Source organism: Lacerta agilis, chromosome 4 (genome assembly GCF_009819535.1).
Source record: "Lacerta agilis isolate rLacAgi1 chromosome 4, rLacAgi1.pri, whole genome shotgun sequence".
NCBI classification, from domain to species: Eukaryota; Metazoa; Chordata; class Lepidosauria; order Squamata; family Lacertidae; genus Lacerta; species Lacerta agilis.
Window position 1 is genome coordinate 52,677,620 of NC_046315.1, and position 121,500 is coordinate 52,799,119.

At 42.6% G+C, this 121,500-nt stretch overlaps 3 protein-coding genes and 1 pseudogene across 5 annotated transcripts; 3 read left to right on the top strand and 1 right to left on the bottom strand.

Annotated features, from left to right (window-relative positions):
* Positions 1 to 759: 759 nt before the first annotated feature.
* On the top strand, positions 760 to 29,405 carry LOC117045713 (SH3 domain-binding glutamic acid-rich-like protein). 3 transcript variants are annotated; one of them, XM_033147042.1, is made up of 8 exons: positions 760 to 959; positions 11,102 to 11,287; positions 15,514 to 15,594; positions 19,912 to 19,986; positions 21,254 to 21,346; positions 23,518 to 23,547; positions 26,110 to 26,237; positions 28,967 to 29,405. In XM_033147042.1, exons 1-7 carry the CDS (start codon positions 882 to 884, stop codon positions 26,194 to 26,196), a joined length of 630 nt encoding a protein of 209 aa, XP_033002933.1. In that variant the 5' UTR covers positions 760 to 881; the 3' UTR covers positions 26,197 to 26,237; positions 28,967 to 29,405. The 3 variants fall into 3 exon arrangements, with proteins under 3 accessions (XP_033002933.1, XP_033002932.1, XP_033002934.1); XM_033147041.1 differs by having other exon boundaries at positions 762 to 959; positions 28,960 to 29,405; XM_033147043.1 differs by having other exon boundaries at positions 763 to 926; positions 28,960 to 29,405.
* Positions 29,406 to 32,184: 2,779 nt separating this feature from the next.
* Positions 32,185 to 32,653, bottom strand: LOC117045064 (annotated as a pseudogene).
* A 28,135-nt stretch (positions 32,654 to 60,788) lies between these two features.
* On the top strand, positions 60,789 to 77,808 carry B3GALT5 (beta-1,3-galactosyltransferase 5). Its single transcript, XM_033147048.1, has 3 exons — positions 60,789 to 60,881; positions 74,209 to 74,276; positions 75,901 to 77,808. The coding sequence occupies exons 2-3, from the start codon at positions 74,253 to 74,255 to the stop codon at positions 76,864 to 76,866; spliced, it is 990 nt and encodes a 329-aa protein (XP_033002939.1). The 5' UTR covers positions 60,789 to 60,881; positions 74,209 to 74,252; the 3' UTR covers positions 76,867 to 77,808.
* A 12,405-nt stretch (positions 77,809 to 90,213) lies between these two features.
* On the top strand, positions 90,214 to 120,507 carry IGSF5 (immunoglobulin superfamily member 5). The gene is made up of 9 exons (XM_033147050.1): positions 90,214 to 90,436; positions 91,425 to 91,504; positions 93,562 to 93,882; positions 95,410 to 95,718; positions 99,615 to 99,734; positions 101,483 to 101,507; positions 104,383 to 104,495; positions 106,109 to 106,185; positions 119,334 to 120,507. The coding sequence occupies exons 2-9, from the start codon at positions 91,447 to 91,449 to the stop codon at positions 119,427 to 119,429; spliced, it is 1,119 nt and encodes a 372-aa protein (XP_033002941.1). The 5' UTR covers positions 90,214 to 90,436; positions 91,425 to 91,446; the 3' UTR covers positions 119,430 to 120,507.
* The last annotated feature ends 993 nt before the right edge of the window (positions 120,508 to 121,500 follow it).

The window sequence follows — 121,500 nt, forward strand, 5'->3', positions numbered from 1 at the left end:
ACCAATGGCCATGGAGGAGTAGCCAGCGCATTTCAATGGCCCTTCTACCTCATTCCTTTTAGTGTTGTTCTCACTTTTGGATCCTGGTTTGCAACCCTCCTTAAAACTGAGCAAGCTTGGGACCTAAGCTCTTGTTTCCGCTGCAGCTCTTTCATAAAGGAGAAGGGGACGACAGAGGATGAGATGGTTGGACAGTGTTCTCGAAGCGACTACCATGAGTTTGGCCAAACTGCGGGAGGCAGTGAAGGATAGGCGTGCCTCGCGTGCTCTGGTCCATGGGGTCACGAAGAGTCGGACACGACTGAACGACTGAACAACAACAACAACTTCCCTCCTTTTGGGAAAAGGAATAAAAAAACCCGAAAGTTTTGCCCGGTTGCTTGTACAGAACCTGACGTGCCTTGCTTTGACAAAAGGGTGCATGCAGGCCTTTGGACGCAGAAAAGCCGATTGAGAAAAATGCTGCCCCACATAGCTGTCTCTCTTATCTCTCCCGGCCCTCCCTCCCCGCCTTGCCCTGCCCTGCTTGGATTGGTGCACCGCCGTCCCTGGCCTTTTAAGGGCTGTCCCCCGGTCAATCTAAAGCGACGAGCGCGGGGGGGGCAGGTGCAAGCCCTCCTGCAATGGATACTTTTACCAGCCAATCGTGCCCTGGCCCGTCTGCTCCCCAAATGCCTTGGAGCCAATGAGCTGATGCGGAGCGGGGTGGGGGGTGGGGTGGGAACGGCAGGGAACCAGCGGAGCCCAGGAGTCGCGGGGATTCTCGCTCTGCTCCGGGCAGAAAGGGCCGCGCGCTGCACTTCTCGCGCCGGAGCTGACACAGAAGGCGCGCTGCTGCTGCTGCTTCCCCTTGCTGCGGGTTCCTTCTGGGTGTCGTCGGAATGGTGATCAAAGTGTTCGTAGCGACGTCCTCGGGGTCTACCATGGTAGGTATAACCAGGCGATGTACGTTCCCACGGGTAAGAGCTGCCAGAACTTGCTTTGGGAAGGACTTTGTTGACGAGGAAAGGGGCGTGGTGCACATACGTACCGAATGGCACGTCTTGGGTGTCTTCTCTTTTCTTTGCAAATCCAGGAGAGCCATGGGATTGGTCTGCAGCTGCAGTTAAAGTTAACAGCTTAATGCATCTCAGGAAGCGGGTTTGGTCCACCGAAACTGACCGACACGTGCCCGTTAATATTTAAACGGAGGGGCACAGCAATCTTCCCGACTGATTCAAGGTGCAGAGAAACACGGAGGCTGAAATACTCTACTTCCCCAGGAGTAAGCCTACTTGAACTCACGGGAACATTCTTCTGAGTAGGATTGCCCTGTGGAGTAATGCCACATCTTTGTGCATGCCTGCACATCAGTGAAAAAAAAACAACCTTTGCACAACATATTCCTTTTAGCAAGTTTTGCTGATTTTTTTTTTTTTTAAAAAGCGTGCTGCTTTTGCTATTGGAACAAACAATAATGATCAGTCTTGGTTGTGGTGTGTAGAATTTTTCTTCTTTTGAGAAATATTGCTATATACGGGGTACTGCTCATATGCACAAAAATTAAGCATATGCTATCTTAACGTTGCTATCTTAACATTTGAAATCTTTATTACTGTGATTTTTGAGCATGTCTACTGTTAAGGGATCAGAACAGCTATGCTGGCTGAAGCGAGCAAAGGGCATGCACTGAGAAGTTTGGAAGGTGGGACCTGGGCATGAACTGTTTCCTTTTATATCCAGTTCCCACATGAGCTCAAATTGCAGCCCTGGCTGAGCAATCAGTCACAGTGACACTTCTAAACAAACTGGCTGTTGCTTGCACATAGCTCTGTGACTGCATTGCTAAATGGCTTGCACTAACACAACCTCAAGAAGTTTCCAGAGCAGAAGGACTGAAAAGGACTAAAGGGAAAAGCTTGTCTTCTTTGCAACTGCAGGCTGCTCTTTTTAAGCACCTGGGTAGCAAAGCTTCCATTGGGCCCAATGTACTTCAAAGAGAATCATATTTGCATTTGACTGTGTATAATGGATGATGCCATTTGCTCACCACCTGCAAATATAACATTGTCCCACACCTGTAATTAGGATGCAGTGCTTATAGTGTAATCCCAAGCATGTGAGGCTGCAGTCCTATGTTTACTAAGACTCATTGAATTCAGTGGGACTTTCCTCAGAGTGAATATGCACAGGATTGTGGGGTAAAGCTTCTTGGTTCAGAAATGTACTTTTTTAAAAGCTGAAATTGCTAGATTAATCAACTAAAACAAATAGGTTCATCAATTAAATTTCTTTAAACGGATTGCAACCCTAGTTGTTCGACTGTAGTGGATTGTCATGTGTACAGTAATGGCAGAACTTAATACCTCCAGTAGTATATATGATCCATGTTATGAGTACAGTCAGAAAAGGATTGGATATGGAGCCAAAGAACCTCAGACACCACTTACTGGCTTAGCATATTCTTACTAGTGTGAATTGGGGTGTATATAAGAGTAAAAAAAAAGGCATTTTTAATTCACTGGATTCGCTAGTACTTTTGTTTTAAATAGGAACAGTATTCTTCTAGCATCACCATCCTAACCATGTCTATGCAGGAGTAAGTTTTATTGACTTCAGTGGGGATTCCTACCAGGTAACTGATGTTAGGATTGCACCCTAAATGCCTTTTTACTCTCCTGTTTATTTATCATAGGCATCTGGGTCCAGTTGTAAACCATCCTTCCCCCCCCCCATTAGTTTCATGTATACTATAACTTCCCCCAAAGGCTCAGAGTGGTTTGCATTTTAAAGGTACTTCACTTTATACAAATTCATGTGACTCCCACTACCACCTGCATTTCACATCTCTCTCTTTTTTTTTACAATACAGATAACATTTTAAATAATATGACCACAACATCAAAAGCAGCTTAAACATACATACATGCAAGCAAGTGATGCTAACTATGCACTGAACAACTACCAGCACAAACATTTTGCATTAACAGTTTGTATACCTATCTTAATATATTTGTAGCTGAATCCATAAAAGTTCAGTGGAATTGAAATCGTCACCCCTGTTGTATGCACACATTTACTTTACAGGAAGTTCCATTGCTATCAATAAGATTTACTTTTAAACAAGTATGTTGAGGATATTTCGTTTACTGCATGGAGCTGAAAATCTTGTTCCCAAATCTTGTTCCAGTGCTATACTAATGTGCATGGATTATGTGCATCTATGGCAAGTATGGCAGACTAGGATAATTATGTCCCACTTGCTATACACAAGTTGCCTTGTTATCTATGGTGTTTTGCATAGCAGCACTTAAAACCAGTGCATAACATTCTGCTCCAAAGTTTAACTGTCACCTGAGAGTTACTCTAGATATTGAATACTGGGTTGTGACAGAAGCACCATATGGGGTTTTCTTCTTCATTTTACTTGAGTCCACTTTATAGTTAGCCTGTTGGGATTTAAGACAATTTATTTGAGCTTAAAGGGTGAACTGAGAAATCCAAGTCTTTCCACTCAAATCGATGGTGAATTATGTTGTTGACAATCTTGATTTCATGCAGTTCACTGTTTGGGAAATGGGTGTGTGTCTTTTTATTTCCTTACTAGACATTAAACCCATTAAATTAATGGGTGCAAGAACATATGTGGTCAAACATTTTTAAAAACAGAGTTTGGGCAATGTTTGTTTATGGTATAGATCACAAGTTTGTCCTACAGAATTTCAGAGGCGACTCTGCCTCAATGTTAATTACAGAAACTTTGTCAGCTCTGCGTCCCTGTTGCTCTAGCAACGTCGGGGACATGCGCAGAGCTGACTGAGCGGCTCTCGCTTATCTCGTTTTCTTTTTCTAACTGCGAGAGCCGCATGACGTAGCCAGCTCTGCGCATAGCGTCCCTGTTGTCCTAGCAACGTCGGGGACACGCGCAGAGCTGACCGAGCAGCTCTCGCTTGACATCGCTCGCCCGCCGCCACTTGTAACGGCCGCTGCCGCTTAGAAGTAAGCCTATGCAAGCGCGCACACGCCGCGTGCCCACGCACACCCGCCGCTTCAACAGTTTCGCCCGGCCGCCCGAAGTCTCTGCGCTCCAAGTCCCTACGGCTGTCCGTGGGGCACATGCGCAGTAGCGCAATCCCATGGACACAGGGACTGGACGCAGATACACTTGTACTTTATTACAAAGGATGGGCCAAGGATGAAGTATAAATTCAATGTTCCTTACTTCTCAGCAAGACCACTTCAGAATCATTCTTATACTACTTTATAATCCCTTGCTACAGAAGCTTGTCAGCCTACTTATAGTAGTTTTATAGTGATAAAAGGCAACTTCAAGTTTCAACCTTTGGATGAAACCCTCCCACCCCAATTTTGTGAAGCACAATGTTGAGTTAAAAATACAAACTGAGAATTACAAACAATGACTTAGAATGTAAGAAAAGGATTAGAAGTCTAAACAAGGAAGGGATTGAGTTAAAATATACATATGTGGGTGGATTGCATTTCTTGCAGAGCACCTGCTTCTGTTCCAAAGTCAAATTTCTCCTTCAGATACCAGAACTGAGGTTTGCCTTTTAGCTTTTTGAAAGCAGCTATTTTAATGGCTTTTAAAATTATTCTAGTGACTAGTAGAATCTAGCCATTCAGACCTTCCTCAAATGAGAAAGCTTGCGATATAAAATCCCTGTCGGCTAATTTCTGCTCAAAACACAAGGAGAATGATGGAACTTCCTTACTTTCAGAAATACACTGGAACATGAAAAGACCAGCCACAAAGATTTATGCCAATTTGTGGATAGTATAACAAAAGACCCTTTTTATTTGCTTCTGCTGCCGTAAGGGAATAATTGGTATCACACTGGAGTGTCTCCAGGAATGAAGATAGTAGAGTTGGTTAGTTTTTCATAATTTCTGTTGCTGTACCGTACAGGATGTCATGTCCCGAGATGCTGGAAAATAACAAATCAAGCAAATGAGAGGGCGAATAAAATCACAACTTCACCATAACTTCATTCCATTTCAGAGCCAGTGTGGTGTAGTGGTTAAGAGCGGTAGACTAGTTATCTGGGGAACCGGGTTCGCGTCTCTGCTCCTCCACATGCAGCTGCTGGGTGACCTTGGGCTAGTCACACTTCTTTGAAGTCTCTCAGCCCCACTCACCTCACAGAGTGTTTGTTGTGGGGAAGGAAGGGAAAGGAGAATGTTAGCCGCTTTGAGACTCCTTCGGGTAGTGAAAAGCGGGATATCAAATCCAAACTCTTCTTCTTCTTCTTCTTCTTCCTACATTGCAGGGGGTTGGGCTAGATGACCATTGGGTTCCTTCCAGCTCTATGATTCGATAAAGTGTTTAGTTTAACCCTTAGTCCTCACTCTCCATCAAAATGAAGTCTAAATCTGCATTCAGTCACATCCATCACTCTTGCTTTTCTCTCACCACCTCTTTTTGTGTTGCTTGTTAACCTCGCTTGCATTCTCTCCTCCTTCGTGATCCTCCACTGCTTGAAACTTAGACTGTAAGCTATTTGACACAGGAACTGCTTGTTTTTATGTTACTCTGGAAATTGCCATACACATTGATGGCACAATATAAAACAGGGGTCAGCAAACTTTTTCAGCAGGGGGCTAGTCCACTGTCCCTCAGACCCTGTGGGGGGGGGGCGGACTATATTTTGAAAAAATAATAATGAACGAATTCCTATGCCCCACAAATAACCCAGAGATGCATTTTAAATAGAAGGACACATTCTACTCATGTAAAAATACCAGGCAGGCCCCACAAATAACCCAGAGATGCATTTTAAATAAAAGGACACATTCTACTAGTACTCATGTAAAAACACGCTGATTCCTGGACCGCCCGCGGGCCGAATTTAGAAGGCGATTGGGCCAGATTCGGCCCCCGGGCCTTAGTTTTCCTACCCATGAAATAAAACAATAACAAGTAACTACAAATAACATTTAAAAGTATTTTATGGTTTGAAGCACCAAATTCTTTCAAAAGAAACCCTCCCTCCATCATGTCCCTAAACACTGTCACTCGCAGCACATAATCTTTATTATTTTTTAAAAGAACTCTGGTTTCACAGCTCTTAAGAGGGGAGCAAAAACACCATGTGCTCTGCAAGCATCTTTCTGCAAAGAACCTTCTTTCTGCCTTGGAGCACAATATGGTTTCATTTCTGTAGTTTAATCTATGCCAGGGGTTGCCAGTCCTCCGGGACCAGGGGGCACATTTGGAATTTTGAGGAAGTGCCGTGGGCACCACTCACAGGATGCATGCTGTGGGGTTTGTTGCATAACATGAAATGGCTGTGGTGATAGGTGTGGCACATAACACAAAATGTTTGGGTGACGCGTAACAAAAAATGCCTGCTGTGACAATGACATCATTGCATGGCATAATGGATGCCACATATGAAAGAGTAGAAATGGAGATAGGAGCACAGAATAGTGTGGGCATGCTCTCCTCACCAGCTGCCTCATCAATGGGGGGGAAAGCACCCATATCAGTCATCACAGATGGGAGGATGCACTTCCTGTCCTGGCATCCAGTGAAACATGGGCATGTTTAGGGGGACGTGTTCAATGGAGAGGCTGATTCAGTGTAAACAGGAAATGAGCCGGAAGAGCAAACAATCTGTTGTGCATTGTGTTTTTTGAGGGGATACCCTCCATAGCTCAGAGGGTACTGGCTATGAGGTGTCTATGGGTGCCATGTTGGCAACTTGTGATCTATGTGGTTGGGAAAGGGTTGAACTAGATGACAGTTGATTATCTTACAACTCTGCGGTTCTATAGAAATCTATTGTACTGAAACTCTGACTTTATTATACAGTAGGAGTTTGATGAAATAGCAATGTGCTGAGTTTTTGTTTTAAATTTAATACAGCACTGGTTTCCAAGGGATAAACAAAATGATGAGTTTGGTCACGTCTAAGGTTTGAACTCATAATTCAATAAAAGGAAACCGATAAATTATCCCATGCAAAGCTACAACTGAAACCATAAGCACAGATAATTCTGTCAGCACATAGTCAAACATACGTTGGTTTTTTTCCACTGTGCCAAAGCAAAGAGACACCAGCTTTGCATGCCAATGTTAAATTCCCCCCCTGCTGCTGCAAAAAAACTCAATTCCAAGACCCCATGGCCCTGCCTCCCGTAAGGATAGCAACGCAGACGCCTAGGGTGGATGTGTATCCTACTTTACAGTAAATAGTTCTCTATTGTAAGGAGTCCTCTATTTGAAGGGCTGTCCAGTCCATACCTAGTTTAAACATAAAGAACCGTAAGAAGGGAGAGCAGAGATTCTGAAGATTAACAATCAGCACTTGACCAGGCAGACTGAGCATATACACAAATTACCTGGTCACAGCTTTGCCCGCTATGGTGACATTTACTGTATTTCTATTTAGATTGGTAATTATTTCTGAATTAGCATTTATACATACGTAAATTTTAGGCAAATCTGTGTTCTTTATTTGTGAGTGTACCAATGGTCTGTGTGTGTTATCAATGGTTTTTTTTCTCCCCTCATGCCTCATTCACCTGGAACTTTAGGATCATACATTTAGGTGACCTTGCTCTTGAGGGGAAGGTTGTATTCCTTCTGAAAGAACAGTGGCTTTCAAACTGTATTCTGAGTGACACTGGGGCTTCTTTGAAGTTTATCAGAGGTTTGTAGTGATGGACAAGATTCCCTGAAAGACAGGGGGGGGGTGATGAAATGTTTGGATGCAGCCTTGTAATCTGTTACGCTACTTACGTGACCTCATCGATTTTGTCATTCACACGTGTTGCTTAGGGGAGACTGGATTTTAAATCGCATGATGGAGTCACAAGCAAAAATTATCTTTGTGACCTCATTCAAAATGACATTTGAGCATGGAATTAAGTTGCTATAAAGTTGGCAAGGAAATTGGTGCTGTTTCAGAATAAATTGCATGTACTTAGTTGGCGTCTAGGGTTATTAGCATAATTTGCACAGTGGCTGCCTGCCCTGAATTTGGCTGAGGAATCTGCCATCATCACAACCCTTTTTCAGGACATGTTCATGTTGCTGTAATTTGTCGGAATACGCTACACGGATCCGCTATAGGATCCACATTTATTTAATTGTTTAATATAGTTTTCGGGAACTACTTTTGGTATTACTACGCGCAAAAGCGAAAGCGAAAGTAAGAATGAATAGTTTGGTTCACCAATGAGATTAATCCGCCTTTATTTCATAGTTCCGGTCATGTTCAAAGTTATTAATGAGCGTTAAACTTGCTTCCCGCCTTTTTGGAGGGCAGCAACAGTGATTTTATTGGTTGAGGCATTGATCATGATGTCACGTTTGTTCCTAAATAAAAGGCTGAGGCTCCCCGCTTAGGCACGTTCTTTCCGTTTTGCTTTAGTTGGGTTTTAGTTGAAGTCAAGTTTAGTTTAAGGGATTAGGAGCGGGCTGGATGGGTTGGATGGGTTTTTCCTTTATTTAGTTAGAGTTAGATCGCGGAAGATCGTTCGGTTTAGCTTTAGTTAGGTTTCTTTAGGTTTAGCCTAGGGCTAGGTTTGCGGAAGATATTTCGGTTTTAGTTTATTTAGTTAGCCTCGCGGAAGATTGGGCGCGCAGGGACTTTGAGCTTAGGAGAACTTAGCTTAGGGGACGAGCCTACGCGGGTTCTGCCAAGGCCACTAAAGATATAACCGGTGTCTGTCTTTCTTTGGGGTAAAGAGGGAGTAAAAGGTTTAGAGTAAAAATTTTAATTTCCTTAAGTTGGTCTATCTATTCAGAGTCAGGGCATATTCTATTTCTCGAGGCAACATTCTTCTTTAAAAGGCAATTAAGAACTCATGCACCTTCGGAGTCATCACCCGGCTTACTCAACCTTCAGATTGTGAGACCTGGCCGGCGCCCGTGCTCAAAAGCACGCGGAACGCTGGCCACTTTCCCCGCTACTGGTACCTCGTGCATGAGCAGTCCAAGTTTGTGCACGAGGAGCTCCAGCACCCAAACCCCGACAGTAATTAGGAGACTGGCTGCACAGATGCACCTTCTTTTTAACAGTACATTTATACAGGATTCTTCCTTATGCCTGATGGGACCTCAACAGCACAAGTACAGGTTAAGAAACATGCACAGGGAGCATCTTGCTTTGCATTTAGCACTGGGAAGGTGGTGGATTCTGCCCACAGTGCAGAAAAATGGGAACCTGTCAGGTGAACACGCTTAAACTATAGGGATATTTGAAAACAAATTTGATATTTACAGTAGCTAAAACAAAAACAAAAAATTACAAAGAAAATAAATGGGTAAAAATCAAAATATAACTTCAGCATTGCTTATAACAGGCTTGGTGAATCTTAGCTCATTTAAAAAGTTACCGTATTTTCCAGCGTATAAGACAACCATCAACTTTTCCAGTTAAAATATAGAGTTTGGGATACTCTTCCAACGCACACCAAATAAAAATTTAAAAAAAATCAAATTTGATTTCAATATGGTAATTTTAATTCAAATGCTTATGACATGCAGGTACTGCCTCTGAGAAGCTGCTTCAAGGAGCCGCCTTTTAGCTTTTAGCTTCCAGGACAGAAAAGTAGTGGGGGCACTAAGACCCAGTCAAGTACTGTTCGCTGTTGATATGCAGCCACTTGAGAGAACAAAGCAGGAGGCTGCAAGGACAAGCCAGCATGTTTACACAGAAAATGGTAATCTAGGTCCCGCTCACGTGCTCAGAAGTATGCTGCCTGGTTTACTCGAAAAATTGTATTAATATGAAACTAAACTGACAATATCATCATATATATAGGCTTTGCCTCTGAGGAAATATCTATGAATGCTTTTGGTATGATGATATTGTCAGTTTAGTTTCATATTAATACAATTCTTCCAGTGATATACACGATTTTGTATTTTATCTGGTTTACTCAAAAGGCAGTAAGGGAGAAAAGCCTGCCATCCCTAAATGGAGCCCTGAGGCTGCAAACCAGAGTTGCAAAACCGCATGTAATTAATCCAGCCAAGCTAACGGAGCTTAGCAGCAGAGCTTCATTCAAAAGGACAGGGCATACAAATCACAGAGGCTGCTGAGGGGGAAGAGGGCTTGTGCATCGTCGCGAGCCTCTTCTTCTGCCTGCTCTCCGGTAAGCCCGGCGCCGTCTTCAGCTGCCCAGTGCCCACCCGCTTTCCTCACTCTCCTCCCGGCTGGACTCTCCAGCTCCCCTAGGGGAAACACGGTAACATCGCTTATAGCTTCCAGGACAGTCCTGGAAAGCAATGCTAGCAAAGCACCCCGGCTTCCTCCGCCAGTGCCTATAAGACGACACCCGGCGTATAAGACGATCCCCAACTTTTGAGAAGATTTCCTGGGTTAAAAAGTCGTCTTATACGCCGGAAAATACGGTAAGAGATAAACCATAACTTCCATTCTGAACAGCAGAGAGGTGCAAAGAGCTTATCTCTGAGTGAGCATGATGGTGGCTGGTGTGGGTGCCTTTCCACCTGGCATTGATCAGGGAACTGATGCAAGGTTATGTCTGCACCATTTTGTAGCTATTTTTTTCCTGGTCTTTTATATGTGGGTGCCATTTTATGTTAATTCTACACTCCAACACCAGCCATTTTGTGACTGCCATCACAGCACTTCCTCAAAATTTCCAGTGTGCCCATTGGCTCTCCAAAGTTGGTGACCCTGTAATACATGTTAATACAGTGCTTTTTTTCTGGGGGTACGCAGGGTATGCATACCCCTAAACATTTTGTGAATCTAACTGGAGAAGAAACTAAAAATTTTAAAAAAAATTAGTTTCTTCTCTAGCACAGTGAATTGTCAGTTCTGTTGCTACCCCCGATGGCAGCCTCATTTCCTGCCATGGTGTTTCCTGAGTCTCAGACAGAAGCGAGCGTTTAACGTGTGAAGTAGGAGTTGGAATCTAGCATGGTGATTGGTCGATTTCGTTGTTACCACCTTTGATGGCGGCTTCCTTTCCTTTCCCAGTGATTTTCTTGAGCCAAAATGAAAGTACCCCAAAACATTTTTTAAAGAAAAAAAAAACACTGGGTTAATATATTGGATATATCCACTAAGTTTAGTTATGAAATATAAAATTAATTTTCTCTCTCTCTTTTTTTTTTAACCAGATTAAGAAGAAACAGCAAGAGGTGGTGGGCTTTTTAGAGGCCAACAAGATTGACTTTAAGGAATTGGACATAGCCTGTGATGAAGACAACCGGAAATGGATGAGAGAGAATGTTCCGGGTGAAAAGAAGCCACAAAACGGAATCCCCCTCCCTCCACAAATATTCAATGAGGAACAGTATTGTGGGGTAAGAAGTGTAAAGGTGTAATATGTTTAGGCATTTTAAGAAAATGTACAGATTTGCTTCATGAAGTTTACAAAACATTTACTTGGTCCTCTGTTTGCGTTAATGTTATGCCCGCTTTTGTGAACTGCTTTTACAAGATGGTTCTGGGTTTGGGTTTAAGTTATACAATAGGCATCACAGAGGTCCTTGCTGTGTCCCGGAAGAGCTTGGTGGGCAGAAAACTACCCCTGGCTGTAAGCTTAGGGTCCTGAAATAGGGTGGGATCAGATTGGGTTGGAGCTGGTTAAGGATCCATTGGATCCAAAGATATCCCATTCCCCTGAGAGGGGCAGATTTCCCCTGCCCCAACATTGCTTCCGAAGGATGTGTGTGTTAAAACTAGATAGCTGCTCCAAGTTGTTCCCTCACCCCCGCCATTCACACCACTTATGATTGCTGTGCAAAGGAACCGTTCTGGGAGAAACACTGGAAACATTTTGTTTGTGCATTTTCTGGCTATTAAACACCAAGAGAATGAACCTTCTATGCACACACAGAATGGGAGCATGCATAATGTTCTTGGTCCTTTTACCATCATTATGATCCCTGTGCTGGGAGAGGTTGTTGTGGGGCGTGAGGAAGGGTGACAATGATATGCTAAACACACTCCTTTTCATCTAATTCCAGAGGGGTGGAGGGATGAATTCATACTGAAGGTAGGGTGGATTCCAGTAGGGAATGTGCCATCAGATCTCAATAGCAAACCCATGCACAAGGGTTTGGAAGCAGTACCTGTGTGCCGGCCTAAAATAAACCAACCAAATTTTAGAGTTTCCAGAAAGAAATTCATTTTTAAAGTAAGAGCATAGCCCACGACAGTACAGCTGGTGGACTCCATAAGCATTTTTACCTTCCATCAAATACTTCCAGGCTATAGGAAAAACAATGCTGATGGGCCCCTCCCCCTTGTTTTGCATTACTCCAATTTGTATCCCTCAAACTTTCAGTGGAAATAAATATGTCCAGTAGTTCAACACATGGATCTGGTTATTTTATGCATCCACTGTGAGTTCTTCTTCATCTTGATTTAAAAGGCAAGCTCCTTCAGAAATGTCTTGCACCATGGCTGCAGCAACCGGGAATGACAGTTTAAAGCTGCCCCCATAGTAGCTGTTTGTGTGGTTTGCCCCTAAGGGAGCTTCACATTAGGTAGGAGAACATTTTTAAAAAAGCAACAGCTCTCTCGACTAACCTCTTCTTTATGCACATCCTGTAGCAAAAAAGCAGCAAAAACAAGTATTCAAATGGATGGGATACAAACTGCTGATTTAGAAGTACAAAAAAATGTAATCATAAATGGAAGAGATGTTCTGACATATGATTGAGTTCTTAGAAATAGGGTCAGAAATAAATGTCAAAGGGGGCGGGATGCAACTGATCCTTTCAGGAACAGTCCAGATCCTGAATCTGAAAGTACAATTTTACTGTGTTTTATAACATGTACCACATACTTCAGCTCTTTCACACACACAGCTATAAGGAAATCAGAGCTGGCCGAAGACATTTTTAAACCCGAGGCAAAGATCAGTATAAAACCTGGTCCCTATTCCATGCACAGAAACCAACCAGACAATCCTACTTCAACATGTGCCGCCATTGGCTATGCTCATTGGGGTTGATGGGAGTTGTAGTTCAGCAACATCTGGAGGGCCAAAGGTTCCCCACCTTTGCTCTACTGCATCCGAGGTGAGCAGGCTGTTAGGAGATGCAGGGCAAACTGAGTGATGCTCAAATCTTCGACCTCTCCCTACCCCTCTGCATTGGCCACCTGTAATGGCCACCTCACCCTGCCTTGCCCTGGAGAAAATTCATGGAATTCACTTCCACAAGATGTGGTGTTTAGCCACCTGCTTAAGGGTGCTTCCTCACAGACCTCTTCTCAGAAATTTTGCCATAAAAAACAACAACCATCAAGGAATGAACATATTTTAAAAAACTAATGTGAGCCAATGAAAAAATAACCACTTTTAAACATTCCCTTTTCCACATACTTGTGGAATTAGAGTTCCGGAAAGAACTACTGTACCGTATATACTTGAGTATAAGCTGACTTTTTCAGCACATTTTTTATGCTGAAAAAGCCTCCCTTGGCTTATACTTGAGTGAGGCAGGTGGCGGAGGGACAAGCAGCCCGCTGTGCCTCTCCCAACCGCAGCTCCTATGCCTGCTCTTGTGAGTGGCAGAGGCGGTGGCAGAGAGACAAGCCACCTGAAAGGGCTGCGCTGCTTTCGGGCTGCTCCTTCCTCCTCTGCCAGTTTGTGGTGTGATTAACCGGCTATACTCGAGTCAATAAGTTTCCCCAGTTTTTTAGGGTAAAATTAGGTGCCTCAGCTTATATTCGGGTCGGCTTATACTCAAGTATATACGGCACATAGTAGAATATATGTTGCCAAAGAACAGCTGCTATTGAACGTCTGCATAGACTAAATCAGTAATATACAATATCTCTGACTCTGCACAAGGCTATTTTAGGCACCAAGCAGTTGACATACCAAAGTACACATCTAAGGGCCTTTCCAGATGATTAGAAAGACCACTTTATATTCTTAGTGCAATATTTGCACTAGCCCCAAAGCAGCACCAACATAATGGCACCCTGTTCCCTTACAATGGAGAGAAGGTAGCCAAAAGGCATAGAGAGGATCTCCTTATGGTGGGCAATGGCTTCTTTCAAGTTGGCCGCTCTTAAAAAGAAAAGGTGGAGATGTGTGCCACAGAAGAGGGCCAAAATGGACAAAAAAGGATTACAAACTACCGGTAGCAAGGAACTATTGTGAGTGGAGAGGGGAGCTTTCTTGCTATTTGCAGCATAAGCTTTTTTTTCTTTTTAAAAGAGTAATATGAGGGCAAGCAAAATGCAGCTCTCCGTATGTTGATGGACTACAGTTCCCACCATCTCTGACTATTGCCTGGAGCTGATGAGAGTTGTAGCAACAACATCTGGAGGGCCACATGTTCCCTATTGCTAAACGATTGCTTCAATTCTTGAAGAGTCCAGCAGAGGGAGGGCTCAGCCTCTAAACAATTTTTAAAAACAAAAAATAAAATGGCCTGTATCTACCTACCTACCTACCTACCTACCTACCTACCTACCTACCTAAAGATAAGCAGTATCTCTGTCCTGCTGCTCTGGATGAATAGAATGGTCCCCTTTTTTCTTAATCTTTAAGATGAAAACAGGTGGTTACATGGCAAGTCATCCTAATCAATTCATTTGCACACCACTTTTCCAAAAACAAACAGAAATTTTGCTCAAAGCGGCTTACAAGAACAAGAACAACAATATGTAAGCAACACCAACAACTGCAAGAATAATTTTGTAATAAACAAAGCAGCAACATGTAACAAATGCCGCAGCAAGTAAAGAACAACAACCTATCAGGATTACAAATGCATAAATGTAACCAGGGAGTGGGAAAAGTTTCACCTTGGTTCTAGATGTTCTAACCACTGCTGCTATGCCCACAACAAGTGAGTGCTCAAATGTCTGGTCCTTGGCTTCCTCAAAGAATCCTTGCCCCATGTCATCATCAGTCAGACAGCAGCTTATCCCATAACGTTACTCACAGTCTCTTTGCTGAAGCAGCTTCTTATAAGACTTTCCAAGTAACTTTCCATGTAGCCAAGTTGCTGGGGAAATACCCAGGACTTAAGGGGCGGGAGAAGCGTTAGAGAAGAGGAAAAGGGGTGGAGCGGTGTTTGTGATATTTCATTTTGACAAACAGTTCCAGCTTTTTATCATGGTTCACACATGCATGTACATTGCTTGCATGTCTACTCAAAAGTAACACCCATTAATTTCAAAAGGTTCACTTCCAGCCAGGTGAGTCTGCTTGGATAATCACACTTTGGAAGGGGGGAAAACAGCAGTCATTAAAGACAGTCTTTCATTGTTTTTATCCATGCCAAGAAAATGGTTTAATTTGAACTGTGGCCTGATTTGAATTCCATAACTCAGTCATGGAAATAACCTTTTTGAGCATTAGCAGAGTATCTTTCTCTAATGCCTAGCTGACTGTGTCAAAACAGCAATACTTAGCATTTACAGAAGGACTGTGGCCTTATGTATAGCACTAATTTTGCTTCCTATTTTCAGTGTTTTAAATAGGTTTGCAGAATCTAGTACTTACAAACATGTTTCTTATCAACATTTTGTTTATGTTTGTGTGTTTCTATCTCCTTTTCAGGATTTTGACTCATTTTTCTGTGCAAAAGAAGAAAATATTATTTATTCATTCCTAGGTCTTGCACCTCCACCAGGCTCATCGGTATGTTTATAACCTTTGCCGAGACTTATTCATCTTAATTTAGTGATGAATTAGACACTGATGCAGCATGTAAAACAATGTAGGTTGCTATGCAATTTTTAAAAATTGCCTTTGCATGAGACTAAAAAGCTTTTAAGGACTAATTGATGCAGATCTTGCAATAATTTTTTTTTTGCTATGAATTTGTCAAAAGCCACCCATTTACACTAATTTGTAATGAGTACTTCCTGCTTTTTAACATTGCTTTCAGTGGGATATGGATTGCACCCAACTGAATATGGCAGCAAACAATTATAGTTGAATGGATGCCCCTTTCATTTTAGCAGAGCAGGTTCTGAATAACTGTGCTTAGAACTTCTTAAGATTCTGAAATGTTGCTAGTTTAAAACAATAGTGGCTTTAATAGAAAACTTCATTAGAGGCTCTGGGTTTTTACTCCACACATAACAATAATACAGAAATACCAGGAATTTCCATTTAAGAGAAGCTGTATGATCTGGTCCATCTAATCCCTGACTTTGCTTTTAAGTGAGGTTCTCACTACTAGGTTGTCTCCATGTGGCATGATTTTCTATTATCACCATAATTGTTAGGATCTCAGTCACTGAAACTTGATTAACCAGATCTTCATATCATCACAGTTCATGGTTTCGAAGGTAGGGACGGAGGATAATTTGAATTCATTTAAAGGCAAACCTCCTAATTCACACTTTTTGAAACAATATGAGAACTGCAACACAGCTAGCCTTCAACATTCACACTTTCCTGAATTTTGCAATTTCTCCAAGTAATGTGTACAAAAATATAACCTGGGGTAAAGTAATGCATATATTAATGAAAATAACATACACAAATGCATTATTTTAGGAGAAATCACACTGAAAACTGCACAGAAATGTGTATACAGTGGTACCTCTGGTTAAGTACTTAATTCGTTCCGGAGGTATTTAAGCCTCAAGTTTATTTTACTATAAGAGAATTAGCAATTTATAGAGAGCATTTGCACATCTTACAATGTTTAGTACAGGTGAGAGGAGATGCTACTTTATAAACATGTATTCTAGTGCAAAAATTAAAGTATTCCTAAATGTGGCTATTAACACTGAATGCGAGAACAGATTGATTATCTGGTTTCTTGTGTTTCAAGTACAGTGGTACCTCTGGTTACGTACTTAATTTGTTCCGGAGGTCTGTTCTTAACTTGAAACTGTTCTTAACCTGAAGCACCACTTTAGCTAATGGGACCTCCCGCTGCCGCTGCGCCGCCAGAGCACAATTTCTGTTCTTATCCTGAAGCAAAGTTCTTAACCTGAAGCGTTCTTTCTGGGTTAGCAGAGTATGTAACCTGAAGTGTATGTAACCTGAAGTGTATGTAACTCGAGGTACCACTGTATTTGGGAGAAATTCACACAAAAATGTTTATACGTTTTAAGGAGATGTACAAGGACTCCAAATATTTTCCCTGATCAATGCCCTTTGTGGAATCGAAACCTGTATGTAAGCTACCTTATGATGTGCGTGAATGGAGCAAAGACCTCGAAAAAATTACTATGTAAACGAATATTTCCAAAGCCAAACTGTGACTCCCCATAGTTTCTTAAAGCATGGCATACTTTAAAGGGAGAACGACAAAACATGTTGTAGGATGTACAGAGGGAGAGGAGACTAGAAAAAGAAGTTGTAAGAGCTCCTAGTGACTGCCTGAGAAGTAATCTGATGTGTCACCAAGCTGGTGTGCTAAGTTAGAGGAAGACTTTTTCCTCAGAGTTCCCCCTCTTTTTAATACAAATATGTAATTTGAAACTAGAGTGGCAATGTGGGGCAGCTGGCTGGGCTGAAAGGATGGAGTGACATCTCTGTTGTCAAGATTCTTGATTTTGGTCTATTAATGCACAGCAATGCACCTTCATTTAGACCATGTTGTAATATGCAATGAGATGAGTTGTTAAAAAAAAAATACTACGAAAGTTTTGGAGAACTATTTAAAGTGATAAGATCAGTAGCCACAGTAGAGGCAGCCACTCAAAATGCTGTGACGTTAAAGTATAGTGTGACGTTAAAGTACAGTCAAACAGCTTAGTTGACGAACAAATCGGCTTCCAAATGCCACAAACCCAGAAGTAAGTGTTCCAGTTTTTGAATGTTTTTCGGAAGCCAAACGCCCAATGCAGCTTCTGCTTGAGTTCAGGTGGCTCCTGCAGCCAATTGGAAGCTGTGCCTTGGTTTTTGAACATTTCGGAAGTCGAACGGACTCCCGGAACAGATTACGTTCAAGGACCAAGGTACCACTGTATATTTATCTTATGGATTGTTATAATTACTTGCTTATAATCAGCTTTATGATTATTATTTTAAGAAAGATGCACTCATTATGGTAGAAAATAACAGCATATGGCAGCATATTTCTAGTATATTGTTACACACACCCCAATCTCCAAGGGGCAAGAGATCTCAGTGTATACTTTGGATATGACTTCCTTGGAGCAAAGGTCAGTAGAGGCCAGCAGGGGTACATGAGGGGAGAAGCAGATTGGCTCTGCCACTTAACAGGACAGGGATATGGTGAGGTGCTGATGAGGTCAGGGGGTTTCTGGTGGCCTGCAGGTGTGTGAAGCCACCAACCTGGAGCTCCTCTTGCCTTGCCCCCCTGCTGGTAGACACGATGGTACTGCTGCTTCTGCCCCGTCATGTGCCACTGTTGCTAGAGCCTTGTGGTGTCTTTGTGATAAATGGCTATGTTTACAACCCATAGCAGGCTTCTAAAATGGTTTAATAATTTAATGACTTTGGCCAAGTCTATTACTTGGCCAAAGTCATTAAATTACTGAACCACTTTAGAAGCCTGCTTTTCTGCAGAATCCCACTTGAGAGGTATGAAATCATGGGCTGGGAGGGGATCCTAAAGATCATGCCTACACTAACACCCCCCCCCCCCAAAAAAAACAACCAACAACTTGTTTGGTTTGCTTCTTTTCTGCTGAGAAAATGATACTGAAAAATACTTGCATGCCAATGCAGAAATCTTTGCTTTGGGTTGTATCCATACACCAAATTCTACTCAGAGTAAACCCAATGAAATTAATGTAGCTAAGTTAGTCATGTTGATTAATTTCACTGAGTCTACTCTGGGTATGACTAGCATTGGATACAACACTTTGATTTGATTATACTTAATGAATGGCCACCTCATGAGAAGAGAAGACTCCCTAGAAAAGACCCTGATGTTGGGAAAGGTGGAGGGCACAAGGAGAAGGGGACAACAGAGGATGAGATGGTTGGACAGTGTTCTCGAAGCTACTAACATGAGTTTGGCCAAACTGCGGGAGGCAGTGAAAGATAGGTGTGCCTGGAATGCTCTGGTCCATGGGGTCACGAAGAGTCAGAAACGACTGAACAACAACAACAACAACAACAATGAATTAGAAAACAGAGCACCTTGCCGGATAATGATCATACTCTGTTCTTCTAATATGAAACTGGAAAAAATGGTAAAGAAATGAGCAATCATTTCACTTTAGTGAAAGCAATCTACTCAATAAATATGCTTTATTAAAATAATTTAGGCATGTATCTTTGCTCTTAACCACCGCTGCCTACCTTTGATGCTTTTCAGCGTTGATGGAGTTGATAGCATCCTATTATGTTTTTATATCACTTTTCAAGAAACAGAATTTAAACACACAAGTGTGTGTGTAAATGCACATTACATGGTTTATTTATTTACTTATATTTAGACAATTTATATACCATGTATTTGGAGTGGGGCGGAATCTCTAAGCAGTTTAAAACTTAGCTTCATAAATAAAGATCAAATACAGAAAATACTAGGGGTGAAATATCACAGTATAAAACACCACAATTGACGATGATACAGGGCATCCTGTTAAGTATCAGAATAAAATATTACACATGACAATCAACTACAGAATTACAATGAAAATTACACATTCAAAGCATAATTAACAAAATATAATCTAAGCAGTAGAATAAAATATTACAAAACAAAATCCAAATATCAATTCCTCAGTTTTTAAACACGTAATTGTCAACTAAGGAAAAGAGGGGGGGAAACTCACTTTTCCCACCCTACAACATTCCCAATCACTCATACGTTGAAAAACAAACAAATGTAGTTATATTCTCAGCCCACTATGTAATCATCAACACAATTAACCGTCTATTGGCAGATAAAATACTTTCCACTCAGGTTTACTCAATCGCACTGTTACCTAGTGAGCACACCAAATGTAAAACATTCAAACCCAGTACTTGCCCTCACCACTCACTTCTGAATGTTGTTTGAATTCTTTATCACAGGAGGGAAGGATTACCGAGGAGATACCGACTGTGCCAAATGGTGAAGTTTCAGGAGAAGAGCAGAAAACTGAAGAAGTAATGCGATAATTTTTTTTTTAAATTATCTCTCCGTATAACAACAGTCACTTAAGTGTTTTTTTTTTTTTTTGGAAGCCATGTTGCCATCTCCCAGAAACTCTGCGAGTGCCAACAGTTCCCCAGCATGACTCAGATTGCCTGGCTGGCCACTGCATCAGCCTTTGCCAACTCAGTGCCCTGCAGATGTTGTTGGACTGCAGCTCCCATCATCCCCGACCCTTGGCCATCTTGGAGTCCAACAGCATCTGGATTGCTGCAGCATCCCCATCCCTAATATGGAAGGAACAGCATGATCTACGAGAGCTAAACATTTTGAACTTGCCGCAACATTTCTGCTTAAAAAACGCAGGAAAATAGCTTGACTTTTAAAAGAGAAAGTTGAACAATCACCCAGTGAGCACAATTACATGAGATTTGCCAAATGCATTTCAGAGGTGAAGAATGAATCCAGAGTAGCAGTATGAATTTTCCATCAGCAAGGATTTCTGCATGTGCAACAGAATACCCCCCCTCCTGCCCCTGCACACCCCTTGAATCTGTTATGGGGGTTCTCCCAAACTCAGGCCCGTCTTAGAGGGATCTGCCGCCCTGGTGCAGCGATCCCTTGGCGCCCCCAGCCTGCCGCCTCTCCGCCCGCCTCCCTCCCGCGCTGGCCGCCCCTGGGGGGGGGGTGAGCGGGGGATGAGAGGCGTGGCGTTGGAGCGGGCGCCCGCGCTCTGGCGGGCGGAGGATGAGGGGCGGGCGGACGGGCGCTCGCGCACTGGCGGGAGGGCGGGCTGCAAGCCGGCGGGGGGGTGGGCTGCAAGCCGGTTGCCCTCGCCTCCCAGAGCCCCAGCTGGAGTGCTGGAAGGTTGCGCAAAGCCCCGCACCGCTTCAGCGCTCCAGCTGGGGCTCCGGGAGGCGAGGGCGGGCGGCTTACAGCCCGCCTGCCCGCCGGCGCGCGAGTGCCTGCCTGCCCGCGGGGGCGGGTTGGGGAGGGGGAGCCCGGTATGCCGGCGGGCTCATGGGGGCGCCCCTGGGGTGCCCTGCGCCCTGGCGCGCCGCGCCACCGGCCTCTATGGATGAGACGGCTCTGCCCAAACTTCTGACGCAGATTTGGGGAGGGTGTACATGAAAGGAGCAGTGGGGGAAATCTAATTGCTGGACCAGAAATCCTTGCACTGGCAGGACATGTTGGTTGAATACCATCCTAGATTTCTTTGGTTTAAATTGATTTTCTCTTCTGCGATGTTACTTGTGTTTTTCTTTTTTGCTTCGTTGCCAGGAGATTGAAAAGACAGAAGGAACTGAGGAGAATGAGGCAAACACAGAAGAGGATGCAGAAGCTGATTCTGCTGAAGTGCCAACAGAAGAACAGGTCATTTCCTTTTCTTTTTCCCCCTGCTTGCCATTTTTGTTCAAAGCGTCCTTCACATCTCTGATATCCAGGCTGTGGGTGCCATCCGTTGCTTCTGCAGCCAAAGGAGCACTACCAACATGTGAGAGGGAGGTATTGGCAAGCTTATGGGGTGAGCTCTGAGATTTGCAAAAGTTTCCCTAAAATCACTAGGGGGGAGAACAGCCCAATGCTCAGTAGCCAGGGACCATTGACTCACTGCTGAGGGTGAGGGCAGAATAGAAAACCTTGGTGGGGAGGAAGTAATGGAACGGAGGGGTTGGAATCCTAAAGAGGAAACACTTCACACTACAACATTTTGTTGCAGGTTGCACTTGTACACTTCTAAATTTTGCATAAGGATTGCATTCATTAGGGTGGCTGTGAGGACCAACAGCTGGAGGGCGTTCTCCTGCTGATTAACCATTTACAGCTGCTTTTCTGCTGAGTAACAATCGGCTTCCCCTCACAGAAACATTTATAGTCGGGCACAGGCAGCTGATTCCAAAGTGTCATTTTCAATGTATCTGCCCGCATGCTTGGAGAGGAATGAAAACCATGAGCAGCAGCAGCTGCTACCTCGTTAGAGAAATAAGACAACATGGAGATGACTCTGAATTCCACTGCAATAGAAATGCAGCAAACATGTAATTTCTGCGAGTGAAAAGAATGATTCTGCATATTAACAGACTTGTAAAAGAACTCTTTTTGATGGTTTGACCCTGCAGGGACCATGGAATGGAGAAATGCAGAGTCAAAATGGTTATGATGCACATGTATGCAGAAGGAGAGATCTCGGTGTGTGTGTGTGTGTGTGTGTGTGTCAGTATTCTCAATTACACCTGTCTACTTTGAATGGCTGTCACAGATGTTCTGTATCTTTTGCCAGCAACAAAATCCCAAAGTCCCAGACAGATGCTATTTTCTGGGTGTAAAGTTATTCACTGGGCAGGTCAGATCTTAAAGGTTTCTTAAACATCTATCCTTTTCACAGCTGTTGGTGATTATTGATGCAGACACCACTGAATATAAGTGTTTTCATTAAAACGTTAGGCATTTATTACGTGGTGTTTTCATGCCACCCAGACCTTCTTCTAATTGGTAGGAAAAGAATGCTGCAAGAGCTGGGTACTTCACTGTTTTGTGAGGGCCATCAGGAGAGGCGAAAAACTTCTGCTTTGCTGTCATTCCTCTTCTAACTTTTATTTTGGGGCTGAACCAAAACGGGCTATTCTGGGGAGGCAAAATTGGGCAGGTAAGGGAGTTTTGCCAAATGTTCAGTTGTGGGGGAGGGGGGTTTGAAATTCTCCAACACATCCCCCCCCCTCAAAGAATTGTCTTCTGGGAGATTTTTGGCTCACTCAATGTTGAATAAAATTATGTTGCTTGTTTATATTGTTGGGTGAAGAAAGGAGAATGGGAAGGAATAAGGACAAAGCCAATTTCTTCCTTCGTAACAGTATTAAAATGACACTGAACAGTATATTAGCTTGATTTATAGTTGCACCCCAAATCCATGGAGAGTGAAATGGTCAAATATTTGCCAAGCATTTTCCAGGGGAGGACTGAAATTCTCCCAACAGATCAGGAGCAGCTGGAAAAAAGTGTCAGGAGGTTATCTTCTATTAATTTTTGATTCAGCCCTGCTTTGTGTGCTTAAGATAAAGGGGGGAAAGGAACGTAATGCCAAAAAAGCCTTACAGCCAGTGTGGTGTAGTGGTTAAGAGTGGTAGACTCTTAACCACTACACCACCGGGTTTACTTCTCCGCTCCTCCACATGCAGCTGCTGGGTGACCTTGGGCTAGTCACACTTCTTTGAAGTCTTTCAGCCCCACTCACCTCACAGAGTGTTTGTTGGGGAGGAAGGGAAAGGAGAATGTGAGCTGCTTTGAGACTCCTTCAGGTAGTGATAAAGCGGGATATCAAATCCAAACTCTTCTTCTTCTTCTTCTTCTTCTTCTTCTTCTTCTTCTTCTTCTTCTTCTTCTTCTTCTTCAGGGTGTAACCCAATGCATATTTATCTGAGAATAAACACAGTAGTATGACTTTCTTCTGAACAAACATAGTCTTTCTCAATAGTACTTTTTGTCATTGATTGCTATCTGATCTTTTTTATTAGTCTGTTTTAAAGGTTGGTTTTTCTCATTTGCAGGAAGAAGGCAAAGAACAACCAGTGACAGAAGTATGCTCAAAAACCTCTTGTAGTCTGCACTTTGATTTCTCTGCTTGCTGACTAATTTAAAGCATTGCTTGACAACCCTCTTTACCCAAGCTAAATCACAAAACCAAGTTATGACTGGCATCTAGCAAATAATATTTATGTCTGGGCCTGTTTATCTTCTGGGACCAAGGAATTCATTCTAACCATTTTCTCAGAGCAAAATGGCATGCACTTGAACTGATGTACCCAGGCAGCACCTGGTACACCTGTATAACTATGTGGACATTCATGCCTGCTCCCACACACCTGCACAGAGTCCACAGGGCACATCAGAGACATAGGTGTAGCTTTGTCAATTAGTCAGGTAGCACCAGTTACAGGTGGGTAGCCGTGTTGGTCTGCCATAGTCAAAACAAAATCGAAAATTCTTTCTAGTAGCACCTTAGAGACCAACTGAGTTTGTTCCTGGTATGAGCTTTCGTGTGCATGCACACTTCTTCAGATGTGTGCATGCACTTCTTCTTCAGTCAGGTAGCAGGTAGCTTTAGACTAAGTTGCAGGACCTTGGATAGCTCCAATCAGAAAACCTGCTGGGCCTGAAGCTCAGTGGAGACCTTTTATCCCTCTTGCACCAGATTTTCCTTAAAGGAACAGACCTCTGGCTTGGAGCTTCTCATCCAGCTCCTGCCTTGTGTGTTGCATGTGCTTACTATTAAAACCAATTGAAGTTATTTCCTGGGGTTTTCGTTACAAATCTTAACCATAATTTTGCTGTGAATATCGAATATTGTTATAAACCTAGGCAGTGCATCTGTATGCATCTTCTGCCTTTTTTATTTTCTGGATTCATTTTTCCCCCCTCCTAGTACAAGTCCACTGCAGACTTTAATGCTGCTGTTAAGATAAAATTGGCATTCTAGGGTTGGTGCAAGAGGATTGCTAATGACATTGTTAGGGGCACACTGCAAGTTTTGTGCTATAATGCAAGTAATAGTGACCTACTTCTTCATCTTCTCTTCTTTTCAAACCAAAATTGCTTCAGGAGGAAGGAATTTAGAGCAGAGAAATGGTGCAAGAAGAAGGGCTTAAATTGGGGAATATTGTCATATGTTGGTATTGGATGTACTCTTCATGGGACATAACCTTAGATTGGGCCACAGAAACTACTTGTGAGTTTGGACACATAACTTGAATAACGGTGTTTTGGTACATCTTATTCTTATTTCACTGTGGGGATGGTGGAATTCTCTTGGTGCAAAAATGCAGAAGGTGCCACACAATTTAATACTCTGCTCTTCCCTCATTATGGTCACTCTTATTTATATAGCACCATCCATGCACACGAAACTTTACAAAGAATGAGAGAACGCGTCCCTGTCCAAAACGATTTACAGTCTAGAAAAAACTGCGTAATAAAACAACAGAGGAAAGGGAAGAAAATGGAGGCAGGGTAAATTGGGTAAACTGGTTCCCTTTCAGTTGTGTGCTTCAGCAATACATTGAGTGTGCAGGACACACTGATGTAGACATTGCCTCAGTTATATTTCATGCTAGGAGTACCAGTGCACTATGGGGCAGAATCCATCGCAATTGCCCATGCATTAATCTATGCAAATGCAGTGGAAATGAATAGGAGCAACACAATAGCACAACTCGCCTTTTTCATTAATTTGCTAGGTGATGGAAGAACAAAGACACGTAGGCTAGATTATGTGTGGTATGTAGATAATAGTCAAATACTGCCTTCTGAATATGGAAAGTAGGCTCTAGAATAAGGTTACCAGATGTCCCCATTTCCCAGGGACAGTCCCCGGATTTACAAATCAGTCCCCTGACAAAATCCATCTATTTAGTAGGAAGTTGGAAAGTGTCCCCAGATTCATTGAAAAAAAAACCTTACTCTAGAATAGCTTTTGCTATTGTTTCCTTCTAACATAGGAAAAATAAGCAGTAGATCAGAATCTAACTTGAACAATATTATTCTGATTTGTAGCCACATATACACACTAATATGTATACATTCTCTCTCTCTCTCTCTCTCTCTCTCACTCACACACACACACACACACACACACCCAAACACTAGAGAAAGTCAGAAGGCACAGAGACTACTGTTGAGTTTATTAGTTTGGCTGAATTATGCTTCTGCTCTTCGATCATTAATCATTAAATCTAATGTGGTTTGTCTCCATGCGTTAATATAGTAAATAATTCAACATTCAAGTGCATTAAACTTTTATAAAAGCTTGTATGTCTATTTAGAAAAATGAAATGTGCTAGCAACACAGTATGGCTGCAAATTGAGTATGCACCCCACCTCCAAATTAAGCTTTTCCTTCTTGGAGAATTACACATGATTTATGTCAGAAAAATAGCCCACCTTTTATAGAAGGATCTGTGAGCAGGAGACTACGTTCTGCCCACGCACCTTTAAAATTGTAGCAGACTTTGCATTGCAGTATAAGGTGCTTTCTCCCATTTTTTGAGTGAGCAATATGCATGTCACATTTAATCTACTGTTTCAGTAGTTGCTTCTTTCCCTTCCCATATTTGAACGTTCTCTCACTCCTTTATATAAATAAGGAAACAGAGGAAGCACAGGAGGAGGAAGAGGCAGAAGAGGAGGAAGAAGAAGCAGAGGAGGAGGAGGAAGAAGAAGAGGAATCTTAGTACAATTCTGTTACGACTTTTTCCTTCAGAAGACTGTTCAGGTAATTTTTCTGACAGCTGTCTCATTTCAGCCTGTACCTGAAAATCCTGATAGTTTCAATCCCTGCCACCAGAACTTTAATTTGTCTCAAAGGGGGAGTAGAGAATACTTTCCCTGCTTGTTTTAAGCAGACAGCAGTAGGTGTACAGTCTGCTTACATGCCTTCATTTATTTTTCCAACATTGGGTGAGATGTATATAACATTAATGGGAGATAACTAGAGCATGAGCCATGTAATTTAATCCACTTTTGTTCCATCATTCCTAGTGGCGGAGATTTAAACACGTATATTCCTCTCTTGTTGAAACCGATGGGACTTAAAAGTGTAAACACTGGGTTATTTATCTGGATTGTTTCCATAGTTTTAAACGAGAGATTTTGTAGAATTGTATAAATCAAGTTTGAGGGGCGTTTTGGGACAGAATGTACTTTTTAAAATCGGCAAAGAAGTTCCATATTCCTACTCTGATGAGAGCATTCTGCAACCGTTTACACTAAAGTAATCCATGGATCCCAGTGACTTTCTGTCCTGCTTGTGACTGGACACTCAACATTAATCAATATACTCCTTCAACCTGCACCCAATTCATGGATATACAGGAAGAACTGCATTTTCATATAATTTTCTATTTATTTCTTGATTACATTTATATATTACCTTTTCTCACAACAACCCTGTGAGGTAGTTAAGGCTGAGAGATAGGGATGGGCCCAAGGTTCATGATGGAGTGGGGATTTGAACCTGGGTCTCCCCAGTCCTAGTTCATTGCAATAAATAAGACTTTATGTATGTGCCATATCAGTCTTAATTTTGTACATCAGTGTCATGGTTGAATCTCACATGGTTGCCACCCAGAATTGCAATATCTTTGTTATCTGAAATTTACACTGAAGCCCTGATGTGACCGAATTAGTGTCAAGTCACCCAAAGACTTAATATAAATAAATGGAAGGTATACTTCCTTCCTTGCAGTTACTTTTGTGCACTTAAGTCCTATATGCTGTGACTGGGTGTGTGTGGTGTTTGCATTTTCTTTATTGTGTTGCCGGTCAAAACAGTCATTTGGCAGACTAATGCCATCTAGTGTTTTAAAATGAGGTTGTAAAAGCAAGCAGGTGTTCCAGCGAAGCATACCTTCACACTGCCTGGCACACATGTCTCGAACATCAGGTTAATATTTTACAGAAATTTTAAGTCAGCTCTCAAAAAAGAACAAAGTCAATGACAGGAAAGTCATTCCTATAGTGTAAACATAATACGGTCTGCACTGCCTGTTGACTTCTTTTTATGATCAGATACCATTTTAAAATTAATTTCCAGCAGTGCTGTTAGATTAAGGTTACCAGACGTCCCCGTTTCCCGGGGACAGTCCCCAGATTTACAAATCATTCCCCTGAAAAAATCCTATCATTCCGACTCATTTCAGGGAAGTGTCCCCAGATTCATTGAAAAAAATCTAGTAACCTTATGTTAGATCGTCACTTGACCCATGACTAACAGGGTTTGTAGCTGGCAAACCAGCCATAGCTGGAATAAGGCACTCCTAGCCCCTGAGGCCATCCGAGCTTCCAGTTCCCCAGAGTTGGATCTAGGAGTACCACCAAGCTAGGAACCTGCTCCTTCCAGGAGACCACAGCCCCATCTAGAACAAGCCATCTTCCCCACCTCCTGGACTTGATATGCCTTGTTTGGAGCCGAGTTGGTCCTTTTGTGCATAAAGCTGATGTTGGATATATTGCATCAAATACAGTCATACCTCGGGTTGTGCTTGCTCCAGGTTGCACATTTTCATGATGTGAACGTGCCGAGCCCGGAAGTACCGAAACGGATTGCTTCTGGGTTGCGCCACACACATGCACAGATACGGCGCTTCAGGTTGCGGGATTTTCATATTGCGAACGGGGCTCCAGAACGGATCCCGTTCACAACCAGAGGTACCACTGTATATGTCAGGGATTGGCAGGACACTGATGAGTGTGCACCGGGGGAAGGGGGCTGGAGTCTGACTCGGGAGAGGGGGGCGGTGATTTGTGGGGAACTGTACCATCCAGGAGGCAAGAGTTCAGAGGCAGGGGAAGCTTTAGAGCTGGAGGGTAGAGCACTGGAGGAAGAGGCAGGTCAGGCAAGTGAAGGGCCGGTGCTTCCCTGCCCTCTCCTGCACCACTGTCTCCCAGAACCAGGAGAGAATTGAAATGGGAAGAGCAGAGGCAGCTTCCAAGCAGGCGTAGTCTCCGGCTGCATGTGCACAGCCCATAGGAGGAAGATAAGCTGGTGGAGGGGGCATGTGCCTTGTTGCTGCAACTGCTCTGTAGAGTGCAGACTTGGGAATAGCTGCATAGACACTAGGTTGGTGTGCGTGGGGTGGAGGGAGCAGTATTCATAGCCATGGAGACTCCTGTATGTCTTAGCTTTGACATTAAAGCGCTAGCTATCTGCCATGTGCATTCCTTTCGCTAGGGAGAAGTCTTGACAATACAGTGATACCTCGGGTTAAGAACTTAATTTGTTGTGGAGGTCCATTCTTAACCTGAAACTGGAGTACCACTTTAGCTAATGGGGCCTCCCGCTGCCGCCACCGCGCAATTTCTATTCTCATCCTGAAGCAAAGTTCTTAACCCGAGGTACTATTTCTGGGTTAGCGGAGTCTGTAACCTGAAGCGTCTGTAACCCAAGGTACCACTGTATATTAAATGGTTCTTTCCTACCCCCCACCTCCCCACAGGAAGCAGAAGCCCATGGCATCACTGCAGTGTGAAGATAAAAGCAATCACTTCCCCTCCATGAAAACACCATTGGCTTTACTCTCCAACTCCAGATATCGGCATAGATGTCACCTGAGACATCAAGCAGCCCCACAGGCAATCTTTGTATGTTGTGTCAAATGGGTCTTCAGATCTTCAGAACTTGATGGCCAACAAACACTGTGGGTCTGACTTTAGGGTGTAGGTTTCTGTGGGCGGGGATTGTTTCTCTCTCCATGTTTGTGCCCTGCCAGGCACATGCTGACAACGCTCAGAGGTGATGGCAAGGCTGAACGGAACTGGAACCTGCAAGGAAGCTCCACCTGTATGTACCATAACGACCTGCTTGTTTCTAAACTAGCCTTTGAAGTCGGTATTCTTTTTGATGTACAGCAACTGAAATAAAGCACATTTCATGTTGACCATCTGCTTATTCCCTACAGGCATTAATTTATCATAGTAAATAAGAAAACTCAAAGTTATGCTTGTAGCCTGCATGGTGCCTTCACTTAAGACAAGTTCTCTGTGACTGATTGCCTTCCTGAGTCTGTATTTTTGTGATAGCCCTGTACAGTATTAGATTTCATTTTCATTATTTCATTGTTCATGGATGTAGAGAGCTTTTCAACAGACTCTGAGAATATTTGCTTACTTATCTTCCCCCCAACCCCCCGCTATTTTCAGCTCTCCCTGTGATATATATTTGGACAAGAACTGCAACTAATCGGTAGATGCAGGGCAATTTTTTAATTCTCTTGCAATTATTTTGGAAACTGCAGTAGGCTGTGAGAAACTTGCACTCCATTGGGAAATTCTTTTGTGGGAACCCTGATGAAATTAACAAGCGCTGTCAAAAAGCTCGTTCTAGCATTATGGTCAGGGTGTATACAGAGCAAGCGTCAAAATACCGCTTATGCTTTATTGCAGATGGATTTATGTTGGCAGCTACAGATGGGAACAGCAAGATGCATGAGACGTTTGCATAGGATCTCCCAATTAAAAACAATTATAATCGCAGCAAGGAGGGATTGGATTGAGACTATGGGATTAAGAAAAAACACATTTCTTTTGTGCAGTTTTTCTAATTTCCCCTCTCTACCACTGAAGTTCCTGTTACAGGTAGCCGTGCTGGTCTGCCATAGTCGAAACAAACAAACAAAAATCCTTCCAGTAGCACCTTAGAGACCAACTAAGTTTGTTCTTGGTATGAGTTTTCGTGTGCATGGTATCTGAAGAAGTGTGCATGCACACGAAAGCTCACACCAAGAACAAACTTAGTTGGTCTCTAAGGTGCTACTGGAAGGAATTTTTATTTATTTATTTTGTTTTGACTGAAGTTCCTATTTGCCCTCCTGGGGAAAATGTACAGATTCCCACATGCTGTCTTTATCCTTTGCCCAGTTATGTGGGGTGGGGGTTTTAACTGGAAAAACAGGATGGGGGAAAGGGTTTGAAATACTTCCCAGTGTAGTGGCCCAGATCCAAATGCACTGCAACTGCTGCTAACACTTCAAAAACGTAAGAGTTCCTACTCATCACATTTAGTTTGTCCCTGATTCTGGATTCTCCTGTTGAATTTCCAGGCGCCATTAGACCGTGGCAGTCATCTCTAGCTTGCCTAGATGATTATGATAGTTAGATACGTGGCTTATATTTGAGAATCGGGCAAAACCTGACAGCTGTCTAGCAAGGCAGTTTTCATGCAGTTCTAGCTGGCATGATAAGTTTGTTTGTTTTTAAATATTAGTTATTGAAGTGCCAAAGCCTTGTTTAGGAACACTTATGCTTTTAATAAAGACCACAATACAAACCTGGCTAATATCTCGACAGCCCATTTACTCTAGGGTAGTCTCATTGGAATGAAATGAGAGTCCTTTACAGTAAGTGGATTGCGGCCAAAGGGAAGCTTTAATTCTTTCTCTAATGGTGAAGCATTAAGCACTTTCATTGAACAACCTATAGCAAAAGCATTGCATAATTATCCTAGAGGTGCTAGGATAGCCTTGGCTTACATTAGCTCTGCTTAACTCCTCCGAATAAACATTTTACAGTGGACGCTCGGGTTGCAAACGCGATCCGTGCTGGAGGCGCGTTCGCAACCCGCTGCATCTGCGCACGTGCGTGACGCAATTTGGCGCATGTGCACAACCCGCAGCGAGCGCAACCCGAGGTACGACTGTATTCTTGTTTTGCATCAGTTGGTGATATTGCAAGTTCCTGTTTTCCGGTGGGTAGTTCTATCTGTCCTGGTCATTGGGAGTCATTGTAGCCCTCAAGTATATAGTCACTATGTGTTAACTTCCAGTGGCGGAGAGTATTATTTTGGCGAAAACAAAATCAGTTGTCACTGCCAGTAGCAGGGGTTGGGTTAGCACAAGTTTACCATGGGCTTTACACTGTCTATAATCAGCTTGAATTGTAAAATGTGGGGACAATATTGAACATTAAAAAAAATAATAATAATCTTGGCTATACACTTTAAGGCCCAGGACTTAAAGACTTGGTAGACCAAGTGTGACGGTGTTCTAGCCTTTTCCCTTTTTTGTTACACGCATTTGCCTGCCTTTGACGTGAGCTACCAGCAGCACACAGGGGTGAATGAGGCAGCCATATTGTCTGTAATGACTGCACTCTGTGTTATTTTGTTTATTCCCACAGTGCCTTTGTGTTAGTGTAAGAGCTGATGGAGACTTCAGTGTACTTAGAAAAAAAAACCTTTTTCTATCCACCTGTCTGTTTTCATTTATTTTCACGTGACAAAGAAAGAAACATTCACTCGTAATTGAAATTACTATGGAAAAATCTCAAGGGAATTCTTTCTCTGTTGAAGAGAATTACATTATGTTTGAGAAAGATGAAGAAGACAAGAATCTACCTTATAGATAGACCAGACCATTGGTTCATCTTGCTCACTACTGTCTACACTGACAGCCCTGCAACTCTTCAGGGTTTCAAACAGGATAGTCCCAGTCCTACCTGGAGATGTCAGTGGCTGAAAATGGAGTTAATGTGCATCACTTTACACTTGTTTACATCAATCAGCATTTGCCATTTTACTGCCCATTCACTCAGTTTGGAGAGTTCCTTTTCGAACTCTTCACATTCTCTTTTAGACCCTGAACAATTTAGTATGATCAGGAAACCTGGCCACCTCACAGCTTACCCCTAACTCTAGGTCATTCATTCATTCATTCATTCATTCCCCCTCTAATAACCATCACTTTATTAATGCAGCAAAATGAGTACTCCCAAGACATGTGCAAATGGATCTGCATTGCCTGAGAAAATAGTTCTCTCTGTTGAGGGAGTGCACCTCTGCTTTGCAAGAGGAACTCTGAACAGAGGCAATATCCTTTCACCAAGGAGGAGACATGGGTTGTGGGTTTTGAAGATAGGACATCACTACAGCCGAGATAGACAACATGAAACTGCTCATCATCTGTTTGGTATCTTCGGAACTCCGAAAGTTGGCAAAGCTGCTGAATGAACAGTAGACAGCAATCCAGGCACACCACTTTAGCTTCAGCATCCAGCCACACATATGAAAATCATTCCCAGTAGATTCATGTAGTCTAGTGTGGGGTCTTCCAGGGTAGGGTGGTTCTCTGTGGATAGAGGTTTCTATCTGAGAATGTGATTTGGCTGCCGCGGGTCCATTACGTTGTTACCAGCCATCGTGCACCGCCTCTGGCTAACTCCAAGCAGTGCCCTTCCCTCCCGCTCTAGGTCATTTATGAACAAGTTAAAAAGCACAGGTCCATTCCCCCCCCCCTTGAAATCTCACTCTTCTTGCACCCATCCACTTTTCAATAATAGCAGTGAAATTTATCTGCTCAGATATGACATATGTGTCTGGGCTGGTGCAAAATCCAGTTACCACCCTGGCTCCATGTCTGGGTAAACAGCTCCAGTTTATGGGCATGGAAAAACAAGCAGAATACCCAGACATGGACAGTAGGCAAAGAAAATCCAGTGCTGTATCCAATCAAACACACACAAGCAGCAAACAAAATTTAAAAAAAAAATCCTTCCAGTAGCACCTTAGAGACCAACTAAGTTTGTTACTGGTATGAGCTTTTGTGCGCATGCACACTTCTTCAGCAAAGTTCAGTAGTAGTTTACTGAGGTTCAGCTGCTTAAGAGCAGAGTTACAGCATCACTGGGTCCCCAGTGACAGTCAAAAGCTTCAAAACGTAGAGGCATAACTGAAGAGCAATGAAAAAGAAATGAAGAAAGATGAATGAAAAACTCCTGCCTAGAAGCCCAGATAAAGCTCAGATCTGTGACCTTGGCTCTATATAGACTCAGCAGAATCAATTCACAAACAACAGGTGCATGGATGCCATAAAGATAAAAACCTGACTGCTGTACTCAAAAACTTTATGTTCTATGAGAAGAAACATACCCTGACTGTATGGAGGGAAGAGAGCCTTACAGAGAGTCTATAACTGCTGTCATTAGCAGCTTTAAAACATTATTATAAAACATAAAAATTATTATAAATTAGTTTGGAGATGGTATTTAACACCAGTCAGATTAAATCAAATAAGGAATATTTGGTGTTATGTTGGAGGGGATGCCAGGAAACCAGGAATTATGTTCACACGGTGGCAAAGGGTGTTCAATGAGATAACAAAATTCTCTGGAGGTAGCATTATTACCAATTTACGATGGGATGGAAGGTTCTCAGGCTATGAAGGACTTGCTCACAAACGTATTGATAGCTGCACAAATTATGATAGGAAGTGGAAGGGGAAAGCAGAATATAAAATGGAAGAATGGTATAAAGAGGTGTGGGATGTAGCTATTAATGATAAATTAACATGTGCCATTAAGGTAAGATGGGGAATACACAGGAGAAATGATTTTGAGGAGATATGGAAGGTGTTTGTAGAATTTGTACTGTTAAAATGGAAAGGAGTCAAACCATTGCAAGAGGTGTCAAAATTTTGGGAGGTTGGATAGTTACAATGGAATGGTCTCAGTGGTAGGGTGCACATTTTTATTCTTATTTATTTATGATTATTACATCAAAATAAAATAAACCCCCTAATATTATTAGATATTTTACCTTTTATTATTTTATTTTATTTTACCCTTTATTATTAGATATGCACGCTAACACAAGAAGTAAGGCAAGAAGAATATGTAGACTCCAAATGATTTCAATAAAGCTAGACACCTGGCCTGGAATAGCTAAAAATTACTTTGGGCAAGCTTGAATTTTTGGAGTTTTTCTTTGAAGAGCAGACCCCCCCCTCCTGCATTTGAAATGCATATGAAACTGTCTTAGAAAGTCCTTCTAAGGCCAAGAGTGCCTTTGCATGTGGCATGAATGGCTACTATTCAATAAGTATAAGCCCAAGACCTTATATGGTCATTTGGATCTTGGCTACGGTGGGGTTGGGGGCTGTGGGACCGTTCTTGCTATTCTTCCCCCGTTATAAAAACAGCTTAGGGTGCCAGACATAATAAAACAGCACTGCATCATTGTCTAGAACAGCGGAAACATCATTCATATGTCATGCAAACACCTACTTGTCTGAATATTTGCCAGCCATGCAGCCTCATACTGACATTTATCAACAGAAATATCACACAGATGGTCTTTAGCGATGCTTCAAACAAATCCTGCATTCCTGTCCCAAGACCTTTGGCAGTGGTGGAGGAAGCCTCTTCGCTGCCCGGGGCGGCGGCGCAGAGGCACCCCCATGTGCCGTGACGTCACAGCCCACGTTAAATGCACTGCACATGCCCGGAATTTCCAGGCATGCATAGTGCATCTGGGCCGGTGCTGCTGCTCCCACGGCGAGCCGGTGAGTGAGCGGCGGCTCGTGGGGCTGCTCTGTCCGTCCGTAAAGAAGCACGGACGGGGTGCCGGGCAGCGGGGGAGTGGCACACCCTCCCCTGGAACCCGGGGCGCCCCACCCCCACGCCCTGCCCTTGCTACGCCACTGACTTTGGTCTGTTGGCTCTATCCTCGAAAGTTCCTTTTTTTAAAATAAGATTTATTGGTATTTCCACACAAAATAACAAATAAAAACATACATTCTACATATAAAACAAACACACCACAAAATACAAATAACAAATAAGACTAATACATACCTATCACCCTACAAAAAACACTAAAACATACCAATCTAATTATTAAGACCTTATTTCAAATCTTTCTTAGGGGACTTCCTCACGTTCTCTCTTCTGCGTTCAATTCTAATTTACTTTAGTAACTTTGTAACTATTTTAACAATCATTCACCATTAATCTTAATCTTCAATTAACATCTTATCTTAACTCTATCAACTTATTCATAACCATAACTTCTAATATAAAAAACCAAATTCTTAACTTCTTATGTACTATTTTAACCTAGCATTGTATAGCTATCGCCTATTATATTCACTGATTTCACTCAAATGTCCAACTTTTCACGTTGTTTCAAATAGTCTTTGAATTTCTTCCACTCTTCTTGCACCTTCTCCTCCCTCTGGGTGTCGGAGTTTCGCGGTCAGTTCTGCGAGTTCCATATAATCAATTAACTTCATCTGCCAATCTTCTACTGTTGGGAGCTCTTCACCTTTCCAGTTTTTAGCAATCAAAATTCTAGCAGCTGTTGTGGCATACATAAAGAACACTCTATCTTTTCTGGGTATCTCATGGTTGGTTATGCCCAACAGGAAGGCCTCTGGTTTCTTAGAAAAAGTGTTTTTCAACAGGTACCTTCTACTTTTTTGCAATAGAAGGTACCTTCTACTTTTTTGCATTTCCAACATTCATTACTCAATCCATGATACATCTTAGCTAATTTAACTGGCGTTAAATACCATCTATATACCATTTTCATAATATTCTCTCTTAAGACATTACATGCAGTAAATTTGATACCTTCCCTCCACAGCTTCTCCCAGTCCTCTAACATGATATTATGGCCCACATCTTTTGCCCAGTCAATCATTAAAGATTTAACCATTTCATCTTTTGTATGCCACTCTAGCAACAAATTGTACATTCTGGAAAGGTTTTTAGAGTTCGGTTCTATTAGTTCTGTTTCCAACTTAGATTTCTCTAGTTGAAAGCCACATTTCCTGTCTAGCTTAAAAACTTCATTTATTTGGTAATACTGCAACCAGTCAGCAACGTCTTCTTTCAATTGTTCGTAGCTTTTCAACTTAAAACTCTGGCCTTCTTGTTGCAGTATATCAGCATACTTTAGCCATTTTGCAGACATGTTGGGCCTCTTATAGGCCTTAGCCTCCACTGGGGATATCCATCTAGGGGTCTTTCTCTCCAATAAGTCTTTATTTCGAATCCAAACCTGATACAAGGCATTTCTAATAATGTGATTTTTAAAAGCCTTGTGGGCCTTAACCTTATCATACCAAAGATATTCGTGCCAACCAAAAACATTATCATGTCCCTCCAAGTCCAACACATCCGTGTTTTCCAACTTAAACCAGTCCTTTAGCCAACAAAAGGCTGCCGCTTCAAAATAAATCCTCAAGTCTGGCAGGGAGAATCCACCTCTCTCCTTGGAGTCTGTCAAAATCTTATATTTTATTCTAGGTTTCTTCCCCTGCCAGTTAAATTTAGATAAGTCCTTTTGCCATCTTCTAAAACAGTCCAACTTATCTATAATCGGTATCACTTGGAACAGAAACAACATCTTTGGTAATACATTCATCTTTATAGCCGCTATTCTGCCCATCAAGGATAACTTTAACCTAGTCCATATCTCTAGGTCTCTTTTAATCTCATTCCACAGTTTTTCATAATTGTCCTTGAACAGGTTTATGTTCTTTGGAGTCAAATTCACCCCTAGATATAGGAATAGGAATAATTTATTATTGGCCAAGTACATTTTCCAACATACTTGGAATTTGTTTCGGCTACATTGCAATGTAAACATACAGACACTGTTACTCTCACAATACAAAGAAGTAAAGAAACCCCACCCATATTTTACCTCCCTTTAAGCTATACAACTACGAATTTAACAATTTAATGGCACAAGGGAAAAAACTATTCTTGTGCCTGGCCGATTTTGTATATGAAGTCCTGTAGCGACGTCCAGATGGAAGTAAATCAAGCAGATGATGACCGGGATGTAAAGGATCTGCTACAATTCTCTCTGCTCTCTTCCTTACTCGGGTAGCATAAATTGTCTCTATTGAAGGCAAGCTAACACCAATTACCCTTTCTGCAATTCTTACAGCTCGTTGGAGCTTTTTCTTGTCTCTCTTAGAGGCTGTACCGTACCAAGCTGTTATAGAATTACAGAGAACAGTTTCAATGATGCCTCTGTAGAATTGAATCAACACTTCCTGGGACAATTTAAATTTCCTTAGTTGACGCAGGAAATACAGCCTCTGGTGGACCTTTTTAATAATACTATTGATGTTGCTTGACCAATTTAAGTTATAAGAAATTATGGAGCCCAGGAACTTAAAGGACTCTACTATTACAACCATGTTACCAAGAATGGAAAGTGGTGGCAGAACAGAAGAGTGCCTTCTGAAATCAATTACCATTTCTACTGTCTTTTGGATATTTAGTACCAAATTATTTTCGGTGCACCACGAAACAAGATGGTCTACTTCCCGCCTATACACAGATTCATCGTCCTCCTGGATAAGCCCAATAACTGTTGTGTCATCAGCAAATTTCAAGATCTTAACCGATGGATCAGTTGAGGTACATTCATTTGTGTATAGAGAGAAAAGAAGTGGGGAAAGGACACACCCCTGGGGAGCACCGATATTGATGGTATTGTTGCTCGATATAATTTTCCCCAACCTCACCTGCTGCCTCCTGTCCGTTAAAAAGCTGTATATCCATCGGCAAACAGGGGCAGGTAAATTGAGATGAATTAATTTAGAAAACAATTTAGATGGTACAATAGTATTAAAAGCTGAGCTAAAGTCCACAAACAGAACTCGTACATAGGTCCGCAAGGAATCCAGGTGTTGCAGGATGTAGTGCAATGCCATGTTGATTGTATCATCTACTGACCTATTAGCTCGATAAGCAAATTGCAGAGGATCCAGCAAGGGATCAGTAACGTCTTTCAAGTAGGCCAGCACTAGTCTCTCAAATACTTTCATTACCACAGATGTTAAAGCAACTGGTCTATAATCGTTCATCACACTGATGGAAGGCTTCTTAGGTACAGGAATGATGACAGAATGTTTAAAGCATGAAGGGACTCTACACAACTCCAAAGAACGATTAAATATCTGTGTGAGGATCGGAGCCAATTGTGCTGCACACACTTTCAAGCAACGAGGAGTCACACCGTCTGCGCCTGGAGCTTTTCTGGTCTTCTGTTTCTGTAAAAGGCTCAGTACATCTTTTTCCCAGATTACCAGTGGGGTGGTTTCAGAACATGTTGAGTTGCTTATTGATGCCTCTGGCGCCAACTGAATGACACTAGTTGGCAATGCTTGACTTTCGAACCTGCTATAAAACTGATTCAGGTCATTTGCCAATTTTTGACTCTCCGGAGCAGAAGAAGATGTTCTCTTATATCCAGTAATATTCTGTAAATTCTTCCAAAGAGTAGCCGAGTCACTATTTGAGAATTGAATCTGGACTTCCGGCTGGCGACGCCATAGCGGGTGGTCGGGGCTGCTTCGGCTGCGAGGCGCCCGATCCATCCCGGGGGTTAGGAGCCCCGCAACCGCAAAGCGGGGCTCCGGTTGGGGTGCGGGAAGAGCGTCCCGCACCCTGGGCTCCCCGGCTGCGCCCACGGAGGCTCCGAACCCTTCCCTTGCCCCCCCTGTAAAGGGGGAGTGGGGGTGAAGGGACAACGGAGCCGGGCTTACGGGGATATGCCCCAACCGGGATGCAAATGCGGCGACAAAGCCCGCGGTGAGCGTCTTAGTTCTACCTTTGAAGAATGGAGCCAAAGGAACCCGGTGGTCGTGAGTAACTAATTTGACCAGAAATCAAGCTTTTGGAACGATCCGGGGGGAAGGAGAAAGGCAGCCTGCCTTCTTCCCTTCGAGTTAAAGAAGCTAACCAATCTGAGCAACTGCTGCTACAGGACTGCTACAATGTGCTTAAAATTGATACATGAGACTGGCAAACTTTTTTCTTGGGAAGTAAATTAGTGGAAAATATCTCCATTTAAAGTTGCGGTATCTGCGCTCCAGTTTAGGAAAATGGCGATGGACAGAGAGGCAGGAGTAGAAATTTGATACCCACTTCCTCCCCCTCTACCAGTATGCTGGGCTTCGTCCTTGAACTGGTACTGAACTCTGGACTAACGGACGAACAGAGGCTCACTGCTTTGAAGGTGGAACTGCTGTACAGGAAAGTCAAAGTCTTGTGTGGGGGTCTGAAAGAGAACCAATTGCCCACAGAGGAGGCTTTTAAAACTTTTAACACTTTGGAAGAAAGTCTTGCCAAAGAGCTGAGAGGATGTCTGGGAAGATGGAGAGAAATGAGTGAGCTACTTCGGAGAAGAAACTCGCCTTTTGGGGGTGGCAGCCCCAAGGCGACGGTAAGATTTGTTATATCCAGTCCCCGAGGTGTGAGCTCGGGGGCCAGGGACAGAGAATTATGGTTTTTACAAGAAGAAAAGGAATGCTACAAAGAACCGGAGAAGCTGAGAGACGACGAGATGGACATCCTGGAGCTCGTGGCAAGGAGAGCCTTGGACTGTGCCTGGATCTGTGGACGCTTGGAGAGGGAAGCCACAGGGAAATTTAGTGTTGAGGCCACCAGGAGAAGAATAATGGACAGAGGGGGTGTGGGGTGAAACACTAAGTAAAATTTGAAGTAGCCTGTCATGGAATTTTGAAATCGGAGGGTGAATACTGTCAACAATCTTTTTGTTTTATTTTTTGTTTGAATATGAAAGGAGATATTTTGAGTTACTATGTTATTAGCAGCAGTTTAAAGGATAGAAGAGATAGATATGATATAAATGATTGGTGAAGATTCCAATGGAAGAAGAATTATGATGAGATATTAATACGATGATGCATTGTTAGTTAAATGTTGAATATATAATTGTGTGTAACTATATAATTGAATTTGAATTTCAGGAGAAATGGTTATAAAATAGATTAAGGATATGAACTCGAAGGAGAAAGGGCAGGGGAAGTCAATGGTCAAGATATGGAAATAGAAATTTTCTTTTTAAAGAAAAGATGCAACAAGAAAACTTGACACTGTTTGTATTTGTTTTATCAATGTATTTGTTTTGTATTTGTTTAAATTGTAGGTGTGGGTGTGGGTATATGTTGTTATAAGAAAAAGGTCAATAAATTCTTATAAAAAAAAAAAAAAGAGAATTGAATCTGCAGTTTTTCACCATAAGTTCGTTTTGCCACTTTGATCTCCTTGGCCAGTGCATTCCTAGCTTGGTTGTTCAAAATTCTATCTCCTTTCTTATGTGCCTCCTCTTTAGCATATCGGAGTTGCTTGAGTTTTCCTGTAAACCACGGTTTATTATTATTGTATATGCGCAAGGTTTTAGTAGGCACGCATAAGTCTTCATAAAAGCTAATATATGATGTCACAGTGTCCGTAAATTCATCCAGGTTGTTTGAGGCCATTTCAAAAATGTTCCAATCAGTGCAATCAAAGCAGGCCTGAAGCTTAAGCTTTGCCTCCTCTGTCCACCTTTTCACTGTTCTGACCCTAGGCTTCACAGCTTTTAGTTTTTTCTTATAAGTTGGAATGAGAAAAATCATACAGTGATCAGACAAACCCAGGGCTGCGCGAGAAACTGACCGGTAAGCCTTTGGAACTGTAGTATAACAGTGATCCAATATATTCATTTCCCTGGTGGGACAATTTACATATTGTTTATATCTGGGCAGTTCATGAGATAAGTTTGCTTTATTAAAATCCCCTAGTACAATAAGTAGGGAATCTGGGTATTTCTTTTCCATACTGATAATCCTGTCTGCCAAATCTGCTAATGCCCGACTAGAGCAGGCTTGAGGTGGAATATAAACCCCGACTAAAATTACTGAGGAAAACTCCCTTGGAGAGTAAAATGGTTTACAATTGATAAACAGTGCCTCCAACTCCGCACTACAGGTTTTCTCCAGCACAATAACATCTTTGCACCAGTTTGTATTTACATAAAAACACACTCCTCCACCCCTCATTTTTCCAGATGTTTCCATCAACCGGTCTGCCCTAAACACTTGAAATCCTGAAAGTTCAATTGCACTGTCCATAACATACTCATTAAGCCAAGTCTCCGTAAAACAAATAGCAGCAGAGTTTGAAAAATCAAGATTTACTTGATTAATAAGATGCAGTTCATCCATTTTGTTGGCAAGTGAGCGAAGATTGGAGAGGTGAATAGACGGTAAAGCTGATCTCATTCCTTGCCTTCGTAGCTTAACCAGAGCGCCAGCACGCCTCCCTCTTTGACGCCTTCTCCAGATCCTGCAAGGGGCTACTCCGTCCAAAACATATTTTAAGGTAGTAGCGTAAATACGCAAAGAGGCTTCTCTCATGTTTAGAATCTCATCCCTGGAATATGTAATCCGAGAAGGTTTGCAAAAAGCCATGAGGAGTGATAAAGATGTTCAGAATCTTTAACAGCTTTAACGGTTTTTAACGGCTCACTCCTTCAGCTGTCCTGAAGCCTTATATAAGGCAATAAAGGCAATAGAAAGCCCTAAAAATCATACTCCTAACTCCTAAAACAACAAAACAATAAAAACAACACCTTAAAACACCCTAAAACACTCCTAAACTCCTAAAAAAGAACAAGTGCCTTACAGAGCAAAAGCCGAGGCTGCCCTTCTCGGCGCCATCTTTGACTTCTTTGGAGTCAAATTCACCCCTAGATATTTTACCTTTTTTAACAAAGTTCAATCCAGTGTGATCTTGCAATTTCTGTATCTGCAATGGCGTCATATTTTTTGTCAATACTTTAGTTTTGGCTTTATTCAGTTTAAATCCTGCTTCTTGTCCAAACATGTCAATTGCCTCTAATGCTTTGGGAACACTGCTTTCTGGTTATTCTCGAAAGTTCCAAGGTCTTCTGCTTCTTTGGGTCATAATGATTGTCATACTTAGCAGATCACTTGAAATTAACAAATAGAACTAGCATAGCTCAGTTAATTTAAATGGGCCTTCTCTGAGCAGAACCTATTGACTTTCCTATTTTCCATGGGCTCAGTGAGATATACATGCTGGAACATGTGCAGAGAAGGGCAACCCAGATGATCAAGGGTCTGGGAACCAAGCCTTATGAGGAACAGTTGAGGGAGCTGGTATGTTTAGTCTGGTAAAGAGGAGACTGAGAGGAGATACGGTGGCTATCTTCAAATATCTAAAGGGATGTCACAGGGAAGATGAAGCAAGTTTGTTTTCTCCTGCTCTGGATGGTAGGATCCAAACCAATGTATCCAAGTTACAAGAAAGGGATTCCAACTGAACATCAGGAAGAACTTTCTGACAGTAAGAGCTGTTTGACAGTGGAACGGACTCCCCTGGAAGGTAATTGACCCTCCTTCCTTGGAGGGTTTTAAGCCGAGGTTGGATGGCCATCTTTCATGGTTGCTTTAGTTGAGATTCCTGCATTGCAGAGGGTTGGATTTGATGATCGTAAGAGTCCCTTCCAATTCTACAATTCTATGATTCTGTAATCATAGCAAAAGGAGGAGAGACCAACGCCTGCACATCAAAGGATATATTTACCGACACCCATTCCATCATGGTGGAGCACAGAGGCAGAAAAGAGAAGCAACAACGTTCTATTTGCCAGCAGCCTTTTGCTCTCTCCTTCAGCTGTCACCTAGTGGCTGCCATTCCAGTTCAGGCTGCCTGAACTCTTTCCATCCTAACTGTGACCTTAGGAACTGATTCCTGAGTTTGCTTTCCCCCTCCATGCTCCCGATCCCCTTTTCCTTTTGTATCAGTTCTTCTGGACCGTAAGCCTGAGAAGAGACTCTGTCTTGTTTATTTACTGGAAAGTCCCTGAGTACAAATTAAATGTAGAAGCAGGAAGTACACTGTACCATGCATGCTGGTGGAAATACCTTCACCCTCCACAAGCCACCACCCGTTTTGAAAAGACTTGCTGGTACTGTGTGCATTGGTTCACAAAAGTTAGAGTCACAGCAGTTATATTGAGGCTTGTTCCTTTAAATATGTTATGACCAAAAACTACAGGGATTTTTTTGCCAAGAACCAAAGGACTGGGAGGTGGAGTGGGTATCTCCTGCAAGTAATGCATAGATAAAGTAGTGAGGAGGGAAATGTTACTATGACACTCATTTTCAGAGCTCCTTTTGCTAGTGGCCTATGGCCTCTTGGGGAAATAAAAAAGTTTTGTTCATTACACAAGACCCCACACACTCCTTTGGCATCACTCTTGCTTTGCAATTTTTATAATCCCATTAGCATGCCTGGTGCTTACCCTTTGATTTACTACCACATTCACTTGTCAAAGTCATTTCAAGTTACTACTTACAAGTGCACAGAAACTACCACCCCCACTCTCTGGGCAGTGACAGAACCACCAGCTTTGAGGTCAAAATAACCTTTTCTGTTATATCTTTCTGCTAATTGCAAAGCTTCTTTACAGGAAATGGTATGAAATAAAGAAATCACTGGCAAATTTAAGTATCTTCTCTGTTCTCAGCAGGCCTTGTTTTCAAGGCACATTTAAAGCTTATGACTTCACCCAAAGACCTCTGGGGACTGTTTTTTTGTTAAGGGTGGTGGGAACTGTAGCTCACTGTGGGGTAAACTATAGTTTCCAGGATTCTTTAGGAAAGCCATGTGCTTTAAATGTATGGGGGGTACATTTAGATGACCCCTTGGAAACAGTACAAGATGTGTCCAGGAAACAGTCTTATCACTACTGCTATTTAATTTTCAGTTATTTCCATTTAACGCTGAGGTCAATATGCTTGGAGAGGTTGCATCCATGCATACTGTGATCTTTATTCAACACCTGCACATGAAAACAAAGACCACCACAGCCAACCACAAATGAACAACTACACCTTAGGCCAACCCCAACCTCTCACCACCAAAGGAACACAAGTGAACAACAGAGAACCTGCCCAAGCAACGCTGACACCAAACCCTACATATATTAAGTAAAATAGAAACATCGCCACCCGACCCCACCCCACCTATCTCTCCCCCCCACATCCACCTCTTCCCCACTTTTCTTCCTAATGTCTCAACAAATGAAATTGATTTGTAAAAATGTTATATGGAAAAAAATATGAGAGACATTGCACATACTTTTGTAAATCAAGAAAATCTTTAATAAAAAACACAATAAATAATAAAAACCATGGCTAATTATATATTGCCAGGCACAGTTAACTGCTGGAGAGCTGGAGGTACTTAATAGGTACTCTAGGTGATGGTTTTGAGACTATCTGTGACCATGTGTGGTCATAGCAATTAATGGAAAATGCAATATAATAGAAAAATGGGCAGAAAAAGCTTTCCATCATTTAAAAAATAAGTCATTATTCATTTAAAAAATAAGTCAATATTCACACCCACTTATTCTTGTGACCACTTACTTCTTCTTGGTGGGACATTTGTCTAGTATTTAGTTTTGCTTCCAACAACTTGGCTTGCTTCCCCACGGTTCTCCTTTATGCCTTTATTATGAAGCAAGCATGCTTGATGAGCTTGGTTACTATGAAAACTACTTTGCCGCAAGGAAAGCAGTTCCCACTATCCAAGAGGCTTCCATCCCAGGAGCTTTAATCTGTGCAACAAAGGCTTTTCTGTGCTACAGGGAGCACAGAAAGGAGGTTGATTGTAATATTAGCACTGGCATATCTTGAGCCTGAGGACTCAAAGAAATTGTGTGCCTTGACATGCTTAATTACTCTCACAGGGTGTTACCAATAAAATTCTGTCTAACTAGGCATTAGCTAGACAAATGGAGCTTTCATTTGAAATGTGTGCCTTTATTAAGTTTGCATACTGCCATGTCCTCAAGAAACCCCAGGGTGGAATACAGGTTGATCCTGGAACTATTCCATGTAGAACTATATGCCGTGCAGGGCACACCGGGCATGCAGAGTGGCTCCAGGGGATTATCCTCTTTGCCCAATCTAACTACTCCACCACAGCAGTCCTTTTTTGGGTTGGGCTCTGGGTGTTCAATAAATATGGCAGGGCAGAATCATGGCCATAGGCTCCACCACCCTCTTTTGCTCCACCATACACCAGCTCTGTGCCTCCACTTGCATATACGTTGTAGACATGTGATGGATTGCAAAGGACGGAAGCAGAACCTGCTGTCCCCCTCCAAGACACTTTCAGACCTCTCCCTTCTGAGCATCTGAAAGTGGCAACTGTCACTAGCTGGTATTATTTTAGGATCAAGAATGATTTAAATGGGCACAATCAAACTGTTATTTACATGGAACAAGAGCTGAACAGACTGCCTGAGATTCTCATAGGCAATTTCCATGTGTCCAAAACAGAAGGTAAACTGCGGAACTTCACTTTCAAATGTGCTTTCGAAAAAACTCCCTGTTCAAAACTAAAACAAGGACACTGAAGGTCTATACCACTGAAGGTACATCCAACTGCTTTGGACTATGGCTCTCGTCAGTCCCAGCCACCCTGACCATGCTGGATGGTTGATGGGATTTAAAGCTCAAAACATCTGAGGCTAGCAGGTTGGGGAAGACAGTCACTGCCAGTTCAGAATCCATGAGCACATACATGAAACTGAGATATTTTTGCACTGACATGCATCACTTTACACTTGTTTACATTGAATTGAACTGCATTCACTGGTTTACCACCCATCCCTTAGGTTTGCAGAGAGTTTTTTGGAACTCTTCGCAATCTTTTATTGTTTTAACACCCTGAACAGTTTATAATCATCAGCAAACTTGACCACCTTACTGCTCACCCCTAACTCTAGATTGTTTATGAACAAGTTAAAAATTACAGGTCCCAATACCAATCCTTTGGCCGGGGGGGGGGGTCTCAACTTTTGACATCATTTGAAGAACTGTCCATTTATTCCTACTTCCTGCTATTTAATAAATTCCTGATCTACAAGAGGACCTCTCCTCTTACTCCATGACTGTTAAGCTTACCCAGGAATCTTTGGTTAAAAGCTTTTTGAAAATCCACTTCTGTAGCCTAAGAACCACCAGGAAACACTCATCTTTGGCATGGGAAAAAAACCCAATAAGCAGCCATACACACTTTTTGTTTCAAACAACTTAATAAAAACTAACATGGACTTGGAAAAAATTAAATTGAATGTATTCAAATACATTTGGTTCCATTGTGGCAAAAAAACCAAAAAAACAACAACCACGTTTGTCTGACCATTCAACCCCAGCTGTTTATATTCTTCTGTTATTCATCTCTAGCTAGATGCTTTAAAAGCAGATATTTTAAAAGTAGATGAATTATTTTTCCTTCTATCTTTGCTGGTTTGGCATTTGCAAATGGGCACATGTGCTTAAGGTAAATAAATAGAATGCTTACCTAACCTTATTTCTTATTTCCCCATAACTCTTGCAAAAGAACAATAAAAGAGTGTTCAAATGAAATTGAACGTGTCTGAGCGATTAACTTATCAAAACTGTTCTGCAGTTTCCCTGAAACTCTCATCAAAAGTTGACCACATTATTATTTTCTGGTTTCCAACCTTCCAGGATAGGGCTGTTTCAGGCATTTCTTATTTAGATTTAATATGGAATCAATTGACACACCCCCCCCCAATACAATGCAGGAACCAAAATCATGAATATGTTAGTACAACTCATCAGGAATTACCAAAATCCAAGTCCACAATGGTTATAGCATCCAAAAGGTTTTTCATGCTTCTATGTTCTGCATTTCATCTTTGCTTGCATAATAAATAAATCTGTGCCAATCTGCCACAATATAATTGTTATATTTTCTTCATTTAGCCAGATGCAGATGGTTTGTTGCTACTAGCATGAGTTTGGCCAAACTGCGGGAGGCAGTGAAAGATAGGCGTGCCTGGCGTGCTCTGGTCCATGGGGTCACGAAGAGTCGGACACGACTGAGCGACTCAACAACAACAAAGATGGTTTGTTAAGATTTTCACCCAAGTGATTAGTGCAACTGTCACACCAGTTAGTTCCAAAACTGATGGAATTAGGATGACACACCATTTTATCCTTTGCCTCAGGCAAATGCCTTGGTCTGGCACCCTGGTGACTCCACCCCACTCACCATTCCCCTCCCCTCTTTCCCCCTCTTTTCTTCCTAATCTAATACTGTATGCAACACTAATGTCTCACAACAAATGAAACTGATCTGTAGAAAACACAACTTTAAAATAGACAATGCACATATTTTTGTAAACTAAGAAATCTTTAATAAAAATATATATATTAAAAAACAACAACTTGCAAAGTGAGCAATACCACAGGAATGTAAGAAAGTGCCTTATATCAAACCTACCATTAGTCTATCTAGCTGAAAGCATGGAGAGCTGCATCAACAGGTATGGGGCCCTCCAAACATTGCTAGACTCAAATGCCAATCATCCCTGACAGTTGGCCATACAGGCTGGACTGGCAAGAAGACAGCCATATTTTGGAAGACCACAGACAGGTTCCTCATCCCTGGTGTAGACAGCACTGCACTGACTGGCAGCAGTATGCCAGGGTTTCAACAGGTGCCTCCCTCAGCCCTAACTTGAGATGCCAGAGACTGAAGTTGAGACTTCCTTCATGCAAAGCTGATCTCTGACCCTTCTCTTGTCAGCTTCACATCAACCTCATAATAAATGTCCAGTCTTCAAACTAATTACAAATTAATTTCAAGAGAATTTCAAGAGAATGGACTTTTAATGACTGGGAGGAGAGCCCACAGTCCAGTTTTATCCTGCTAGTGAATGTTTATTTTTCCACCCATCTTTGTGGATTTTCCATCTGTTATCACCTGGCTTTGCAGAGAATTACCCTGTTTTCCAGGGACAGGGATTTACTGAAGTCATCCTGGTTTCTGATTTGATCCTGGAATGTCCCGCTTTCCCTTAAAGGTAAAGGGACCCCTGACTCTTAAGTTCAGTTGCGGACAACTCTGGGGTTGTGGCGCTCATCTCGCTTTACTGGCCGAGGGAGCCAGCGTTTGTCCACAGAGAGCTTCTGCGTCATGTGGCCAGCATGACTAAGCCACTTCTGGCGAACCAGAGCAGTGCACAGAAATGCCGTTTACCTTCCCGCCAGAGCGGTACCTATTTATCTACTTGCACTTTGACGTGCTTTCAAACTGCTAGGTGGGCAGGAGCTGGGACCGAACAACGGGAGCTCACCCCGTCGCAGGGATTCAAACCGCCAACCTTCTGATCAGCAAGTCCTAGGCTCTGTGGTTTAGACCACAGCGCCACCCACATCCCATCTGCTTTTCCTTAGGACACCCCTATTTTCACTGGTGAAATGGGAACCAGAGCACCTGCTCTGATTAGCTCCTCAGCAGCAGAGGCCCTGCCCATCAATCTCCACAGCTGTCCAAATGCACTTACAGACCATGTGGGAAAAGGTTCCACTGCCCGCTTGTCACGCACAATCAAAAATTTCGGTTAAATAAATAATAATAATAATATTTATTATTTGTACCCCGCCCATCTGGCTGGATTTCCCCAGCCACTCTGGGCGGCTTCCAACAGAAACCAAATACAACAATATCAAACATTAAAAACTTCCCTAAAAAGGGCTGCCTTCAGGTTTTTTCTGAATGTCAGGTAGTTGTTTATTTCCCTGACCTGTGATGGGAGGGCGTTCCACAGGGCGGGCGCCACTACCGAGAAGGCCCTCTGCCTGGTTCCCTGTAGTTATGCTTCTCGCAGTGAGGGAACAGACAGAAGGCCCTCGGCGCTGGATCTCAGTGTCCGGGCTGAATGATGGGGGTGGAGACGCTCCTTCAGGTATACAGGACCGAGGCCGTTTAGGGCTTTAAAGGTCAGCACCAACACTTTGAATTGTGCTCGGAAACGTACTGGGAGCCAATGCAGATCTCTCAGGACCGGTGTTATGTGGTCTCGGCGGCCACTCCCAGTCACCAGTCTAGCTGCCGCATTTTGGATTAATTGCAGTTTCCGGGTCACCTTCAAAGGCAGCCCCACATAGAGCGCATTGCAGTAGTCCAAGCGGGAGATAACCAGAGCAAGCACCACCCTGGTGAGACAGTCCGCGGGCAGGTAGGGTCTCAGCCTGCGTACCAGGTGGAGCTGGTAGACAGCTGCCCTGGATACAGAATTAACCTGCGCTTCCATGGACAGCTGTGAGTCCAAAATGACTCCCAGGCTGCGCACCTGGTCCTTCAGGGGCACAGTTACCCCATTCAGGACCAGGGAATCCTCCACACCTGCCCTCCTCCTGTCCCCCAAGAACAGTACTTCTGTCTTGTCAGGATTCAACCTCAATCTGTTAGCCGCCATCCATCCTCCAACCGCCTCCAGGCACTCACACAGGACCTTCACGGCCTTCACTGGTTCTGATTTGAAAGAGAGGTAGAGCTGGGTATCATCCGCATACTGATGAACACCCAGCCCAAACCCCCTGATGATCTCTCCCAGCGGCTTCATATAGATATTAAAAAGCATGGGGGAGAGGACAGAACCCTGAGGCACCCCACAAGTGAGAGCCCAGGGGTCTGAACACTCATCCCCCACCACCACTTTCTGAACACGGCCCAGGAGGAAGGAGCGGAACCACTGTATAACAGTGCCTCCAGCTCCCAACCCCTCTAGCCGGTCTAGAAGGATGTTATGGTCGATGGTGTCAAAGGCCGCTGAGAGATCCAGCAGAACTAGGAAACAGCTCTCACCTTTGTCCCTAGCCCGCCGGAGGTCATCGACCAGCGCGACCAAGGCGGTTTCAGTCCCATGGTGAGGCCTGAATCCCGATTGGAAGGGATCCAAATGGTCCGCTTCTTCCAGGCGTGCCTGGAGTTGTTCAGCAACCACCCTCTCAATCACCTTGCCCAAGAATGGTAGATTTGAGACTGGGCGATAGTTGGCCATATTGGCCGGGTCTAAAGATGTTTTTTTAAGAAGCGGTTTAATGACCGCCTCTTTCAGCGGGGCTGGGAAGGCTCCCTCACAGAGGGAAGCATTCACCACCCCGCGCAGCCCATCGCCCAGCCCCTCCCGGCTAGCCAGGATGGGCAAGGATCAAGGAGACAGGTGGTTGGTTTCACTCGTCCAAGCAGCCTGTCCACATCCTCGGAGGTAACAGACTGAAATTGATCCCACGCAACTGGACTAGACAGGACTCTGGCACTCTCCCGCCCTGGCCCTGCTCCCACGGTGGAGTCTATCTCTTTCCGAATCTGAGCGATTTTATCTGCAAAAAACTTTGCAAACGCATTGCAGGAGATCTTGGGGTCCCTACCAGGCCCCGATGACGAAGGTGGCTCCGATAGATTCCGAACCACCTGAAAGAGTCTCCTGCTGCTATTTTCCGCAGATGCAATAGAGGCGGTGAAGAAAGTCTTCTTCGCCGTCGCTATCGCCACTTGGTAGGCTCGACGTTGAGCTCTAACCTGTGTTCGGTCGGATTCAGAATGGGTTTTCTGCCACCGGCACTCTAGCCGTCTCAACGATTGTTTCATCGCCCTCAGCTCCGGGGAAAACCACGGGGCTGTCCGGGCTCCATGCAACCGGAGAGGGCGCTTCGGAGCCAAACAGTCAATAGCCCTGGTTAGCTCCACATTCCAGCGGGCCACCAGGGAATCGGCTGAAAGGCCATCAACATGGGATAAAGTATCCCCTACCACTCTCTGGAAGCCATTTGGATCCATTAAGTGGCGGGGGCGGACCATCCGAATTGGTCCCACCTCCCTGCAGAGGGGAAGGGTTGCGGAGAAGTCCAGTTGTACCAGGAAGTGATCTGACCATGGCACTTCTTTAGTTTCACTTTTTTTTAATGTCAGATCACCAACATCCATAGAGGTGAATACCAGGTCTAAGGCATGTCCTCGGCTATGAGTTGGACCAGACTTATTCAGGGACAGCCCCATGGAGGCCATGCTTTCCACGAAGTCCCGAGCGGCCCCTTGTAAGGTCGTGTCGGCATGGATGTTAAAATCCCCTAGGACGACCAAACTAGGTGACTCCAGGAGAACATCCGCCACGACCTGAAGCAGCTCGGGCAGGGAATCCTTGGTGCAGCGGGGAGGTCGGTACACCAAAAGGAATCCTGTACTGCCCCTATTGCCCAACTTCCAGAACATGCACTCAGAGAACTGGGTCTTCCCAATAGGACGCCTGGTGCAAACTAATGACTTCCTAAAAATCACTGCAACCCCCCCTCCCCGCCCAGATGGCCTGGGTTGCTGTGCGTAAGAGAAACCTGGTGGACAAGCAGCGGCAAGGACTGGCCCATCCGCTTCATCCAACCAAGTCTCTGTTACACATGCCAGGTCAAGTCCACCATCCACAATCAAGTCGTGGATGGCAGTGGTTTTATTCAACATTGACCTGGCATTGCACAGCAGCATCTTCAGGTCATGTGGGTATCCCTTGCTGAATCCAGTATCCGTCCGGTCAGGACCAGACCCGGAGGCAGGAATAGTCCTCAGACAACGACTAAACCTGCCTCCTCGGCAATGACATGGTCTGGTCTTAGCGTAACTCCTCCTCCTGCCCGTGATCACTGAGATCGGTTGTCCCAGTGCATCCCACCCTGTGGAACCTGCCCCAGCCATTTTGTTGGCCGGGACCCCCTCCCAGGCAGCCCTGACCCCACCCCTTAAGAACAAAATTAAACCTATATAAAAACAGAAAACAAAACACAACAATACAAACCAAAAACTATAAAAATTACAAGTAACCAAAATTATACAAAACTCAAAACCCCACTAAACATCTATCCCACCCCCACAACAAGAAAACTTAAAAAGATGAAAAGAAATAATAATAATAATAGAAACATTTTAAAACATTTAAGAAAAAAAGAAAAAAGAAAAAAAAACATTTAAAAAAGAGCTGGACAGCAGCAGCACTCAGGCACTCAGGCAGGGGGGTCCTCCTGGGCAGCAGCAACCAGCAGCAAAGCAGAGGCAGCAGCAGTCCTTTTGAGGCCTTACCAGGCCCCGCCCTGGGCCAGATGGTGAGTGGCAGGAACGGGGCACTCAGGCAGGGGAGTCCTCCTGGGCAGCAGCAACCAGCAGCAAAGCAGAGGCAGCAGCAGTCCTTTTGTAGCCTTTTCAGGCCCCGCCCTGGGCCAGGTGGTGAGTGGCAGGAACGGGGCCCTCAGGCACTCAGGCAGGGGAGTCCTCCTGGGCAGCAGCAACCAGCAGCAAAGCAGAGGCAGCAGCAGTCCTTTTGAGGCCTTACCAGGCCCCGCCCTGGGCCAGATGGTGAGTGGCAGGAACGGGGCCCTCAGGCACTCAGGCAGGGGAGTCCTCCTGGGCAGCAGCAACCAGCAGCAAAGCAGAGGCAGCAGCAGTCCTTTTATGGCCTTACCAGGCCCCGCCCTGGGCCAGGTGGTGAGTGGCAGGAACGGGGCCCTCAGGCACTCAGGCAGGGGAGTCCTCCTGGGCAGCAGCAACCAGCAGCAAAGCAGAGGCAGCAGCAGTCCTTTTGTAGCCTTACTCAGCCAGGGGCAGTGGCGGAGTAAGGCTCCGCGGTACCCGGGGCGGCAAAGGAAACACCCCGGGGGCGGGGCGCTGTGACGGCACGACGCCCCGTCCCCGGGGCGTTTCCGGAAGTACCGCCGCCGCTTCTGCAGCCCCCCTTTAAGCCGAAGAGCCCCCTTTTAAGCTCTGCGGCTCAAAAGGAGGCTGTGGAAGTGGTGGTCCAACGACAGAGTGCGCCTGCGCAAAATGTCGCGCAGGTGCACTCCATCGTTGGGCCATGCACTGCCGCTCCCAGGGTGACGGAGGGAGCAGCAGCGCGTGGGAATGGTGGGAGGGGCTGCAAAGCATACATGCATTTGGGACCATATGGGGTGCATCTCTCCCCCCTCATTAGAGAATAATAACTGGGACTAGCCATCAAAAGTCACAGATCAGACATGCTCATATTTTTCATTGATATAACAGCTAAAGGCCAGAGATGTTACTGATGTTAAAGGTGATCTGTAAAACCCAGTGACACAGAATCCTCACAGAAAGTAAGAAGCTGGAAGTAGGTTCTTCATTGTGGCTTTTCTGAGGCACATAGCGCTAGTCACCATGATGTCAGTGATTGTGAGCAACTGAGCTTCCTAAATCCTGACTCCAGCACTGTGTTCTGCTTGAGAAAATAAAACAGAAAATGTTTTATGACTTGTTTTTACAATTTTAAAAAAATAAATAAACAATTTCAAATTCTGTGCTTTTCATTCTTCCTATAATACATCTGTGTTTGAAATATGATTGGCCCGGGGGGGGGGCGCCAGAAGGTGATCTTGCCTAGGGCGCAAAAACCCCTAGCACCGGCGCTGGTTCTAGGACCAATCAGACTGCTGCATTCTGGATCCTATTGTTCTAGGATTCAGCTCAGTACATAGCACCTTGCCAGAAGCCTGGGACATTTTCACATCCCGGAGGCTATTTTTGCAAAGTTCTCTTTTACTCTGCTAGTGGCTGTTGCTTTTCCTGTGAAAAGGCATAAGGATTTGGTCTCTCAAATAATTACAATTTCAGTGTTCTCTAGCAACAGCTGAGTGTGCCTGGAATTGCTTGTCTTTGGTTATTTTTTTCCTTGAGTACAAAGAGGGAACATTTGCAGACAGTTCCTAGCTTGGCTTTTGCTGACGATCAGACTGCGGTGGCCATCCTGCCTGCTACCTGGAGGGAGAAAAAGAAAAAGAGAAATCTACTGCTTGGATTCCCTTTACTCCACAAATGCTGTGTTTGCCCCTCCCAGTCCAATACACTCATGCAGATTGTCACTGATCAAATAGGAATGGAAAGGAGACACAAAACGTTTTCTTGGAAGATCTAACAACTCACTGGAGCTTTCAGGCAACATGGCTAGAAAAACAGAGGTGTATTGCAGAAGGAGGTAAGGAACTCAAAAAAATCTTATCTTTCTTTCTTTTTGGTGCATGGTTTTCAGCTAAATCGTTTAACTCCTGAGAGCTCTCCAAACAGCTTTCCATAATCAGGAAAGCAGATTCAGACTACCATGCTGACTTCTTTCTGCCAGCTAGAGAAGATGAATGGCATAATTTGCCTCTTTCAAATGAAATGTTCCATATTGTCTGAGACTAGGTAGGGTTCAGCTCAGTGCCTTGGAGGACAGAGCACCTGTGCCTCCAGCAGTGGTGTGGAAGAGAGAATTTGGGCCAGTGGTGCAGTTTGTTGAACAGTATTGCAGAGAGAAGAAAAGGGGCACCTGCAGGCAATTCTGTTTTCCTATACAAAGCATAAGAATCTTGCCTTCCCATCAGGATCTAAACCTGCAGACCTCTTAAACAACTCTTTTCATACACATCTACATTCACCCTGATCCAAGTGAGCCCCAATTTGAAAATGTGTTTATTTTCCTTAATAATATCTATAACGTATATCTTCAACATGTGCTCACATACATGGCAAGTATATTACCTAGCAACTCTAATCGTGAGTGAAACATGCTGTTTAGTGTGCCAGAATTCCCCTGTATGACCAATCTAGGGGAGTGCTTGGCATGGTTTAAAAAAAAAAAAAGGCTCTCCATTGCAAAGCAGACTTTGTCCACGTGTGGACACTTCCAATTTATTTCCAGATATGTAGAGATTAGTTCCACAGGCAATTTACAAAGTGGCTTGATTATGCAGAAATCAAACATCTCTTCCAAGTTCTCACACACACAGAGGGAAGAACAGTTTTATGTTCTGAAAGGTTGCCAGGAAAGGCAACGGAATCTCTCTCTCTCTCCAGACCAAACCAGACAATACAAGATTCTATTAATTACGGACTTCTGGTTGTGTGTGTCAGGAAAATGGCTGACTAATAACATCTCTCCAACCCTCGCAGGGCTGTGATTGGAGTAAGCAGCCTCCCAAATTCTTCCCAGGGGCAATGGGATGAACTCCCCGCCCATAGATGCCCATTAAACCTTCTCCGAATTCCGAGGAAGGGGGAGAAGGGAGGGGCTGGGTGCTTAGCCCCCGCAAGGCAAGGCACTCCCTGAAGCAACCCCGTCTGCGCACAAGGCCCAACACTTAAAAAATGAAAATTAATTAAAAGTCTTGGGCATGCTTCAAACAAAAGGAGGAAAAGTATTTCGCTAAATATTGCGAAGGGTCAGGAGCAATAAAACCCCCGCGTTCAGAAGCCATAAATCACCAAAATGGGTCCGGTAGGCTTCCCGATTACACAGTTCAAAAATACTTTCACTTTCACCAAGCAGAGTACTTGCACAGCGTTCCGAAGCATAGCCTTCCTGCAATATCGTCTGTGTAAAAACAGCAGTCTGGAACAAACGTACACTGACTCCTTCTCTGTCAGCAAAGCAGATTTATTACAGCGTAGCATAAGTCAAATGCCAGGAGATGAGGCGTTCATGGCTCCTCTCCGATACAAACAAAAACGAAACCAACCTTCTCTCCCAACCTTCACACTCGGTCTGAGAATTACAGAAGTCCCATATTCAAAACAAAACATAATGTCAGATCCTGTGGGACGGCGTAGCTTGATCTGTGTGTAACCCTTTCAGATCCTCACAAATTCAGCCACTGAGAAGCTAAGAAGACAAAAAGAAGAAGAATTTAACATTTTATCGGTATGTGGGAATGGGACGGAAAGGGGGGGAGCCTCTGTACTTTATGTGATTGTACTTTATGCTATTATATGTCGGGGTTCGGCTGCTGGCGCTCCTCGTGCACAAACTTAGGCTGCCCATGCACGAGGTACCAGTAGCGGGGAAAAGCGGCCAGCGTTCCACGTGCTTATGAGCACGGGCGCCGGCCAAGTCTCACAATCTGAAGGAAGCTGAGTAAGACGGAAAATGACTCCGAAGGTGTGTGAGTTCTTGAATGCCTTCTAACTAAAATAATGCCTCGAAAACTAATGGATGCCTCGAAAACCAAAGGACGCCCTGAATCTGAACCATGAAAACCAAACCAAGGACATTGCGTTGAAATTAAAATTCTTAAAACCTTTACCCCCTTTTCCCCAAATGACGACAGACACCGAAACCTTCTTTTGTGGCTTTGGCAAAACCCGCATAGGCTCGTCTTCTGGCCCTAAGCTAAGTTTCCCTGAGCTCTAAGTCCCTGCGCGCCAATTCTTCCGCGATACTAAATTAATCTAAATCTAAACCGAATATCTTCCGCAATTCTAGCCCTAGGCTAAACCTAAAAGTCTAACTAAAACTAAACCGAATATCTTCCGCGAACTAAACCTAACTAAAAGCAAAACCCATCCAACCCAACCAGCCCGCTCCCAAAATCCCTTAAATTAAACTTGACCTGAACTGAAAGAACTAAAGAAGAACGTGCCCAAGTGGGGAGCCTCAGCCTTTTATTTGGGAACAGATGTGACATCACGATTGACACTCCAACCAATAAAACCACTGTTGCTGCCCTCCAAAAAGGCGGGAAGCAGATTTAACGTTCATTGATAACTTCAAATATTGCCGGAACTACAAATAAAAGGCGGATTAATCTTATTGGTAAGCCAACTATTCATTCTTACTTTCACTTTTGCTTTCACGCGTAAAGATACTAAAAGTAGTTCTCAAAAACCCATTAAAACAAATGAACAACCGCGGATCTTTTGACGGATCCACGCAGCGTATTCCGACAATTATACTATACAAACGGGCAAAAAAACCCTAGAGGAGTCGTTTCCATTATTTCTAACAAGCGAGATTTGAAAGACTGGAAGTTTAACATTTGCAGACATAATCTGGCTCCAACTACTGGTTGATTTATCTTTAGAGAATGTTGGACGGCTCCCCAGAAAACCTCTGACTGCAAGGATTGATGTTGCTAATTGGGATCCGCCGTGTTGCAAGATAAAACCTGTGCTGTGTAACACTGGATCAAAGGGAGAGATGAGCCTTTAAAATGATTTACAATTTACGAACATTTAATATGACTGGCAATTCTTTCCTGAAAAGGTTCAAGTGCAAAGTAGCTGGGAAGGGGAAAGCTATAAAAATGATGTTTGGACTTTATTGTGACCGAGTCAAGATGGCGGCAGCCTGCGATCGGACTTTTGGATTTAATAAGAACGCCAGTGAGCCAGGGGGCGATGTGATTTTATGGAAGCGAACTATGGACTCAAATCCACACAGTAACATCATTTGATCTGTTTTATCTTGCTTGTTGGAACACTTCAGAGGCTGCGAAAATATCTGATTGGATTGGACGGTGACGAAATGGTTGATTAGACTAGCACTCCTCACGTTTGAAGCATGGGAAGTCCGAAAACGAAAATTAAATTTAAAATGAATAATTTGGTAGAATTTGGTATCTGTATAAATAATCCGGAATGTAATTTGGAATGTAATATGACTGGCTGTTGAATTGGAAAATCTAATAAAAATGATTTATTAAAAAAAAATTCTATGAATTACTATAATTTAAACAGATATACAAGACATCTCACCATAGCAGGGAAGACGGTGCCCAGATGACCCGTGAACCTGTTCAGTCTTCCTATCTAAACAACATGTTAGCTCTATATCTGTGCCCTTAAGTACAGGGTTTGGGTTTTATTGCACAAATTGCCAGCGTGGAGCTCCTGATCACAATTGGGACCCTGGCATTTGAGGTAGGGGGTCTTTTAACTCATTGCATCTGGCTATGGTTCAGACTCAGAATGGGCTTCTCATCATGTCAGCAATTTGAATAAGAATAAAAGTTCCAATTGAAGCGCATAGGATTATTTTTTTCTTATATAAATAGCTGGTGCAGCCCCCATCCCTATCTGAACTGGGACCACGGGAAAGGCAAAGTGTAAAGCTGTCTATCCTCCATGTTAGGTCCCAGTCTGGACCACCTCTCCCCCACTACACTGTCCATTTGTGTAAAAACGAAACCTGCACTTCAGGGTTCTGATATGGAGCTAACATATTGTCTAACATATAGTTAAGTATCATAAGGAAATCAGAAGAGCTGGCTGGATCAGGCCAGTGGACCGTCGAGTCCAGCATCCTGCTTTCACAGTGCCTGTGAACCAGATGTATTCACCATTGTGGTTCTCTCACACACAAGGTCAAAAGTGCTACACAGGAAGAGCAAAGTTTCTCATAGTAGCAAATACACCCTTCCTTCCTTCCTTCCTTCCAGGTTACCAGAACATGCTACGAGCTGTGAGGTGTGGCCTCCAAGGAAACAGTTCTGAGTATGCTCAGAGCAAATACAGTGGTACCTCGGGTTACATACAATTCAGATTACATATGCTTCAGGTTACAAACTCCGCTAACCCAGAAATAACGCTTCAGGTTAAGAACTTTGCTTCAGGATAAGAACAGAAATCGTGCTCTGGCGGCGCAGCAGCAGCTGGAGGCCCCATTAGCTAAAGTGGTGTTTCAGGTTAAGAACGGACCTCTGGAATGAATTAAGTACTTAACCAGAGGTACCACTGTATCTGATTCAAATAGGTCTACCAGGCCAGAAGGTCTACCCTGAGGCATAGCTACTAATGTTGCACTATGGCTATATGCTAGCTACTGTATCATGGCTGTCCTCATGATAACAGGCGGGAGTAGGGATCCTGTGAAACTGTCAGAGCTAACACTTGTAAAATGCTAATTTTTTACTTGAGTCCTTTGCTTAGAGATGGGTGAGAGGGACCTCCTGGCCATAGCAAGAGTTTCGGATTTGGATTGGCTAAATAGTGCAGAAAGCTTATCAGCCAGGGAATGGAAAATTGACAGAAATGTCTCCAGGGGTCTCTCTAAAATGAAATAGAAGGTTACAATTGTGTAGATGACAGAAATAGTGTGGTTTTGTGATATATATATATGGGGGGGGGGGTTAAAATTATACTAGGGCTTTGCAGAAACCTATATTGCCATATACCAAACTGCTGGTAAACTTGGTAAAAGAAGCCAGCCTTTCACAGTAGTTGCAGCTGTGAAAGGAAGAGACTGGGAGTGAGATGTTTCAAGATTACTCCCCTTTATTGATAGCCACAGGAGATCAAAACTAGGGCTTCCAGTCTTTCTTTGGCACTGATCCTGAATTTTACTGACATCAGTAAGAAGGTTACACAAGTGCCCTTTGTTTAAAAAATTGTCCACCTATTAAATCCTTGGATGTTGTTGGATAATAAGTTCTGGGCAATTTGTATTTTGCCTAGAAAATATTTTGCTCATTAGGCACATTCCTTGTAATGTGTACCGCTACACTATTCATTCCTTTTTGTATCTCCTAATTTATTCTGTTTCATGACAAAGAAAGCCTAGAACCAATTTGTCTGCAGTTTGGCAGGTATGTTGTCCAGGGACATCTCTCTCATGTCTGCAATCTTCAAAGTGATCCCTTTTTCACCACGCCCAAGCTATAATAGCTGCCATTGCTGGGAAACTACTGTAGCTTTCCTACTGAACTTAGGCACAGGATTCATGCCCTCGGAGTATGGCCTAGAAATTTAATATAAGTCTGCCCATAATAAAGAAAAAGTTCTGATGTATTCCTAAAAAATAAATAAAACTGAAAATACGTTCAGCGCAAAAGCTCCAGACCCATTTGCTTGTAATGTGGTAAGCTTAAACATACTGTAGGACCTAATATGCCTGCACATTTTATCCACTCCTGTAAAAAGAAGAAAAAATTATAGCTGGTTTTTAAAAAAAAGAATTTCCAATAGAGGAGAGTGTGGGGAAACAAAGCAAACTCAGACAGACCTTAAGTCAAACTGGGTAGCCTATAAAATTCTCAGATCAAGATGGGCTGTTTTCTGAAGTGCCAAATCGGGGTCTGAACTAAATTTGTGGCTAGTGCACATTTGTACTGGATACAAGTTAAGAAGGAAGAAGGTAAAACATGTGTTGTTGTTTTTTTTGTTTACTGACTGCTGCCAAGCCCCAGAAGCAGATACCGTATTTTTCGCGCCACAAGACACACCTGACCATAAGACGCACCTAGTTTTTTGAGGAAAGGGGGAAAGCCCCCCTTTTTGAGGATCAGTTCAAAGTTGTGCATCTTCTTTTGGAAGAAGAAAAGCCCCATTTGCAAAAGGAGCAGCTCAAAGTTGTTGTGCTGCTGCTTTTGCAAGGAGAAAGAAACCATTTGCAAAAGGAGAAGCTCAAAGTTGTTGTGCTGCTGCTTTTGCAAAGGAGAAAAGCCCCATTTGCAAAAGGATCAGCTCAAAGTTGTGCTGCTGCTTTTGCAAAGAAAAGCCCCATTTGCAAAAAGGATCAGCTCAAAGCCCTTTCTACAGTTTCCAGACAGATAATCTAATCAGCCAGTCACATGTCGCTGGGGAAACCAACAGCCTCCTCTGCAGAAAGGGAGCCAGGGACCTTATCTCTCTCCCCGATCTCTTGCTGATCAGCTGTAAAGCGGCAGCCTTTCAACAACCCCTTCTCTCTTTGTAAAAGAAAAAGCTTGATCTTCTTTCAGTCCCTGGGCAATTCAGCTCCAGGGACCATACAGTCGCTCCATAAGACGCACAGACATTTCCCCTTACTTTTTAGGAGGGAAAAAGTGCATCTTATGGAGTGAAAAATACAGTATCCTGCCTGTTCATGTCTGGTTGGTAAAGATTTAGGATATAGCTGGGATATAGAAATTATCTGACATTATCAAATTTAGAGATTGTTCAGTTAGTTGTTTTAACTGAACAGAATAAGTAGATGGTTTGTGTGATCACTATTCTGCTTTGGCTCTTAAAAATGGTTCTCCAGAAAATTCAGTTGCTAAGGTTATAAAAGTAATTTTGCTTTGTTGTATTTCTAGATTTCTCCTCCCTCTCTGAAAACCACTACGATGATCCTGCCATCAAGTCTCTCAGTTCAGACCCAGAACCTGCAATACTCCTGCCGGCTTAGTAGTGGCTTTTCTACATGATCCCCTGGGTAAGTCAGTCAGTTAACATTTGCGTGTTGAGGTCCCCAAACCACCCCTCAAATAAATTCACACATAAGACAGAATTTTAGTTTTAGTTTTTGGCATAATTTTGGCCACAACTTTATTAAAATACAAATAATGTGAGTGGTTGCTTAGGCATTGGTTAAGACCATCTGTCCCACTGGGGACAGAACTGATGATCGTCAGTAAGGGGAAAGGCACTCTGGGAGAGAAAGGGAGCTGGGGGATCTGACCCTCCCCTCTCCTCTCCCCAGAGGCTCTTGAGAGGCCCTGGCCCCCGACCGGGGGATATGGACAAAAGCATGTCGAGCCCCTGGATTCCTTTAATGGAATTCCCCGAACACCAGCATCAAATGGAGGGGCAAACTCAGTCAATCATAACTCCTGCTCCAACCAACAATAATAACCAATGCCTAACCATCACTAGAGCCCCCTAGGCTTGCCGCCAAACCACTCACATCCGCAACCATTCCTTCAAACCCAACACACATCATTCAACCATGTGTCATTCCCTTGCGGGACACGAGCTTAATACCAAGGGAAGACGGCAAATCATTTTTGCTCAGCTGCACCACCAACGCTGTGGGAGGACCTTCACAGGTCACACTCGACCGCACCAAAGGAAGGAACTCCTCTCAAGCATTCCCCATCTGGACACACAGGATACGCTTGTGGGAATATGTTTTTTAGGTACTTTTGTACCTGGCTACTTATGTTTTTAGGTACTTTTGTACCTGGCTACTTATGCCTGATCGCTTGATCACCTCATCCGTCTCCTGAGAAATCTGTATGTGGGACAAGAAGCTACAGTTAGAACTGGATATGGAATAACTGATTGGTTCAAAATTGGGAAAGGAGTACGACAAGGCTGTATATTGTCTCCCTGCTTATTTAACTTATATGAAGAATTCATCATGCGAAAGGCTGGGCTGGATGAATCCCAAACCGTAATTAAGATTGCCGGAAAAAATATCAACAACCTCAGATATGCTGATGATACAACCTTGATGGCAGAAAGTGAGGAGGAATTGAAGAACCTTTTAATGAAGGTGAAAGAGGAAAGCGCAAAATATGGTCTGAAGCTCAACATAAAAAAACTAAGATCATGGCCACTGGTCCCATCACCTCCTGGCAAATAGAAGGGGAAGAAATGGAGGCAGTGAGAGATTTCACTTTCTTGGGTTCCATGATCACTGCAGATGGTGACAGCAGTCACGAAATTAGAAGACACCTGCTTCTTGGGAGAAAAGCAATGACAAACCTAGACAGCATCTTAAAAAGCAAAGACATCACCTTGCCGACAAAGGTCCGTATAGTTAAAGCTATGGTTTTCCCAGTAGTAATGTACGGAAGTGAGAGCTGGACCATCAAGAAGGCTGATCGCCAAAGAATTGATGCTTTTGAATTATGGTGCTGGAGGAGACTCTTGAGAGTCCCATGGACTGCAAGAAGATCAAACCTATCCATTCTCAAGGGAACCGGCCCTGAGTGCTCACTAGAAGGACAGATCCTGAAGTTGAGGCTCCAGTACTTTGGCCACCTCATGAGAAGAGAAGACTCCCTGGAAAAGACCCTGATGTTGGGAAAGATGGAGGGCACAAGGAGAAGGGGACGACAGAGGATGAGATGGTTGGACAGTATTCTCGAAGCTACTAACATGAGTTTGGCCAAACTGTGGGAGGCAGTGAAGGATAGGCGTGCCTGGCGTGCTCTGGTCCATGGGGTCACGAAGAGTCAGACACGACTGAACGACTGAACAACAACAACAACACTTATGTTTATTTGTGTTTGTTTGTATTTATTTGGTGATATCCATCCGCTCTGGAAGGAAAGGTAAAAAGGGGATCCGGCGGGCAGTTTACTGCGTGGATCCCTCCGCGGGTAAAAAAGGCTCCAACTTCAAATGTAGTAACGGTTGTTAGTCTTCTTCCTGCCAAATGTTAGCACGGTAACAGTGCTGTGATTGGATGTTATGTTTGTTGTGTCGTCACTTTACTGTTCAATAAATAGCTGCCGCTCCCTGTTTGTGGTGTGGAGGAAGCCGAGGAAAAGCAGAGGAGAAAGCGTGGAGAAAGGTGTGGAAAAAGGGCGAGGCAAGCCAAAGATAGAACGTCGTAGCGTGGCAAGCCCAGATAGAATAGACCCACCACGCAGGGTAGCGGTAGGCTCCTTCACCGGACTGCAGTCTCCGTTGTTTTATTTAACTTCGTTTTTTACTTTAAAAACCTTTTATTTGGCTACTTGGTTTTTGGCCATAGTTTAGTTAGCGCTTTTTCTCCGGAGTCTTTTTCCGGGACCTTTTGTAGTTTTCAGTCGCTAGCAGAGCCAGTTTGGTGTAGTGGTTAAGAGCGGTAGACTCGTAATCTGGGGAACCGGGTTCGTGTCTCCGCTCCTCCACATGCAGCTGCTGGGTGACCTTGGGCTAGTCACACTTCTCTGAAGTCTCTCAGCCCCACTCACCTCACAGAGTGTTTGTTGTGGGGGAGGAAGGGAAAGGAGAATGTTAGCCGCTTTGAGACTCCTTCGGGTAGTGAAAAGCGGAATATCAAATCCAAACTCTTCTTCTTCTTCTTCTTCTTCAAGGCAACCATCCACGAACTCACAACTCAAAGACCTTCAGACAGCAGCCGGCGGACCCCTTTTTTCACGGCGCGGTGGGAGCGGGACTCCAGAATTACCAGCCGTCCCATCCGCAGGCTGCCCCAGTAGCTGGTGCCCCGTGTAAGGCTACACCAGCGCTGCGGGAGGACCCTCGCGGTCACACTTGACCGCATCAAAGGAAGGCACTCCTCCCAAAGCATTCGCCATCTGGACCTCCAAGATATGGGCACATGGGCAGGACGGTCGAGATGGCACACTTGCCAGCCCAGTGCACAATGCTGTGGCCAACAAACCAAATGCACACAGCTGCTCCTAGGAAAAAGGAAATAACAGACAGGCACCAGCACAGGCATCACTGGCAACACTTCCTGATGTAATCCTTGTCAGTGACACGTATTCATAATCCTGTCCAATGACCGGCCCCAGTATGCAGCCTTTGTAACAACACCTATACAGAAGGAATGAAGCGTGTTCAGCGGTAGGCAAGCTGCAGGCTGTAATAACTGGCGCTCAACATGAGCAAATTGATGCCTGGCTAACAGGAACCCATTTTCGTGCACTAGGAACGGACCAGCCCTCAGGGGGACAAAGAGCCAAATATTACTGGTATCCATAACTGGGCAAGGGCCCGCCACACCTGTGACCAGAAGCCTGATGATGGCATCCCCCTTGCATACTAGGTCTGTCTTAGAGCTCCTGACTCTAACGACAAATTCCAAAGCAGATAAGGAAAAGTCCAGAAGCAATAAGCCTCTAGACTCTCAGCCCCATGCTGGCTCCAACACAATTTTCTCTACCCTCAGTGCACAAAATTGCTATGGAATATGCAGCAGAAAGGAGTTTCACCTCAATCTTTGACCAGCAAGTCTTGGCTTGCTGCAGTTAATGCATAGAAGGTCAAAGCGACCTGCTCACTGCCCGGTGTCCTCAGAGGTTGGAGCCAACTTCAACTTTCCAAGGCCCTGTGCACGACATCCTTTGTGCAAAGGTCTCTGGAAATTAAGTTTTTACCAAACTGAAGGCACACATGCCACCTGGAGGGTTTCCTTATGTTTATAGGGAATCCTGTCTTCTTTCTGCATGCTACCAGTGAGAGCAAGAAAAGTTTATATTTGCATACACTCTAATTGTTCCTCTTTGCCAGGCAAGGTATCTTAATATTTTCTGTGCCATGGATCTAATAAAAGAGTTATAATTTTGATCTGTTGTGCATCTTAGAATCATAGAATTGTAGAGATGGAAGGGATCCCAAGGGTTGTCTAGTCCAACACCCTACAATGCAGTAATCCTGCCCACAGCCATTCCTGGGTGGGCTCAAACCACCAATCTTCTGGTTAACACCTAGATACACTGAACCATTGCGCCACTTGAGCATCCAAGTGCACCAGCTTTCCTCCTATTTTAAACTGACCCTCAATTTTCTTAGGCAATCCTTGTGTAAAAATGAATGGTGCTCGGTATAGTCTAAAGATCTATACTTGTTGTTTCCTTCCTTCCCTTAATTGCTTATATCTCATAATTTTGTTCACTAATATAATTATTTTATTTTTCCACATCTTCCCTATCAAGACCTCTGCTGTTAGCAGCATGTGAGAGCACACAAGACAGCTCTTCCTAACCGCGTAGTTTGCATAGCCCCAAACCATTGTTGTTGTTGTTCAGTCGTTCAGTCGTGTCCGACTCTTCGTGACCCCATGGACCAGAGTACGCCAGGCACGCCTATCCTTCACTGCCTCCCGCAGTTTGGCCAAACTCATGTTAGTAGCTTCGAGAACACTGTCCAACCATCTCATCCTCTGTCGTCCCCTTCTCCTTGTGCCCTCCATCTTTCCCAACATCAGGGTCTTTTCTAGGGAGTCTTCTCTTCTCATGAGGTGGCCAAAGTACTGGAGCCTCAACTTCAGGATCTGTCCTTCTAGTGAGCACTCAGGGCTGATTTCTTTGAGAATGGATAGGTTTGATCTTCTTGCAGTCCATGGGACTCTCAAGAGTCTCCTCCAGCACCATAATTCAAAAGCATCAATTCTTCGGCGATCAGCCTTCTTTATGGTCCAGCTCTCACTTCCATACATTACTACTGGGAAAACCATAGCTTTAACTATACGGACCTTTGTCGGCAAGGTGATGTCTTTGCTTTTTAAGATGTTGTCTAGGTTTGTCATTGCTTTTCTCCCAAGAAGCAGGCGTCTTCTAATTTCGTGACTGCTGTCACCATCTGCAGTGATCATGGAACCCAAGAAAGTGAAATCTCTCACTGCCTCCATTTCTTCCCCTTCTATTTGCCAGGAGGTGATGGGACCAGTGGCCATGATCTTAGTTTTTTTGATGTTGAGCTTCAGACCATATTTAGCGCTCTCCTCTTTCACCCTCATTAAAAGGTTCTTTAATTCCTCCTCACTTTCTGCCATCAGGGTAGTATCATCAGCATATCTGAGGTTGTTGATATTTTTTCCGGCAATCTTAATTCCGGTTTGGGATTCATCCAGTCCAGCCTTTCGCATGGTGAATTCTGCATATAAGTTAAATAAGCAGGGAGACAATATACAGCCTTGTCGTACTCCTTTCCCAATTTTGAACCAATCAGTTGTTCCATATCCAGTTCTAACTGTAGCTTCTTGTCCCACATAGAGATTTCTCAGGAGACAAATGAGGTGATCTGGCACTCCCATTTCTTTAAGAACTTGCCATAGTTTGCTGTGGTCGACACAGTCAAATGCTTTTGCGTAGTCAATGAAGCAGAAGTAGATGAAGCAGAAGCCATTGTTACTAGATTTAAATGTAACTCAGAACTCCTAATCTCCTTAATACCTTGCTAAATCCCCAGAAATCCCTAAGCAGACAACAATCCCACAGTATATATGTTCAAAGGTGCACTTTGCACCCTTATGTCTCCAACACCAATGTGCCTGTAAGCATAGGAAACATTCCACAGGGCTGGAAACACATGCAGACCTCATGCACAAACACAGCCTACTGCAAACATTAAACTTAAGAAGCTGCGCAATTTTTTCCCCATGAAAAGAAGCCATATTACAAACACATCTACAAAGGCAAAAGGCAGGTTGGGAAAGAACTAAGTAACTGCTTCCTGCCGACTTCTCACTCCAAGCCAAGCCCGTCAGAGTGGCTTTTGGGTACTTTTGCAAGTAACATATAGTTGGACTCCCAAAAGGCTAATTAAAAATTCAAGGCAATTTTATATATTGTAAGAAGTTTACGGCTGCATTTCTTTCCTGAGAGTAAGCCCACAGAACACAATGGGCCTTACTTCTGTCTGAGAAAACATGTATAGGACTGCACTGTTAAGTACTGTCACTTTCCACTCAGTTGCAAAGGCTCCGGTTTCCTCTAAAGCATTTCCTGCCTTTTCTAAGGCAGATGAATTCTTTACTACCTTCCTCAATTCTAGCCTGCATTCTCATTCAAAGCAACGGATGCCCGAAGCCGTGCCAAACACAAGGTTGCCCGCTTGTGTTCCTGTGAAAGGGAGGCAGTGGCAAAGGCAAAATCTGCTGATTTGTGGCAGGGGGGAGCAGAGCTTGACCATTAGTAAGCGCCATGCACATTTGCCCATAGGAAAGCAGGTTGGGGGTCGTACAGGCAAAGACTTCAGGTCATAGTCTGCCATTAAGCCTGTTGCTGTGAGAGAAATAAAGCTGATTCTCACCCTAGAGACTGGAAATGGTGGAGATGACGGGAAAGGGTAGAGGTGAGACCCTGCTCAGTTTCAGGGTTGGCTTAGTACGGTTGTGCCAGTGGTGCTGTGGTGGAGCAAAAGCGCATTATGTAAACGTCTCAGCACGCATAGTGAAGGCCTTCAGATTTGGACCAAGAGGCTCCAGAGGAAAGAAAAGCACTAAAACAGTCAGTGACTGTTTGATTGTGCTGCACGATAGACACGACAGAGACTACTTTCTGGATTTACACTACAGAAACAACCTGGTGGTACAGCAGAATAAAGTAATTTTTTACAAGGATATCCCCAGATTCTTTTTAGATAAAAGAGCTCCTTATAACGACCTGGTGACGGAGTTAAGAAGAAGAAAAATCTCCTTCAGTTGGGAATTCCCAGAAGGCCTGGCATTTACGTTTGAAGGGAAAAAGATAAGAATAAGGTCCTTGGCGGAAAAGCAAAAGTTTTTGGACAAGCATCTGGAACATTTCAAAGGAACTCCACTGGACCCAGCACAGTTCTACAAGTTTCCAGAAGTATTCCCACCACCGCCGGGACTACCAGGACCAAGCCAAGATCCAGAACAAGACAAGAAAGGACAGGCAACTGGAGGAGAGGAATAAACAAAGAAATGGCGCTCAAGTTAATGACTTGGAATGTTCGGGGATTAAATCAGAGACCAAAGAGACGCAGAGTGTTTTACAGCATAGAAAAGAAGAATTTGGATATAATATGTCTACAGGAAACCCACATAGTCCGGCGTCACAGAAGATTGCTACAGAATAAAAAATTAGGCCAAGAGTTCATATCATCGGACAAGGTCAAGAAGAGAGGAGTAGTGATTTATGCAAAGGAGAAATATAGCCCAAGACAGCTATTTAAAGATGAAGAAGGGAGATACATCGCAATTGAAATTAATGTACAAGGCGAAAAATTTTTGATTCTGGGACTTTATGCACCAAATGATGGAAAGTCGATTTTTTACAAAAAAATACATGATTTGCTGCTGGATTATTTGGACTATAAGGTAGTTTGCCTTGGAGACTTTAATGGGGCAGTTTCCACACTAATGGATAGATCTCAAAGAACAAAACTAACAAATGATGGGAAACTCCCAAAGACTTTTTTTGAAATGGTGGATAATTTGAATTTGGTGGACTCTTGGAGATTAAAAAACCCCACAGAAACAGAGGCAACGTACTTCAGCGAATCTCAGCAGTCATGGTCGAGGATAGATTATATTTGGATCTCGAATGAATTGGCTCCAAAATTAGAAAAAGCAGAAATCGGTCCTAAAACGCTTTCAGACCACAATCCGGTGCAGGTAAACCTAAAAATGATTTCCAAGGATTCTTTCAGGTGGAGAATGGATGATGCATTGATGAGAGATACCAAGCTAGTAGAAAGAGCGGCGAAAAAGATGAAAGAATATTTTCAAATTAATTGGAACTCAGAAGTGGAGAAAAGGACTGCTTGGGATGCAAGTAAAGCGGTAATGAGAGGATTCCTCATTAGTGAAAAGGCAAAAAAGAAGAAACAACAAAGTGCAGAAATGGAGAGACTGTTGAAATTAATCAAAGGAAAGGAAAAAGAATTAAGAGGACATCCCAGATGTGTCAAAATCCAAAAAGAAATTAAATACTTGCAATCCCAATATGCGAATATCATGAATCAAGATATCGAATGGAAAGTGAAAATGATGAAACAAAGAACATTTGAATCTGCAAATAAATGTGGAAAACTACTAGCTTGGCAATTAAAGAAAAGACAAAAGGCAAATGTTATCAGTAAATTGGTAGTAAATGGAAAAAATGTAGAGAAACCGGAGGAAATCAGATGGTGTTTTCAGAGATTCTATAAGCAACTGTACAAGGAGGAGAAGATAGATGAAGTAGAGATAGACCGATTTCTGGAAAAGAACGGATTGCAAAAAGTCCCAGAGGAAAAATTAACAACTCTCAACCACCCAATAACGACACAAGAAATAGAAGATGCAATAAACAACATGCAATTGGGGAAGGCTCCAGGACCGGATGGATTAACAGCAAAATATTATAAGACATTGAAAGATTGGCTATCACAGCCGTTAAGAGAAATTTGCAATAGAATACTAGAAGGAGATAGGGCACCAGAGACGTGGAAAGAAGCCTTTATCACACTGATTTTAAAACCAGATACTGATAAGACTCTAATGAAAAATTACCGTCCAATATCCCTTTTGAATGTGGACTATAAAATTTTTGCAAATGTTTTGGCTACAAGGTTGAAAAGAGTGTTGAAAGACCATATACATAGAGACCAAGCAGGTTTCTTGCCAGGAAGACAAATAAGTAATAACACGAGAATTATTGTGGACATTTTAGAAAAACTGGAGAGAGACATAAACACAGATGCAGCACTATTGTTTGTTGATGCAGAGAAAGCTTTTGACAAAGTATCCTGGATATTTATGAAAAAGAATTTGGAAAAGATGGGAGTTGGAGAAAAATTCTTAAATGGCATTAAGGCCATTTACACAGAACAAAGAGCAAAAGTCATTGTAAACAGTGTGATATCGGAGGAGATCGAAGTAGAGAAAGGAACAAGACAAGGGTGCCCTATCTCCCCTTTACTTTTTATTACGGTCCTGGAAGTCCTTCTAAATATGATTCGGAAAGATAAACAGACAAAAGGAATTAAAGTGGGAGAGAAGGAATACAAATTACGTGCCTTCGCGGACGATTTGATGCTATCCCTGCAAGAACCAGAAGGCAGTGTCCCCAGAGTCTTGGAATTAATTGAACAATTTGGACTTGTAGCTGGCTTCAAATTAAATAAGCAGAAAACCAAAGTTTTAGGTAAAAATTTGAGTGCAGAACAGATCCAAAGAATTCAAGAAGCCACAGGCCTCAATTTTGTTAAATCTGTAAAATATCTAGGTATCAATCTCACAAATAAGAACTTGAACCTGTATAAGGATAACTATGAAAAATTGTGGATGGAGATAAAAAAAGATATGGAGATCTGGACAAGACTTAAATTGTCGTTAATGGGAAGAATAGCAGTGGTTAAAATGAATGTCCTACCAAGGATGCTGTTTTTATTCCAAGCCATACCAATATTGGACAAACTAGACTGTTTTAAGAAATGGCAAAAGGACCTATCGAAATTTATATGGCAGGGCAAAAAGCCAAGAATAAAATTTAAGATTTTAACAGACTCTAAAGACAGAGGAGGCTTTGCCCTGCCGGACTTAAGGCTTTATTTTGAAGCTGCGGCCTTTTGCTGGTTAAAGGATTGGTTTAAATTAGAGAACGTTGATGTGTTGGACTTGGAGGGACATGATAATATGTTTGGTTGGCATGCATACCTTTGGTATGACAAGGTTAAAATCCACAGAACTTTTAAGTCTCATATTGTTAGAAAATCCCTATATCAGGTTTGGACTAGATACAAAGACTTGTTTGAGAGAAAGACTCCTAGATGGATTTCTCCAGTGGAGGCCAAGGCATATAAGAGACCGAATATGTCTGCAAACTGGTTAAGATATATGGACATATTGCAGCAGGAAGGGGACTCTTTTAAGCTAAAAAGCTATGATCAAGTAAAAAGTCAGGTCCCCGACTGGCTGCACTATCATCAGGTTTATGAAATATTTAAAATGGACAAAAAAGTTGGTTTTCAAGTAGAAAAATCAAAACTGGAAACAGAACTGATAGAATCGAACTTCAAAAACCTTTCCAAAATGTATAATCTTCTGCTAGAGTGGCATACAAAAGATGAACTGGTTAAATCCTCAATGATAGATTGGGCAAAAGATGTAGGACATAATATTATGATGGATGACTGGGAGAGATTGTGGCAAAAAGGTATCAAATTTACTGCTTGTCATGGTTTAAGAGAAAACATAATGAAAATGGTTTATAGATGGTATTTGACACCAGTTAAGATTGCTAAGATGAATACCAAAATGTCAGATGTATGTTGGAAATGCAAACATGCGAAAGGTACCTTTTTTCATATGTGGTGGTTGTGCCCAGCGGTAAGTGCTTTCTGGGATAAGATTTACAATGAGCTTAAGAAGGTAATGAAAGTTACCTTTTGTAAGAAACCAGAGGCATTCCTTCTGAGCATAACCAATGAAGAGATACCCAGTCAGGATAGAGTGTTTTTTATGTATGCCACAACAGCAGCCAGAATTCTATTGGCAAGAACATGGAAAGGTGAAGAGACACCAACGGTGGAGGAATGGCAGATGAAGATGATGGAATACATGGAACTCGCAGAACTGACCGTCAGAGTCCGGGACCAGAGGGAGGGGAAGGCGTCGCAGGAGTGGAAAAAATTTAAAGACTATTTAGTTAAATCAGTTAAACTGAATATTTGAGCAGAATTAGACAGAAAATCGGCTTTGGTAGATATGTGTTAGATATAAATGGTAAGAGGAATTGTTGTTATGTGAAAGATGTATGTGTCAAAATATGTTAAGATAGGTCGTCAAGATAAGATACATAGTTATTGAGATATTTGACTAAGTAAAAGCTAAGTATATTAAAATTTGGGTAAATGTGAATCGAACAATATATAAAGCTACCTTGAAGAAGTATTTTTTTTTTTGAAGACAGTGGAGGGAACGGGGGAAGTCCCCAAATAGAGAAGTTAGAAACAAGAAATATACAAAGATAGATATTGGTTAAGGTTTGTATATGTTTTCTTTATGTTTTTATTGCTGTTATTGTTTCGAATGTTGATTATGTTTATTGTTGATTATGTTCAATGTTGATTTTGTTTTTTATTGTTTCTTATCTTTTGTGTTGATGTTGTATTTTGTTTTCTCTTTGTCTTATTGGAAAATAATAAAACCTTATAAAAAAAAAAAGCGCATTATGTCTGGGGTTGCACACTGCTCTGTGGAGCAGGAGGTTGCATTGGGCTCCTTTGAGAGTGTTGTAAACAGAAATCTGCCCTTATTCCCTTATGGGAACACAAGAGCCCTTATAGAGTCCTTTGTAGGTTCTCCATCGGTAGGAGAGAATAACAGAGGTCAACCAGAGAATATTGAGAAGCAAAGCAGCTAGTAAGCCTGATCTTTATTAAAGCAGTTACTACCGGGTGCTCCACTCACACACAGGAAATTGGAGGAGGACCCTGAACCAAGGTGTGTCTGCCCTTATATAGACATTAAAATTGCCTGCCCTGGAGTCCAAGACCACCCCCAGAAACATCATACAAGGGGTGTAACCCAGAAGGGGTGTAACCCAAGATCACCCCCCGCCCATACATCATACCTACATCACAGAAGAGGTGGTGTACAGAAATCTGAGTGTGTTGTTTATCTCCTGTCTACCAGGTTATCTTGATAATGCTTTATCAGAATGCCTTCTCTGGGTAGGTGGCCATTCCTTTGACATGATAAATAGTTCCTGAATCTCTTAGGCATATTGATAGTGTGCTCAGGTTAACAGATACTTGCCAGACTGCATTTACAGGGAGGTGTAAGTCCCTACTGTCCAAGGACAATGGAAAGCTTTTCCCATTTTCTTTCTCCTTGCAGAGAAATATTTGAGGTCAATTTGGAAGAGTCAAAATGGCTTTGGGATTGTTCTCCTGCACTATTTCAGACACGTGGTTTATATAATTGTGTATGTGTTTGCCTTGTACATTTATGAACATTTATTGTATCATCGAGAACTCTGCTTAACAATCCTGAGGCGTTTACGTACATGTGCTTGCTAAGGTTTTCTGAAAAAGGGAAATGCAGAAAGTGGTGGTGAGGCCTGTAAAGATGATTGCAAAAGCAGGCCCGGGCAGGAGGCAGCTGGGTACATTTGCCTTGGGCCTTGGGCAACAAATATATGGAAATAATAAGACCAATATTCTTTGCATGAAATATAAGACCTGAGAGAGGAAAAGCACAAACTTCCTTACTGTTTCCCTTACTGTTACCTTGGGGTGGGGGTGGGGGGGGGCAATTCTACTGCCCAATCTCAGCTACGCTAAAAATTATGCATTTCCTATGTTGTTTTCTATGGGTAGCAATCTTTCTCCCACAAGGGAAGTCCCAAAAAATAAATAGAAATAAAATAGAAATGAACCAGCAAGCCCTTTCTGGAGACAACGAGTACATCACTTTTATTATTTGTAATCTCCATGACTTGTATACTTCCCTCCTCTCAATGCTAATCATAGCTGTGACAAAGCCCTGAAAAGTGCTACCAGGAGTTTCTCACAGAAGGACCAGGCACTTATATCTCACAGATCAGCTTCTGATATTTAAATAAATAAATAAATAAATACACCACCCTAGGTGGGCATTTTATCTTGCTAATGGTGGAAATGGGCCCTGGTTGGGTAGGGAGGACTGAATCCAGGGAAGCCCAGGTTGTTTGGCAATATGGCCGCCCTGCTGATGGGACATGTAAGAAGTATTTTCCAGTTGGCAAGGGGAGATGTTCAGCCCCTACCAAAGTTAGTTTTGCTCATAGAAGATCGTGACAGGCCCTGGACCTTTCTCAAAAACAGGTTTATTTTTGCAATTTAGAGGAACATGATAAATGGGTAAATATTTAGTGCTGTCAATCACTTCATCCCACATAAATGACTTTTTGAGGGAATTTGGAAACATTGCTGTTTGCCCAGGCATAGGAATGTTGAGCAGTCCTGATCCTGGCAACCCTGAAATTATCGGCTGGTAGAATGTTTTCTTTTAAATTGTTGTTAGAAGTGCTTTTAAAAATGCTTTTAGAATATAATTAGTGATATTATTGTTAATGTGTTTGCCACCCTAGTAATAATAATAGTAATAGTAATTATTATTAACGATAATAATAGTGATATTGAAGGAAGCTGACATTGGAAACTAGAATTATAAGACGAAGAAATAAATGACAAATAAAAAATAAAAATAAAGTAGCCTTGCCTTTGGTGGGCAGGGAATCTTAAGACCATTTTCAAGTTTGCCTGTTGGAAATGTTTATCAACACATTTAAGGAGATACATTTTCATTTTGCTTATGGGAATAGAATTGCATTTGGAGTTCACCAACACTTTTCTTGTTCTAGATTTTATCAATTGCTGTCTTGGAGCCAAAGCTTTCTTTCTCCTCATGAAATTCAAGCATCCATTAAAGGTAAGGTAAATCTGCAAACACATGCGGGGGAGGCTCATCTGGACTCCAGTTTTTAGTTTTTGTGAATTGCTTAGAGGCTCTGTTTACAACTAGGCAGTATATGAATAAAATAAACTAGTACTTTGTTCAGTAGATTACTTAAGGGAATATCTTAGAACCAGTTAGCGACAGCCGTATTTAAAGAAAAAAGTGGTGCCATCAATATAAAAACCTAAGAAGAGGTTTTATTGCCTCCAACTTTATTGCCTTCAGCTGTTTGAGGCAATAAAGCCATAAGTTGCTTACTTTCAGGTGAGAAGCTACTGTATTTGCATGAAATATTCCCTATGTAAATTTATCTTATGAAACAGGAAGTAGTAGCTTTTCATCCTCCCCCCCCCCCACGTGGGGCTTCTCTGACACTTTCAACTTCCTATGCAAAAATAAGGGAAAGTCACATTGGGATGTAAAGAGCCTTTAACACTAGAAGAACAAGTAGGCATATTTCCTTTTTCCTGAAGTGGAGGATATCCATGGATCTTCTACTCGCTCCACTAGATTTGACCAATCAGATTTGAACAAGTGTTCAGGAGACTAAGGTAACAGCCCTTCCCTTTCAGTTCCTTCCTGCGTAGTCTGACAGGGGGCACTTCAAAGGAGCTGCCATCTTTTATATTAGCAGCTGGGCGAGGGGATTGCACCTGCCAAACTATTCAGTTTGCCTATTTCTATCCCTCATCAGGGGGACATAGGGTGGAAAGAGAAACGATTTTTTTTAAAAACGGCAGTTTTTGAGAAAGTTTAAATGGACTGTGGACGCCGTGGCTACAATTTTCTTGTCCAGGCAGGAGAAGACATCCTTGCATTATCAATGACTCTGAAAGGCGCTTGAGCACACACAAGCAGGGGATGTGCATGGAATTCGGAGCCCAGAGAGCGAAAAAGCACTCATGGATAGTGTGATTCTCTCCTCAGAGCTCAGGAAGCAAGGTGCCCCTGTGGTGGTGTAAGCCCGGGGAGCTGGCTGAGCCCAACATGATAGGTTTTAAAAAATAAAACGGGTTGGGATATCAGTTTATAAAGCTTGGAAGCTGGAGCTGTCTAGAGTTCCTCAGCTCCACTACCCATTCTGTCTCATTCATACACCACTAGCATTGCTTTAAGGGGGGAAAATAAAACACAGAAATAAAGCAAAGCAGGCTGTTTGCTTACAGCAACTACATATTCACAAGGATGACTACAAATTGTACACTACATGATTGGAGCTACTTTTGTGGTATCCTTGTGCAAGAAAGAGGGAGAAGAGAACGAATGTGCAGGAGGAAGGGGCAGAGCTTAGGTGGGAAACCACAAAGTATATTTTATCCTGTAATCTGTTACTATCAACCCTGCCATCTACTGACTGGAAACATGCAAGGCTGCATATACACAGCACAATATTCTGTTTTCAAGTCTATTCCCAAAGAAAAACCTCAAGTTCAGCTCTTACTAAAATTCTTACAGGTTGATTCCAGCTGCTAGTCACATTTAAGGCCAGCTCTTTGACATACACAATGCCCATTTACCATGGCTGTAGGAATGTAATCTCCCCACTACACTGATTTGCTAGAAATTTCCATATAGCATTTCCTTTCCTTTCTTTCAGATGGCTTCCAAGAGATTTGCAAGGATGCTTGTTTTCACTATGGCTTTGGTTTGTTTTTTCTGTTTATATGCCAAGCTGGGCACTTTCGAAATCTGTATATTCTGTGAGACGAAGCACGAGGTTTTTCCCTTTAAGGGAGATGGACGTTTTTTAAGAAGGCCTCAAATGAATTGCAGACGGAATCCACCATTCCTGGTCATTCTTGTGACATCATCTCACAAACAATCCAAAGCCCGGATGGCTATCCGTGAGACATGGGGCAGAGAAAGAATAATAGACAACAAACTTATTGTGACCTATTTTCTCCTGGGAAATACCTTCACTGCTGTTGACCAGCATGCTATTGGTTATGAGAACAAAAAACATAGAGACATTATCCAGAAGGATTTTCTAGATTCCTACTACAATTTAACATTAAAGACTATTATGGGCCTTGAATGGATTCACAAATTCTGCCCACAAACCAGCTTTGTGATGAAAACAGACTCAGATATGTTTGTGAATACCTACTATCTCACTGAACTTCTTCTAAAGAAAAATAAGAAGGTTAGCTTCTTCACTGGCTTTTTAAAAGAGAATGAACATCCAATACGAAAACTGATAAGTAAGTGGTATGTGAGTGAAAAAGAATATTCAGGAAACTTGTACCCTCCATTTTGTTCAGGGACTGGTTATGTTTTGTCTGCAGATGTTGCTAGTAGTGTATATAAAATTGCCAAAGAAGTTCCTTATTTTAAACTAGAGGATGTTTTTGTAGGCATGTGCCTCGCTAAACTCGACATCAAACTGGAAGAACTTCATTCAGAACAAACATTCTTCCCAGAGAGGGTTGAATTTTCTGCTTGTCGTTTTAGGAAAATTGTGACAAGCCACTTTGTCAGACCTCATGAGAATCTTATCTACTGGGATGTACTGGAGCGGTCCCTGGATGAAAATTGTCATCCAGGGACCTATCCAGGTGGCTGATAGGTTTCAACAGAGGCACAAAACTGCATAGAACATAAATCCTGAAACTTTTGCTTAGATACTGAAGTCAAACCTATTTTAGATAAGGAGATGCTGACATTGCTTTTTACAACCCAAGCCTATGCTTGTTTGTTTAGGAGTAATGTTTACTCCCAGGTAAACAGCCTGAAAAACCGACTGCAGCAGTATGCCAAAGAGGATAGGGCTCCTGAACTGATGGATAGTTGTGAAGAACAAGGAATTTCAGCAGGTGTAGCTTGCCGAAGAAGCTTCATGAGCCTTACATGCTGAAATTCCATCTTCTCCACAATTATTAATGGTGTAGGAGCCCTGCCCTCCTTTGTATCTGGCCACTCTAGTTCCATAGCAGGCTGTGCAGCAGGAGAGTTGCTCTGGTGGTAGGCACACTTCATAGCAATATAATGAGTCACCATACTCATCTTCAAGATTGTTGACTAGCTCTTTAAACAGGCACTGTTCAGCCCCTGAGTTTTAATAAAGTTAATGCGTGAAACAACTTTTGTCCCAACATGTTTCATACATGTTTGTGCACACATTCTCCTGGTGGATCATACTGTTAAATGTGATCAATTCACTTGTGTCAGTATTGAGACACTTCATTTCTTTCTTTCTGATCGAAGAGTAGGATCCAAAGGGGTGTATTGTAAGTCATGATGTCAGAGAATTTTGACGGAAGCAGAATTTGCTGATATTTGCTTATTTGTTCCACTTCTGCAACAGAAATGAATCCACATAATATGTGTAGTATTTGCTATCGTTTTCAGCCCACAAATGATACACAATGAGTTTCCTCCCATTTGCATTGCATTTTCTTTGTATTTCTATGGTGTGGCATAACTTAATAACATTGTAATTATGTAATTAGTTACAAAAATGTGACTTACCATATTATTATTTATTAAATTTGTATACTGCCCTTCATCTGAAGATCACAGGGTGGTTTGCAATATAAAAACACAAAATTAGAACACAAAATACATAACAAAACAGCAATAACAAACCAATAACCCCCTCTCACAAACACTTTTAAAAGATACATTGTTTAAGCAGCCAAATACCTAGTTATAGAGAAATATTTTCACCTGGCACCTAAAGATATGTAATGAAGGTGCCAGATAAGCCTCCATGGAGACACCATTCCACAAGTGGGGAGCCACTGCAGAAAAGGCCTGTTCTTGTGTTGCTACACCCCAGGCCTATTGTGTATTATTTTATGTATTATTTTATTAATTTGGATAATTAACTAATTCTGTAAAATTTTGAGACAACAGACAACAAGACTGATATTATATTTTTTGGCAGAAGATGAACTGTAGTGAAAGAAAAACAGCACTGCATGCAACCAAATCTGAGTGGAATGGAGAACGATGCCTTCTGACATGCCTAGTAAAAAGCAAAGGAGTTTCAAAGACTCCTCTCTGAAAGCAGCTCCCCCTGAGATGCTATAAACCACTCAGGGGACTTGTGAAAGTGGCATCTGATGCAGTTCAATAAACTTCTCTCTCTCTCTCTCTCTCTCTCTCTCTCTCTCTCTGTGTGTGTGTAATTCCAACGCAAAGCAGGTGTTTTACATAGAAAATTGCTGTTGGTAGGGAAGGTACATTAGGTAGGCTGTCATTACGAGAGCAAAAAGAAAATAAAGGGAGGGAAAGTATTGAAAAGCCCAGATTAACCTACCATGTTATACAAGCTTTCAGTTTCTTGTACTTATCCAAAGGCAACTGCCTTCTGGCACTTACAGTTTATTCACTAAGTCTGAGTGCGACTCTTCTGAATTAAGTACTTTAAACATAAGTCCCACTGATTTTAATGGGAGTGCACCTGTTGAAATCAAAGTATTGACTAATGCCTACTAGTTATCACAAATATCACCTGCTACTCTCTCAACCAACAGCAATACTCTCTTTGCCTCCTCCTCCATCTATCATTCACTCCATCTCTATAGACCATCTTCAGTCTGTTTCTGATGGCGAATCACCTGAAAGCCTGCACATGCATGCATCCAAAGAGCAATCACTGTCTGCTGCTAGAACAGGCATGGCCAAACTTGGCCATCCAGCTGTTTTGGGACTAGAGGAGAGGGGGACACATTTCAACAATTTTTACTTAAGAATTATTTGTGAAGTAATTCTGCTTTAAAAACTAAAGTTCTAAGTACCATTAACTAAATTCATACTTGAGGTATCCTCTCAATTTTTGCCGTAGTTTCTAGACAAAGGCAAAATACCAAATTTTACATTTTTAATGAAGCATGTACTTTGTTGAAATCTGCCCCTCCCGGGGAGCAGTTATCAACAGGAGGTGGGGTACATTTCAACAATAGAAAAAAATCTAATTTCATACATTTTACCAAAATAAACTTTATTCACAAAATAATATAGTGGGCAAATTAATATAGTGGATTGATTTAGGTCCTATCTACATTATTTTATCTTTAATTAAATCAAAATTTATGGAAAATGTCATTGCAAATATAGCTCGAGCTGTTCCTCTGCTTCAATTTGGTTGAGGCAGTTTCATTTTAATATCACTTCGTTCTATGCTACTAATGTCCTCCTTTTCGGGAAAATAAAATTTCCAAGAATCTTCCTTCTTTCTCATAAACCTTATAGCCCTCTTCTTCTCTTTCTTCAATTTTCCCTACAAACAGTACTTTTTTCTTCTTTCCACAAAATTCAACGAGAACAAAGTCATTAACTTCTATTAAAATATCAGTTATTTCAAACTCCGTTTGTTTTCCAAGTTCTGTAGTAGTAGACATCAAAAAGTCTTCACACTCTGATTCATCGTGTAAAGAAACATCATTTGCGGGCACACTGTCAGAAGATTAAAAAAACAACAATTTTTTTGTTGACCGACTTAAGTTTGGTTTTATTAGAGACTAATTTCCTTTTCTTTTCAATCTTTTAAGGGTTTCTTCTTCAATGCAATTCTTTTCAGGTGTTTCGGTCAATATTTTTGACTTCCCTTTTTTCCTTCCACCCTTTTTTGCTTTGGCAACTGCTTTCGGGTAAGGCCTCACATCTACAGGCGTTACTACTCTAGGCTCATTAGGTTTATTTTCAGTTACCCATGTCGGTGTACAGAAAGTAGGATTTTCTTTACTTGTGCTTGGGAGACTTTCTGTTGTGCACCTTTCTTCAGCAATTGAATCACCAGGAAGAACTTCACCAGAATAAACAGGAGCTTGCTGAACAGGTATGTCAATGACAGAAGAAGGTTCACAGTCTTCATCAGTGAAAACCAGACGGGAAAATGGCCAGGTGCCAGTTTTTTGGAAGGCCGCAGTGATGTTTTTGTTTGTAAATGAGGCAGCATATGCAGTATTTGCTAATGCAGCCAGGTTATGTATGCTAAAGGTCTTGCCTGGGTTTGATACCATCCAATCATTTTGCGCTACACTCAACTTGGATTTGAATGGTCCTAAGACTCCAACATCCAAAGGCTGGAGACGGTGAGAGCAATGTGGAGGGAATGTCACTAGAACTATACCATTATCCTTTGCAAACAGCACAGCATCAAGTGTACAGTTACTTTCATGATTGTCCATGACCAAAAGTATTTTGTTGTCTGCTGAACAACAAGTATGCTTTTTAATGTCCTTGAGAACCTCCAGAAACAGACGTCCACTCATGTATCCACTTTTGGGACTGTTAACTAAACCTAAACTAGTGGTGGTGCCCCAAATAACATCGAGTCGTGGAACCTCTTCCTCGGGAAAATAAATGTAGGGGGGACTGTATTTCCTAAAGCATTGATTATCACACACATGGTAATCATGCTCCCATGCTTGCCAGAAACTGCCTGTCCTACCTGACGAGCTCCTAGCTTGGCAACAACGTTAGGAGCTTGAACAACTGTTAACACTCCAGTTTCATCCAGGTTGTAGATCTGTTCAGCTGTAAAAGAACCAGACTTAACAGCTCGCTCATAATTGTCGAAACACTCAGCAACATTGGCTTTATTTAAAGCTGTAGCTCTTGCTACGCTGGTGTTTTCTGGTTTTCTTCATGTAAGCTTTGGATGACGCTTCATGAAACCCTTAACTCAGTCAATTCCAGAAGTTTTATTTTCGTCCCAGGTACTTGGAATTTTTGAGCTGAGATGCTTTGCATAATCATAGGCAAGTTGTCGAACTCGTCTGTAGGTTAGACCATAATTAAGAACTGAACATTTAATTATATAATCACAAAGCAGGGTTTCTTGCTCGACATTAAAAACTTGTTGGCTTGTGTATTTCGAGCTGTAGCATTTTATGTTAGTTGTATATCTACTGGTTTCATCATCAAGATAATTAATTGCCTTGCTTTTTTTTAATCTATAAAATAAAGCCGAAAAGTTCATTCCAAATAAGTCTGCTGCTGCTGCTCGTAGAGACATGCCATTTTGGACCGCTTCCATTGCTTTTTTAATGTCTTCTTCACTAACCTCTGGTTTAGTACGCTTCTTAGATGTTCACACCATTTTTTATAATCTGAAAGAGCCAAAATAATGGGGCTAAGCATTTTAATTATTAGGATCTTAATATTGAAATACATGTCTTAAACTGTATGAAAAGTAACATCTTAAACTTTTCAAATCTCCTAAATTTATACTTTATTTTTTAATTCAAAAACAAATAATAAATTGTCTTGAATATTTTAAGTGATTATTAAAATTTTAAGAGGAAAAAAGATTTTATTTATGCTTCTAATGAGTTCTTTTTAAAAAAAAATTCTATTTAAAGCAACAGTAGGCCTAACAAAACAAAGTTGAGTGTTTTAAATGTAACAACCCTGATTAGGCCTAATAGTCCTATAGACTGTTATAGGCCTAGGCTTATCATGCTTCATGTAGCCATAAACTGTAGCCTAAAATTATCCTGAAACTTTTAAATCCAAGCTAGGTGTTGATCTAAAAAATTACAAGTCAATTTTCATAATTACTTAACTGAAAAATGGTAAGGGACACCTTTCAACACTGTTGAAAGGTACCCCCCTAAGCTCTGTTGAAATCTGCCCCTGGTGCAGCCATTTTGGTTAAAGTATTGTCAACCATTTTAGAAAAATACTTGTGACTTATTGATAGTGTATTTAGAAGCATAATTAAATAAACTATTAGGTGAATAAATATAACTTACCTGATTAAAAGATTACTGGTTGATTAACTGTTTCAAAATCAAAGTTCCCTTTTCACTTTTGGGGTGTTAGAACTTGATCCACTGAGTAACACAACAGTTGTAAAAAGAAATGGCTGAAAACTAAATGTCAGCAGTTACTCATACTAAAAGCTTATTGGCTGGTATATTGGCCAATCATTGTGCAGTATTAGAAGTCAGATATTCCAGTTGTTGAAAGGTGCCCCATGTTGAAATGTACCCCCCTCTCCCCTACAACTCCCACCATCCCTAGCTAACAGGACCAGTGGTCAGGGATGATGGGAATTGTAGTCCCAAAACAGCTGGAGGGCCAAGTTTGGCCATGCCTGTGCTGGAACAACCCTTCACAGCACCAGTGTGTTCCACCTAATGATGGAGACAGATCTGGGTAATAGCTGAATTTTACATATTTTTTTTAAAGGTACAATCAACCATTGTAGGTTTCTTCCCAGTAGTCCTATAACCTAAGCCCTATTTGGGTATTCATCTACAATCCTCTGAGTCAGGAGCACTTGCTTACCCTTTGCCCACCATGACATCTGAGAAATCCAGCTCATGGGACCATCATCCTCTCATAGGGCAGGCTTCAGACATCCTTCCAAATGCACAAATGCCGTTGGGGAGAGACTGCCATGGGGTTTGACAGTATAAGTGGAGCAAACAAGTGAAGTCCTGCTCTCCTGGTTCACACAATGGTAATCGTGAAGTCATTTGAATGGCTTCTACTTCCTCCCACATGGCATCATAATGCTGTGACTAACCACCTCTGTTCCCTTATTATTTGTGAGATGGTAGAATGTAGCCTACCAATCATTTACTGAGAAGCTTGATAGAGAATCTGTCTTGGAGGACTCATCTCTGTGAAGAAACATTGCATTATGTATTTTCTTCCTCGACATATGGATTTGCTTTAGGTGTCGCTTTTGAAATAATGCCTGCTATGCTCCTTTTCAATATTAGCTGTTAAGTCCCAGTGGATTCACTCTAGTCCATGCAAACTTGTTGGAGCTTATTTCTGTAATTCTGGTGTATCATCCCCAGTCTTGCTACAAGTTAGTTTTACTTTCAGCAAGTAGAGTCAATTCAATATAGGAAATTTAAGATGTGCTACATTTTCAATTTAACCCTTAGATCAGTGTCTAGCAATTATTTTATTTTGATATTTGGATCTGGCTCAAGCATACAAACAGAGGAAAACCTAAGCCCTCAGTTTGGATGACTGAGTAGCAATCTCCCCCCCCCCCAATACCTGTTATCTGATTAAACAGCAGAATAATAAACAATAGCATCATTAGCAAGAAAGATAGACAAAATCATAAAGTCATCCCCATGCTCAAAACCAGGGCCAGCCAACTTATGAGGCAAGGTCAGGTGACCACCTCAGGTGGAGGGGCCACCCAGGGCAGAAGATCCCAATGTCGATCTTTCTTCCCTGCCCGCGCCCTTGTTCCTGATCTAGATCTTCCCTCACACCTGCCCTAGTGGGGGTCGGGTGTCATTTTGGGATCTGCCTCAGGTGTCAAAATGTCTTGGTCTGCCCTGCTTGAAACTGTCCACCAGGTCTAGATGTACCAACAGAAGTCCATGTCCTTTGGGCCTTATTCAAAGTTAATTCAAGGATGCAGTCAGTGTAATGGCTTTAAATGTCCCATAAAGATGCAAAACATGAGAACCCTGCAATGTAAATGTTCCAGCAAGTGTCAGCAGCGCATTTTGGTGCATTGCAGACATTTCAGCTAACCCATGCCAACAGCAAATTTGTATTCCAACCAGCAGGTGGCAGCAAAGATTGGTCTCAAATCACCTTTAAGTCTTGTAGCTCCCTTTAGTCTCTGTAAAGGTAAAGGGTAAAGGGGCTTCTGACCATTAGGTCCAGTCGTGTCCGACTCTGGGGTTGCGGCACTCATCTCGCTCTATAGGCCAAGGGAGCCGGCGTTTGTCCGCAGACAGCTTCCGGGTCATGTTGCCAGCATGACTAAGCCGCTTCTGGCGAATCAGAGCAGTACAAGGAAACATCGTTTACCTTCCCGCCGGAGCGGTCCCTATTTATCTACTTGCACTTTGATGTGCTTTCGAACTGCTAGGTGGGCAGGAGCTGGGACTGAGCTCACCCCGTCACAGGGATTCGAACTGCCGACCCTCTGATCGGCAAGCCCTAGACTCTGTGGTTTAACCCACAGCGCCACCTGGGTCCCTGTAGTGCCAGCCAATCACGGGTACAAGCAAACTCCTAGCTGCTACTGTGACTCAAACCTCCATCCAAATAATGATTTCAGCCAGGAAGGATAGAGCCACCTACCATGATTTTAGCCAATAGGAATTGCAGTATAGGAGCTCCTGTAGGAACTTTACCACAAAGGGTTAACAGATCATATGTATTAAATAGTGGGTGGACATAGCAGACGACACAGTGGTTCTCCAAGCAGCTCTGTTTATTCTCATGCTGGAACAGAACTGAACTGAAGGGCTCAGCAGCCTGCTTATATAGAACTCAGCTACAAGCAACAGTAACAACTTTCTGTAGTTACCCAATCCCTGAACGTCACTTTCAATCCCTCATTTGCATGTGTGGACCTGAGTGAGAACTGCAGCAGGATGAACTATATACACCCCCCCTAGTGGCCTAGGGTGAGAACTTCAATACATAACAATATGATATGATATGATTGTTGTTGTTTAGTCGTGTCCGACTCTTCGTGACCCCATGGACCAGAGCACGCCAGGCATTCCTGTCTTCCACTGCCTCCCGCAGTTTGGTCAGACTCATGTTGGTAGCTGTGAGAACACTGTCCAACCATCTCATCCTCTGTCGTCCCCTTCTCCTTGTGCCCTCAATCTTTCCCAACATCAGTGTCTTTTCCAGGGAGTCTTCTCTTCTCATGAGGTGGCCAAAGTACTGGAGCCTCAGCTTCAGGATCTGTCCTTCCAGTGAGCACTCAGGGCTGATTTCCTTAAGAATGGATTGGTTTGATCTTGCAGTCCATGGGACTCTCAAGAGTCTCCTCCAGCACCATAACTCAAAAGCATCAATTCTTCAGCGATCAGCCTTCTTTATGGTCTAGCTCTCACTTCCATACATCACTACTGGGATATGATAGCCATCTTCAAATATGGTAGCCATCTTCAAATATCTAAAGGGCTGTCATACGGAAGATGGTGCAAGCTTGTTTTCTCCTGCTCTTGAAGGTACGTTCCGAACCAATGGATTCAAGTTACAAGAAAGAAGATTCCGACTAAACATCAGGAAGAACTTCCTGTTTGACATTGGAATGGACTCCCTTGGAAGGTGGTGGACTCTCCTTCCTTGGAGGGTTTTAAGCAGAGTTTGGATGGCTATCTGTCATAAATGCTTTAGTTGAGATTCCTGCATTGCAGGGGGTTGGACTAGATGGCCCTTGTGGCGGATTAGTGTCTGCTGAGGATTCCGGTACATTGGGGGTTAAAATATCCCTCCAATGATTGGCAGGTGTTCTTTGAGAGGCGGAACTAGATTGTGTTGGAAGACAAAAGGGGAACAACTGTTAGGAGGTGTCAGTTGGGGAAGAAGACGGTTGGAAAGGGGGAGAGGGAGTTAGTGGAGGAGTGGGAGGTTAGGTTAGGAGGGATGGAATTTGTTATCAAGTCTCTGTCTCATAAAGAAAGTAATGCGCTTTAAGATACCGGTGAAATCCATGTTCTCAGGTTAATAAATAAAGTTTAATGTGCTTACACGTCAATTGGCTCCAGCAGTGTGTCAATTCTTCCAGTTGTGTGACTATGAAGAGAACCAAGCTTCCCTGGGGACAGGAAAGGAAGCTAGTTCAAATACTTCCGAGATACAAAGGGCTAGTCAGTGAAGCCAAGAAAGCCACAAAGCAGTGCTGTCAAGTATCCCATTTTCCCTGGGATTCTCCCTTATTTTAAGCAGTTTCCCGCTGCTCTCCCTTATTTTTTATTTCCCTTAAATTTCCCGTTTTTAATGGAAGCAGCTCCTCCCCTGCTGGCCAGGGACTGGGTGGGAAGACCTCGCCTACTTGGAGAGAAAAGCCTCAGCCCTCAAAGCAAGTGGGAGCCGTTTCCCGTCCTTACAGGGGGGTGTATTCCTCCCCCTGCATCAGCCCCTATCCGTTGCCGCCGAGCCCCTCAGCCGGCCAATAGGGTTAGCTGGCGGGCGGAGCCTGGCTGCCTTTGAGCAGCTGCTGCTTCCTGTCCTGTTTTGATGGGATCAGACAAGAAGATGGCTGCCCTCCTCTTTGCTGGCTGCCCTCCTCTTTGCTCCACTCCGAGCCCAAGCCCGCTTGGAGTTTACATTGCTGCTCCGCCCACTTTTGCTTCTGGCTCCGCCCACCACTGACATATGACTGTCCCCGGGATAGGTGAGACTGCTGATCCCTTATTTTCAAATCCAAAACTTGACAGCTATGCCACAAAGTTGCCTGAAGGAGAGGCTAACTGGAGCAGTAAGGATCCATGAGAGGGAGACCCCCACTGGTGGTAAGGTGGTAAGAGGCTTTAGATAAAATGCCCTGAGGTAACCTAGAGCCAAGTCTTCCTTTGTGAAACTGGAGGTTTACGTCTGTTTTTGCCGAAAGAACTGTGGGAACCACTGTCGGAGTATTAGTGACTCGGTTTCCTCACAGCACTCAGGGTTCCTTCCAACTCTACAATTCTATGATTTCATGATTCATCCTGAAGCAATTACTAGAACTATGGTCATGCACTTGCAAAAGCAATCAATCAGCTCTTTGGTTAACACAATAGTAACATATTTAGTGGTGGATTTATACTGGACTGTCTGCACATCTTCCACTTTATTCATTGTTCTGTGATGAGTCCCCAGTGCTACAACATTACTGCCTTTGGAAAGGGCACTCTTGCACTATACCAAAAGCGGAACAACCCCCTGCCTCCCACATCCTGGAACATTTGTGATAGAAAAAATTACAGGGTTTTAATAAGAAGCTATGAGACAAGCAGTATGCCACCCTGAAACTTTTATAAATGCAAACAGTCTGGAGAGTGGCATCACATATAGAATCATAGTATAATCAAGTTTCAAGGCACCATGAGAGTCATTATTCCAACATTCTGCAGTGCAGGAATCTTTTGCCCACCATTGGACTCGAAACCACGACCCTTATTCTTCAAGGATTAGAAGAAAACTAGAGATTGCTTAATACCTTCATGAGCACAACTCTTCATGAATGCACAATTAAAAGGACACATGGAGAGGGCCCCTAGTGTGCTCTTTTGAAGTGTGTACTGGTAATTTGTATAGGACTATTTCAGGGACCAGATAGAGTGGGTGGGTGTATTATGTATGGGGGGTTTCTGGCTGGAAATTCAACAGTCTCCTTCCCTGCTAACAGTGGACTACCCTGAATAGAAACCTTCTCCCACTCAGCCACAGCCACAGTCCCCCCCCCCCCCAACAGTATGGAGTAATATATTGTATTGGCACAGGCAAGTCAATTTTTCAATGTTTCAAAAGTAAAATGATAAGAAATCCAGGCCGTCCAAATAAGACTTGAATTAGAGGACCAAGTCCTGTCTTTGCTGCTATTTTTTGTCTGGTGAGATGGCATGCAGGTTAAAATCCTGGATTCTTCCCCTGTTTTCTTTGAGCTGCTTTCAGTTCCATCATGTGGGAGAGAATAAAAAAGCACTTTCAAAACGAACCAGCAAGCTCCATTTCTGAACAATAGAATTGTGTCTTGGGCTGTGACTCACCTCATTGCCTGCCAAAATGGAGTGTGGGAATGGGCTTGGGTCTTGCAAAATGATGGGGTGGAATATTGCCTGCACATGTTTCTCTTTTTATGTACGTAGGTTATGTTCTTATGTTTAATTCATTAATTCAGCAATCATCAGCATATTATGGCACTGCTGAAATAATTTCACTGGCTGCCAATTAGAGGTATGAGGAAGTTCCTGGTGCTGGATCTGGGGTACAAAACCCTAGGTCATCTCACCCCTTATATACCTAATCGATCACTGAGCTCTGCAGGTAGGGGTGTCCTGCAGATTCCACCTTATTAAGAGGTCCATCCTGCGCAATAAAGGAATTGGACCTTTCATATGGTAGCCCCTTCCCTTTGGAGTCTCAACCCCCACCATTGAATATCATACATTTATTTTGTCTTCAAAACCTATTGAGGACCTTCCTCTTTCAACAAACCTTTTACGCTGAAATCTTACCACAGTCTGCATCTGTACTGGAACTATTGAAAAACTCTTTATAGGCAAAATGTTTTTAAAATGTTTGTATTACTTTTATATATGGAATTGTTTTTAATATCAACCTGCTTCTAGAATCATAGAACTGTAGAGTTGGAAAGGATCAGGGGGGGGGGTCCTACTCCAACCCCCCACAATGCAGGAAACTCAATTAAAGCATCCATGAGAGATGGCTATCCAACCTCTGCTTAAAAACCTCCAACAAATGAGAGTCCACAACCTCCTGAGGGAGTCCGCTTTAATTGTGTTTTGCACTATTGTATACTTTACTGTTGCAACCCATCCTGGGACCTTGCGGTAAGAAATCTAACAAAATAAAAATGGAATAAATCAACAAAAAGAGTTAACGTGCATCTCATGCTTGTGTAATACAGTGGTACTTCTGGTTGCGAATGGGATCCGTTCTGGAGGCCCGTTCGCAACATGAGCAGAGTGCAACCTGAAGTGCCGTGTCTGCGCATGTGCGTGGCGCAATTTGGCGGTTCTGCGCATGCTCAAAGCACCGAACCCGGAAGTAACCCATTCCGGCACTTCCGTGTTCAATGTGTTTGTATCCCGTGACGAATGCAACCTGCAGCGAACGCAACCAGAGGTATGACTGCAATGAGCTTTTGAGATGCTCAGTAGTTTGTGATTTGGCTCCTCTGGAGTTTGGGGAGCCTGGATTTAACCCCTCTGCTTGCACTTTATTGTGTTAGCCTCCCTGAGCCCGGTTCTGGCCAGGGATGGCGGGGTATATAATAATAATAATAATAATAATAATAATAATAACAACAACAACAACAACAACAACAACAACAACAACAACAACAACAACAATTTCACTTCACTTGTGGCCTGATTGTAGCATGAATTGTGGCCCGCTCTTTGGCCATTGGGCCCCCGCCCTTAGCAGCTTTGAAAAGGATGGAAGCCCTCCAGGATCTGAGATGCAGCTAAGGGTTGTACAGTGGCACCTCAGTTTTTGAATGCCTCCTTACTCGAACGTTTCGGAACTCAAACGCCAAAAACCTGGAAGTAAGTGCCTCAGGTTTTCAAACAGGTAATGTGACTTTTGTTTTGAGTTTTCTGTATTGAGGCTTGTGTTTTGAGGCTTCCGTTTTCGGTTTTCAAATGTTTCGGTTTTTGAACGGGCTTCCAGAATGGATTAAGTTTGAAAACCGAGGTACCACCGTAGTATACTTGAGGCTAAGAGTGAGTCTTTGGCTTGTACTACTTCTTTACTCTACCTTTTCCTACTGGACTGCAGAGGACCATGGCGAAGAGAATGTTGGGGCAAACTGAGGGGTTCATTATTTTCCTCAGTAGCAATTGAGGCAATTCTGCAAAGTATGGGGGAAACACTTGAAGATTGCCATGTCCCTCCCACCTCCCCTGACAGGGATCTTGTGACTTTAATAAAGTATAGAGTGTTAGGCAGCAATATAGCAAACAGAGTATGTTCTCTTCCCACATAGAGATGCAGTAAGGGGGAAAGTGACACCAGATGAATTTTTCACATGCCATGCTAGTCATGAAAGTGCTAGAGCAGGTGTAGGCAACCTAAGGAACCGTGGGCCGGATGTGGCCCAATAGCCTTCTCAATCCAGCCCATGGACAGTCTTGGAATCAGCGTGTTTTTACATGAGTAGAATGTGTGCTTTTATTTAAAATGCATCTCTGGGTTATTTCTGGGGCATAGGAATTCGTTCACCCCCCCCCCCCGGCCCACGGCTGAAAAAAGTTGCTGTGCTAGAGCAAGGCTTGATCATTTTGCTTCCTCCCTTTTAAAAAGAATCTCCTGGCGCCTGCTGAGCTGCTGAACATTGCTTCATTACGGCAATAGGTGTCGTTGTTTCCACACCTACTCAGTTCGTCCTGTACCTGCCTTTTACTTTATGTTTTGATGGCATATGTTAATTATTAAAAACCATGGAATATGCACATTGGTTGCACACCTGAGTCTTATCTTTTTTATGAGATAAAAGGTCACTGCAAACAGAGTCGCACAAAAGCCGCATCAGAAACCAGAAGTTGCAGGAAATGCTTTGTGTGGGGCCTTCCAGGGGAATGATATAGAAGCCAGTTGAGAGTTAATCGGAATATTTGGGTGTGTGGCTATATGAGGAGTTACTTGGATGGAAGGGATAGCAACGAACAGATTTTCTTTCTCAGAAGGGACTAAGGTTTTTCATGTGATGATTTACTGGTAAGAAGGTAAGGAACTCTCAGGTCTCTGATAGTCTAATATGGGTGAATGACTGCAAAATGGGTTTACTGATAAAGAATCTGCGATTAAGTACTGATATTTGGAAAACGATGTTTGCTCTCCAAAGTTAAATTAGCAAAATCCAAATGAGAACAGAAAGTAGGAAGTATGATAGTGTAGAGGCCTCTACTTTTGAATGTTACCTGTTTGGCACAGTCTTAGGTATGTTTACTGTGTTTGATGGGGCTTAAAACTTAGTGAAAGTGCTGACAGTTGCAGCTTTAATTTATATGTCTAATCACACACATGTGGAGAGCAACTACTATATAGAAATGTATTTTTCTGTTGATCCCACAGCTCTGAAATCGTCTGCAAATGATCCCTCTTGGCTAATGAAAACCCAGGAAATGAGCTTGGGTAGTCCACCCCTATTAGCACGTTGATCCTATTAGCACGTTGATAATACCAAGGTTGCAGGTTCAATCCCTGTATGGGACAGCTGCTTATTCCTGCATTACAGGGGGTTGGACTAGATGATCCACAGGGTTCCTTCCCACTCTACAGTTCTATGATTCTATTATTCAGGTTGTATATATGTGTAAATAAACCATATATCATAAAGACACTGCCCCCTCCACTGTGCCTAATTGTCCAAAGGGGAACACAGACCCTGTGGAAAGCATGCCACGCCAAGACCCCTGGAATCTCACACCTCTTAGAGATTGGGTGCTTACATGAATCCAGCCCAGGAGCTTTTTTCCCACAACTGCTCACCACATTCCAGAAGGATGTGATCTCTTCTTAATAGTAAAAAACATTATTTAGTGACTGCACATATATGTATGGTTCTCTGTTTATAACCTAGTAAATATACTGCTTTGTTGTTGTTTAATCCATTTGAAGCATGATTGTTTTTGTCTTTGGATTTATAACTTTGAAATACTTGATAAAAAAATATGTGTTTTACAGCAATGCACTGGTGTCCTTTTCTTTTAGGTTCACCGGAAGAGCTTGCTAAATGGATAGATATTGGGAATGGATTTGGCTGGCTTTCAGCCTTTCAGTCTTGCTAACAGGTATTATTACCCTTTTCTCATTTGCCAACCAAAGTGAGGCTTTGGGTGTAACTTGTTTGTTTAGCACTTCTTAGGCCACCTGTTATATAGTAACTCTATGAAATACTAAAACTAAATTTGGCACAAACATTCAGGGTGTCACATTTTAATAACAACCCACCCCCTTCCTCCCTGCCAATTCTCAGTGGAAGAAGGAAAATGCAAAATATTACTCGATGCAAGACTGAAATGTCATATGGAAATAATTTAGTATGGATAGTAAGCTTCCTATACCTCCATTAATTGTTGTCCACATGACTTTTTCCTCCAAATCACTGCCTTCCCACACTTCCCCCGCAGTAAGTCTGGATTTTCTCATACCCCCTTCTTTTCAGAGTATCCCTGTTATGAGAAAATCTGGACTGAGGAAGGGGAAAGTATGGGAAAGTAGAGATTTGGAGGAAAACATCAAAGGGCAATGGAGAATTGGGGGAGGTACAGAAAGCTTACTATCTACATTAAATTACCCTCTGGACGAGCCCTTTGTGTGCACATTCAAGGTCAACATTCTGAATTTCTATTATAAATTCTAACTTGACTTCCACTCTGTTTTCATGGAGGCCAGGAAAGATGCAAAGCAGAATGCAGTGCAATAGCTCCCTTGAAGACTGACAAGTTGGAGTAAGAGATGTGCATGTTCAGGACACAAGGAAAAGTAGGGAAATTGAACACAATACAGGGTATCCCTTGAAAAGCAAGCTACTGAATGAAAGCTGAAGTGTACTTTCAGTACAGCAGTCTGCATTTCAAGCTGAAATCCTAGCTCAAGTCCCTATACACTTTGGGTCAGTAAAGATGTAAAAGACACAGCCTCCCTTGAAGGCATCGGAACAAAAGGTCACGTGTACATTTTGAACACCAGCTGATTATTATACCTCTGCAGGTGTGTCTTTGCGATTCATTTCTTCAACCTTTCATTCTGCATTATTTTGTATTGCAGTAGCTGTTTAGCTCATGTCCCATGTGAATTTTTTGATACAAGTTTGTGAGTTTTGAAACTTCTTATGATCCTTGAGCATTAAAATCAATTTAGTACAAAGACGATGATCCCTTTAAGCCCCTTGGGTAGTTTATACGATAAGATGGAAAGAATGTAATTATCTTGACTTATAATGCCAACATACTTGGAGTATGGCCATTAGCAAAGGATAATAAAAAATGAGAAGTGTTCTGGAATTGGTTCGTATTGATGGGAATTACGCTACTATGCCACCTATTCAAACGACTCTTGTAGAATATTTAGGCTGTTGTGCAATTCTTGGCTCTTGGAAAATCACATGCCCTTTCTGGTAATTATTTCTTTAAAGAAAGTAAAAAAGAAAAGAAAAAAAGATGAAGCCCAGTTTTGCCACCATGAGGATTTATTAAAGTCATTGTCAATCAGTCCGCAGAACTGAGCACAAAACTTTGAAAAATTAACTCTTGCCGATCAGTGTGTCAAAGCTGTACAGGATGGATTAAGAAAATCCAAAATGTTTATCCTGGAAGCTTATAATGGAACAGGCAAGGGCAGCACTACCAAATGAGCCACAACTATTCTCAGGATAAGATGAATCTGCTTCTAGGCACCTGGTTGTTTAAAACCAGTTTAGGTCCAAAATGGAAAGGCTTCAAACCAGAACTCTGAGATCCATTAAGCAACTGCTGTCAACTTAAACTGAGGCAAGACCTTTCCCCTGTTTTCAAGCACAGGGCAAAGTTACAGTACAAGACAACTGATAGCTTTTGTTTCTAATGTTGACAGCAAAGGTTCTTCAGACGTTGTACACACTATCTGGCATTAATCTGTGTTACCAGTACATTAACCAAGTTAAATGCCTCCTTCATTTTTTTGTTCACATGGACATTTAATGCTCCTCAGGTATTTATGCAGAAGGGTGATGTCAGACCTATATACATTGATTTTTTAAAAACTGTTATCATGATGATTGTGTGAGATAAGCTAGAAACACCTTTATTGACTTTGGTGTTGGTCTAGTTTCAGTTCCTGAGTGATTTCCCTCCCTCCTGTTTTGCAGATACTGGGTTTGGCTACTCCATCATAGAAGGTCCCAGAAATTTAACAATTCTAGCTGGTTCAGTGGCTCATTTTAATTGTACAGTGTCAGAACGGTGGCCTGTTTTGATATGGCTTTTAAATGGAAACCCTATATTGACTGTACTGAGTAACGGAACACCTATTATAACAAATCCAAAATACAATCAGGATGGTTTTCAAAATGGTACTGAGTTCACCTCCGGACTCAAGATTTTTGATGTCCAGCTAAATGATTCTGGAGAAATAAAATGTAGTCTCCAGAACTTGCAAGACGATAAATACGCATTTCTTTCTGTTCAAGGTATGTATGCATTTTTATCATCATTCAGTTTTAAGGAAAAAACATTTAGGCCAATTGCAAGAGTAATTCATATTGAGATTTCTCTTTCCTATTCCTTCTATACTTCCTTCTCTCAGCACTTTAAACAGTATTGTGGCATTTAAACACTAATAGATGTGCTGCAGCACAAGCCTTTGTGGACTGTAAAGCACTTTGGTAGATGGATAGCATAATTTTCAGTTGTATACCCTCCAACATTCTGACAATTAAAATTGGGATGCAGGTGCTTTGGAGCCGTGCTCCCATGCAAGCCAGCTGAGGCTTCTCAGTCCCATGTCTCTGTTGCTGGCAGCAGCTCCCTCAGCAAGCGGCAGATCGGCACCTTCACCTCCTCTTCCCTGTCATCGTCTTCCTCTTTGTCGGCTTTGTCTATGCCTCTGGCAGGGACAGCATCAGGCAGAGCAGGCATGGCCTCTGGGTCTGGCTGGGCCATCCTGGCTTACACCACCAGCACCTCCTCCACCTCCATGGGCTCCAGCTCGGTTGCCTTCATTTGCGTGAAAAACGTGCCTCTTTTGGTGTTGAGCTCTCATGGGAAATAGCTGACTTGTGCGAGAGCTTGGCACCAAAAATGAGACATCCAATCAGAAGGCACAATGTAATCTGCAATTCTGGAATGCCCGGGTGACTGTCAAATCAGAACTGTTGATGGGTATGAACTGACATATGTTTTTATATATCAGAGAGAGAGAGAGAGAGAGAGAGAGAGAGAGAGAACCCCTGCTTCTAATGCCATAGCAATGCTACCATAAAACTAGTGGTTAGTGGATACAAACCAGCATTTGGGAATCATTACAATAGATCCTCATCAAGATATCAGATGCTCCTTTTGACAATACTGCCAATCGGCATTGTTTAGAACAGGGGTGCCCAAACTTTTTTCAAAGAGGGCCAGATTTGATGACGTGAACAATTTTACCCCAAATTTGTTGAGATTTTAAAAGGATTTTACTCCAGGACATATACCGCCATAGGGGCCGGATTAAATCGACCAGAGGGCTGGATTAGGCCCCCGAATTGGACTTTGGACATGCCTGGTTTAGAGAATGCATATAGAAATGATAAACCATCTCTAGGCTCTAAAAAATTTGCCAAATGAAGGGTCAATTTGCAGTGTGGCATTTTCAAAATTCTTGATAAATCCAATCCATTTTTTTTTTTAAACTGCAAATGGAAAATATAATCATTAGTGCATAATTCTGTAGCTTAGAAAGATGCATCTATCAGCATGGCTATAAAGCTTCAATAATTATCTTCCAACAATAATCTGGGGAACATGCTTCTGTTTCTAAAGCCACTAATGGGCTGTTAGAAATGCTTTAAAAGTTACTTTTTCAACATGGAAATCTGGGTTTCAATATTTTTTTGGGGGGTGGGATGTAATTCTCTTGGTGGCAACATTAAACCAGATTGAGAAAATAAATTCAACCTGGCCCTATAAAAATGTGTAGTGTAAACTATTCTGAAGGAATTCTTTTCCCCAAACAGTTAATGGATCTTTGACTATCAAAACTGGCAACTTGTCAGTAAGAGAGAACCAGACAACTGAGATAATTTGTGAAGCTCTTGGATGGGCTCCTGCTCCACAGATTTCCTGGATGGTAAATAATATTACATTAGATAATTCCATGTACATTACCAACCGGAGTCAAGGATCAAATGGCTTGTACAATGAAGAGAGTATCTTAACCCTGACACCAATGACCAATAGCACTGTGACTTGCTTTGTCGCTATAGATGCACTCTCTGAGCCACAGTATGCAACTGTGACACTTACTGTGTATGAACCTCCTTCAAGTAAGTAACTATCTTGCGGGTACACTTTTCTTTCTTTCTTTCTTTCTTTCTTAACATTTATTCAAAAGTTACAATACTGCTTTGTCCACTGCCATAATATCACAAAATGATCACTCCAATCCTCAATCCCACATCACTGTCATGTTCAAAATCTTTAATTTCTTGTTATGCAATCTAATATACATGGCTGAAAGGTACTGAACTTGGCTTTCGATCATGGCTAAAATATTGGTGGGACATCCATTCACAGACTATATGAAATTTGGTTTCATGAAGATGGCTCAAGCATTTCTTACACAAGGCCTATCCTGTGATTTTGGAAATTGCTTCAAAGAATTTAATTGTGTCTGAAGGACGCAACAACACACGTCCAGTTTATCTTTAAGCCAAGCATTTGTAGTTCAATCACTAATGGCAGCTAGAGAATTATGCCTTCTTTAGATAAAAAGGGCTTGACCATGCAAAACTGACCATTGGATACTATGCTTTTTGCAGAATTATATGTAATGAATCAGGTAGATTTAATATGTGAATTAAAGAACCAATAAATACTATTTCTCAAAATTCTCCATTTTAGATGCTGATATTGAATATTCTCTAGATATTCTTTGCATGCTCAAATATGTGGATTCTGATTCTTTATTTAACACCCAATGATGCTTGATTTCAATATTTGATACTGGATAATTGATAGAATGTAAGAGTTGGTAGGCAATTTTATTTAGCATTTGTCTATACTCCTAGTATATCACAATGATATACTTTTAAGTTTCTGCTTTCAGTGAGAATGCTGCAGCTGGCAAGATGCAATTGCATGATTGCTGACTCAAAAATGCCCTAGATGGCATCAGCAGTCTGCAATTGTGTGCTCTGCATGGTGCTGGCTGTCGCGCACACACCCCTCCACCAACTGCATCCTGGTGCTTAAAGGTATGGACAAAAGTTTAGCTTCCATCCTTGATCACCACATAGTAGCATCCAGTGTCACGTAGATCATCCTAGTTGAAAGTTACACACCCGCTTCCTTACGTTAGTCCAACCAGTAGCACAATTGGTCCAATACTGTCTGCTCTGTCCATCAATATCGCAAGAAATCTTTCCCAGCACTGCTATCTCAGGTCTTAAATCTGGGATCTTCTGCATACAAAAGAGGCGTTCTGCCACAGAGAAATGATTCCTCCCAAAGTTACACATTGGTTTTTATTATTGGCAACCCTTAGTATGTTACGTGAGGCAAAGATGGCTGATAAGAGGCAAAAGTGATTGCTTTATTTGCATCAATTGTTGGGCAAGGTTTTCTGGTCATAGTTTCCTGGTCATAGGCTTCCACTTTGTACTCCATTTGTGTCAGTACCTTGGGGATCCATTTCCTTGTGTGTTTCTGTTCTAGAAATGACCAGAGTAGATGTTTCTAATTACTGACTAAGCGAAACAGAATCCATCAGGAAGATTCTGTTTTGTGGGTGATGGGGGAATTAATAAACCCTCTTGTCTAGCTGTCACTCTGAAGAAGCAGCCATATTCAGTTGCCATAGTGACATGATGTAACTCAGAATGGAAGAAAAGCAGATGTCACAAAGTGCAATTACTGTGTACTTACTGATTTATCTAGGAACATTCTTCATTTTATTCCCTGAGAAGCTGTTTGTGCAGTAGGAGAAACACGTGAGTTGTCAGGGTTGGAGTACATAAAAATCTTTTAATGATTAGGCTGAAATTGAGATATGTCAGCAGTAATGAAGAAAACTGCCTCTCCTCTCTCTTACACACATTACTTCATATGCTGTTTCATAGTTTCCTGACAGCTTTCTTTGGTGTTTTGTGTGGTCACCATTCACAGGGCTGAAGGAAGTTTCCCTGGGAGGGGGAGCCATCTATTACATTGTAAAAGAGAAGGTTAATTTAGAAGCATGCTCTTCAGAATCAGGCCTGTTCTCCTTGCAGGAAGCGTGAAGAACACTTAAACTGGTGAGGTTGTGAAAGCAGGTGGTGGAGGTGTTGGCTCTTGCCAAAAGGGCAATGGAAGATTTTTGATATTTTAGGACTCAGAAGTGCCCCATAGAGTATACCTTTTAAAGTACAGTGAGACTGCCACTTACACTCACCTTACTTCTGCTATTGCAAACTTATGCGGGTGGGGGAATAAATAAATGGAGTGCTGGGACATTAGGATGTTCTTGGTCCCTTCCTCCGCCGTCTCCAAGAACAAGAAGGGGCTTAAAGTGCCAGCGCAGCGGCAGGAGAAGCCACAGGTTGCTGTCAGGCAAGGGGATTTAAGTTTAGGAAGAGGCATGGCTATGCTGTTGCTTCAGTGGTCCAGTTCAGTGCTCAAACCTGGGACACAGATGCCTAGCTAGCTACATAGCGGGAATGGTGTGTATATCCTGTGCACCTGAGGAGATGCTGTAATTGAGTGCCTTACCAATAAAGAACTAACACCTGTAGTGATAAAGCGGGATATCAAATCCAAACTCCTCCTCCTCCTCCTCCTCCTCTTCTTCTTCTTCTTCTTCTTCTTCTTCTTCTTCTTCTTCTTCTGGGTGTGCGCAGGACAACTCCGAGTATGAGAGACGTCAGGGGTGCCGTATTATGTGTTTGGTATCATTGGAATGAAGGTGACTGGAGACTGTGATGTTTTGGTGATCTGTTGTTTATTTACACATATATACCTGTACAAGCTAAGCAGAAGATGAAGAGGCTCACAGCATTAATGCTCAGTCTAACAGATCTAACTTGCCCATTTGGGATCAGGTTTCCCTCTGAGTTAGGGCTTTGGGTTCAGCACAGAGTGCAAGGCCATGTAGGCACGCCCATTTATTTTGTGACCAGTATGCTCCCACCACAGGTTTGGGAAGTGGTGTACACATGACATTAGTCAAAATCCATATACAATTTGCATCTATCCTGTCATTTCTTAGGAAAATAGTGTGTTTTGATGCATCCCTGCCAAAACTAGCTTTATCCGAATTGAGAAAAAGAACCACCTAGCTGAATTTTAAGTAGGTAATGTGTGCATGACCCATGTGTCATCCCATCTCCACTCTAGCTCACACCTTGCCAATTGTCCTCCTACACCTAGGATAAAGTGGCTAGTTGTTTCCATGGCAACATAGCCAGATCTTTAGTCATGTAAAAAGGATGCTTAACAGGTTTGACTAGGGCCATTAACTTGACAAAGAGACTGATTGACCACTGCGGCAGTTACTTTTACAACAAAATTCCATCTTACAAATAGAAAAACCAAGGGCTTGGAAGGAGCCCCAAATGGCAACCAAACCAACCAAGCCCCCCCCCCCCCAACCCTGCAACACTATATAAAGTGGCAAAGCTGCAGTGGGAATTTAATCAGATCGTTCATACATTTAACCCAAAGATTTAAAGGAAAAACTTTGGAAACTTGAGGGTTTAATGTGTAAACAGCTATGGTGTGTTTTGCACAACAATGCCAATTATAATCAAAAGCCATCTCTCCTCTGATGTGGTTTATAGCTATGATAATGCTTTTAAGATAGATGAAATATAAAGCCACTGAAGAGGACTGTTCAGCTGAAATGCATCTGTTGAATTAACTTTTTAATTGGATGCATAGTTTATTAGACTAGGAACTAATCTTCGCCCACATATTCCCTTCTCCTGCCTGTTCCATGCCACACTTTCCCATTACAGCCAAATTGGCAACTATGTCTATTGAGTAGAAACTGATGCATGAAATCAGAATCTGTTGAAGTAATAAAAATAAAATAATAATGTGTCTGCCAAAGACTCCTGGACTTCTACAAGCCGCAACAGGGTAACAATACTTAAGAAAGCACAGTAGTCTATGAGTAACTCATTAAATTCATAGGGAGACATGCATATTTTACTGTGCCTCTTAACATTTATTAATTTTTATCTAGTAGCAGGTGATGACGGACGAACTCGAACTATAATTTTAGCAGTTGTATTGTCAGTTGTTGGTTTCCTCCTCCTGATCCTTATTATTCTGCTTATTATCTGCTGCTGCAAAAGAAGGAAAGGTATGTGGGCTCTCTGGACCATTTTAAAACTTGGAATTATTTAGGGAGGGAGATTAGGTCCAAATAACTGACTTTTGTGACAGTGGCAGATTTCTACTTGTATTCTTGATAAGTGTAGATACGAACACTAAAAATAACCGCGAGAAAGACTGGGACTTAAACACTGATGGTGAGGAATGGAATCTAATGTGGCATAAATTCCCCTATGAATCAACCTCAATCAAATATAGAGAAACAGCCCGGACCAGAGGGGAAACTGTTCCTCATAATCTGTTGTTAAATTTCTTAATGGCATACAATCCAGCGGTGAGCAATTTGTAAATAAAAAGCAATTGGAAATGACAAGACTGTTTGAAACGCACTCTTAACTGTTTACACATCAAGCCCTCAGTAATTGGCACAACTTATTTGAGAAGTTGCTTTACTATTCATCTCTGCAAGTGCAGCATTATGCGTAAAAAGTAAACGATTCCAACCAACACCAGGGCACACACTGCCTCTGTTGTGTTTGCTCCCTGGCAATGTGGCCAGGCCATTCTCTTCAAACACAGGTCTTCCTGCATGGATAACCCTGGAGTTTCCAGCAAGCTGCTCTTCTGCAGAGTCCCATTCTGTTGTGGGGGAAGGAGAGGGTGGCAGCTGGATGCAGTCTTGGAGTGCCTGGACTTGAATAGTCTGCTTGCAGCCTGTTATAGAAATAGTGGCAAATAGGTGCATGTGTGTGGGGAAAGGATAATAGGGTGGCGGGTGATGGATGGCGGGTAGGTAGGTAGATAAAACTTCATTTGCATTATTAGCCAATGGCCATAGCAACAATAAAACATTACAATGTATACAGAAAAGAGAATTGGTGGGTGGTGGACGGTGGACGGTGTCCCATTGAGCCACACCACTTTCCATGTGCAAAGGGAGCAAGATCGCAGCCCAAGTTTCAGAGGAATTCGCTGCAGAGTTATTACAGTGGTGACCCGCTAGACGAATGCCTCGCTAGACGAAAAACTCGCTAGACGAAGGCATTCGTCTAGCGGAAGGCTGCCCCGCAAGACGAAATTGTCTATGGGGCTGCCTCGCAAGACGATTTTTTTCCCCGTCTAGCGAAAACCGCGGTTTGCATTGCCACTTTGCTAGATGAAAAAACCGCTAGACGAAAAGATTCGCAGAACGAATTATTTCCGTCTAGTGGGGCACCACTGTACTTATTTTTGAGATATACAGTAGTACCTTGGTTTTTGAACAGCTTAGTTCTTGAATGTTTTGGCTCCCAAACGCTGCAAACCTGGGAGTGACTGTTCCGGTTTGCAAACTATTTTTGGAAGCCAAACGTCCGACGGGGCTACCGCAGCTTCCAATTGGCTGAAGGAGCTTCCTGCAACCAATCAGAAGCGGCGCTTGGGTTTTGGAAGTCAAACAGACTTCCTGAACAGATTCCATTCGACTTCCAAGGTACGACTGTATAGAAGAAATGTATAGCATAGTGATCCTACACTTGAGTTATGAAGGGAAATTATTCTGCCTACAATAATTCTCTCTCTTGTTTCAATGAGGAGTCCAGTTCCACACAAGCAGAGCACCTCATTTTTACTTGAATGACTGAGGGTGTCTGTGCATTGACAATCTCAGTTTGAGCGCTGGAGTACCTTTCTGTATTGAATTAATATATTTAAGAAGACTTAGGAGTGTTCTTTTCAAATAAATTGCTATGTTTCTTTAGAATATACTGTATTCTAAAATCTGACCTTTCCCCCCAGACTCCAAGTATCAAGAGGAGATGAGGTAAGCTGATTATCATTTTTGTTTCACTCATTTGGTAAAATTTTTATTTATTATTTTGCCCAGCTTGGTCTGTGGTCAGGGAAGATGAAAGATGTAATTCAACAACATCTGGAGAGTCACAAGTTATCCACCCCTCTACTATTAGATTTGAAACATACAAAGTCAGGAACATACAAATTATTTTAGTTACAGGTAGGTAGCAGTGTTGGTCTGCCATAGTCGAAACGAAATAAAAAAAATCCTTCCAGTATATTCTTCAGTATCTGAAGAAGTGTGCATGCACACGAAAGCTCATACCAATAACAAACTTAGTTGGTTTCTAAGGTGCTACTAGAAGGAATTTTTTAATACAAATTATTTACAATGTATAATATATATAAGGTATTTTCTTTTAAAATGTCCAGATGAAAATAAAAGGGAAAAAGAGATTCTATTTCATTATAAATGTAAGTGATTTTAAATTGCTGAATTATCTGTCATCATCACATGACATTTCACTGCATGAATAGTACATGATTTAGGTGAGTTTCTGGAGTTTCCTCGCATATTTTGAGTGCAAGTACCTGTAATAGCAACATAACTCCAAACTGAAACTTTGATCCATCACAGAACTGTTTTGCAGTGGAGCATTCTTATAGTAGCCTTAATATGTGCAGCATATTTAATTTCATATATTTGAGTTAAAACATTTTTATACCACTCTTCATTAAAAAATTCCAAGGCATTTTGCAACACTTAAAATACTCGGTGGAAACAGGGCAATAAAATGTAATAAATGCTGCAATTGCAGCAACAACCACGGGAGGTCACTGTGCACCAGAATAGCTCACTCCTCCTAGATCTAGTAATGATTAAAGTAGATGTGGCAATTCTACAGGCTCTTGGAGTATAGAGTTTCTGCTGTACAGAAACAGAACTGAAACCGAGACAGGTTGGCACATGTTAATTGTAACCAACTGGTAGGCAAATTAGATGGCATTCTCTGCTTTTCTAAGACTTATTTGAAAGCAACCTTTGGAGAGAGAAAAAAGATGTTTAGTAACAAATTGCTTCTAGCTTAGCAAAATTAGTTTTGACCACTTAAAATGAAGTAAGCTACTTGTCTTTATACTAGAATGCATTAGGGTGTTAAGCTTTAAAATGTAAGAGAGCTTTCATCTGCATTGAGAAGCTGTTAATCAAAATTGAATGGAAACTTTAAAATGACGTCATTGTGGGAAAGGTTTGCCAGGGTTTTTGTTTGCATTCATCTTCAAGACTGAAAGCTATCCTTTGCTGTCAGAGGAAAGAAGGAAACTTAATTCTGATTTGGGCTAATCAGTGCAATTGCTTATCTAAGTATAGAATATTTTGTTTCACCTTAGCTTGGCAGTTAAATCATTCACTCTTGAGTTCTAGAAAAAAGGATCTGACTTGGGTTCACAATCTATACAAAAAACCCTCACATTTCAGAATTGATATTTTATGGCAAAATGCTAATTGTCATTAAAATGTATTACTTGCTGTTCAAGAAAGTGGCAGAGATTAATCATGCTAGATTGGTCTGTGCCATATGTTGACACCACCCTGATCTCCAAGCGGTGCAAGATTCCAGGGCTACCGGGGCTTGTATTTCCTTTGGGAATGAGGCACAGTGAAGACCATGGTGTCTTTATGATATATGGTTTATTTACACATATATACAACCTGAGCCTACAATGGTTCATGGCATTAAGGATCTTGTTTCTCCTATAGCTGCAACTTTGGATTCAAGCAGAAATCAAACATTGTGCTGTGCCTCTCTGGCTTTCCTGCCTGCAGCTTCACTTCTGGGCCACATTACACACACTAAATGTTGGCCTTTTGCCATTCTCACTATCTAAGAGCTAGAGGAGGGGCCCCACTCATTTGCTGTCTGACCCAGAACCCCCTCTCACTTACTTTCTTAATTGCCCATTACCCAGGTAATTACCCGAACGTGAAAGCTAGCCTGGCTTATTTAGCTTTTAACCCTTGCTGCGTCCAGGGATTACGTGTCTGTTGTCCAGTTTAACACCCCAAACCTTGATTAAATTCTAACACTTCACTGGATCCAAGAATTTAGTGGAGTCTAGCACCCACAAACTCATAACACATCCAAGGGTATTTGCAGTGATTGCAAGTTGTTGAAGGGGATTTAGTTGGTTCAGCACTTGTGATAGGGCAATGCATGGGTTTTGTGATGGGAAGAGGACTCTGGTCCCAGACTGCCCCCCTTTCAACTCTTTTATTACAGCTAAAGCAAAGGCAGCAGACTCCCCATCATGCATTTCCTAGTCAATACTCAGGAATGGGACTTGCACAATAGAGCTAGTTGGCTTGACTCCTTTTGCCTGGCACCTGACACTGTGTTTCTGTAACAGGTGATCTATAGAATAAGCCTGGAAAGCAGATTAAATTCTAATACTTCGGCTTAAAAACAGCCCTGGATCAGGCTGTTCTTTAGCTAGCTAGTAACTATGTACTGAAAGCTTTGAGAGCTTGCCAAAAAGCTACTAATGTATTACTTTTGCAAGTTGTACCTGGAGCAAAAACTGCTGAATTCAGAGTTTTTGGTAAATTAGATATGAAGTGAACCCAGAGACCGTGCTTCACTTCTGACTCAGTACATAACAACTTCTGTCCCAGAACAAACTCACTCTCATAGTATCGCCCACTAAGTATACAAAAAGTCCCATGAAGTCAATATAGGTGATGGGTTAGTAATGGATAGTAAGCAGTGGTACTGGCTGACTTAACATGACCACTTAAATTGTCTATCTGCCATAAAGCTGAAAAAATGAGGAAAGTCTTCTGTGGTTGCACTGAAAGATCTCAAATGACAGGGGTTCAAATGTAAGCATTTTCTATTTTCTAGAAAGGCATCAGAAAAGAAAACTGCTGATAGAAATTTGGAGACAGACAGACACAGTGGACAGGAAAATTATGCATACAGTCCAGACGATACAGGGCGTGCTGGGCAAATGACAGGTGAGCAAAAAGTTTGGGGAAATTTCTATACATCACAAAAATGCATTTGAAATGCTTATCTGGAGCACTCTGATGGGCAGAGAATAGCCTGAATATTTGTTTTGTTCTCAGAACAGTGGGATATTTGGCTAACCACTGTGTGACTTGAAAAGCTAGGATGAGATGACCGAAGCCTGGTTTGGCCAGTGTATGGCATCAAGCTGAAATCGATGAACTGTTTCCTCTAGAAGTCATTTAAGGGCAACTTTCAGTGCCCGCTTCCCAAACATAGATCTATATTATTCATCTGTGCAAATGCCCCTCTATGCAGGGCAATGCATTTTCCAGGCATGTGCTTCCAGTCATTTCTGGTTAACGTGTCTAAAGGTACCATGTGACTGATAAATATTAATGTCACATATGCATATCTTAAAGCCTCAACTCAAGCCTTCTCTATTTTAAGTGGTTTGAGGATGGTAGCCATGAATATCGGTTCAGTTATGCACAACAATCCTAAGCAAACATACTGGGAAGCAAGATGTATTTAAAAATCAGTTGCAGCTTAATTTGATTCTTTTTAACAAAATGAATTATAAAATTTTGATGTGAGGTTTATTGGATTTCTTTTTTTAACCCAGTGGTACACTGTATAAACCCATGTGCCATGCATGAATAATAAGGTAATATGGTGTCATCTGAATATCCTGATTCGATTCCCAGCTTCATGTTGAGCAGCAAAAGCGAGATAGCAGCACTGGTGAAGCAGGGCCCTGTGGCAAGAGAAGCAGGCATACAGACTCTCCTTCCTAAAGTATCTTGTTGAGAATACTGCCTAGAATAATGAATATTTACTTCCTCCCAGGAGCTCAAGGTGGCTTACATCATTCTTCCCCACCCATTTTTATCCTCACAACAACTCTCTGAGGTTGAGAGGGAGTAACTGCCCATGGTCACCACAGTAAGCTTCAGGGCTGAGTGTGGATTTGAACTCTGGTCTCCCAGGTTCTAATCCAAAATTCTAACCACTATGCAACACTCCCTATATTCCATTACCCTGAAAAAGATGTGCACAGCTGCCATGATTAGGTCCCGAAGATGGATAGATAGAAAAACAGACAGACACACAAGCCTTATGTTGTGTCATGTTATGCTATATGTGCAGTATGTGCACTCATTGTTCACTTCTGTGTCTTACCCTACACATACCATATGCGCAGGGAATGTATGTGAACCTTAGTGCGAGTTACATGTTAACAAACTTGACAAATGCATTAGGATTATATGCTCATACAGATAATCTGTGTGCAGATTGTTGGGTCATGATTACATTGGTCTTCCTTCAGTGTAGAACAACCTGCACTGAAGATCGTCCTGCTGTAACCCAACTATTGGATTTGCCAAGGGGTACATTGGAGTGCTTGAATAGATAAGTCTCTACAAATTTCTTAGCAGGGTTTTAACAAAGCACCCACCTAAATTACAGCAAATTATTCCATTTCATAAAGAGCGGTCTGTTCTGTTTACACAAAAAGGACATCTAAAAATACCTACATTTGTTTGTATTCTGAAATGATTCATAGTTCCTGCCATTCTGAAGAATCAATAACAGTTATCCTTTGTATATTTTCTTGCAGGAGTTCCCTCTTTCTCCCCAGATAACTCTAGCCTGTATGCTCCAGACTGGGATTTAGACGTGAATCCTGCATCACAGGTAATTGGAACAAGTTTCTTACAGACATATTCCATAAACATGTAATGGACTTAAGTGATGGTTTCTAAAAGGACTGGATTTTTTTTTTGGGGGGGGGATGCATTCTAGTTTCGGTCCTTAATGCTCTCTTAGTCTACTGAATGTTCTTTCAAAAATATCCTTAGCGCAGCAAAACAGCATTTTCAAAACATGCAATTCATATCAGAAATTTGGGTACAAAGATTTACAAAAGAATAAAACGTCATCATCTTGAATGCTTGGTCTAAGATTTCATGCACCCTGGAACTTCAGCTTGGAGAGGGTGGTTCTGAGTTGGAAATTTGGCTGTGGAAAAAGGGTTAAGCCCCCTTTTCTTTGTTGTTCCTTCCATTAAATATGTAGCCTCCTGCAGCACGCACGCACACACACACACACACACACACACACACACACACCTTGGGAGACTTACATGTCTTTGCTGTGTAACAGCAAACAGTACTTTACATCACCCGTGTGCTTTATAGTACAAGGAGTGAACACAATTATGCAGGACACCTGCCTGAGAATCATGAGAAATCTGAAAATCTGAAAATGAGATATACACACTTGAGTGGAATCCATAGAGTTAATTCTCTGTGAAGGAACAAATGAAAGGCCCATGTGACCAACATTTTGGCTGGTAAATTCCAAACAGACAAAATTGCTCCCACTCTAACCAACAGACCATTGGAGAGCCCCCACTATCTTCTCATTCTCTGATGCAGGCTGCCTCTGTTACCCCCCTATTTTCTTCCCTGCCCAAGTTTATACTGTAATAGGACTGAGGGTTGGGCTGGATGATCGCAAGATCCTTTCCAACTGAGTAATACTTTAATGGTAAGGTTGGCATCTAGGTTTATTGTAGAAAAGAATTACATGTTTCAAGGTGAAAACATACATACATACAACATACATACATACATGCATACATACATACATACATACACCTGTACCCTTGTACTTGCCTAGCCAGTTGCCCTCTGAGTGTAAAATATTTTCAGTAAGAAGACAGGAATGATGCTGCAGTGACCAGCATCACCTCTAGTGGGCCTAGGCTCTGATGTGGTACCTGACTGCTACTCTCTCCATCATCTGCTGCTCTCTAGGTGGGCACGTGGGGCCCAGGACTTCAGCCCCCACCCAGGCCAGCCCTAGCTGCACTGCTTGTTTTCCCCCATCTCCCTCCTGCTTCTTTCTTATTTCATATTCTTTTCATGGCAAGGCTTCATTACTACAAGCACAATACAAGACAGAAGCATTTTGAATTATGCTCTTTGTTCAATTATTTGTGAATTTTGATGTGGTATCTGGCTATTGAATGATTTATTGGTTTGGCAGTAGGTCATTGTGCAAAGCTGAGGCTACTGTGTTGGCTATTAAGATCGGGAATGCTGTATTTCAAAGAGTTTTGTGTTTGGATCATACTAAAAACATGCCTTGAGCCTGCAGTTTGCAGAGTTTTTGCCATATATCGCAGTCTGCTTGCATTTTCTGTTTGCGCCAGCTTGCCAGGACCTTCCAGGTTCTGTCACATTCAGTGCCAACGTGAACACAAATGATAGTGCTGATCTTATATAGCATTTATTGCATATATGATGGCACATAAACCACGTACCCATCACTCAGATCCAGTTTCCGGGGACCTCAAATTTCAGACCTTTTGCTTACTTTATTAGCTATCTCAGGGAGATTCCATAACTTGTGAATATTTTCTCGTGATGACTCGTGATAGACTTGGTGATGCATCCTTTGAACCACCAGGTCCCAGAAATCTGAACCCAACCCCATTATTTTCTCTCCCTTTGATTGGTGCCTGAGCAGGCCAATTTTCTGATATTACTCCCCCTCTCAGGGTAACGCAGAGGTCAGTTTCCTTTAGAATGTTTGTTCTTGGAATGTATGCCTTTTTCAATCTGTTTGATTTAGAGCCTGGAGAACAGTTGGTGTTGAAAGAACAGATCAAAGTCACCTTAACTGTGGGGCTATCTCTTGATTGAGAGAGTCAGGCAATTGCAGGAACAATAAAGCATCATGAAGAGCGAAGTAGATCAATTTCATAATGACCTTGTCTATAAGATCAGGTGGCTTTGCAGGAGGATGGTGTAGGTTACAAAGAAGTTCTATTTTAACAACACCATGGCCAATCAACAAGCTTTAAAAAACCACAGTATTTCCCTGTAGGTGTCTTCATGACCTTAAACTTAACCTGACACCAATTTCTGGGCTCATCACTGAATGTTGTAGGATGGCTTTTCCCATTTGAGAACATGACAAACAGTTGTTGCATTGCATTATGAACAAGGCAATCATTTGGTAACTGTGTTTTTGCTCTATCAAAATTTAACAATGGCTTCTTTCTTAGTTTTTGGATACATCTAGTGGGTATAAAATTTTAATTTTTTTAAGGAATGAGGTTCTTTGTGCAGTATCAAATGAAGTGACTTTAAAATAAAAAATAATCTAGCCTCACCAGTTCTGATAGTGCCCTTGTGCTGAGTTATGGGGAGCCTCAGAGTACGCAGCTCGTCTGTGACTCTTGGCATATGCCACTCAGGTGCCCTGAGCTGAGACATTCCAGGAGAGGGGCACCTCATGATCAGCAAGGCTACTGGCACCTGCCTCTTTAAGCCCACCTGCTGAAAACTCTCCAGTCTTTTTTTTAATTCTACTTCCCAGTAAGCAACAGCGAGATGACCGAGTGGTGATAACCTAGCTGCCATCTGCTGTTGACATTGTTCATTGCATTTTATGAACCTACCATTGTTTTCCCTGAGTCACAAAAAAGAAAAACAAGTGAAGGTTGCTTTCTTTAACTTGAGCCTTTAATTGGGCACATTTGTAGTATGCACTGTCTGGTGCACGAAGCACTGTTGGATGAATTTGAAAGAAGCATTAGTAGGCAAGTCTTTCTGTCACAGTGTTTGTCACTGCCGGCAAATCAACATGAAAGTAGATTAAATGGTAGCACCTTTTGTTGAAGATCTCATGGTTGACAATAGATGCAGATTGCTAGCCTGCTCTCTGGAAATTTGGCGGCATTTTTGCATTTCTGCTCATGACATCAAATCAGACTGACAGGAATCTAGATTTTTCTGTTGTGGGGAACAGAAGGCTTCTGTCAGTGCCACTGTGATGCAGTGATGATGTCAATGGAAGAGGCATAAGTGCATGCATAGCTTGGCCTACAAGATCAAGATAGAATACTTCTGAAGCTGCTTAAGCTCATGAGGTCACACCAAGTCAAATGCCTCTCCCCTATAATCTGAAGTGGATTCCTTAGAGGCAGTTGGGTGTTGAGTGATCATCTTCCAAGATTCATGACTGCCAGATTTATTCTGAAGTCGAAATAGGAGATTTGTCCATCCCTACTGAAAAGGGGCACAAGTAGTACATACTAATCACAACCTCAGTTCTCCAAGAGCTAGTCCGAAAACAGCAGTAACCATTCATAAGAGGGATATATCTCAAGGAACACGAGATTTGCAGAAGTCGAGAAAAATCATTAGGAGAAAATAGGTGCTGCATGGATTATGACAAAAAAGAGCCCAATGTGGACTGAGTATGCTTAGTGGGCATGTGAAACTGACTGCTCAAGAAGAAGAAAAATGGAAAGCTAAGGAATATCCTGGAAGAAGGGGTGACTGCACAGGAGCCTTCCAAAACGCAATATTCTGTTGCAGGTCCCACTTGTTTTTGACAACTAGAACACATTCAAGAAAACTTTGAAATGAGCAATGGAGTGTCAAATCCTAGGACGTATGACAAACAACAACAACAAACTTTATTTATTTGCATAGCCCACAGGCCGTTGCATCAAAAAAAAAAAAAACAACAACAACAACAACACATATTACAGATACAATACTGATAAAACCATATATAACCAATAAAATGAGCTGAATCGGGATTCGGCACAATTAAAACAAGAATAAATGAGATCTTAATTATGAGGGGGCATAATTTGACGTATGACAAATTATCAACCATAAGGACTCAGTATCACGTAAGTCCTAGAATCCAACTCTTCATTGCTCATTTATACAACAAAAGTGGATTTTGTGGGCCCTTGTAGTTGCTAAGAGACATACTTCAAACCTGGAAGGATAAATACCCAACATCTACTATCTGAAGATCTCCTTGCCCTGGCGACATTTGAACATTTTTCATATAGACATCAATTTTGTGTGGATACCTATTTGGACAAGTGGGTTGCTTATATTAACTTAAGATACTGATCAAAGTGCCTGTGTGTCTTCTCTCTGGAAAAAAAACTACTGCCTTCTTTGTGTGTGCATGTGCTGAGTAATTACTGCCCAAAAGAGAATTATATAACCAATGCAAAGTCTTGAGAATACATATGCTGAAGGCATTAGTGGAATATTGCACTACAGTGTTAACCTAAAAAGTCTCAGAGTCCTCAGTACAATAGGCAAGTTCCATCATATCCACCCTGGCAAAGTGTTGGAAGAGGATTCCCTTCCTCTAGAGTAGCCCAACTTTCTGTAGCATGAGGGGGCAGAGGGAGGTTCCATTTGCACAAGGGGAAGTCATAAACTAGATCCTCTAGGGCATGAGTGATTGGGGCAAGGCCAGCCATTTTTAGATAGGGTCATGGCTGGCATACCGACCTTAGCTGATAAAAGGCCACCTAGCTACTGCTGCCACCTGCACATCCACGGTGAGAATCAAGTCCAGGTGAACCCTCAGGCTATGAGCTCGGTCCTTTGGAATGCAAGGGCTTTGATGTAGCCAAGAAGCAATGGATGTCCACTCTTGATAATGCAGCCTGTATGTTTATCGTGTTCTGCTTCCTTTTCTTGCACAGATCTCATCACAGTTTTCTAGCTCATCACAGTCTCTTCAGCGTATCTCTCCTGCCCTATCTTTTCATAACGTTAATCAACGTTCACAAATAGGCTCAGCACAGCAATCCCGGACTATTCCTGCAGTGCGATTCAGGAGTGTCTCTTCAAAGTCTCACAAATCCAGGGCTCCCCAGCTACGTGGCTCAAAACTGCAGCCCCATATTTACCGATCTGATGGCAAACGTCGCTACACCAGGAAGGTGTACCCTCAAAGGTGGCAATCTGGTGGCCAGCATAGATACACGAGGAGGCCAACATACCATCCTGAACAATCAAAGGCCCAAGATACTCAAACCCACCATTCCAGAAAGCAGCATTTGCCTCACAGAGGACAACAGGAGAGTCCACCTCGACAAAGTGAGCCTCACTCCCAACAGAGGCTGCAAGAATTTCAGAGAAAACAATTCTATCCTGGCACCAGGACAAAAGTGCTCAAAGTTCAGCCTCCCCGATAAAGGAATTACTATTATTACTGATGATGATGGGAAACCAGAAGTCCAAGCCCAGCACATCTGAGGTCTCTACATAGTATTTGGTCCAAGAATTCCCCAATGTCCATAAAAGTAGTTTAGGGTGCAATCCAAACTTCCCAAACAGGTGGATGGGCAGAAGTGGGCTCATGGATTTCTTGTTAGTGTCTGTGGTGGAGGCCAGCAGAAAGCCCTCGGATGGGGTGTGACCACCCAACATTTTTTTCAAGTTGGCACCCCTGTCTACTACTCCATCCAACATATGTGACAGGGCTGTGGAAGGTCCACTGATCAGCGGCTAGGGATAGGGTTGTGCTCTTACTTTTTTTTTAAATTAAGCAGAGTTACTGTTATTTTGCAACTTTTGCATCTCTTCACAATTGTGGAAATGTGAACTACATACTTTGTAATTCTGTGCCCACTTACCTCAATAAGACTTGCTCACTCACTCACTCACTCACTGGGACTTACCGGTATTTCTGATTGCACTGCTGTTCTTTTTTCCATGAACAAATGAGATCGGGTTTTTTATTTTCCCCATCTTTGATTAACTAACTAGGTCCTATGAATGAAAATATGCTTATTTTTCTGAGATGTCTAAGAACAAGTGACATGAGTAGGGAAAATTCCTGTTGAATTCCACAGCATTTAGGTCATGCTTTTAGGACTGTAGCTAATCCTGAAAATTTGATGACATTGAATTTAAAATTGAAATATAAATTTGCTAAATGAAATAAACAAAATGCCATGGTATTTTCTGGAATCAAAGTTAATGTTTATACATGTATCTGTCTTTTATTATTATTAATATATGATATTATTTATTACATTTATATCCTGCTTTTCCATCATGGGCCTAAAGGTACTGATCAGATAATTACAGGGGTTATTTTCTCTCTCTACAAACAATAAATAAGAGAGCCATTAGATAACCAAAACCCAAATTAAAAAGCATTCAAAATGTTTGCCAGATAGAATTAGAAATACATCCACTCTGTTGTCCTAATGAATTTATAACATAAAACAAATTAGACAAGTAATTAAAGGAGAAATTAATGCAGTAAAAGGGAAAATGGAATCATGAGGCTCAGTCACTTTTGCAAATGGGCCTATTAGGATTTATTGAATGAAGGAGAAAATAGCTGACAAGCAAAATGAGCAGGGTGGGGGAAGGTTCCAAAATCTCTGTGTGTGAGGACCAGAAGGGACCCAGTATGAATGTAGCAGGCAAGAGGAAGACAAAGGTGACAGAATTCTGATGAAGGACATATTTTGTTAATTCAGTAGAGTGATGGGAGTGTCTTGCTTATTGTGCATTAATTAATTAGTTCCCAACTACAGTGGTACCTCGGGTTAAGAACTTAATTCGTTCTGGAGGTCCGTTCTTAACCTGAAGCTGTTCTTAACCTGAAGCACCACTTTAGCTAATAGGGCCTCCCGCTGCCGCTGCGCCGCCAGAGCACGATTTCTGTTCCTATCCTGAAGCAAAGTTCTTAACCTGAAGCGTTATTTCTGGGTTTGCGGAGTATGTAACCTGAAGCATCTGTATCCTGAAGCGTCTGTAACCTGAGGTACCACTGTACTCGTTAAAGCCAGATGGTCCACTAGACAGACATAAAGGTAAAGGACCCCTGGATGGTTAAGACCAGACTACGGGGTTGCAGCACTCATCTCGCTTTCAGGCCGAGGGAGCCGGCATTTCTCCACAGACAGCTTTCTGGGTCATGTGGCCAGCATGACTAAACCGCTTCTGTCATAACGGGACACTGTGACAGAAGCCGGAGTGCACAGAAACACCAATTACCTTCCCGCCGCAGCGGTACCTATTTATCTACTTGCAATGGCATGCTTTCAAACTGCTAGGTTGGCAGGAGCTGGGACAGAGCAACAGGAGCTCACCTCGTCATGGGGATTCAAACTGCTGACCTTCCGATTAGCAAGCTCAGTGGTTTAGACCCCAGTCTACTGAGGGGGCAGTGTGTTGCCATTAGTTAGAAATGCCACTGCTGCGCCAAACCCAGAAAAATGATGGGTCAACCTGTGGCCGAGGGAAAAGAGGAGAAATCAACATGCAAGGAGAGGCGAATGCAGGTGGCAGAAAGAGTGAGTGGAACCAGAAGGGGAGAAGGGAGTGATTGTTTATGCTAAGCAGGTGCCTATGGACAGTGCAGGTAATATAGCTTTCCAACATAGGTTTATGTTGCTTGCATTTGGAAGATCAGTCCTTAGAATTTTGGCTATGTAACGATAACGACCAGCCATGCCATTAGGCAGAATGCTGCAATCACCCAAGGCGGGGGGGGGGGGGGAAGGGAGCAGAACCCCTCCTGCCTGCCATTCTTCTTGAACTCCTTGCCCGTTTCCCTCTGGCAAAGAGCAGGGGTGTGTCTGCCACCCAACCTGTCCTGCACCCCCTAAACTACTGAAATCTTCTAAGCTCCACCAGTTGGAGGATGTTATCCCATTGCCTGTGCTGGTCAGCATCTATCTATACATGATGATGGTAAAACGGGGCATCTTTACCTCAGGCTGCAAATATCTTAGGCTGGTCCTGGTAACAATCACTGCTATTGTCTCAACAAATTATGGGTGAGAAGCTGAGGAAGAGAGAGGGAATGTTTGAAAAGGAACAAAATATTGAGTTACCATTTAATGAAAAGTCTAGTGAAAACATTGCCAGCAATTGACTTTACAATAAGGATGAATCAAGGCAGAATAGTGTACTGATAAATGAAGGACACTGGTATTTAAAACTGGAGAGGGTACAGTTATACTAATAGCAGTTGCAATGAGAGAAGAGAAGAAGAAGAGTTTGGATTTGATATCCCGCTTTATCACTACCCGAAGGAGTCTCAAAGTGGCTAACATTCTCCTTTCCCTTCCTTCCCCACAACAAACACTCTGTGAGGTGAGTGGGGCTGAGAGACTTCAAAGAAGTGTGAATAGCCCAAGGTCACCCAGCAGCTGCATATGGAGGAGTGGAGACGTGAACCCGGTTCACCAGATTACAAGTCTACCACTCTTAACCACTACACCATACCTGTCCCAGGAACAAAAAGTTAAATGTTGTCTTAGAAAAGGACACAATGGTGGTGAAATTGCAATGATTTGCAAGGAGACTGTTCTGTACCATACAGTATCAACTGGGTGGATGTTGTGATGCAGTTCTTAATGGATTTAGAAGGAAAATGTTTCATATATATATATATATATATATATATATATATATATATATATATAAATATATATAATTATTATATGATGCTTTATAACCTGCTTTGAGGAGCATTTGGTGGAAAACTGGTCTGTAAATAAAAATCTAAATACATGTAAGTATAAATGGAACATGTGGATGAGTGTTCTGTATGAAGTCTGATCAGGGCCGTCTCAAAGGGATCGTGCGCCCTGGCGCGACGATCCCTCGGCGCCCCCGGTGGGCCGCCTCTCCGCCCACCTCCCTCCCGCGCTGGCCGCCCCTCGGGAGGGGTGGGTGGGCGAGCGGGGGATGGGGGCGTGGCGCTGCAAGCCGGCCACCCTCCGGCGCCCCAGCTGGAGCGCTGGGAAGGGCGCGCAAAGCCCCACGCTGCTCCAGCGCCACGTCCATCATCCCCCGAGGGGCGGCCAGCGCGGGAGTGAGGTGGGCGAGCGGGGGATGAGGGGCGTGGCACTGCAAGCCGGCCACCCTCCGGAGCCCCAGCTGGAGCGCTGGGAAGGGCGCGCAAAGCCCCGCGCTGCTCCAACGCCACGTCCATCATCCCCCGAGGGGTGGCCAGCGCGGGAGGGAGGCGGGCGAGCGGGGGATGAGGGGCGTGGCGCTGGAGCGGCGCGGAGCTTTGCGCGCCCTTCCCAGCACTCCAGCTGGGGCTCCGGAGGGTGGCCGGCTTGCAGCGCCACGCCCCTCATCCCCCACTCGCCCACCTCCCTCCCGCGCTGGCCGCCCCTCGGGGGATGATGGACGTGGCGCTGGAGCAGCGCGGGGCTTTGCGCGCCCTTCCCAGCGCTCCAGCTGGGGCTCCGGAGGGTGGCCGGCTTGCAGTGCCAGGCCCCTCATCCCCTGCCCCATAGGGGCGGGGGCAGGTTGGGGAGGGGGCGCCCGGTATGCCGGCGGGCTCGCGGGGGCGCCCCTGGGGGGCCTGGCGCCCTGGTGCACCGCGCCACCTGCCCCTATGAATGAGACGGCTCTGAGTCTGATATATTTTAAAATAAACACAGTAAACATGAGTTTAGCATAAAGGCTACCAACCAGACAATAAACAAGTTTTGAGTCCAATATTAAAGGCAAAGGGCTGCCGATATTTATTTTATTTTATTTTATTTTATTTTATTTTATTTTATTTTATTTTATTTTATTTTATTTTATTTTATTTTATTTTATTTTATTTTATTTTATTTTATTTTATTTTATTTTATTTTATTTTATTTTATTTTATTGTGTTCAGAGAGCAATGTGACTTCTGTGACCTAGTTCCTAGGCTGAGAAACACAGAAATCTCCCTTTGGTACAGTCATCACCTGACATGCAGCTCAAATTTATATTTGCTGTTCCTGCACACTTTTTTTTTTAAAAAAAACAATACAGGCACACACCAGGATGTATTCAGAGGACTCTGAACAGAGCCACACACCCATCCTTAGAGAGAAACAAAGGAATGGAAGAGTAGGCAGAGGAGCTAACAAAGACTCAGAAATATAATCTCATGGTTTACAGAAAGGCTTGCGATAAAAATCTTCCAATAACATTACTGCCAAATTTAATATGTTGTTCAGTTCATTACAATCTTTCTCAGATTTGGCTACTAGCCAAGATGGTGGAATACAAAGACAGGGAGGGCACTTTTTGGAGGAGGGAGGAAGTAAAAGAGTTCATGTTTTCAAAAAATAGTGAATTATCTTCTGAGGGTGCAGCATCTGCTGAAACCACTTTCTTTAGAAGAACAACGTAGTCATGAAACCCTTTTGGAATTATTTCTAAAAGCTGGTCACTGGCTCACACAGCCTCCTGAATAGAGTACTGGTCTTAGGAGATTGACCCGTTGTTGCATCACTGTGTAAGGGGAACTTGCCCATCCTTTTCCCAACTGGGAGCAAAGCCCAGCTGCAGTGCTGAAGCAGCTTTTGCAATCAACTGCATTGTGCAGCAGGGGTGAGGCAGGGACTAGAAAGCTGACGATGCAACTCTATTTGCTGAGAGTGATTTAGCAATTCTCTTCCACACGCTCCTGCAGCATCCTTATGGACTTTCTAGCCACAAAAGAGAAGCGGAGACTTGCTTAAAAAGACACAGTAAATAAAATGACCACCTTTGCCTCACATGCTAACGGAATCATACTTAATCTGCAGCATTGCAAAGTATTTCATTATGCTACTGTGGCATGCCAGTCCATATGACTGTCTGCTGGTTGCACTCCTACATCATATAGGCCCAGTTTGTATGCTACACTAAACCATGGTTTAGCAACATATACTCAGGTAGAAGGGAACTGCTGTGAGCCTGCTCTACCTTCTCTCACAGGCAGAGGAAGGGGTGTGTGGATCACCCCGGATGTCACCTCTGATGGGGGTGACAAAATGCTAGGTGACACTCACCGTGGGGCCTGCAGTGCGCCCGAGCCACATGTCTCTCGTGGGAGAGATGCGGTGGCTTGGTTGTCCACAGGCTCTGCGCTGCCCCAAATGGTCTGCCCGCCGCCTCCCCCTCAGCTGTAGGGCAGCTGAGTGGGAGGAGGCAGGCAGACTCCGGAAGCCTCGTGGAGTGTCCTGCCTGGCAAGGTGGAGAACATTTGGTTTTACGTTACTTTAAAGTCAGCTTATTGTGTGATCTGGACCAGAGATTGTGGTTCCTAACAAACCTGGTCTGGCTTAACAGATGAGTTTCAGAAACCACTGTTGGGACAACTCAACAAGGTGAGATTCAGAGAAGCAGCAGTCAAAGTCCTCCATCTGGCCCGAAGAGTAGAGAAGAGGGAAGCGGGGCTCATAGCAAGTCCATCTTGCTTGTGAACAACTGGCTAAATCACCCTCTCAATTTCCAATAAGTATCTATACATAAAAAATTGCATATGGAAATCAGTGTATGAACCTGTGCCCCAATACTTCATAAGTATTAATGGTACAAGAGCCCCATTTTCTATGTCAAAGCCAGATTCAATGTTTGGTGTTGTACACACTCTCACTTCAAGACATTGTGAAGCAGAAGCAATTCTCATATCGCTGATCAGCAGCACCTCTGGCTGTTAGTAAAGATAACAAATGTGTAAACACACAAATTCTTATCCTGCAATTTCCCCAGCTTATTTTTTATTTGAGATCCGTAACAGCTGATAGGATCTCTGGTTTGCCTCACACTGCTGTAGCATCAGTGTCTGAGGAGCTGCCATCTGGCAAATTAAAAGTTCACAAGTCTGTGCCTAATAACAGATGTGCCCATATCATGCATCTCATAGATGTCATAACAGGAATTATGGAATGCTTGCAATAGCTGAAATCCTTGTCTCACTGTCTGAAGATCAGCTGTACACATCTAAGTTTTGAGATGAGTGGCCCTAGCTGCACATGCTTAGTTTCATCTAGGGCTGCTTCTACATCTTTGCAACTTTCCGTTGTTATGCTAGACATGAAGAGACACATTTCTTTGTCCAGTCAATCACTCAACCCATTCTTACATATTGGCTGGTATTTAGCCAACTCATTTCTTGCTATATCCTTCAAGACAAATGGATGAATGAAGCTACTGGTTCTGAAATGGTAGGGGGTATTGGGCCATATTTCAAAACCATGGTATAGCTGGATAATTTTACCAGCCTGCTGGGCAACAGGGACCACCCTGCCTCTGTCAGTGACATGGAGCAATCACATGCTTTTTCTAATGTAGAAGTAGACCTTACTATGGTTTCACATCCTACTTTTTAACATAAAAGCACTTCATCATATGAACAAGGTACGGCAAGCTGTTGATTACCATGGCTCTTGCATTTTGGAGATAGTTACCTTAATATGCCAGCTCTTTAATTAAAGCAAAATCTGGGGTAACTTTGAAGCCGCATATGTGCTGAAGGCAGTCTGTGGTCCTTTCTGTTCATAAGGATTTCACTCATGACTAATACGTTTTCACTTTTATAGTCTGTAGTGCCTGAGGGTATGATATGGGCAGCCCAATATTTTACTTTGTTATCTCATCATCTACCTCAGGCTTCCTCAACCTCGGCCCTCCAGATGTTTTTGGCCTACAACTCCCATGATCCCTAGCTAGCAGGACCAGTGGTCAGGGATGATGGGAATTGTAGTCTCAAAACATCTGTAGGGCCAAGGTTGAGGAAGCCTGATCTACCTGACTTCTATTCTTTGCTTATGACAAAGGCTGTAGATGGTTAGAAAAACTGGTTTTCAGTTAGCATGTTGGGATCCTCAGCTTGGTCGCGTCCCTGATCTATTATTTGGCCTACCTGCATTTTATTTTCGTTTATAGTTTACGTTTTTATGGTTATGAAGAAAAATGGTAAGAAAAGGGGAAGGAAGAGAATTGAAAGTTGATTCCCTCTTTTTGATTTTGAGTCTTGAGTCAGAACAAGTTTAAGATTATCTGGGAAACTTGGTTTGGTTTCATTTATCCATCCACTTTATTCTGTTATAAATTTGACCAAATCATATCACAATATTCTGATACAATATAGGTCTTGTCTAGTGTGTTTTGGGGTGGCAGCTTTAGCTATGGTGAACTATAACCGGGTCAGGCTACTTGGGATGGATATAATTTTGAAATGTTTTACCAAAATACTTTTATCTGTGCCATTTATAGGTTTCTTATAACGGACGTCATGATGGAGTGCAGCCCTCAAGAACTACTGCTGTTCCAATCAATCCAAGAAAAATCAGAAATGTGACACACGTATAGGAAATCGTTTTCTCTGGTCTTTGTTCAAGTCCCACATCTTCCAAAGCACTTTCTTTGCTATTCTTGGTGAATTTTGATGCATCAACACAAAGATTCAACACCTTTGCAAGATTTGCATTCTCCTTTGTTTTATCTGAGAACCATCAAGTACCACTCACAATTTAATTAAGGAGGCATTGCCTGTTGTCTTTTTCTGCAGCTGCTACTTAGAATAAAAAGGGTGACACTCCCTCCACCTTTAAATACTCATTTTGTGTGATGAATAACTCTAGCAAATGTGAAAGCACTTTCAAACTATTGGTTGATCCAATAGAAGATTTCATCCTGTTGATACTTTTTGAAAATATAAGCATTTACACGCCGGGAAAATGGCATTTTTAAATCTCAACATAGAAGCTTTTATTCCTCACATAAAGTGGATAGGACTGATGTGGCAACAAGATGAAAGCAGGCACATATCTACCAGATCACAGGACTGAACAAGTGACGGGGGCATGAAATTACCACATAAGCTAAAGCTGAAGTGAGTTCATGAAGATTCGTATGTCTCAATAGTTAGTCAGCTTTGAATCTGCCTCATACAGAGCTGTGATGCTTGTCAGCTTAAATGCTTGCTATTAATATTTCTAATTATATTTCTAATAATGTGTCAGGAGCTCAGCAGTCCCAAGATATTACAAACTACTGCTCCAAGGGAAAATGTGTATTTGATTCCACTTTTTAAATTTAACTTATAAAGCATGGCTGTCTTGCTTTGGTGCTCATTAAAAACATATATTGAAACATTTAAAAAAATCAATAAAACATATTTAAAATATCATGCGCGTGCAGACACACACTAACATGATCCTAAGTGCATTTATTTGGAAGTAAAACTCATTGAAATTAATTGTTTTTGTTTCCAAGAAGCTGAATTTATGCCCCAGCGCAGAATACTTTTTTTGTGTGACAAACAATTTTCCCCCTCTTGTTCAATGACTTCTGGAGACTTTGCATAGAGTATAAGGGGTTTTCCACCACCCAATCAATTCTCCGTTGGTGCCATATTACCCAAATAAAACATACATACTTTCTGCTGCATGTCTGTATCTTTCTGCATGTTTTCAAGAGAGGGAAACACATTGGACTAATCTGCTATTTTATATTTTGTAAATTTCTATTGTTTGGGGGAAGATTAATTCATGGAAGCTGTCTGATTTATTGAAATCCTATGCCTAATTCAGCAAAGGACTGGGCAGCAAGTCCCCCCCCACACCTTTTAATCTACATTTCTTCACAGAAATCAACAAGCTTGTGGAAGTCTTGGGGAGACTTGTTGAGCTCAGGAGTTCTGAGGCAGTTATATTCTTTGGTTACCAAGACTTACAAAAGAATAGGGTGATCCAGGAATGGCAATTTCTGTAGCTTTATTGTCTTGTTCCTGCTTAATGAAAGAGGCTCTAGACTTTATTTGCAGTTTAAAGCATTTCTTGTCTTGAGGGACCTCAAAATCTCAGAGCTCTCCATAGCCAATTGATGGATGATACAGTACTGCTTTGATTAGATTAGAAACCAGAGGAAAGTTGGGCATGCTATCTGATGATTTCAGAAGGGTCTACACTAGTGTCCCAGAGCCAGGTTTGACACTTTCTTGTCCTTTTCAACAAAGGGTGTTGGTGGGAAATGTTCATGTGCATCTTGTCAGTTTCCCAAATCCCTACTGGCCACCTTCCCAGACAAAATATAGCCTTTTGAGCCAACACACATTGGAGGGACACCTGAAATGGTCACCGGACATTGCAAAGGAGACTTGCAGAAGAAGCCAAATTTCTCCCCAGCTGTATTATCCATCCCAGCAAAACCAACCCACTGTTGGTGGATGGAGTAAAGTAGCCTCTTACTGATAACCATCACTTTAATGTATTAAATTAGCCTGAAGTTCTTGCTAATTTTAAAATGGTACATGTGTACAAGTATGTTTTTACCACATGCATAAGTTGATTACACACTCCAGGGACTGTGATTGCTTGTTGCATTGTATGTACAGTGATGCACTTGCATTTGCTGTTAGGTTTTTTTAATGAAGTGGCCC

Coding starts and splice junctions, on each gene's coding strand:
- LOC117045713 (XM_033147042.1), top strand. CDS start 882: ATGGTGATCAAAGTGTTCGTAGCGACGTCCTCGGGGTCTACCATGGTA. Junction 960..11,101: donor GGCGATGTACGTTCCCACGG/GTAAGAGCTGCC, acceptor TTTTTTAACCAG/ATTAAGAAGAAACAGCAAGA. Junction 19,987..21,253: donor AAGAGCAGAAAACTGAAGAA/GTAATGCGATAA, acceptor CTTCGTTGCCAG/GAGATTGAAAAGACAGAAGG.
- B3GALT5 (XM_033147048.1), top strand. CDS start 74,253: ATGAAATTCAAGCATCCATTAAAG. Junction 74,277..75,900: donor AATTCAAGCATCCATTAAAG/GTAAGGTAAATC, acceptor CCTTTCTTTCAG/ATGGCTTCCAAGAGATTTGC.
- IGSF5 (XM_033147050.1), top strand. CDS start 91,447: ATGGATAGATATTGGGAATGGATTTGGCTGGCTTTCAGCCTTTCAGTC. Junction 101,508..104,382: donor AAGTATCAAGAGGAGATGAG/GTAAGCTGATTA, acceptor TCTATTTTCTAG/AAAGGCATCAGAAAAGAAAA. Junction 104,496..106,108: donor GCGTGCTGGGCAAATGACAG/GTGAGCAAAAAG, acceptor ATTTTCTTGCAG/GAGTTCCCTCTTTCTCCCCA.